This window comes from Aquarana catesbeiana, linkage group LG12 (assembly GCF_042186555.1).
Source record: "Aquarana catesbeiana isolate 2022-GZ linkage group LG12, ASM4218655v1, whole genome shotgun sequence".
Classification (NCBI taxonomy): domain Eukaryota; kingdom Metazoa; phylum Chordata; class Amphibia; order Anura; family Ranidae; genus Aquarana; species Aquarana catesbeiana.
The window spans coordinates 25,265,998-25,407,455 of NC_133335.1; the positions used below are offsets into that span (position 1 = coordinate 25,265,998).

Below are 141,458 nucleotides of genomic sequence, written 5' to 3' on the forward strand. Positions count from 1 at the left end.
TTGCTGTGTCATGAATAGGAAAATCAAGGGGGCGCTTTAAGAAATCTTTTTTTGGCAAGGCAAACAAGGGCATCTGTTATTTGTAAAAATCTGGATACCATGGATGGTGCAACTATTACTCAAGAGAGACCCACAGCAAAAGCTGATAAGGGATGAATGAGTTCTGTGATTAGAGGCAATTGTGCCATCACTGGAATGCCTTTAATAGAGAAGGAAGCTGCCACAAGGATAGAAAGGGAATTTGTTGTGTAGTTTGTACAGGCTAGGATTTATATTTTGAATATGTAGACATCCGGTCTTAAATTTTTAATGCTGGAATTACTATATTTTTTTTCTTTTTGCTGATGCTGATGCAATAAAGGCAGTGAGGTCAGTGGAATGGCACCTCTTGGCTGGTGGAGCAGAGGTGCTTTGAGAGGAACAAACATAATTTGTCTGCAGTTTACACTCTCGCTATCTGCACCACTCCCCTATCCATGAAGTTGCCTACCCCAAGGGATAGTGAAACCAAGGTGACTGTTACCACAAATCTAAAGGGGATCAGCTAGCTATAAAGGGCATACTTAAACCTACAATCTTAGGTTAAAGCATTTTTTCTCACCTTTTTTTAATCCAGAGAAACCCCTAAAATAATTTTCCAAGACTCAGGGAACCCTTACTAAAACCAATTCATCGGGGGTCAATGGCAAAATGTTTTTAACACTGGTGGTCAGTAGTAAGAATGGAAAACATACAGACAGCTAAAAACATAATTGGGTAATGCTGCTGGCTTTGCCAAGTAGCATTGGTCTTAAAACCTAGCAGGCACCATCAGGTCAATCAGCCACAGTTTAAGGAACCCCTGGAAACCTCTGCAAGGGTAGGCAAGCTTAAAGAGGTGGAGATCTACTTGAACAGCATGAGAAAAGTCAAAGATCACTGGGTTGCCTCCTCACACTGGATTTAAACCTCTAATTGCCGTACTACCGTGGCACAATTGCATGCATTGCACAGCAATCATGGGTTTAAACTGCAGCACATCAGTGTGAAAGCAGCCCTTTACTATTATACCCAGTATATTGCTTCACACTGACCTTTAGATCTCTTCTTTCCTGCTGCTGGCACCGCTCTGGAGACCACTAGCTAGGATAAGAGATGGAGTGCAGTTGGTATCACTCCGTATGGGACAGAAGCTGGCACTACAGAGGAGGCATCGGCTTATGAGACTTGCTCCCTATTACAGCTCCAACTTTACAAATAGTCCCTCTGCATTGCACTCTCTTTGATGCTCTGGAATGGCGGGTCGGCAAGCCCAGACCGTAATCTACCAGTCACCTGTCCACGATCTACTGGTAGATTGTGATCTACAGGTTGCTGACCCCCACTCTAGAGGAACCCTGGTTGTGAATGGCTGGTTAAAGTATAAAAGTTAAGCCCTGGTACACACGCGTACTGTAGTTGCTGTACTAATTATGCGTTTTTAATACAACGATCTCCCCGCTGAGAAACTGTGTTCTGACAAGGGGACTGCCCCCCGCCAGAACACACCAGTCTTGGATGATGATTGGCTGTTTTTCCAGCATGCCCGTTCCACAGAAGCTGCTGTACACACTGGCCGATACCAGCCGATATTCAGTCCGTGTGTACCAGGATTCAGACAGGCCAAAGATGATACAATTTTGATGGAAGGAAAGAAAATTGCTCAATACCCCCATCAACGCTGACTTTGTTGATGGTGGAATCCCTCCCGCAGAGTTATTGTGTTCTGCTGATGGGGGAAAATGTTGTTATGACTAAAAAACAGGTTGAGGAATGCTGCTTTTGGCTATTTGCTGATTGAGGTATTTCAGAAAAAATACCACATTATGGCCACTTGATGGAGCGAATGGAAATCACTGTGTTAGGAAAACACGACCAGAATTTGGTATTAATGAGCTGATGCTTGTCATTTTAGCCCAATAAAGGTTTTGTAAATAGAACCCTTTAATGTTTTTATTTCACATTAAAAAAAAGAAGTTGGATAAAAAGAAAGCATAACTACACAAAGAAAAATCAAATACACGAAAAAAAGGAAAAAACTAAAATATAAGGTAAATTGAATGAAACAAAGTAAACAACACTGATCATTATTATAAAACATGTATAATAATAATATACTCCAAAACACTCAACCTCTATTTAAAATGTATTTTCCCATGCAAAGTATCGGTATGTCTAAGCAACTCAAAGGGAAAACTTGAGAATTTCCTGGTAATTATAGGGAAAATCAGCTCCAATTAAATCTGTTCATCCCAACGACAAATGCCTAAATTATATTAAGTCCTATACCTTTGCCCTTCCTAGATTGAAGAAATTGAAAGTGAAACGAAAGTATATGACATTGTATTGTTGCTCCTGTCCCCTCCCTACTGGCTTGTCCTTTGTCATTTAAAGAGATTTAAATCTTACAGCAATGAGGAAGTATAATCAGAATTGTAACCAGTAATCATTTAAGACTGACCCAGCCATTGGCATATACATAATCTATGCACCTCTCTCTTGGGAGCGATGCCACATTTGGAATTTTCTAGCTGGTAAAACTGAGACTTGTTTTTCGTGGCCTTGTAACTTCCATTGCACTTCCATTGGGATCTGGTTATCTCCTGGTTGTCTGAAGGCTACGTGATCATGAGCAAGCCGGTACATACGTACATCGCTCTGTATGACTTCATTGGCTCCATGGAGAGTGACTTAAGTTTCAAGGCAGGGGACCAGTTTCAGGTTGTGAAAACAGACCAAGAATGGTGGGAAGCCGAGAAGATAAACTCTGATGGCAGCAAAACTGGTGAGAAAGGATTTGTACCATCTAACTATTTGGCGGAGGAAAGGACGAAGGAGAACAAGATGTAAGTAGAAGCACTGGGTTTATGTAAAGGTCAGGAAGGCTAGAAAAAAAAAATGTAGTGAGGGCTGTTACCTTTTTCTTGCTTAAAATGGAGCTGCGGGTGGGGCAGAGTGATGTCTTTGTGAGTGAGTCATGATTTGCATATCAAATGTGGCCCGGCAAGTGTAAGACAAGAGATTCCTGATATTTAGCCTACAGATGAGCTATAAGGCCCCTTTATCCACTATGTTCATGCAGTGATTTTTTTTATTAGCGTATTAGCGCACATAAGTTCACAATGTGAACTTTCCAATGCACACGTGTGTGTTACTATACATTTATGACATTTCCTTATTATGTCATACAGAAAAGTTCAATCATTTGGTACAATCAGGGATCCCTTCATAAGGCAAAATGTCCCTTTTTCTGATGAATGGATCCCTGGTGGCCCCAAAAGGTTGCACCTTTCTGTAGGACATGATGGGTAAATGTTCATTTAAAAAAATGTGATTGCAGGGGATTAAGGTGTGCTGGCAACACCTTGATGCATTTACAGGCTTAGCCCCAACCAGTGACCTAATCTGAGTACTATCATACACGAGTGTAGGGCCACACTTTACAGAAAACATAGAAAAAAAATATTGGGTGGTGGGGATTTTATAAGTCACTAAAGCAAACAGACCCAGTTTATACAAAACTTTATTCCTCCGAGCTTAAACAGGCATACAGTATGTATACAGAAAATAGACTCCTGCCCAAATTTCCAACGCGTTTTAAGACTTGCTCTTCCTCCAGGGCAATCAGATGGACACTGTGTTATAGTCAGCAAATAAGTCAAAAGCCCAAAGGGAGAATGTCCTGTAATCAAAACTTAAAACTAATGTAGTTCATGTGCTCCATCCGACCCATTACAGGAAGGGTGGAGGAACCCAGCCAAACAAACGCAGAGATCCCTGGGGCGCTCCAACCAGATGCTCCCTGGACCCATCCGGTGGCATGGCCGATCGCCCCCACCCATCTAGGGTACAGCAGCCACCACCCAATAGTTTTAGTTTTATGCAGTGCAATTATTTGGGGATGGGCACTGATATAGTCCCCAACCATACCTATTCCTAGACAATGCACACTTTACAGAGGTGTCTTGGGGTAGTGGGCCGGCTTCACACATACTTGCAACTGTCCGCAACAATGACTTTAGTTTTAATTTAAATGTTAAATATTATATAAAGTTGGATTATTTGGGTTTGCATACCAAGAGTGCGCCACAAGCAAGTTTTGATGCATTTGCTCTCTAATAAAGGGACAGGATAAGAAATAGAGCAGGAAGGAGTCCTACAAGAACATTGTCTTTACAGATTAAAAAGTAAGGTAATATCTACAGCAAGGTAGAGCCCCTGTTGAGTTCTTTTTTTTTGTCTGTGCCCCTATTGAAGAGATTTCCCTTTATTTGTTGGTATGGATTTAGAACAGGGAGAGGGAGGAAATCTTATCAAGGTAAGGAAAATCTCCTCTTAAGCTGGCCACAGACGATATGTTTTTTTTTGTTCATTAAAATTTCACCTCACCATCCCTTATTCTAATGTGGGAAGAAACAAAAAAACAGAAAGCAGCCAATATCAGCATAGGCAGCTGGTAAGGCTGTATCCTAGTAGCTAAGCAAAAGCAAACAAGGGAAAACAAATACCTATTTTGTTTGAACTCAGGCAGTCATATAGGTAAAAGGAGCTGACCTTGCCATTCTTTGTCACATATTGAAAAACCAAAAACAAGAGGTGTGCTCATAGACACTAAAAGGAAGCTATGGTCAGTGAAGGATTACAAGGGGGAGCTGGTGTCCGGGTCTCGAGCCTCCAGTGGGGCCCATTGGCTTGCTAAAAAATGTTCTGCACTTCAGTGTCATTTAGACCCCTTTTACACTGAGGCACTTTCACGCAAAAAAAAAAAAAACGCCTCAAAAGCTCATGAAAATCAATTTCCATTAAAATCAATGAATACTTTCACACTGGGGTGGTGCGATGGCGGGGCGGTGAAAAAACTCCTGCAAGAAGCATCTTCGGAGCATGTTTCAAGGGCTAAAAAAGCGCCCATTGAAATGAATGGGAGGTGCCTTAAAGCACCTGAAAAGCGCACGAAAAGCGCTTCAAAAGCGGCTCAAAATGGTTCTTTTGCGTTACATGACCTTCAAAAAAGCGCACCGCTAACGCTTGAAAAGCGCCCGGCATTTTGTGGGCAGTTTTTAAGCGCCTCAGTGTGAAAGGGGTCCTATGCCGCATACACACGATCGGACTTTCCGATGGGAAATGTTGGATGTGAGCTTGTTGGCTGAAAGTCTGACCGTGTGTATGCTCCATCGAACATTTGTTGTCGGACTTTCCGCCAACAAATGTTGGCTAGCAGGTTCTCAAATTTTCCGCCAACAAAACTTTGTTAGGAAAGTAATAAAATTCCTGCGAGCCTCAATCAACCCAAAGCCTATTAGATTTGACTAACCAGCTGCAAGCATTACACATGTCTCATAAGCTCGTGCACATAGACAAAAATAGTAGATTATACGCTGCGCTTTAGAATATTACACAATAAATGTGCGCTGAAGATCAAAACAAACACGTGTAGTGTTAATGTGACGTAAGTGACATATGTGACATAGATGTGATATGACAAAAATAAAATAAAAACAATAAATATGTCAATTAAAACATTAATATTAAAGTGCTCATGTGCATCCAAGTGCTTTGTAACACAGATATAAGTGTCCAGTGGTATATAGGGAACAACACTAGTCCCACTTTAAACAGCAAAAAAGTGCTATTGTGCAAAAAACAAGTCTCTTTATAAAACAATGCTGTGACAGTCCTGTTGAAAAAAGTGCAAATGCGTGGTATCCAGTAGTAGCTCTGCTGACATGCTTATAAATCCATGCGTCTAAAAATGATTGACAGGTGTTGCAGATCATGCATTGGTGCTCTTATTCCAATGACCCCCTAGGTATTAAATGCTCACCTTGGAGCGTGTGACGTAGCAATTACGCTCAGTCAATTCACGCTTGTGAACCACCCCTGGATTCTCTTATGGTAACAGGATCCTGGGCTTCCCACGCAGTATCTCAGGAATAATCGGGAATAAAAAGCCTCGATAGTATGATATCGCTTTAAACGTTTTATTAAATATTTATTGCACATTTTATTGTGCATATTTATTTATAAATATGCATAATATTTTTTTTTTCATCTCTTAAATCATGTTTAGATATATGGTCACAATCGTTGGTTTACTCACCAGACACTATCGCAGTATTATGCTGAGATGTCTACCTGGCTGCATGGCTCATATAAAGTCCCAAACCCTGTTCTCTTATATTTCTATGTCTTCTACTTTATTGACTTCACGTGGTGAGATCTAGATGATGTGTGCTTTGTATCTGGTATGTCTTTAAATGAAATAAAGCCTTGTATTTAAAAAAATCGTATTTTGGTTGCCATTTCAACTTAGGGATGACATAATAAGTGGCCTGTCGGATAAATATGTGAGTATGAAGGACTCCCAGGCCACGGCTGAAGACGAGATCACAGTTAAAGCCAGGGAACGGCTCCAAGTCCTTTCAATGGAAAAGGATCGCTGGCTGGTGAGCAGGGTGCAGGTGACTGGACTAGAGGACACCGTAACGGGATATGTGCCTTGTGTTCACCTGGTCAGAGAAAAGCCTGTGGAAGAGCAGAGGTAAGTCAAGTAGACAGAGAAGATTGGGATGTGAACATCTTGCTAATTAGTGAAGTAATATGGTTTACCCTTATTAAACCTATACCCTTGATTAGAACTCCATGTTGAGAATATGCGTCTTATTAATTCTGCCATTTCACTCAACTGAAGACACCCATGGCTGAAAAACGCTATACCTAGGGGGGAACTCTTGCAATAATAGTAAAGATGAATAGGGAAAAGTGTTTAATACTGTTTACTCAGTTATTGTATTTCCCTACGTACAGTAGTGAATTATCCACTCTTTGTATTACCTCTTCCTGCAGAGGTATGAGTCCCAATTGACGACTACACAATTGTACTGTCAAGATTTAATTGTTAACAACTATGTCTTTTCTTGAAAACTTAAAGTCCTTGGAATAAAAAAAATCTCTACTTCAACACTTTGGGGATTCAAATACAAAAGTTTCCATTAAAAAGTTACAAATGTAGCGCCACCTCCAAAGGAGCTGCTTGATAACGTTTGGTTTTATGTTCTGCCCCTCAACGCCAAGAACAGTCCCAGCCCCTCAGGCACACATTTTTACTGCAGACACAAGGTAATAGGACACCAGCCTGTAGCAGAGCAAGAGTATTTTACAAAGAAGCTTGGCAGCAAACAAAACAGTAAACTCTGATATTTGGCAACTGCACACAAAAAAAGGTATTCAATACAAGTGAATCACAATTTAAGCAACCCACAGGCCCTGAGATAGCCTATGGGCTCAGGCATGAAAGGGGGAAAGAATCACTACCTGTATGTCAATCTACTCCCTTAAAATCCTGAGACCACTGGCCTAGAACTTAAATGAACAATGTAATAAACAACCATACACTAATGCCCCGTACACACGGTCGGACTTTGTTCGGACATTCCGACAACAAAATCCTAGGATTTTTTCCAACGGATGTTGGCTCAAACCTGTCTTGCATACACACGGTCACACAAAGTTGTCGGAAAATCCGATCGTTCTAAACGCAGTGACATAAAACACGTACATCGGGACTATAAACGGGGCAGTGGCCAATAGCTTTCATCTCTTTATTTATTCTGAGCATGCATGGCACTTTGTCCGTCGGATTTGTGTACACACGATCGGAATTTCCGACAACGGATTTTGTTGTCGGAAAATTTTATAGCCTGCTCTCAAACTTTGTGTGTCGGAAAATCCGATGGAAAATGTGTGATGGAGCCTACACACGGTCAGAATTTCCGACAACAAGGTCCTATCACACATTCCATCGGAAAATCCGACCGTGTGTACGGGGCATTAGAAGACAGCTTTAAACCTTTAAGTAAGCGCTCCTCCTTAATGTGTGCTAATATTTTGCACCAAGTCCTTGGAGTTGTGAGAGAAAGAAGTGAGGAGTCCTTGCAGTGTAGATATCCGGCGTCTTTATCTACAGTAGCTCAACAAAGGGCCCAAAAGAGATCATTGTGTAACAATGCCCAGTAGCAAGGAGTAACTTATGTAAAGTGTCTCATGTGAAGACTCTAATGTGGGAAGATGAGATAAAGATGTCTGCTGCAGTGTCTCTTTTTGTGTGTGCACAAGGTGGGCTTCTGCCCGCTCACCAATCCTGAAGATACAGAAGCTCAAAGGAATAAGATGTCCTGGAACAGGCTCTTGAAGGATCCGCTGACACTGAATGCCCACCTGGCAACCCAAATGCTCGGCGACACAGCGATGTCTGTACGGGTGCCCACACAGCAGATGACTGGCAGAGGGGGTCACCACTCTGTCCTAGCAGTGATCACTCTGCCCCACAAGCAAGGCCATCTGGTCATCCCTTCTCTTCTTGCTCTCCGGGTCCCTCTGCTTCATAGTATCTCTCTCCCTCTGCCTTGTGGTCTCCTCCAGGGCTCCTTAGCTCTCCTCTCCTGCATCCTGGGTGCTGTAGTTTGCTCCCTCTGGCAGCCAGTCCTTGGGACTACATGTCCCATGATCCTCCCCTACTTTGCTGCTGACTGGTCCCCTACCCCTAGCCAATGAGGGAGCAGGGGAAGGAAAAGAGTGGGTGGCTGTCTGAGCGGGGGTTTATGCCTGTTACACATAATACCATCATAAAAGAGGGGTAGGACTTGATAGTAGTAACAGTTGCATACATCATAATCAGTTTATTGTTCACTATTGTGGACTTCTTCTATGAGCCTTATGCCGCGTGCACATGATCGCAAATTCTGACAACAAAATCCATGGTTATTTTCCGACAGATGTTGGCTCAAACTTGTCTTGCATACACACGGTCACACAAAGTTGGTCGGAAATTGAGAACGTCAAGAACGCGGTGATGTACAACACGTACGACAAGCCGAGAAAAATGAAGTTCAATAGCCAGTGCGGCTCTTCTGCTTGATTCCGAGCATGCGTGGCACTTCGTGCGTCGGAATTGTGTACACACGATCGGAATTTCCGACAACGGATTTTGTGGTCGGAAAATTTGAGAACCAGATCTCAAATGTTGTGCGATAGAAATTTCGATGGAAAATGTCCGATGGAGCCTACACACGGTCGGAATTTCCGACAAAAGTCTCCCATCGAACATTTTTCCTCGGAAAATCCGACCGTGTGTACGGAGCATTATACTGATACTGCTTTGAACGTTGTTAATTAAAAAGGGACCAAGAATTTGTGTTGATGGGCTTTTGTTTGCTTCAAGTAGGTTTGCCTTACCATACAAGTCTATCGGAGTGCAAAACCCACTTGAAGCAGGTCAAATGGAAGTCAGAAAGAACTCAACTGCAGGTCAACTGCACCTGTCAATGAATTCTGAATGGTCTAATGCCGTGTACACACGACCGCTTTTCCCGTCGGACTAAACTCTGATGGTCTATCCGACGGAGTTCCGACAGGATTCCGCTGAAACAGTCTTGCGTACACATGATCACACCAAAGTCCGACCGTCCAGAACGCGGTGACGTACAGCACGTACAACGGACTAGAAAAAGGAAGTTCAATAGCCAGTAGCTAATAGCTTCCGTCTTTTACTTGCTTCAGAGCATGCATTGTTGCAGGTCCTTCGGAGCTGCATACAGACGAGCGGTTTTCCCGATAGGAATGGGTTCCGTCGGAAAGATTTAGAACATGTTCTATTTCTAGGTCCGTCAGAATTATAGAAATAAAAGGTCCTATGAGGCATACACACGAGCTGATAATACGATGAAACGACTCCGTCTGACTTTTTCTGTTGGACATTCCGCTCGTGTGTACGCAGCATTAGAAGCATCTCAAACTGATGCCATCCATTCAAGGGCAAGGTCAGCAGACACGATCCCTAATAGCTAATGCTAACTTGTTATGGTTTTTCTATGTCAAGAATCTAATTTTTTCAGGGCATATTAGAAGAATGTGGGAGTTTTTTATGGCCACGGACATCTTGTGGGCAGATGACAGAACACATTAATGCTTATCTTGTTACCGATGCTGGTGTTATGTCGGGACTGCCTTCCTTCTCCTGACAAATTGACAAAGGCTGCAACACAAAAGAGAATTAAATCTTTTGTCTGCTGGATAGGAAGAGAATTGACACATTTCATTACCCCACAACCAGCACACATTTTTACCTACAGACACCTTAAATTCTATTGAACTTTCTTAGCAGATCATAAAATCCTAGCACTTTCATAAATTCTTTTGAGACAGCTAAGCTGAGCAGAAGGTTATTAAAATGTGGTCTGGCAGGTCTGTACAGTCAGGGTACAAACCTATTATAAATATGGGTGAGCTTACCTTACCTGTATGGCCAAACCCAAGTTCATGGCTAATCATCAACTGATAATGGCTGTTTTAAAGGATGTGTAGAAAACATTCCAGTTTTCCAGCCCTAAGTAATTATATCAATCAACATCCATTAGCCTGCCATCTTCAAAGCAACAGCCCATTATGCCAGGCTTATTGACATATTGTAAATTAAATATATAGAGGACAGAGAACAGTTTTCCCTGAAGCACCACATCCCAAAATCAGAAAATATATAAAGACATGGAAATGGGGCAATTATATCCCCAGGATTTTAACGGTGCTGAAAATAATTACGGGTAACTTGAACTACAAAGAATATATGTATATATATGCAACTAAACAAATTATATAAAAACAATTTTTATTTAGAAAACTACACATAATCACATATAATTAAAAAGATCCACTTTTAGAAACGGCACACAAGGCCCATCATTTGATGAATACCAATTTGCGACTCAACATGTTTCGCTCAACTTCTTGAGCTTCATCAGGAGTTTATGGTACATAAATGGTCTCAACTGTGGATGACAGAGAAGATACAGGTAAAAACCACTGGGTTAAATGTAAACCATGCTACCAGTGCATGGGTGAAAAACAGTAGTTGCATATGGTTATTACAAAAATTACATCAATGTTGTTAATAGATATTCATAAGGATTATTACACTATGACAGTCAAATCTCAATATATGGACATAATGTTAAAACAACATATATGGGTTCACAAAAGTGTAAATACAACTATCTTACCAAGCCTGTTTAAAAGAAAAAGCAAAAGCACTGTGTATTGATTGTGAATATAGGAACGCAGGATATCACGTTTCCACTATTGACCGGATCGTCCGATACCAATGCCTCCCGCATATAATGGTCACAGAGGGACTGATGTAAAAAGTGGTGGTAAAACACTGCAAAATAAATATGAGGAATCTATAACTAAAAATGAAACTAAATTAAAAGGCCGGATAGAGCAAGTTTGATACCTGAAGCATTCTGAGGGGTTCAAAAGTAATGAGGAATTACCTTGAATTGAATCAACAGTGAGTATTGGTAAGGGGCCTTACCAAGGCCTGTCAGGATATAGAGTCATTTGTTTGCAGGTCTCAGATAAGATGACAGCTGCTTACAGACTGGATCAATAGAACTATCAGAACCTAGCAGTGCACAAATTCTGCAGAAAAAGAATGACAGGTATCAATGAACGGCCTTTTCCCCGTGCAGGGTACAAAAATTTTGAACGGGTAAGCAATCAAAGTTACCTGAGTGTAGTGGAGTGAATGGGCCAGCAGGGACGGGGAGGGAAAACACCACCTCCCCTTACACCAAGAAGCCTCTGACAGAGCGGTGGCGGCTACGAGGCCGCTACATATAGTCCCATCCATCGCGGCGGCGTCTGACGTCACCGCCGCGATGCGGACACACAGTGAGGCATTTCCCCACAACGATGCAGCGTCACGGCGAGGGGCGGGTGGGAGGTAACATCAGGCTGAACCGGCCAATCCGGCCGGCGCCTGAGATTCATACGTCACTGGCGCTGAATGGATCACCGCGCATGCGCCAACCAACAGCGGCGCACAGGATGAATTCTCCCTATATGGTTTGAGTCCTTGAGCGCCATCTTTGTAGAGGGAAAAAGGCCTTAATCACAAGGGCACCTACAAGATATCATGGACAAAGAAGAGCAACAGAGTCGTTTTAACCAGGTACAATGCCCTGATTGAATGATTTAGATATACTTTATTGTCATTGTATACATACAACAAAATTTTTTCGGATACCCTTTACAGCAGCAATAAAACATTTCTCAAGAAAACCACACATACATACTCCTAGCACATGCCCACATATCTATTTAAATATATCAAGATATAAAATGTTATTTAAAAATAAATAAATAAAAGAATGTTAAAATTCTACATAAAATTCCTAAAACACTGTACCTGATGGGATTATGGACAATACGGCCCTAGGAAAAAAACTATGCTTTAAGCGATTAGTGTGCGTTTTAAGTGTTCTATATCTTTTCCCTGATGGCAATGGGACAAACACATTGTAACCTGGGTGGGTTGGATCAATACTAATAGCTTTTGCCCGCTTTTTTAATCGGCTGGCATATGCTGTGTCCAAATTTGGTAGATCTGTTCCTATGATCCGCTTTGCGGTTTTCACCACACGAAACAGGCACTTCTTATCCTCCGCCCTGCAGCTGGCATACCACACTACAGCGCAGTGGAGAAGAATACTCTCAATGGTACAATGATAGAAATTGACCAGAAGCCTTAAGGGCAATCCAGCCTGCTTCAGTCTCCGAAGGAAAAACAGTCTCTGCTGCGCTTTTTTCACTAGAAAAAAAGTATTTTGAGACCATGATAACTCCCTTGTAATATGCACTCCCAAAAATTTAATAGTGTCCACCCTTTCCACCTCCTCACCACCTATATGAACCGGGCAATGATTGATCTTTCTTGATCTCCTATAATCCACTATTATTTCTTTAGTTTTTGCCGTATTGAGTATTAAATCATTTTCTCTACACCACTCAACCAAATGTTGAATTTCCTGCCTATAAGCTGTCTCATCATTATCTTGTATGAGTCCCACTAAAGTGGTGTCATCAGCAAACTTCACTATAGTGTTAGACGCATGTATGGGAGTACAGTCGTGAGTGAACAATGTAAACAAGGCCGGACTTAACACACATCCCTGTGGTACCCCTGTATTCAAAATAATAGTGTTAGACATCTGATCTCCTATTCTCACCATTTGTGGCCTGTTTGTTAGAAAATCCATAATCCATGAGCGCAGCAATGGACATAGGCCCAAAGCTTTTAACTTTTTCACTAATTTGTCAGGGACTACTGTGTTAAATGCAGAGCTAAAATCAATGAATAACATCCTAACATATGTGTTTGGGTGCTCAAGATGTGTCAAGGCAGCATGCAATGCAATAGCAATTGCATCATCTGTGCACCTATTTGCACGATAGGCAAACTGATACTTATCCAGATCAACAGGAATGCTTGCCTTAAGATGTGATAATACGAGCCTCTCAAAACATTTCATGATGATAGGAGTTAGGGCAACTGGGCGATAATCATTTAAGCATGATACCGCTGATTTTTTAGGTATTGGGACAATAGTAGTAGATTTAAAACAAGAAGGTACTGCAGCCTGCTTTAATGACAAATTAAAAATATCAGTAAAAACACCTGCTAACTGGTCTGCACATCCCCTTAGTATATGGCCTGACACCCCGTCTGGTCCTGCTGCCTTTCTGATTTATAATCTAACAGTACAAACAAAAAAAGCAACTTTAATATTGATTTGAATGAACCTAATATTAAAATTAAGTACTTACTGTGGCCAAAAACGGGTCACATCTCTGATTGTATGAATAGGTCTGGCTTTTCAAAAAAAGCCAGGACATGATTGAAGAAGTGAAACAGATCAAAATTAAAATTAAATGTGGAAAATGGAAACTGTAAACCCTTATTTCCTGACCTCTGCAAAGCGTGGGGATCTGCACCTCTAGGGCCACTAAGTGGTAAGCGATTGATTATTCGCAACCCCCTTAGGTGCCCCTGGTGTCCGTGTGAACCAAAGGAGAGGGAGGAAAATCATGGCAAAGGGGACCGGTTTTAAAATCAATTGATAAATCCAATGATATGTAGGGGGCATATGACAGGCTTGGGAAAAAAGTCAGCTGCATACTTAGGCACTAAATAATGAAAAAACGAAACAAGAATATATGTACAAAGTCACATTTAAAAACACTCACAAAATTAGTATCGTATCTTCAGGATACGGGTGACCTCCTTCATGTCTTGGATGGTATTTCTGTGCCCCCGGATTCTTGGTTGGTGGCTTTGGACGTGGAAGCCCTCTACAACTCCATCCCCCATGAATTGGGGTTGGAAGTTGTGGAGGGCTTCATTTCTGAGAACCCTGGAGTCTCGGCAGAATACAATAAATTTATCCTGGATATGCTCCTTTTTATTTTGTCCAACAACATCTTTCTCTTTGGGGGCTTTAATTTTGATCTGTTTCACTTCTTCAATCATGTCCTGGCTTTTTTTGAAAAGCCAGACCTATTCATACAATCAGAGATGTGACCCGTTTTTGGCCACAGTAAGTACTTAATTTTAATATTAGGTTCATTCAAATCAATATTAAAGTTGCTTTTTTTGTTTGTACTGTTAGATTATAAATCATTCAATCAGGGCATTGTACCTGGTTAAAACTACTCTGTTGCTCTTCTTTGTCCATGATATCTTGTAGGTGCCCTTGTGATTAAGGCCTTTTTCCCTCTACAAAGATGGCGCTCAAGGAATCCCACCATATAGGGAGAATTCATCCTGTGCGCCGCTGTTGGTTGGCGCATGCGCGGTGATCCATTCAGCGCCAGTGACGTATGAATCTCAGGCGCCGGCCGGATTGGCCGGTTCAGCCTGATGTTACCTCCCACCCGCCCCTCGCCGTGACGCTGCATCGTTGTGGAGAAATGCCTCACTGTGTGTCCGCATCGCGGCAGTGACGTCAGACGCCGCCGCAATGGATGGGACTATATGTAGCGGCCTCGTAGCCGCCACCGCTCTGTCAGAGGCTTCTTGGTGTAAGGGGAGGTGGTGTTTTCCCTCCCCGTCCCTGCTGGCCCATTCACTCCACTACACTCAGGTAACTTTGATTGCTTACCTGTTCAAAATTTTTGTACCCTGCATGGGGAAAAGGCCGTTCATTGATACCTGTCATTCTTTTTCTGCAGCATTTGTGCACTGCTAGGTTCTGATAGTTCTATTGATCCAGTCTGTAAGCAGCTGTCATCTTATCTGAGACCTGCAAACAAATGACTCTATATCCTGACAGGCCTTGGTAAGGCCCCTTACCAATACTCACTGTTGATTCAATTCAAGGTAATTCCTCATTACTTTTGAACCCCTCAGAATGCTTCAGGTATCAAACTTGCTCTATCTGGCCTTTTAATTTAGTTTCATTTTTAGTTATAGATTCCTCATATTTATTTTGCAGTGTTTTACCACCACTTTTTACACCAGTCCTTCTGTGACCATTATATGTGGGAGGCATTGGTATCGGACAATCCGGTCAATAGTGGAAACGTGATATCCTGCGTTCCTATATTCACAATCAATACACAGTGCTTTTGCTTTTTCTTTTAACCACTTCAGCCCCGGAAGGTTTTGCCCCCTTCCTGACCAGAGCACTTTTTACAATTCGGCACTGCGTCGCTTTAACTGCTAATTGCGCGGTCATGCAATGCTGTACCCAAACAAAATTTGCGTCCTTTTCTTCCCACAAATAGAGCTTTCTTTTGATGGTATTTGATCACCTCTGCCGTTTTTATTTTTTGCGCTATACACGGAAAAAGACCGAAAATTTTGAAAAAAAATGATATTTTCTACTTTTTGTTCTAAAAAAAATCCAATAAACTCAATTTTAGTCATACATTTAGGCCAAAATGTATTCGGCCACATGTCTTTGGTAGAAAAAATGTCAATAAGTGTATATTTATTGGTTTGCGCAAAAGTTATAGCGCCTACAAACTAGGGTACATTTTCTGGAATTTACACAGCCTTTAATTTATGACTGCCTATGTCGTTTCTTGAGGTGCTAAAATGGCAGGGCAGTACAAAACCCCCACAAATGACCCCATTTTGGAAAGTAGACACCCCAAGGAAATTGCTGAGAGGCATGTTGAGCCCATTGAATATTTATTTTTTTTGTCCCAAGTGATTGAATAATGACAAAAAAAAAAAAAAAATTACAAAAAGTTGTCACTAAATGATATATTGCTCACACAGGCCATGGGCATATGTGGAATTGCACCCCAAAATACATTTAGCTGCTTCTCCTGAGTACAGGGATACCACATGTGTGGGACTTTTTGGGAGCCTAGCCGCGTACAGGGCCCCGAAAACCAATCACCACCTTCAGGATTTCTAAGGGCGTACATTTTTGATTTTACTCCTCACTACCTATCACAGTTTTGAAGGCCATAAAATCCCCCCAAATGACCCCATTTTGGAAAGTAGACACCCCAAGCTATTTGCTTTGAGGCATGTTGAGTCCATGGAATGTTTTATATTTTGACACAAGTTGCGGGAAAGTGACAAATTTTTTTTTTTTTTTTTTTTTTTGCACAAAGTTGTCACTAAATGATATATTGCTCACACAGGCCATGGGCATATGTGGAATTGCACCCCAAAATACATTTAGCTGCTTCTCCTGAGTACGGGGATACCACATGTGTGGGACTTTTTGGGAGCCTAGCTTCATACGGGGCCCCGAAATCCAATCACCGCCTTCAGGATTTCTAAGGGCGTACATTTTTGATTTTACTTCTCACTACCTATTACAGTTTCGGAGGCCATGGAATGCCCAGGTGGCACAAACCCCCCCCAAATGACCCCATTTTGGAAAGTAGACACCCCAAGCTATTTGCTGAGAGGCATGGTGAGTATTTTGCAGCTCTCATTTGTTTTTGAAAATAAAGAAAGACGAGAAAAAAAATTTTTTTTTTCTTTTTTCAATTTTCAAAACTTTGTGACAAAAAGTGAGGTCTGCAAAATACTCACTATACCTCTCATCAAATAGCTTGGGGTGTCTACTTTCCTAAATGGGGTCATTTGGGGGGGTTTTTTGCCACCTGGGCATTCCATGGCCTCCGAGACTGTGATAGGCAGTGAAGAGTGAAATCAAAAATTTACGGCCTTAGAAAGCCTGAAGGCGGTGCTTGGTTTTCGGGGTCCCGTACGCGGCTAGGCTCCCAAAAAGTCTCACATATGTGGTATCCCCGTACTCAGGAGAAGCAACAGAATGTATTTTGGGGTGTAATTTCACATATTCCCATGGCATGTTTGAGCAATATATCATTTAGTGACAACTTTGCGCAAAAAAAATTAAAAAAATAAAAAATTGTCTCTTTCCCGCAACTTGTGTCACAATATAAAATATTCCATGGACTCGACATGCCTCTCAGCAAATAGCTTGGGGTGTCTACTTTCCAAAATGGGGTCATTTGGGGGGGTTTTGAACTGTCCTGGCATTTTATGCACAACATCTAGAAGCTTATGTCACACATCACACACTCTTCTAACCACTTGAAGACAAAGCCCTTTCTGACACTTTTTGATTACATAAAAAAATATTTTTTTTTTGCAAGAAAATTACTTTGAACCCCCAAACATTATATATTTTTTTAAAGCAAATGCCCTACAGATTAAAATGGTGGGTGTTTCATTTTTTTTTTTCACACAGTATTTGCGCAGCGATTTTTCAAACGCATTTTTTGGGGAAAAAACACACTTTTTTAAATTTTAATGCACTAAAACACACTATATTGCCCAAATGTTTGATGAAATAAAAAAGATGATCTTAGGCCGAGTACATGGATACCAAACATGACATGCTTTAAAATTGCGCACAAACGTGCAGTGGCGACAAACTAAATACATTTTTAAAAGCCTTTAAAAGCCTTTACAGGTTACCACTTTAGATTTACAGAGGATGTCTACTGCTAAAATTACTGCCCTCGATCTGACCTTCGCGGCGATACCTCACATGCATGGTGCAATTGCTGTTTACATTTGACGCCAGACCGACGCTTGCGTTCGCCTTAGCGCGAGAGCAGGGGGGACAGGGGTGCTTTTTTTTTTTTTTTTTCTTTATTATTATTATTTTTTTATCTTATTTTTAAACTGTTCCTTTCATTTTTTTTTTAAAATCATTTTTATTGTTATCTCAGGGAATGTAAATATCCCCTATCATAGCAATAGGTAGTGACAGGTACTCTTTTTTGCAAAAATTGGGGTCTATTAGACCCTAGATTTCTCCTCTGCCCTCAAAGCATCTGACCACACCAAGATCGGTGTGATAAAATGCTTTCCCAATTTCCCAATGGCGCTGTTTACATCCGGCGAAATCTAAGTCATAAAATGCTCGTAGCTTCCGGTTTCTTAGGCCATAGAGATGTTTGGAGCCACTCTGGTCTCTGATCAGCTCTATGGTCAGCTGGCTGAATCACCGGCTGCATTCTCAGGTTCCCTGTTGAGACAGGAGAGCCAGAGAAAAACACAGAAGACGTTGGGGGGGGGGGGCATTCCCTCCCACTGCTTGTAAAAGCAGTCTAGAGGCTAATTAGCTGCTAGGATTGCTTTTACATGAAAGCCAATCGCTGGCTGAAAAGAATGATACCAAGATGATACCTAAACCTGCAGGCATCATTCTGGTATAACCACTCAAAGTCGTGAATGGCGTACCTGAAGACAAAAAAATGGTTAACAATAAAGCACAGTAAACGGTAAGGTATAAAAAATTGCATATCTGAAAAGCAAACATGATAAAACATAACAACAATAAAACATTGCAGAATAGAATACAGTAAAAAAGAGCAGAACAATAGAGAGAGAATAGAGAGAGAGAACAATAAAACAACAACTATTTTTTTTTTATTTTATATTTTTGTTTGTGTTTTTTTTTTTTTTTTACACTTTTTTTGTAACTAACTTTTATAACTGTAACCGGTTCCAGGTTCGGGTCTCTCAAAATGCGATGGCATCTTGGGAGACCCTGTGAAAGTGTGCCTAGTCTGTGCAATGCTGTACCCTACGCTAATACTCAACTAGTGAATGGTAGTGTTCAAAACATTCACCAATGCAAAGACCAGGATTGTCAGGACAGGAGGGACAATGATAGCGGGTGTCACGCCTATATCCGCGCTTGCTGCAGACACGACATCTTTTTTGGGGGGGTTCGTTGGGTAGGGGTACTCGGGAGGACATAAAGAAAATGCCTCTCATGCAGCCGACTGCATTTGGTTGGGGATGTGAATGGGGGAAGTACGGGTGCTGCAGAAGTGGTGGGTTCCCAATTAGGATTGGCGAATGCAGCAGGAAGGGCACTATGGGCACGACGGGCCTGTGTTTGTCTTCTTGGTGGCAGCGGGACACTACTTGTGCTTGCCACCTCACCAGCTTGAACTGCATTTATGGGACTCGCCATGTCACCAAGTGTTACTGCAGTGCTGGTTTGACTACGACCGGGGTGTACTAGGCTGCTGGTGCTTGCCAGTTCACCAAAACGCTACTAAAAAAACTGTTAGCGATCGCAGGGATCAGGCCTGACTCTGCGAACGCTGCAGTTATGCGTTTAGTGTTTTGTAAGTGACAGTGATCGATCGATACTGCACTTGGGTGGGCTGGGCTGGGCTGGGCCGGGCGGAGGGGCAAAACGCAGGTGCTAGCAGGTATCTGGGCTGATCCCGCTAACACTGCGTTTGTGGGAACCCTAAACTGCTGGGGACGCTAGTATAGATCTGATCAGATCAGATATTGATCCGATCAGATACTATACCACTAAGGGAGGTGTACGGTGTGTGCGTGGGTGTTAGCGGTACTGGCGCTAACCTGATGCTGCCTGGGGCTGGTGCTTGCCAGTTCACCAAAACGCTACCAAAAAAACTGTTAGCGATCGCAGGGATCAGGCCTGACTCTGCGAACGCTGCAGTTATGCGTTTAGTGTTTTGTAAGTGTCAGTGATCGATCGATACTGCACTTGGGTGGGCTGGGCCGGGCGGAGGGGCAAAACGCAGGTGCTAGCAGGTATCTGGGCTGATCCCGCTAACACTGCGTTTGTGGGAACCCTAAACTGCTGGGGACGCTAGTATAGATCTGATCGGATCAGATATTGATGCGTTCAGATACTATACCACTAAGGGAGGTGTACGGTGCGTGCGTAGGTGTTAGTGGTACTGGCGCTAACCTGACGCTGCCTGGGGCTGGTGCTTGCCAGTTCACCAAAACGCTACCAAGAAAACTGTTAGCGATCGCAGGGATCAGGCCTGACTCTGTGAACGCTGCAGTTATGCGTTTAGTGTTTTGTAAGTGACAGTGATCGATCGATACTGCACTTGGGCTGGGCCGGGCGGAGGGGAAGAACGCAGGTGCTAGCGGGTATCTGGGCTGATCCCGCTAACACTGCGTTTTTGGGAACCCTAAACTGCTGGGGACACTAGTATAGATCTGATCGGATCAGATATTGATCCGTACAGATACTATACCACTAAGGGAGGCGTATGCTGCGTGCGTGGGTGTTAGCGGTACTGGCGCTAATCTGACGCTGCCTGGGGCGACGCATATCACCGCCGGGCGATCAGGGGGCTAAACCTTTATTAGGTAATAAACGGCGGGTCCCCTGACACTATAAAAAATAAACGAACTAACCAGCGTCACCCGTAACGGTTATACGGTGATCAGTGGTGAAAGGGTTAACTAGGGGGCAATCAAGGGGTTAAAACATTTATTAGGTAGTATATGGGGGTCCCTGTCACTATAAAACGCTGACGGCGAACCTAAATATTTACGTTCCTAACTAGCGTCACCAGCGACACTAATACAGCGATCAGAAAAATGATCGCTTAGTGACACTGGTGACAGGGGGTGATCAAGGGGTTAAAACTTTATTAGGGGGGGTTAGGGGGGTATCCTAGACCTAAAGGGGGGTAATATTCACTGCCCTAACACTGTAACTGTCACAAACTGACACCATGCAGTAATCAGAAAAAAAAAAAAAAAAAATACTGCTTGCTGTCAGTTTGTGACGGGGGGGGGGGTGATTGGGGGGGGATCGGGGGTGTAAAGTATGCCTGGCATGTTCTACTGTGTGTGTTTGTGTGTGTTGTGCACTTACATGTCTTCTCTCCTCGGCGCTGGACGGAAACTGCCAAGCCGAGGAGAGATGACATCACATCCTCTGCCTGTGTGAAACTACACACAGGCAGGGGAGGATTCCGATTGGCTGGGAGCGATCGCGAGGGGGGGGCCACGATCGGATGGTCTCCCCCTCGCCTCCCGACGCTCCCAGTCAAATGCCGGCCGCTGCTGGCACCGGGGGGGGTCCGATTGGACCCCCCGCCCGCGGGAGGCAGATCACGTACAGGTACATGATTCTGCCTGCCCGTGCCATTCTGCCGACGTATATATACGTTAGGCGGTCGGCAAGTGGTTAAACAGGCTTGGTAAGATAGTTGTATTTACACTTTTGTGAACCCATATATGTTGTTTTAACATTATGTCCATATATTGAGATTTGACTGTCATAAGTGTAATAATTCTTATGAATATCTATTAACAACATTGATGTAATTTTTGTAATTTTGTAATTTTTGTAATAACCATATGCAACTACTGTTTTTCACCCATGCACTGGTAGCATGGTTTACATTTAACCCAGTGGTTTATACCTGTATCTTCTCTGTCATCCACAGTTGAGACCATTTATGTACCATAAACTCCTGATGAAGCTCAAGAAGTTGAGCGAAACATGTTGAGTCGCAAATTGGTATTCATCAAATGATGGGCCTTGTGTGCCGTTTCTAAAAGTGGATCTTTTTAATTATATGTGATTATGTGTAGTTTTCTAAATAAAAATTGTTTTTATATAATTTGTTTAGTTGCATATATATACATATATTCTTTGTAGTTCAAGTTACCCGTAATTATTTTCAGCACCGTTAAAATCCCGGGAATATAATTGCCCCATTTCCATGTCTTTATATATTGTAAATTAGTTTAGCCTGTGTAGCGCTGGTAGATTTTTGATCTACCATCTAGTAGGTAATTTTAGTAAATTGCTCGTTGGAAGAAGTTAGATTTGCCTCTGTACCAGCTTGGCTGACGTTGTGTGTGTTTCAATACTGAGCCGGTGGGTGTCGTTGTTACCACTGGCTAGTGTTGGAAAGGCAACGTGTCGAAGCGTATGGGTGCTCTTCTGTCCCGGAGACAACTCGGTGGAGGTGGTCCTCCGAGTTGCATTCTGGGGGAGGGTATTTATGGGACAGATGCCATGTTCTAGGGTTGTTTTACAGCCACCTGCTGGCCCTCCTGGCCGACAGGTATGCGTTACAGTGCTACCTCGTGGTCCTCCATCTTGGAGGCCCGCGTCGCTCCGGCGCGTGGGTGGGCCCAGAGGCCCGTCTGGGGCCTACCACCGAAGCCGAGGAATGGTCCTGAGCTGTCTATCGAGAGGGAAGAAGCTGGACAACCCAGGAGATCCCAGGGAAGGACCCATCATAGAAGGATCACGCAGAGTGCTGGTCTGGAGAGGGGCCTGGTGACTCGGTTGGAGGACGTATCCCAAAGTTACTTTGCAGCATAGTATTGCCGGGTCGGCTTAAAGGTTCAAGTACTGTGTCTGAAGTTCATTGCAACACTTATACATCCTGTGGCAGAGAATTGTACAGTTTCATCTTAAGCAAGTCTGTGGCAGAGACTTTTGTTCGTGCTACGTACTGGCTGCTAGGCAAGTGAGAGAGGCCTATCCAGACGAGCAAAGATTGCTTCCCGCAAGGGGATCACATCTGATTACAAGGCAAAATTCTAAAGGACATTCAAAGTGAATCCTACAGAAGGTATTTGAGTTTCCCTGCAGTTCCCTTTCCGCCTCTTTGCTACTTCTTTCCTAAATTGTTCAATAAAGCATTGAAAACGTACTCAAGTGTTGGTGCTTGTGTCGTCTGGAGGTAAACTCAACGGAACCCTAGACCCGGTGCCGGTGAAACAGAGGGAAGGAGAGTGAAGGTAACAAGCCCGCTTAAATCAGCAGCTCCACCGAGAGTTATTGCTACACCTGCAAAATGCATAGCTCTCAGTGAAGCTTCTTTGAATGGAACAGGGTCCAAGAATGGAGGACAGGCAGATAACTTTTAGTTTTGCCCCCTCTATTCATAGCTGAAGTACAGGAATGGAGCAGCTGGACAGAAAGGGTGGGCATAGCTAAGGTCTCCTGATGAGAGCCTGAGACAGGACCAGAGGTAGATTTCAACTTAAAGAGAGGAATCAGCACAAAGGACACATCCCATTTACTGTAACTTTTGTCCCTTATACACATTTTTCTGTTTCTGTTTTGTAGCTGCTTCCCGACTGCGCTATAGTCAAAAGATGGCTACAGCGCAGTTGTTCAGTTTTGGGAGGGTGCCCTGCACACCCCCTGGGCCTCGCATCCAGAGCGCTCTATGACTACTGTGTCCTTTGGACACAGCCAATCACGGATTGCGGTAAAGGGCCAATCACAGATCGCGGTAAAGGGCCAATCACAGCGACCCTTTACCATGTGATTAGCCGTATCCAATCACAGCTGATCACATGTAAACAACTTGCCGGTTTTCAACATTCCTTTTCTTACATGCAGTGTTTGTGTGAGGAAAGGATTGCTGTTAAAGTGGTGTTCCGGCCAAAATGATAGTTTTTAAATAAAAATACCCCTATAATACACAAGCTTAATGTATTCTAGTAAAGTTAGTCTGTAAACTAAGGTCTGTTTTGTTAGTTTACAGCAGCAGTTTGTTATTTTATGAACTTACAACAGGCCGTGGCCATCGTAAGTCTGGGAATCTGAAGCCAGACTGTATTTCTTCCTGGATCTCATCCTTGCAGATCTTGCACATGCTCAGTGCAGCACAAGCAGTGTAATAGGTTTCAGGTCAGGTTTCCATAGCAACGGCAGTGTCAGAGGAAGTTGCCGCCCCTTCCCAGAAGGCATTGCAAACAGGAAATGATGCGATGGGCCGCGGCCAGGGAGGAGGAAGTGAAAAATGAATACAGCAGATATACAGTAAGTGCTGAGAAAAAAAAAAAATATCCAATTCGTTTACAATCCACAGTTTAGTGCGGGATGCTGAAGAGTTGTAAAAGTGGGTGGAACTCCACTTTAACTGGCAAGCCTGTCAGCACATGGTTTACACTGAGAATCAGGGCACTGACCATCAGTGCCCTGATTCTCAGTGTAGCCCCAACAGTGCAGCCTGTTAGTGCCCATCAGTGTCGCCCATCAGTGCCGCCTATCACTGCAGCCTCATCAGTGCACATCAGTGAAGGAGAAAAAATACTAAATTTGCTAAATGTTATAACAGAAACGAAGAAAAACTTTTTTGTTTAGCAAAAAATAAAAAACCCAGTGGTGATTAAATACCACCAAAAGAAAGCTCTATTTGTCTCAAAAAAAATTATAACAATTTCATATGGGTATAATGTCACATGATCGTGCAATTGTCATTCAAAGTGCGACAATGCTGAAAGCTAAAAACTGGCCAGGGCAGGAAGGGGGTGAAAGTGCCCGGTATTGAAGTGGTTCATTTTTTTTTTTTTTTAACAGAAGTGGTTAATCTTAGCTACACTTATGCCGCGTACACACGGTCGGACTTTTCAACCGGACTGGTCTGACGGACGCCGACGGACCAAATCCGGCGAACAATCCGATCATGTGTGGGCTTCACCGGACCTTCAGCTGACTTTTCCAGTCGCAAATCTGACGGACTTTAGATTTGGAACATGCTTCAAATCTTTACGTTGTAACTCCGCCGGACCCAGAAATCCGCTCGTCTGTATGCTAGTCCGACGGACAAAAACCGACGCTAGGGCAGCTATTGGCTACTGGCTATCAACTTCCTTATTTTAGTCCGGTGTACGTCATCACATACGAATCCATCGGACTTTGGTGTGATCGTGTGTAGGCAAGTCCGGTCGTTAGAAAGTCCATCGAAAGTCCGCCAAAAGTCTGTCGAAATTCTGCTGGACAGGCCGTCGGTCTTTTGTAGCTGAAAAGTCCGACCGTGTGTACACGGCATAAGCTAAAACTGGATACACATTATACAACCTTTGTTGTTCGATTTCCTTTAGATTTACCTTCAACTATGTAGTGCATGGGCCTGTCTGCATACAAATTGAAAGTGTTTGACCTCATATTATATGGTTTTGGCAAATCTAAAGGAAAAAATCTAAAGCTACTTTCACACTGAGGCGCTTTGCAGGCGCTAAAGTGCTAAAAATAGCGCCTGCAAAGTGCCCTGAAAGAGCCGTTCAATTCACTCCAATGTGAAAGCCCCGAAGGCTTTCACACTGGAGTGGTGCGCTTGCAGGATGGTCAAAAAAGTCCTGCAAGCCGCATCTTTGCAGCGCTATAGGAGCGGTATTCACCGCTCCTAAAGCGCCCCTTCCCATTGAAAACAATGGGGCAGCGCAGCTAAAATGACGGTAAACGCTTACCGCCGGCGCCTGCCTGCCCCAGTGTGAAAGTAGCCTAAGGCCCCTTTCACTCTGAGGCGCTTGTAAACTGCCAGTAAAACACTGGGCACTTTTGAAGAGCTTTTCAGGCGCTTTTTAAGCGCTTTTGAAGAGCTTTCCATTCATTTCAAAGGAGAGGGGCGTTTTTTCACCACCCTGCCAGCGCACTGCCCCAGTGTGAAAGCATTCATTGATTTTAATGAAAATAGGTTTTCGTGAGCTTTTCAGGCGCTTTTTTTAGCCTGAAAGCACCTCAGTGTGTAAGGGGTCTAAAGAAAATGTTATAGTGTGTATCCAGCTTTAGGCTCTGATTTCCCTAGCTGGGTGATTGGTAATGGAACATCAGATCTCAGTATTGTGACTACTGAAAGTTTTCTCTGGATAATTATTTTTGTATCTTCCCAGCTGGTTTACAGAAATAGATGGTGCATGTGTGGAGACTCTCCTCCTATCTGAACCAAACATGGATGGTTCTTTCCTTGTCAGACCCAATAAAGACTCAGGATATTGTCTTTCAGGTGAGCAACAATTCTTATAGTATAGTGAGCCAGTCAGTTTTGAGCGTGCCTAAAGCTCATACATTATACAATTTTCTTATTCAATTTCCTTTAGATTTACTTTCAACTATGTAGTGGAAGGGCCTGCCTCATCGCATATAATTTGAAAGCGTTTAAGTTTGACCTCATATAATATGGTTTTGGTAAATCTAAAGAAAATTGTATAATGTATGGTCAGCCCAATGCCCTGTACACACGGTCGGATTTTCCGATGAAAAAAGTGCGATCGGATTGTGTTGTCAGAAATTCCGATCGTGTGTGGGCTCCATCTGACTTTTTCCATCTGAATTTCCGACACACAAAGTTTGAGAGCAGCGTATAAAATTTTCCGACAACAAAATCCGATCGTTTAAATTCCGATTGTGTGTACACAAATCCGACGCACAAAGTGCCACACATGCTCAGAATAAATTAAGAGACAAAAGGTATTGGCTACTGACCCGTTTATAGTCCAGATGTATGTGTTTTACGTCACCGCGTTCAGAATGATCGTATTTTCTGACAACTTTGTGCGACTCATTTACAAAGCTCACACACAAGGATAAAGACACTTATTTTCAAAAAAGTGACAGTTATTTTCAGCTGTGTTTAATGATATTTAAAATACATTTACAATCACATGGCTAAATTAGAGAGCCCTTGGGTGTCACATGGACAGATACAGAAGGTAAATCTCCCCCATGGGGTCACAGACAGCAAAAAAAAACCCTTGACGCAAATTTTAACATCCATTTCAGAACTTTTTAGGCCTATAATGGGAGATGTTTAGCTACAAGAAGCGACGACCAAGTCTTACATTTCCTTCTCCTCCCTCCAGTACGAAGGAACAAAGAGGTCCTCCATTACATTATCAAGAAAGAAGATACAGGAAAAGTCTACATCTTTGAAGAAAGATCTTTTACCTGCGTCCACGATCTGGTCCATTATTACCGATATCACCTAAAAGGCCACGACTGCCTACCGCTCATACCATTTCTAAAAGTAAGAGATACCTAAACACAAAAATATGCTACACAAGAAAGGGTTAAAAACCACCGCAAAGTGCCTCTGCAGAGGCGCTTTGCCGGCGGTATAGCCGCGCTGTCCCATTGATTTCAATGGGCAGGAGCGGTGAAGGAGTGGTGTATAGACCGCTCCTTCACCGTTCCGAAGATGCTGCTAGCAGGACTTTTTTTCCCGTACTGCTAGCGCACCGCTCCAGTGTGAAAGCCCTCGGGGCTTTCACACTGGAGAGACAGAAGCGGTTGGTTCGGGTCAGTTTGCAGGCGCTATTTTTAGTGCAATTGCGCCTGCAAACCTCCCCAGTGTGAAAGGGGCCTTAGCAGTAAGATCTCACTGTTGGAGTATCCAAGACATATAGAAAAACAGAGATTGACTCTGCCCACCAGGATCCATCAATGATTAAAATGATTAAAATATCATTATTGTGTTGACTGACCATTTAATAGAAGGCTGACACATCTCGGGGCACTTTAAAGAGAGCATGGAACCATTTACATAAGCCCTGATGCAGAAGAACCTTATAATCTACTATATCCTTGTCAAAGTCAACTAGACACACTTGCCTGCCTGGAACTGAAATGATCTACCAGTATGGTTTAGAGCTGTGAGATGAAATCAGGGCATGCATGGCATTTCTCAGGATGGGTTTCCTGATGGTGACAACAGGGGACCATGTCTGTGTAATGTGTGTTGAAACAATAACGTGTAATCTTCATTGAAAACTCACGTGACAGGGTGACATCACAACTGAGAGACAGGGACAGAGCGTTGCCATCCTATGACAGGAAATGCCAGAACATGCACCTTTATGGCAGGATCACCAGGTACAATTATAATGAATGCTGCAGATTCTAAAAGACTAAAATGACTTTTGAAACTACATGAATGTGTTAGAGCCCTTTCACACTGGGGTAGTGGGGGTGGTAGCAGTAAAGTTTTAGCGGCGCTTTACTGCTGTTATACGGGCAGAAGCGGGGCACTTTTAACCCCCTAGAAGGGGTTAAAAGCGCCTGTGTAGGGCCGCTGCTGAAGCACTTTGCAGGCACTTTGGCAGCGCTGCCCATGCATTCCAATGGGCAGGGCAGTGGGGGCCAAAAGATGCTGCTTGCAGGACTTTTTCTAACGTCCTGCAAGCGCACCACCCCAGTGTGAAAACACTCGGGCTCTCACACTGGGACTGCAGGGGAGGCGTTATTTTTAGTGCTAAAGCTCCTGAAAAACACCCCAGTGTGAAAGAGGCCTTAAAGATCTTATGAGATGTTGGTGTTCGGATTTACATCTACTTTATATGTTCTGATCACAGGTATTTTGTTTTTGCAGGTTCCCTGCCAAAAAGAAGACACCTGGGAAAAGCCCTCGACTGATTTTACATTGATGAAAAAAGTGAAAAGCCTTAAGGCTGAGACTTTTGAGATCTGCCTCTGGGAGGGAAAATGGGCAGACGGAGACAGGAAAGTCTTCATCCAGACCATACCTGAAGGTGTGTGATTGGCTGTCATCAGCAACCTAAAGCCACTGATGCTATCCATCAAATACTGCTGATGCTTATTCCTTTACATGTAATCCACTGTATCTGCTCTAAACCAGTGGTGGTCAACTTACCTAAAATAGAGGGGGTCTCAAATGCAGCCACTGACATCACCCAAGGGCCACACATAATTATTAGCAAATGTAATGCCACACAAAGCTGCCAGAGACTGTAGACATTCAACAATAGATGGTCAGAGACTGTGGACATATGATAGGGCAGCGGTCCCCCACCAGTGGACCGTGGACCACTTATGGTCCATGAGAGAATTTTGGTGGTCCCCAGGTGTTCTGCTGCAAATCAACATTGTGGTGGATGTATACCACCCGATGTTGTTTCAAGTGTTGTTCTCAATGCATGCTGACAGTCAATACTATCAGTGCGCATTGATACCTGATGCATCCTCTGTAGTTCTGGCTCCTGTGAACTCAGAGAGAGGTGCTGGGAGTAGTGCAGAGAGCGGGAGGTAAAGAAGAAGGGGACTTTGGGAGAGAGCACGGAGCTTGAGCACATGGCCTGATAAGGAGGTGAGATCCAATGAGGAGTCTGTGTAAGGCAGATGTGTAATGCAAAGTGCGGGGGGAGGGGCAAAGAGCCGAAGCATTGTGTGTATAAGGCAGGAGTGTGATCCAGGGGGAGGAGGCAGAGCAGTGTGTGTGTATAAGCTAGTGGTCCGCGGGATTTAAAATTGAGTTTAGTGGTCCATGAGGATCGAAAGGTTAGGGACCACTGCTATAGGGGGTGGTCAGAGACTGCAGACATACTACAGGAGATGGGAAGTGGCAACTGGGGGGAGGAAATATTATGAGCTTGGTTTTGGATAGATTGAGTTTGAGGAAGTGGTGTGACATCCAGACTGATATGTCTGTTAGTAAAAAATTTGTGATGTGTGCGGAGACTGATGGAGTGAGCTGAGGGGTAGAGAGATAAATTTGGGTGACACCATAGAAATGGTATTGGAAACCATGGGAGGATATCAATTGACCCAGGGAGGAGGTGTAGATCGAAAATAGGAGAGGTCCAAGTACAGAACCTTGGGGGACCCAGACAGAGAAAGGAAAAAGAGGAGGAAGTAGAATTGTAAGTGACACTGAAGATGTGGTGGGATAGGTAGGGTGAGAGCCAACGAAGAGTAATGTGATGGAGACCAAAGGAGTAATTTTTTTGTTTTTTGAAAGTGGATGGCTAATCGTATCAAAGGCAGCCGAGAGGTCCAGGAGTAAGAGTACAGAATATTGTCCACAGATTTTAGCTGTTAGTAAATTGTTTGTGAGTTTTAGTAGAGCATTTTTTGTGGGGTGTTGAGGGCAAAACTCAGACTGAAGGGGATCAAAAAGGTTATTCTCAGTCACTCAGTCAGTTGTAGACCAGATGTTCAAAGAGTTTGGAGGAAAAGGGGAGATGGGCCATAGGTTAAAGCGGTTGTGAACCCCCCCGGAGCTGTGAGTAGCCAGAGCCGTGATAACGTCACTCCTGCGCATGCGCATGGAAGTTCTCGGTTCCGGCAAGAAGCTCTGAAGTTCCGCCATGACACGCCAGACCTTCAGAGCGCATGCCCCGCTGACGTCAGCGACTGCATGCAGGGTGAATATCTCCCAAACCATGCAGGTTTAGGAGATATTCATTTTACCTACAGGTAAGCCTTATTATAGGCTTACCTGTAGGTAAAAATCGCAAAGCGGGGTAATACAACCACTTTAAGTTTGGTGAAGTTAATTGAGGGTTGTTTAGGTAAGGGAGTGACTAGTGCATATTATAGAGAGTTGGGGAAGATATTAGAAGAGAGGGAGGGATTGAAAATGTGAGTTAGAGAGTGTAGGATAAAGCCAGAGGGTGACCATAGTATTTGAGAGGGAACAGGGTCCGGGGGCAGGTGGTTAGGTAGGCGTCAGAAAAAGGTTTAGCAACCTTGTCTATAGTAGCAGAGTTGAAAGAGGGAAAGTAATGATTGTATCTGTGGACATGGGATGTTAAGTGGAGAGAGTGTCTGTACAGTGGAGATTTCATTACAATTTGTTGCAATCTTCCTTTTGAAGTGATTATATCGCTCCTGGGCAGTGAGTGAGTCAGTGGGTGAAGGACATAGTAGAGGGTTAAAGGCAGAGAAGAATTGACAGGGACTGGATGTGAGAGTGTTAATGAGAGTGATAAAATAGGTCTGCTTTGCAGTGTGGAGGAATGAGTTGTATTTGGAAGGCAGATTTATATTGGTTGAAGTCAGGGACTTAGCCTTACGCCACAGATGCTCAAGAGCACGGCTATGTTTTTTGAGACTTCTGGTGTCATCTGTTTGCCAAGGTTGTAGGTGTCAGGACCTGATTCTGTTTGTGGTGAAGGGGGGAGCGTGTCCAAGGTGGATGACAGTGAACCATTGTAGGTATAAGTGGCTAGGTTGGGGCAGGATAGGGGTGAGATTTTGTCATAGAGTTGGTCAGTAGCAGAATAGAGAAGAGTTAAAGTGGCAATGGTTTCTACTGGTAATTGTTGTTAGGCGCTTGGAGGGAGAGGAGGTGGAAGACGGGGAGAGAGTGACACTAATAAGGTGGTGATCAGAGAGAGGAAAAGGATTATTGGAGCGGTTGCATGGAGTGCATAGGTAAGAGAATACAAGGTCAAGGGTGTTGCCATCAGAATGAAAAGAAGTTTGTAGCCATTGCTTCAGGTCAAAAGAGGAGGTTAGACTGAGAATTTTAAAAGTAACAGGAGTGTTGGTATTAACAAGGATGTTGAAGTCACTGAGAATGATTGTGGCAATTTCAGAAGAGAGAAAGTAGGTTGCCAGGCAGAGAAGCCATCAAGAAAGGTTGATACTGTCCCAGGGGTCAGTAGATCACAGCAATTCTTAAAGTAATTGGAGAAAAAAGACATACAGTGAGCTTCAAATGAAGAGCTTGAAAGGTGCTTTGTGGGGATAGGAGGATTCCCACTCTACCTTCCTTTCGTCCACTGGGTCTGGGAGAGTGAGACCAGAGAAGACCACCGTTGGAGAGGGTAGCAGGAGAAACAGTGTTGGATTCATGAAGCCAGGTTTCAGTAACAGCAAGTAGATTAAAGGAGTTAATGATTAAGAGGTCATAGACAGAGATTAGTTTGTTGCATATAGAGCAGGCATTCTAAAGGGTGCAGGAGAAGGGGAGGCTGGTTTTGGGAAGAAGAGGAATGGAAATTAAATTGTGTGGAGTATGGCTGCTGCTAGAGGGTGTGGAATGATGGATGCATTGGGTACAGGTAAATGATGGAGGCCCAGGCTTTGGGGATATATCTCCAGAGGTTAGAAAAAACAGAAGGGTGAGAGAGGTAACATGGGAGTGCGATGTATATGAAAGCACATGCCTCATCATCCTTGGGGTTTTATCAGCATGTTGGTTGACTCATCATCCTTGGGGTTTTATTAGCATGTTGGTTGATAATTAGGAGGAGGTGATGAGTGCAGTATTAAAGAGAGGACAGAAGTGAAGGTGATATATATATATATATATATATATATGCTGTAGGGTGGGGAAGAGGGGTGAAGGAAAGAGTGCAAGCAGAGAGGACACAACCGTGGAGAGGTAGAGAGCATATGTTGCAGAGAGGAAGGGAAGCTGAATGGGGAAACAAGGTCATCTGCAGTGTGTTTGGTGTTTTGCAAAGTAGTTTGCTGTAAATTTTCACTTGCAATGCAATGGTCAGAGGAGACTATATTCTCATTCCACTATCCTGTTCTCCATCTCACCCTACAGACTTTTTTAAAAGCAAAAACTTTATGAGCGGAATTGAGATTCACAAGATGCTAAGTCACAGAAATGTTGCCAAACTGTACGCGCTGTGTACCACACAGGATCCCATCTATGTTGTCACAGAGTTCATGGAGTCTGGAGACCTTCAAACCTTTCTCCGTGGTCAGTAGAACAGTAAAACCCTTGAGAGTATCTTACAAACTATGAAGTTGATATTGTCGGGGGAAGCCTGTCCAATGACTTTAAGCTCCTTGCAGACTTCTGAGAAAGCCAGTAGGCCAATCACTTGAACAGGAATTTAGATTCCTTGTGAATGCAATGTATGCAAAGAATGGACCTAAAGAATAAAGAAAGAATAGAGACTGAGTTGGAAGGGTCATTTTGAATAATTGTTAAGTACATGATAACTTATATAGCAAATATTGATTCCATATTTTAGAGAAAGTAGAGCTTTTATTAGCAACAGAAGAGAGGTGGGAAGACAATGGTGTAAAAGCTACTGATGTATGTAAAAGCTTATAAAGCCTATATAATTGAAACCTTTGTAATGTGTAGGGATGATAAAAATTGTAAAAATCAGGATATTTTGGTGAAATTTCTCCATAATGGGAAAATTCATTGGAGTCATTAGGTAAGGAGACATTTAGGTGCTTTTTTTTTGGCTCCTGGGGGTTACGAAAGCTACTTTCTTCTATCCTGGATGTGTTCTTGTACCAAAAAAAATGCCTTTCATTGCCCTAATTTTTTACATGTTGTACATCAGTGAAAAAAGAAGTAAAACAAAACAATTGAGGAACAGTACAAAATTAATGACTAAATACAAAATAGGAAATGATACATAGAACAAAGGCTGGTATTTTTGTAACAAAATCAGGACATGTTTACATTATAGTAACCCATGTCAAATCGCATGCCAATTCGCCCCAATGTGAACCAGGGCTCACTCTGCTTAGGAATCACAGTGCACAATAAATTCTTTTCACCCGACTTACTTCCGGGAGTGTCAGATTACTGGTGTGACAGATCCAACTGGAACAGGGGCTTTTGGAGAGAACTGCAGGCTAGCCTCTTGTCTACTGACTATGAGCCCTGGAGTTTGAGGGTGCTCTATTCTTTGGGAGGTTTGGATTCAAGTCCATGTCTCCCCCGAAACACACAGACTCTGAGAACTGGAGGACCTGGATACATTTTTGGGGCCTCTGTGTTTTGTTGGGGCATAGACAGCCCAAACCAGCATTGACTGCTTCAATCCATTCTAGACTCAGAGACCCAAAGCAGAAGATTATAATTGGCTCAAAACAACCGGATGCTGGGGCCTCCTTCTGTTATGTGTAATCTATTTATTAAGGTGTTATGTGTTTACTGGTTTGCCCATCCTGTCTAGGTGTGGAGTGTCTTTCTCCCATTGTGTGCCTCCTAGGTGTGCATTCCCATTGTTAATTAAAGCGGAGTTCCACCCAAAAGTGGAACTTCCGCTTTAACCGCTTCAGCCCCGGACGTTGTACCCAAACAAAATTGATGTCTTTTTTTCCCCACAAATAGAGCTTTCTTTTGGTGGTATTTGATCATCTCTGCGGTTTTTATTTTTTGTGCTATAAACAAAAAAAGGGCGACAATTTTGAAAAAAAACACAATATTTTGTACTTTTTGCTATAATAAATATCCTCATTTTTTTTTTCTCAGTTTAGGCCGATATGTATTCTTCTACATATTTTTGGTAAAAAAAAAAAAAAAAATCACAATAAGCGTATATTGATTGGTTTGCTCAAAAGTTATAGCGTCTACAAAATAGGGGATAGATTTATGACATTTTTATTATTTTTTTTTTTTTTTACTAGTAATGGTGGCGATCTGCGATTTTTATCGTGACTGCGACATTATGGCGGACACATCGGTCAATTTTGACACATTTTTGGGACCATTGGCATTAATACAGCGATCAGTGCAATAAAAATGCATTGATTACTGTAAAAATGTCACTGGCAGGGAAGGGATTATTACTAGGGGGCGATCGAGGGGTTAACTGTGTTCCCTAGTGTGTGTTCTAACTGAAGTGGGGAGGGGACTGACTAGGGGAGATGACAGATCACTGTTCATACTTGGTATGAACAGACGATCTGTCACTTCTCCCCTCAAAGAACTGGGAGCTCTGTGTTTACACACAGAGCTCCCGGTTCTCGCCGTGTTACGAGCGATCACGGGAGCCCGGCGGTCATCGAGACCGCTGGGCACTCGCATCGGCTCTGGGGGCGAGCAGCGGGCGCGCCCCTAGTGGCCGCCTTTGGAGCCGACGTAACATGACAGCGATTCGCCTGCCCGTGCCATTCTGCCGCAGTATAACTGCGACGGCTGGTCGGCAAGCGGTTAAGCAATCCTGACCCCCTGACATGCCACATTTTTGACAGGTACCCGGCTCTCACTTCCACCTGGGCTGCCTAGGCGACCCCTCCCTTCCTGCAATCTTCTGGGACACGCCACAGGTCCCAGAAGATTGCATGGCCATTCAGGACATGAAGAGCGACTTGCCCATCCGCGCAGTGCGCATCCGGCTGTAAAGCCGCAAGTTGTCACAGGCCGGTGCCCACATTAGTGATGCCGGTGCTGTAGAGGGAAAGGTAAAGAAGCGAGACTTTGGGTGGCTGCATCGCTGGACCGTGGGACAGGTAAGTGTGTGTTTATTAAAAGTCAGTAGCTACACTTTTTGTAGCTTCTGATTTTTAATAAACAGAGAAATGGGTGGAACTCCGCTTTAAGTAACTTATTATTTCTGTCTGTTTGCTAATCCGCCTGGAGATTCCTACAAGATGTGATCAGTCTTGTTTTAACTATAGTGCCTTGAAAAAGTATTCATACCCCTTGAAATTTTCCACATTTTGTCATGTTACAATCAAAAACGTAAATGTATTTTATTGGGATTTTATGTGAAAGACCAACATGAAGTGGCACATAATTGTGAAGTGGAAGGAAAATGATAAATGGTTTTCAACATTTTTTACAAATAAATATGTGAAAAGTGTGGGGTACATTTGTATTCAGCCCCCCCGGAGTCAATACTTTGTAGAACCTCCTTTCACTGCAATTACAGCTGAAAGTCTTTTTGGGGATGTCTCTACCAGCTTTGCACATCTAGAGAGGGACATTTTTGCCCATTCTTCTTTGCAAAATAGCTCAAGCTCTGTTGGATGGAGAGCGTCTGTGAACAGCAATTTTCAAGTCTTGCCACAGATTCTCAATTGGATTTAGGTCTGGACTTTGACTGGGCCATTCTAACACATGAATATGCTTTGATCTAAACCATTCCATTGTAGCTCTGGCTGTATGTTTAGGGTCGTTGTCCTGCTGGAAGGTGAACCTCCGCCCCAGTCTCAAGTCTTTTGCAGACTCTAACAGGTTCTCTTCTCAGATTGCCCTGTATTTGGCTCCATCCATCTTCCCATCAACTCTGACCAGCTTCCCCGTCCCTGCTGAAGAAAAGCATCCCCACAACATGATGCTGCCACCACCATGTTTCACGGGGGGGGTTAGTGTGTTCAGGGTGATGTGCAGTGTTAATTTTCTGCCACACTTAGCGATTTGCTTTTAGGCCAAAAATATCAATTTTGGTCTCATCTGACCAGAGCACCTTCTTCCACATGTTTGCTGTGCCCCCCACATGGCTTCTCGCAAACTGCAAATGGGACTTATCGCTTTCTTTCAACAATGGCTTTCTTCCTGCCACTCTTCCATAAAGTCAGATTTGTGGAGAGCACGACTAATAGTTGTCCTATGGACAGATTCTCTCACATAAGCTGTGGATCTCTGCAGCTCCTCCACAGTTACCATGGTAACTGCTTCTCTGATTAATGCTCTCCTTGTCGGCCTGTCAGTTTAGGTGGACGGCCATGTCTTAGTAGGTTTGCAGTTGTGCCATACTCTTTCCAATTTTTGGATGATGGATTTTGTGTTCCTTGGCCTTCATGATGCTATTTGTTCACTAAGGTTCTCAAACAAACCTCTGAGGGTTTCACAGAACAGCTGCTTTTATAGTGAAATTAAATTACACATAGGTTGTTTACTAATTAGGTGACTTCTGAAGGCAATTGGTTCCACTAGATCTTAGTTAGGGGCATCAGAGTAAAGGGGACTGAATACAAATGTACCCCACACTTTTCAGATATTTATTTGTAAAAAATGTTGAAAACCATTAATCATTTTCCTTCCACTTCACAATTATGTGCCACTTTGTGTTGGTCTATCACATAAAATCCCAATTAAATACATTGATGTTTTTGGTTGTAACATGACAAAATGTGGAAAATTTCAAGGGGTATGAATACTTTTTCAAGGCACTGTATACTTCGTTACCCAACCATTGTGGGGTGCCAGGCGGTCCATCACAATTGGCCCCTCTGAGCTCTGTGGTTGCTTCCATTGGTCCTGGCTCTCTAATGAGTCCTGTCATAAAGATTAAGTACTGGGAGCAGTTTAAGGTTTAATTTATGGGTTGGGTTAAGTTGTAAGGATTTGATGAAGGGAGTATAAAGTGTTAGGACCAGTCTAAGGGTTATGTCAGTAGTCTGGGGTTATAAGGGAATTTTTTTTTACATTTGTTTTTGATAATTAAAGCAAAGTAATGTTCTCCATATTTATATTGCTTCCTCTAACTTCTCTACAGGTAAAGAAGCACTTAATTTAGAGGAAGCGGAGCTCATGTACATAGCGCAGCAAGTGGCAGACGCAATGGCCTACCTGGAAGTGAAACGCGTGCGCCATCTTGACTTAGCTGGTTGCAATATCCTGGTTGGCAAAAACCTACATTGCAAAATCACCCAGTTTGGACTTTCTGTCCAGAAACAGGTTTGACTCAGGCAGAAATTCTTAAAAAAAAAAAAAGAAGAATGAGCCTCAAATGCTAAAGGGATTATTTCTTTAGGAGGCAGGTCCCAACCCCCCATATACTATTAGCCAATCTCTTTGTGACTCACATTTTTACATGGGGGAGGTCCTGCCCTCTCCCATATACTATTGGCTCGTCTTTTTGCAGGGTTCACTTAATCTCGTTGTAACTCACATTTTTGCAGGAGGGAGGTCCCACCCTCACATACTATTGGGCAAATCTCTCTGTGGAACATTTTTGTAGGAGGGCGTTCCTGATCCCCATATACTATTGGCTAATCTCTCTGCAACTCACATTTATCTAGTGTTCCTGCATCTTACTACCAGGAGCGACATAAAAATGATGAACAGGGGCTTTTCAAGCTGTCATGTAGGAGAAACTTTAGACAAGATCTTATAACTTCATATACTGAGCAATCCATTTGCAATATTCTCATGTTTAGCCTGTACACCAATTGACCAAAAAAGAACACCTATTTTACCCAATAAAATGTTTCTTCACCCCTCAGGGAAAGCAGCCTGTGCAAGACAAAGGCAAAGTTCCCATAAGATGGATGCCTCCAGAAGTCTTGAAGTATTCTAAATTTTCTGATAAAACCGACGTGTGGTCTTTCGGAATTGTCCTATACGAGATTTTCACACTGGGGCAGCTCCCATATAAAGGTAATATACTTCTCCTGGCTCAGTGGCTTCTATGTATCAACAGAATCCCCCATGCCCAGACTGAAATATAAGACATCTTCTCATAATCACCCCTGGGGTAAGCTACTTTTCCTTCGGACCCTGACAAAAGTTAAAAACATCAAATAAAGCAAAAAGGAAATGGTGTTGTAGCAATAGCAGATTTTTTTTTTTTTTTTTTTAATATATATAATGCAATTTATTTGGATTTTCTTCTATTTACAGTAGGATTCAGTTAACATTTTATCTTAATTGCATGTTTACATCTTTGTAAATTGAGTGGGCAGAGGGATGATCCATCAGTCTGCTGCTGCTCCTTCCCTTTTGGGGAGTCTTTGTGGGATTTCTGCGCCAAATTCCCAGGTCTAGACACCTGCTGTACCCAATGAGAGGTTCTTGCCATCCCTGGTTAATTATATTTTTTCCTTTAATATTATGGAGAATGTAGCAAAGAGCAGCTGGAACACACAAAGCTGGAGTTACAGCAGGAAGAGCAAGCTCATTATTAAAGAATACAAGAAGCTAGGGGCTGACCGTTTCAACATTATTTCTCTCTCCCTTACTTTTTAAGGTCTACCTTTTAAGGAGCTGGTAACAAAGCTTGTAAAGGGGTACAGACTGCCAATGCCACCGCTTTGCACCTATGACATCTACAGATTAATGTTGGAATGTTGGAACGAGGACGCTGATAAACGACCCTCATTTCAAAAGATTGTGGAAAGCAAAATACTTGAGTAATGTTCACCAAAACCAGTCCTCAAATTAATTAATAAGAATCTTAATTATGCTCTTTTTTGCCATTGGAGGGGGGAGAAATCATGACCAGAACCCCCTCCAAGCTCTCTCTTTCTCCAGCATTTTGTTTATGATCATTCTGTGTTGCTATTGAAATGAAGGGAAAGCATAAACAGCCCTCCCACCCAGTATTATGCAATGGATGGGGTGGGTACAGACACAGTACATAATGGCTGATATGGCTAGGGGTATCAGTTGGAATGTCCTGGGATCACTGATCTACTTTTTGGCAAACCTATCTATGATCAATTTGGTTGTACAATATTTTCTTCGTCAAATCTCCTAGGCCTGGTTCATATTTACTGTTTGCAGTTTTTTTGCAGAAACGCACTACAGTCCATTTAACATGGTTTCCTATAGAACATGTTCACATTTATGAGTTTTCTTAGCAGGTGCGTTTTTAGAAAGGGTCGGGGACTTTTTTAAAGGTGCGCGTTTTTGGTTCGCCCACAGAACCCCACAACCACTGGCTGGGGTTGTGGAGAAGAGGCCCTTGGCCCCATCAACATGGGGACATGGTGCTTTGGGGAGATAAGGGTCTGGATTTTGGAGGGGACCCCGCGCCATTTTTTAAAACATTTTGGCGTGGGGTTCCCCTCAAAATCCATTTCAGACCTAAGACTCTGGTATGGATTTGGGGGGGAACCCCACGCCGTTTATTTTTTTAACATTTTGGCATGGGGATCCCCTTAAAATCTGTACCAGAGCTGAAGGGCCTGCTATAGATTGGGGGGACCCCCACACAGGTTTTTTTTTTTTTCCTTTTTTTTAATGCTGGCATTCTTTTGTTTACATTCAGCCAGCCCCTGACCTGCTATTAGAAAAAAAATGCAAAATGCATCAAAAACATGTTCACAAATGCACATTCGCTGGAAAACTGCATCAACCGCAACCACATAGATGTGAACCAAGCCTTACAATGCAAGCTTTTCAATTATTTACTTTGTATTCGTCTTAAAGTCGATTCCTCAATTTCAATAATGTATTGTTTGGTCCACCAGTAGAAACAATCTATTTTTTTTTGTGGCTATTTTCAATTAGTAATCACAAACGGTTTGGTATTTCTGACAAATACGTGAGTATAAAAGACTGGCAAGCCACGGCTAAGGATGAGATCAGTATTAAAGCCAATGAACGATTTCAAGTCCATTCAATGAAAGAGAATCACTGGCTGGTGAGCAAAGTGGATGTGACTGGAGGAGACGCTATAAGGGGATATGTGCCTTGTGATTATTTGGTCAGAGAGAAGTCGGTGGAGAAGCAGAGGTATGTCCTGCATGTAGATTTGGACCTGGGGGTGGAGGATGATTTAATAAGTAATATTATAGTGGTTATTATTAAACTGGCAAGGCTCTGCAAATGAAGATCTATGAAAGGTTCCATCACAAAGATCTACTTGAAAAGTTGTTATGATAGCCTACCATAAATGGTTATGATGGTCCACCTCAAAAGTTAAAAAGGTCCTTCTCAAGTGTTAGGAATTTTCATATCAAACGTTATAAAGATCCACTTTAAAAAGTTTTGAAAGGTCCACCTCAAGAACATTAGGAATTTGGATTTCAATCGTTGTGGAAGTCCACCTGAAACTTTATGCAGGTCCACCTCAAGTGTTAGGAAGGTCTACCTGAAAAGTTATGACCTCTTCCCTGGGTCAGCTGATAGCCTCTCACGGCTTTCAATATCATTTCTACGCTGACGACACACAAATCTATCTCTCCACCCCTCAACTCACTCCATCAGTCTCCTCACGCATCACTAACTTACTAACCGACATATCTGTATGGATGTCACACCACTTCCTCAAACTCAACTTGTCCAAAACCGAGCTTATAATATTTCCTCCCTCACGTGCCTCTTCCCCTGACTTGTCTGTCAAGAGCAATGGCACAACCATCCACCCCTCCCCACATGTCAGGGTACTAGGTGTTATTCTGGATTCTGAACTCTCCTTTCGGCCCCACATCCAATCACTTTCCAAAGCTTGCCGCCTCAACCTCCGCAACATCTCTAAACTACGTCCCTTTCCAACCAACGAAACCACAAAGCTCCTGATTCACTCCCTGGTTATCTCTCGCCTCGTCTACTGCAACTCCCTCCTCATTGGCTTACCTTTAAATAGACTATCCCCCCTTCAGTCCATCATGAATGCTGCTGCCAGACTCATGCACCTTACAAATCGCTCAGTGTCTGCTACCCCCCTCTGCCAATCCCTCCATTAGCTGCCACTCGCCCAACGAATTAAATTCAAATTACTAATAATAAGTTACAAAGCCATCCACAACTCTGCCCCCAGCTACATCACTAGCCTAGTCTCAAAATACCAACCTAATCGCCCTCTCCGTTCCTCCCAGGACCTCCTGCTCTCTAGCTCCCTCATCACCTCCTCCCATATCCGCCTCCAGGACTTCTCCCGAGCCTCGCCCATCCTCTGGAATTCCCTACCCCAATCTGTCAGACTGTCTCCAAATTTATCCACATTTAGGCGATCCCTGAAAACTTTCCTCTTCAGAGAAGCCTATCCTGCCTCCATCTAACAACTGCACTATTTTCTCCATTAGCTCATCCCCCACAGCTATTACCCTTTTGTATAACTTGACCCTCCCTCCTAGATTGTAAGCTCTAACGAGCAGGGCCTTCTGATTCCTCCTGTAATGAATTGTATTGTACTTGTACTGTCCTCCCTAATGTTGTAAAGCGCTGCGTAAACTGTTGGCGCTATATAAATCCTGTATAATAATAATAAATAATAATAATTTCCCCCTGAAAAGTTATGAAGGTTCATCTCAAAAGTTATGCAGGTCTACCTCATGAGTTAAGAAGATCCACCTGAAGTTATAATAGTAAATAGAGCTGCGCTAACCACCTAAAGTTATGCAGGTTCACCTCAAGAATTATGAAGGTTCACCTCAAAAGTAATGATGTTCCATCTCAAATGTTACAGTGCAAGTAAAACGAAAAAGAACTATAAAACCATGACTCCTCCTGCATACTCCCTGTTCACTCCTGGCAATACACTTATTGCTAAAAGAAACCAGAGACCCATATGTTAAAAATCATACTTGTTGGAAGAAAACAACCTCTCACATTGAAAATTTTGAAAAGCAAAAGCTGAATTTTTACTCTCCAAAAAAACCCTCAAAGTTTCACTAGCTGGGTCATTAGTAGTAGAATATCAGACTCTAGTATGTACATTGTATTTCTTGTTGGTATGCTTTGGTCATTTACTGTTTTCTTTTCCCAGCTGGTTTTCTGATATAGATGATACAGAAGCGGAGACCCTCCTCCTGCTTGGACCAAACGGTTCTTTCCTTGTCAGACCAAGCAAAGATTCACACTATTGTCTTTCAGGTAAGGATAGAAGTTTAATGAGGGCCTGTGGCATTTGAAATATATCAATGATCTGTTAGACCCGGCTTTTCAGTTTGATTATAATTTATTTGTAACAAATAGATGCTTTGACGCACTTCCTCTTTCCAGCTGCTCTGACTTTCATATGAAAGTCAAGCCAGTATACTATTGGTTAGTTTCTCCACTCCTCCTACAATTCTACAAGTCAGTCACAGTAGGTTGTCTTTTTTATCTGTTTCCGAAGGGACTGACTCTCCTTGTCTTGAGCTCTGTAGCTAATAATCCAAAATCTTATATAATGTAGCTTACAAGTCCTTAGATATTGTGGTTACAATACTTTTCTTGTTTTAGATTGTTTTCCTTTAATTTCACCTGGTGATCTTGCCAATAAAACACTTCCTGTCCTAGAGTGACTACGCTCAAGCTTTGTACTGTATCTTTGGAGGTGCAACATTGTCAGCATTGGACAGGAAGTGTATTATTACACAACACCTTCCCTTTTTCTATTCTCCATAATATGGAGGGGGATTTTCTGTAATCCTCACAGAAAGAACTGAAACCAGTGCTAACTGTTCAGTGCAGGATAAGCAGAGAGCATAGGATGTTATCACCTCTGTGGATTTCTGAAAGGATCAACAGATCTTTTTCTACACAGATATAACAAAACATTTTCAATTGAATATTTAACAGCTCAAAAGAAAACAAATACAAGAAGTTCATTGTTCAAGTTTGTAGGCAACAGTTGGGCTGCAGTTTGTCTACTGACCTGAAGGTGGCACTGTGCTGCTTTTTCGGACTGGCAGGAAACCACTGGAGACTGATTAGTCCACTATTATGGGCTCTAGGCACTAAACTTTGGAAGTCTGGAATCTCCTATTGAATGCAAGAATCCTGTGAGATTTTGGTGGCCATCTTTGACACAGAATTAATTAGCACTTTCTGCATTGTTCCAGCGTACCCTGGAAGTCAAAGGAGGATAATAGATATTAGAAAAACCTCAGCACAATCACTATAGTAAGAGTGCGCTGGCTACAATAAAATCAAACACCACCGTTAATAAGATGAAGTGAAAAACAATGTGTAAAATATATATATATATATATATATAGTTGTGCTCATAGGTTTACATACCCTGGCAGAATTTATGATCTCTTGGCCTGACCGTGGTTTGGTTTCAACAGAACCCCTCAATTTCCACTTCTTGATTAGAGTTTGAACACTGCTGATTGGCATTCTCAATTCCTTGGATATCGTTTTATATCCCTTTCCTGTTTTATACAGTTCAACTACCTTTTCCCGCAGATCCTTTGACAATTCTTTTGCTTTCCCCATGACTCAGAAAGGTCAGTGCAGCAATAGCCATTCAAACCCCTTTGTGTCAACTTGTGTGCATGTTATCAGGCCAAAATCACCAGGGTATGTAAACTTTTGATCAGGGTCATTTGGGTAGTTTCTGTTGCCATTATGACTTAAAAAAAGTAAACACAGTTGATTGATAATAAATGGCTTCAGCCAAACACTAGCCATGAGTGAAAGAAACATTTTTGTGTTATCATTCATATTTTCTGAAAAATGGCCAAGAAATCAGAAATTCTGCCAGTGTATGTAAACTTATGAGCACAACTATATATCTATATCTATATATATATATATATATATATATATATATATATATATATATATGTATATCTATCTATCTATCTATCTATCTATCTATCTATCTATCTATCTATCTATCTATCTATCTATATATATATATATATATCTATATATATATATAGATAGATAGATAGATATATATAGATATATATCTATCTCTATATGTATATATAGAGATAGATATATATAGATATAGATCTATATCTATATATATATATATCTATATTTATATCTAGATATAGATATATAGATAAAGAAATATATATAATATATCGTACATCACGGGACACAGAGCCATAGTATTAACTATATGGGTAATATAGGCACCTTCAGGTGATGGACACTGGCACACCTAAGACAGGAAGTTCACTCCCTATATAACCCCTCCTTCTACCAGGAGTACCTCAGTTTTTTCGCCAGTGTCTAAGGTGTTGGTCACGAGTGAAGTTGTGCTTTGATATTCACTGGAGGGATCCTTACTGGATTTAATTAGCCTCCACAGACCGGATCCATCCAAAGTGCCACTGAGGCCAAAGTGGATGGTACCTGGGTCTCTTATAGGAAGAGCGAGGTTTTGCCTGTAACGCCTCCCCTTGCAGGGCTGGACCCCGGGCTTTGGTCATGCTCACATTACCTAAAGTTTTTCCTGGCAGGGTGCTATACAGGTCCAAGGGAGTGGAACCCCGATAAAAAGGGACCCAGTCCTTTTAGGTTTGCTAACGCAGCCCGCCGTGATGGGTGAAGTTTGGATCTGTCTGTCATCAGCAGTATCCTGCGGTGAGGATAAGGTAAGGGAAGAAGCCTAGGAACTGTAAAAAGTCCACCTATGGTTTTTCTTCCTTGAGGAAAAAATGTTGTCATGCCTTAAAATCTCCACTAGAGGGAGTAAATGCATACCTTAGTTGTTGTTCTCACTTCAGCTCAGTGTCACAGCATGTGTATGGGCTCAGGAGCAGCTTGTCTCAGCGGGGATTCCTCACACAGGTAAGAGATTCGCCATATCGCACTTCTCCCCTCTGGAGACACTAAGGGGTTTGTTCCCCCTGCAACCACCCCCCCCCCGCGGGAGGTGTGGCGGCTTCTGTTGCGCTGTTTGTTTTACCCACTCTGCGCAAATAGTGCCAATAGGCCCTGCTTCTCCCCCTTCCCCTCTTGCTGAGTCTGCCGAGTGACAGACCTGAATGCTGCCTGCATGCGGGAAGTATGCGAATTTCAAAACAGGAGGCGGGGCGGGTGACGCACGGAGGGGGCGGCGCTGTGTGCGGGACGTAGCCTCCACAAGGACACACGGCACAGGCACAGGGAGAAGCTAAGTGCAAAAAGCAGACTCCAGCTGGATAGCTGGAGAGCACTCTGGCCAATCTCACAGGACACAGGAGCCGTGGGACACGTGAGGTGGCATACAGGCATTCCCAATAGAGGAAAGACATTTTTTCCAGCGCTAGGCTGAACTATTGTTAGCGGCATTTTTCTTTGCTAGACTACTGTTCAGCAAATAGTGCATTGAAATAGTGCCTCTGCTTTTTGTGCTTAGGACTATGGCTTTCAAAAAGGCAAAAACCTCAAAGGTACCAAAAACATCACCCCCAGGCGCTGAGGACTCTAGTCATGCCTCCACATTGTCATCTTCTCCTGAAATACCAGAAGTGGCTAGCCAGGGTGTGCCATTGGGACTAGTAGGTGTTGCGGCTGCTTCTGACATCTCAGCCCCTGTATACGTGACTGAAGATGCCTTTTCCTCCGCCCTGTTAGGACTTAAGAAAAGACAAGCAGCTCTCCAAAGGGAGAGAAAGAGTGGTAGATCCCCTTCCCCCACCGCAGACCCGTTATCAAGGGAACAGTGGGTAGAGGATGAGGTGCTACCCTCAGGGGATCAGGAGGAAAGACAATCCCATGACTCCTCTTCGAAGGAATCAACAGTGGATAAACCCTTTTTGGCTTCGCAATCTGAAAAATTGCTGGTACAGTCTCTTATGGAAATGGTTCGTTTGGCTTTCAAGCTGCCCCTTATGGAGTTAGCCGAGAGTTCCGTTTCTTTTTTGGGTTCCTTAAAACCTCTACAGAGTCTGCATGCATTTCCCGCCCGTCCATGCATTGCTAGAACAGCTTATTTATGCTGAATGGATCATCCGGATAAGCATTTTCTCCCTCCAAAAAGATTCTCAGTACTTTATCCCATGGAGGAGAAATTCACCAAAAGATAGAATGTACCAGCAGTTGACGCTGCTATATCCAGTGTGAATAAAAGTCTCATTGTCCAGTAGACAATGCTCAAATGCTTAAGGATCCAACAGATAAAAGCTTGGAATTCCAGTTAAAATCCTCTTTTTCTTTGGCGGGTGCAGTTACTCAGCCAGCAGTCGCTGCAATAGGCATCTGTCAATCCCTGAAGGACCAGTTTAGATAGACCCTTAAGGAGGTTCCTGTACAACAGGCCCAGGATTTGGCCGAGCTGCCAAGAGCATTATGTTTTGCCATTGATGCCATTAAGGATTCTATTCACCAGGTGCCTCGCCTTGCGCTTGTGCTAGTGCACATGCGTAGGATCCTGTGGTTGAAAAATTGGTCTGCTGAAGCACCATGCAAGAGGAACTTCTGGCGTCTATCGACATCAGGGATGCATATCTGCATGTTCCTATATTTCCCGCACACCAAATGTTTCTGAGGTTCGAGGTAGAACAGCATCATTTTCAGTTTGTAGCCTTGCCCTTCAGGCTGGCTACACAGCCCCCCGGGTATTTACAAAGGTTCTGGCTCCACCTCTAGCCAGGCTAAGAGCGCAGGGCATAACAGTCCTGGCATACCTGGATGATCTATTACTAATAGACCGGTCGGTGGCTCGCTTGGAGCAAAGCGTGCGCATTACAACCAGATACCTGGAAAGTCTAGGTTGGATTATCAACCTAGAGAAATCTTCCTTAAAACCACTAAAAAGACTGGAGTACTTGGGTCTGATCATAGACACAGCCCAGAAAAAGGTGTTTTTGCCTCAGGCAAAGTTCAGCGTCATAAGAGAGCTGGTGCAGATGGTTAGGTTGAAGAGAGATCCCTCCATTCGCCTTTGCATGAGGTTGTTAGGAAAGATGGTAGCTTCATTCGAATCAGTTCCCTATGCCCAGTTCCATTCGAGACTGTTGCAAAGCAGTATCCTGTCTGCTTGGAACAAAAGGGTCCAAGCTCTAGATTTGCCAATGCGGCGGTCCCCAAAAGTGTCCCAAAGCCTCGGTTGGTGGTGGGTAACCCAGAATCTGCTAAAGGGAAAATCCTTCAGACCAGTTATCTGGAAAGTAGTAACGACAGATGCCAGCCTTTCAGGTTGTGGGGCAGTACTAGAAAAGACAACTGTCCAGGGACAGTGGTCAAGAACCGAAAGAACCTTGCCCATCAACATCCTAGAGATTTGGGCAGCGCGTCTGGCTCTGAAGGCCGGGACATTCAGGTTACGGGATTGTCCTGTCAGGATCCAATCCGACAATGCCACAGCTGTGGCCTATATCAATCACCAAGGGGGCATCAAGAGTCTCGCCGCACAGAGAGAGGTGAACCATATCCTAACTTGGGCAGAAAGGAATGTTCCTTGCCTATCAGCAGCATTCCCGGGGGAATGGTCCCTTCACCCCGACATTTTTCGGGCTGTTTGCCAAAGATGGGGGACTCCGGACGTAGATCTTTTGGCGTCCAGGTTCAACATGAAGTTAGTCAGCTTTGTGTCCAGGACAAGGGATCCACTCGCATGCGGAACAGATGCATTGGTGACCCCGTGGGATCAGTTCTCTCTGATTTATGCATTTCCTCTGCCAAGAAGTTGCTGCCATGACTTCTTTGCAGAATCAAGCTGGAAAGAAAGCCAGTAATTCTTGTAGCCCCAGCATGGCCCAGAAGGTCCTGGTATGCAGAAATCGTAAGGATGGTGGTGGGGGATCCATGGTCCCTTCCACTACGTCCGGACCTACTCTCATAGGGGCCGATATTCCATCCTACCTTACAAACTCTAAATTTAACGGCTTGGCTATTGAAACCCACATTCTGAAGAAACGTGGGCTAGCCGGGTCAGTTATCTCTACCTTGATTAATGCAAGGAAGCCAGCTTCCAGAATCATATATTATAGAGTCTGGAGAGCTTATGTTTCTTGGTGTGAATCCAAGGGTTGGCACCCCCGAAAGCATAGCATAGGCAGAATTCTTGCCTTTCTACATTTAGCAGTAGAGATTAAGCTGGCCTTAAGCACTATTATAGGCCAAGTCTCGGCTTTATCAGTGTTATTTCAAAGACCGCTTGCTTCGCATTCTTTGGTCCGAGTTTTTATGCAAGGGGTGATGCGGCTTAATCCGCCAGTTAGATCACCTTTGAACCCTTGGGACTTGAACTTAGTTTTGTCAGTGTTGCAAAAACAGCCCTTTGAACCAATACAGCATACTCCCTTAGTTCTTCTGACAAGGAAGTTAGTGTTCTTGGTTGCTATATCCTCAGCAAGGAGGGTTTCGGAATTGGCTGCTCTTTCTTGTAAAGAGCCATATTTGATTATTCACAAGGACAGGGTCGTGTTGCGTCCTCGTCCAAGTTTTCTGCCTAAAGTGGTCTCAGGTTTTCACCTGAACCAAGATATTGTCCTACCATTGTTTTTTTTCCAAAACCTTGTTCTAGGGAAGAGAAGTCACTACATAGTCTTGATGTGGTGAGAGCAGTCAAGGTCTATTTAAAGACGACTGCTCAGATCCGGAAGACTGTCTTATTTGTGCTGCCAGAAGGTCCTAGGAAAGGACAGGCAGCGTCGAAATCCACTATTTCTAAGTGGATTCAGCAAGTTATAATTCAGGCTTATGGTTTAAAAGGTAAGATTCCGCCTTTTCAAGTCAAAGCGCACTCTACCAGAGCAGTTAGTGCTTCTTGGGCAGTGCATCACCAGGCCTCCATGGCTCAGATCTGTAAGGCTGCAACTTGGTCTTTAGTACATACATTTACCAGGTTTTATCAGTTGGATGTAAAAAGGCATGAGGATATCGCCTTCGGGTGCAGTGTGCTGCAGGCAGCAGTATAGGTCCTCAAGTCTGTGGGTGCCCTGCGGGTTGTGTCTCCCTCCCCTCAAATGGCATTGCTATGGGACGTCCCATATAGTTAATACTATGGCTCTGTGTCCCGTGATGTACGATAAATAAAATAGGATTTTTATAACAGCTTACCTGTAAAATTCTTTTCTTGGAGTACATCACGGGACACAGAGGTCCCTCCCCTCTTTTGGGAGTTGTGTATATTGCTTTGCTACAAAAACTGAGGTACTCCTGGTAGGAGGAGGGGTTATATAGGGAGTAAACTTCCTGTCTTGGGTGTGCCAGTGTCCATCACCTGAAGGTGCCTATATTACCCATATACAGTAGTTAATACTATGGCTCGGTGTCCCGTGATGTACTCCAAAAAAAAGGTTATATATATATATATATATATATATATATATATATATATATACACACACACATATACACAGTATCTCACAAAAGTGAGTACACTCCTCACATTTTTGTAAATATTTTATTATATCTTTTCATGTGACAACACTGAAGAAATTACACTTCGCTACAATGTAAAGTAGTGAGTGTACAGCTTGTATAACAGTGTAAACTTGCTGTCCCTTCAAAATAGCTCAACACATAGCCAATAATTTCTAAACAGCTGGCAACAAAAGCGAGTACACCCCAAAGTGAAAATGTCCAAATTGGGCCCAATTAGCCATTTTCCCTCCCCATGTCATGTGACTCGTTAGTGTTACAAGGTCTCAGGTGTGAATGGGGAGCAGGTGTGGTAAAATTTGGTGTTATCGCTCTCACTCTCTCATACTGGTCACTGGAAGTTCAACATGGCACCTCATGGCAAAGAACTCTCTGAGGATCTGAAAAAAAGAACTGTCGCTCTACATAAAGATGGCCTAGGCTATAAGAAAATTGGCAAGACCCTGAAACTTGCAGCACGGAGAGTTGCAGCACGGTGGCCAAGACAATACAGCGGTTTAACAGGACAGGTTCCACTCAGAACAGGCCTCGCCATGGTCAACCAAAGAAGTTGAGTGCACGTGCACAGCGTCATATCCAGAGGTTGTCTTTGGGAAATAGACGTATGAGTGCTGCCAGAGTTGCTGCAGAGGTTGAAGGGGTGGAGGGGTCAGCCTGTCAGTGCTCAGACCATAAGCCGCACTCTGCATCAAATTGGTCTGCATGGCTGTCATCCTAGAAGGAAGCCTCTTCTAAAGATGAGGCACAAGAAAGCCCCCAAACAGTTTGCTGAGGACAAGCAGACTAAGGACATGGATTAATGGAACCATGTCCGGTGGTCTGATAAGACCAAGATAAACTTATTTGGTTCAGATGGTGTCAAGCGTGTGTCGTGGCAACCAGGTGAGGAGTACAAAGACAAGTGTATCTTGCCTACAGTCAAGCATGGTGGTGGGAGTGTCATGGTTTGGGGCTGCATGAGTGCTGCCGGCACTGGGGAGCTACAGTTCATTGAGGAAACCATGAATCCCAACATGTACTGTGCATACTGAAGAAGAGCATGATCCCCTCCCTTTGGAGACTGGACCGCAGGGCAGTATTCAAACATGATAACGACCCCAAACACACCTCCAAGACGACCACTGCCTTGCTAAAGAAGCTGAGGGGGAAGGTGATGGACTGGCCAAGCTCTGGTGAACTCCATACCCAAGAGGGTTAAGGCAGCGCTGGAAAATAATGGTGGCCACACAAAATATTGACACTTTGGGACCAATTAGGACATTTTCACTTAGGGGTGTACTCACTTTTGTTGAAAGCGGTTTAGACATTAATGGCTGTGTGTTGAGTTATTTTGAGGGGACAACAAATTTACACTGTTATACAAGCTGTACACTCACTACTTTACATTGTACAAAGTGTCATTTCTTCAGTGTTGTCACATGAAAAGATATAATAAAATATTTACAAAAATGTAAGGAGTGTACTCACTTTTGTGAGATACTGTAGCTCCAGAAGGTCCTTCTGGGCCTTCTTTACTTTGTCCTGGAGCTCCCTTCTCTCCTTGATGTCCTTTGGATCCTAAAATATTAACAGAGGCCATGCACAAAAACATTTACTTCCTTACTTTTGTGAGATACTGTATAAAACAGTATACGGCTGCAGGCACTCCATGTGTTCCCACATGTGACAAACAAATGCTAATATTTTCCACAGTATAAATAGAAAGTAAACTAAATAAAACTTGAATACACTGAATGCCCATTCTTCTCCTGTGTACCTCAAGAAAGAGGGACACAGCGATCCTTGCACAAGTGACCCATCATTGGTGTCAGTGGGGGGAAAAGTGACCCATCATTGGTGTCAATGGGAGGAATAGTAACCCATCATTGGGAGGAATAGTGCTCCATCACTGGTGTCAGTGTGAGGAATAGTGCCCCATCATTGGTGTCAGTGGCAATAATAGTGTCTCATAATAGGTATCAGTGGTAGGAATAGTGCCCCATCATTGGGAGGAATACTGCTCCATCATTGGTGTCAGTGGGAGGAATAGTGCCTCATTGTTGGTGTCAGTGGAAGGAATAGTGCCCATAATTGGTATTAGGGGGACATATAATGCCCCATCATTGGTGTCAGAGGGAGAAATAGTGCCCCATCATTGGTGTCAGTGGGAGCAATAGTGCCTAATCATTGGTGTCAGTGGGAGAAATAGTGCCTAATCATTGATGTCAGTGGGAGGAATAGTGCCCCTTCATTGATATCAGTGGGAGAAATAGTGCCCCATCATTGGTGTCCATGGGAGGAATAGCGCCCCATTGTTAGTGTCAATAGGATGAATAGTGCCCCATCACTAATGTCAGTGGCAAGAGCCATACCCCACTGTTGCAGACAGTGGGTGGAATAATGCCTCAAAGGCCCAATAAAAGCATGCAAAGGGCCACATCCGGCCCACCGGGCCAGTTTGGAGACCACTATATTAGAAGCTCACATCTTACAAATGTTTCTCCTCTTTCCAGTGCAGAAGAACAAGGTGGTAACCCACTACGCTATTAGAAGAGAAGATACAGGAAGATTCTTCATCTATGAAGAAAGATCTTTTACCTGTGTCCACGATCTGGTCATTTACTACCAACATCACCTAGAAAACCATGACTGCCTACCACTCACACCGTTCATAAAAGTAAGAGATAAAAAAGCAGCCTGCACATCTGTCTCTAAAAAGCCACCTAACTACAATCTTTTCTAAAGTAGAAAGGCATATATTAAGGGCGGGTGTAGCCATTTTGATCAAACGCTCCTGTCCATTGAAAATCACTACCTCAACACTGGACCCCAGGGGTAGGTATGTCCTCCTGACCTGTGTCCACCACAAAACTCCCCTTACAGGTCAATGTTTATGCCCCTAATTCAGGGCAGATCGGCTTCCTCACAAAAATTCTCAAAAGATTACATTCCTCCCCACAACCTTTTACAATAATCTGAGGCGATTTCAATTTATGTATGTCCCCTAGTAAGGATAGGCATGCCCTTTTCCAAAACACCCCACCGCTCCAAGCTCACAAACTGTCCACCTCGTTTCGGAAATTGATTTGATACATGGAGGGTGAAACATCCCACACAAAGGCAATATACCTTTTACTCCCCCCCGCACAAACTGTACACCCGCTTAGACCACTTTCTGATCACCGCACCCCTATTACCCTATATAGTTGCCTCCGAAATAGGCCCTATTACATGGTCTGATCATGCCCCTATTACATTAGATTTAGCCATACACTCTGCATTACCCAAGACATGCCACTGGAGACTGAACCAGTCCCTTTTGCGGAATATTGACACCAATAACCTACTCCAATCAAAACTCACTGAGTATTTTCATCTAAAGGTGGGTTCTGTCTCAAGCGTAATCTACCCTATGGGACGCCCATAAGGCTTTCTTTAGAGGCGAATGCATTTCTGCTGGTTCACGCAAGAAAAGGGAATCGACTCCGCAAAAATTAGATCTTCTAACCCGACTTCGCTCAGCAGAAGTGCATTTGCTTCAATCTCCCACGATAGCATGCCTACGTACAGTTGTATCTATTCGAAACCAAATTAAGGCTTTGGATATGGGTAAAATCTCTAGAGCCATGTTGTGGTCGAAACAGAGATTTTATGAATTTGCAGATAAGCCACATAGGATGCTAGTCCAAAAGTTAAAACCACGACCATTCCTATCTATCCCTGACCATATAGTGCAGTCTGATGGTACGCCTACTTATTCTCCCCAGGAAATGTCAAAAGTTTTTGGAGAATTTTATCGTAATCTTTACAGTTGCTTAGGCTCAGACCCGTCGACACAGTTCTCACAAGAGAAATTCAACACTTTCGTATCATCCCTAAAATTACCGCTAGTTTCCCCAGAGCAGCTATCCTCACTTAATATGCCAATCACCGCTGAGGAATTGGCGGATGTGATCAAACTACTCCCCTCAAACAAAGCTCCAGGCCCAGATGGACTCCCCTATTCATATTACAAAACTTTCCTTCCAATATTAACCCCTCACATGTTAAATTTATTCTCCTCTTTACTCAAAGGTACTTTACCCCAATCTCAGTTTTTACATGCACATATCACAGTAATACCCAAGCCAGGCAAAGATCCATCTATCCCTGATAATTATCGCCCTATTGCCCTACTAAATTCAGATTACAAAACCTTCACATAAATATTGGCCAATAGACTCTCGAAAATATTACATTAATACACAGAGACCAGGTAGGCTTTGTTCCTACACGACACGCAGGTTACAACACTAGGCGCACAATAGACCTTATTGATCTATTAACCAGAACAAAAACCCCTGCCCTGATTCTAAGTTTAGATGCCCAGAAAGCATTCGACCGACTCAGTTGGCCCTTTATGTTAGCAATTCTAGCAAAATACGTTTTTTCCAGACCGTTTATACAAGCACTCCGATCCCTTTACTCTCATCCCACCTCCCAGGTAAAATTGTCATCTCACACATCCCCTGCATTTCCTCTCAGTAACGGTACCAGGCAGGGATGTCCCCTGTCACCCTTATTGTTCGTCCTAAGTTTGGAACCCCTGGCTGCTGCTATCCGTGATAGTCCCAATGTCACTGGAGTATATTTGCAACATAGAGAATACAAAATATCCCTTTTTGCAGATGATGTACTCTTGACGCTCACATACCCACATACGTCCCTGCCATCACTACATAATAATCTAGCAGCATTTAGCACCATCTCAGGCTATAAAATCAATGCCACCAAAACGGAAGCCCTACCCATTAATATCACGTCTCCTCAATTAACAATGCTTAACAGAATTATAATTACCATTGGTGTACCGCTTCATTGAAATACTTGGGTGTACAGCTTACGTCATCATACTCTTCGTTATACTATAGCTAATTTTCCACCGTTATTTAGGGTGATTAACCGTCTCCTGACCCAATGGACAGCTCTTCCCCTCTCCCTCCTGGGACGTATAAACATCCTCAAAATGTCGATACTTCCCAAGCTGTTGTACCTATTCGAGACACTTCCAGTAGTCATTCCTATGCCACAGCTGAAAGCTCTCCAAAGGAGAAGTCTCCGCTTCATATGGAATAATGCGTCCCAACCGGTGGCGGGATCGGTGGTCATGGCACGTAAAAATAGAGGCGGGTTGGGGGCTCCTGATTTCATTAAATATTATTACGCCTCTCATTTAAGAGTCCTCACTTCTTGGACTCACAGGAAAGCACCAAACAGGTGGGCTGAAATCGAAATGAGCATTACCTCACTGGTTCATCCGTGTTACCTGTCATCTAGTGACAGACACATGCCTCAGCTGAGAGGCTTATGCGTAGCTCCAATGCTGTTCACTTTAGCAATAAGAAAAAGATGTTCCGAGCGTTACTCATTATCTTCTCCATGCTCACCTCTCATAAACCTTCTCTTCCACCCAGACATTCCTGATAGCTTGTCATATGATCGTATGTTACATTGGACTGGGGCCAGTATCTTTCAGCTGAGGCATCTTGTTAATCCAGCTACGAGACATTTACTGTTATTTACTGACTTACAAAAACAACACCAGATTCCTAAAACGTGTCCCTACGCTTACTTACAATTCAGACATTTTTTAATCTCCAAAACTCCCGCCCTTTCCCTGGACAAACCAATAAACTTTGAAATTCTGTGTGCCAACGGGCCCTATGAACCCCACTTAATCTCCAACATATATACAATCCTGCACGAAGCCAACCGCTTGAAGGACAGTCATCACTACATGAAGCGGTGGTCTCAGACACTCCAACATGACATCTCTCTATTAGATTGGAAGAATATCTGGGAATCCACCCCCAAAATTTCCCCCAGAACGTCTACACAAATACAACCCAGCTACCTCAAAAATGTGATGTAATAAAGCTGTGGGCTCACACTTTCATATCTTCTGGGAATGTCCTCTAGTCACCCAATTTTGGGCACAAATACAAAAGGTCCTGGAAAAATTTATGGGGGTTCCCATCCCCCTAAACCCTATGCATTATATCTTAGGCCTCCCCGTACCTGATATCCACAAATTTAATCGTAGACTGATGTCCTTCATACTATTAGCAGCTAAGAGAACTATTCCCAAACTATGACTCTCTACCGCTTCTCCCACTGTTATGAAAACCCTTTCCATCATATCGGACATACGGAGAATGGAACATTTAACAACCATAGTCGAAGGTTCCTCACATAAATTCGCTCTGAAACTGACAGTTCCATTTAAGTAATAGTGAATTTATGGGGTCAATATATCCATAGACTGATGCTGACTTCTTTAATATTGGATTATATCAACTCATCCTGGGAGTCTTACATTGTTTTGGATCCCCATACTAACACTGATAATATATATGGGCGAAGCCAAATCGAACATATGTATGTCACCATCATTACCTGGCTGGTTTTTTGTTTTTTTTTTCAATGACAGTGTAGCGCTATTAAAAAGTATAAGTAAAAAACTAAATGTGAAACCAAAACATATTGGCTAGACTAAATATAGCCCAGTAAGTAGGTGAAAAAAGTGTCCACAAGAGTGTTGAATGGTATGTCCCTTTGATGGAGGTAGTCCCAATCTTGGAAAAATGGTGTAAGGCTTGTCTGTAGTCAATAACAACGAAACTCGAAAAGTAAATGGGTACTCTTACCAGCTGTGATGGACCCCGAATGTCGTATGACAGAGGGGTCAAACAAGCTTGGGATCTTGTGCTGTATTCATAGGAGGTTGCTCGGGTGCTAGACACAGATGAATGAGACCTGGTTCAAGGTAATATCCTCGGCTCCTGAACTGCGCAGACTCCAAGTGCTCCCCAGCCTGATAGCCGTCTCCGAAGCTGTTCCATGAAGGCTCCAGGAAGTAATCATATAAAACAGAGGAAAGGAGAAGGACTCCAATGGTGCAGGTCAAAAACCAATTGGGTTTATTAAAAAAGTCAAATGGTAGACTCCAAGGTAATAAAAGTGATCACAAAAAACAAGTAATAAAATAAGATAAGAGCAATGTGGGATACAAGAAATGCTGGTCCCACCGGTTTTAACATTAAGGGGTCTTCAACTGGGGCAAAACTGTATCTCCTCACATTGCCATTGAATATATACACTAATATGCCAGAGATCCGTCCTCCAAGGGGGCGGAGTCTGACGACCAGCTGGATGGCCAGTGACACAGGCAGAACGAACAAATTATTAGGTGGCACTAGATAACATATAACTAAATCAATATATGTTACACCAGAGTTTGAAATGAAAAAAGGGGTTTCAATCCTATCAGTAACTGAAAAGGAGGCCGGACATGTGTTCATGAGTTCCAAGCCTCAATGTGAACTCCCACCATGTGATAAGCTAGGACCAATGAGGCCTGGTATTCATAGAACAGTACCCAAGGGAGGGTTATACACAGCCGGACATGTGTTCATGAGTTCCAAGCCTCAATGTGAACTCCCATAATGTGATAAGCTAGTACCAATGAGGCCTGGTATTCATAGAACAGTACCCAAGGAAGGGTTATACACAGCCCAGCATCGGACGTAATACGTGCACAGACCCGAAGCATCGGGATGCGCAACGCCACTGACAACACAGCTGGGCGGTGTATCGTGAGAGATTTCCCAATCCAGAGTCACTTATAGGACGGTGAAACCTCGTGGTGCGATCATGTGATATCTAGGTCACATGACCGACTGAAAAAGAGGCCAGATATATGTTAATGGGATCCAAGCCTCAATGTGAACTAAAGTCATGTAGTGTGTTCCGACCAATGGGACACAGTAATCAAAGAACTGTACCCAAGGAAGGATTCCACATAGCCCGGCGTCAGACGTAATACGTGTGCAGATCCGAAGCATCGGAATGCACAACGCCACTGACATGATAGCTGGGCGGTGTGTCAAAAATATGAGGTGACACCCTCTGGGGTATGTTCAACTTCTGGTGGGAAAATGAAATTGAATGGAGACAATAAATAAATTTGCACATCAAAACATGGTTAAAACTCTTGTTAGGAGATAAATCTCATAGTAAACGGCAAAGAGAGTCATAAAACAACCTGATTTCCCCATCAACACAGTCGGCTCCTGTGGAGCCATTGTGTTCACATTGCCGCTAGCAATAATTGCATACAAAATCCAACAGGCTGGTTGTACCCAACCGACATGCCCGGGAAGAAGTCCATTTGTGACGAAACCAGTCGAGCGAGGATAAACAGACCTGTCACTGCGCTTATTCATATCGGTACCGATTGCTGTTGGTTTTAACTTTTGCCTGTACACTTTTTGATATGTGTAAGTGTATTATTTATTGAATTAACTCCCTGTAAGAAGGTTTTTACACTTTTGGGTTCCCGCTGGATTATCCAAAATGATCAGAGTTCAGTGTAGGAGAAAAGGTGTGTGGGACGCACACCATCTGCCCTGAATCTTCCGTAGATGCACATCAGTTGTGAATATCCAAATGCCAATCTTAACTTCCATGACTAGAGTGTCTACACTCTGGGGTAAGAGTACATCCTGATCTTTCTGTTGGTGAGTTCACAAGATGGAGAATTCCCTTTCGGATCTGTTTGCACAAGCACTTTTTGTGATTGATGTCTCTCGCTTGTTTATTTCCATCTGGCTCTTCATTCAGTTATTTTTTTTTTTGCTAGTTGGACTTTATATTACTTTAGACTATTCATGTTTTTGTTTATTCACTGTTTTAGAGCGCAACAATTTTTTTCCTATATGGTTGTAACCAAGTTGATCATTGATCAACTAGGGTAAATTCAGCCTGCCCACACATCGATTTGATCTGTCTATGGCCAGAAATAGACATGCTCAGTGCAGCCTGGGTTGCCTGAGCAACTTCCTAGTTTCTCTGAGCTCCCGGTGTGTCTTGCATTACTTATATTCTGTGTCTGACCTCCTGTGTACCGACTCCGGCTTAGTCTACCATCTGTACTCTGCATACACAAGCGGTCTCCGCATTGTCAGCTATGCGTACCTGGAGGGCTGCGACCTGGTTCCAGCTTGCTGCAAGTCCATCCCCACCATCCGGGGCTGGTGAAAAAGCAGGCAGGGGCTTAGACTCTGCGCCTTGGGAAACCACACGTTGGCTTTCTACAAGGGCTCACAACCACAGAAACCTGACAACAGGGTTAACAGAGGGCAAGTGTAGCTTTCACCTACACAAATCGCTAGAGGGCCCAGGGTAGAAGAGAATAAATGTTCCATACACTGATGGGAGAAACAAGAAAGACACTCTGAAAGGAATTAGGGCTTGGGGCTATTAGCAGACATAATCCATGAAAATAGCAAAGGTCGGGGCAGGCAGCAGGCAGTAAAGAAATCTGAGAACATAGCAAAGGTCAGGGCAGGCAGTAATAGAAGAAGTATACAACTACATAGAAGAGGTCAGCAACAGAAACAAACCAACAAACAGGCCCTGGACACTTAGTCAGTAGGAAACACTATGGCAAGCACAGAGGCACAGGCCGATGCATTTCAAATAAGGTCTCCTGCACTGGGGGGAGTGTGGCCAGACTCGTTAATCCACAGCTGACAAGACAGGCGGAAGCAAGTAACTGCTGGGAGGTTCTGGGAGGTTGCATTCTGTTGCCCCACCACTGGGATACTAGCCAAGCAGAGGAGGAGCAGTGCTGCAATCAAGACATAGGTCACTGCTGAGTCTGGAGCAGACAGTTAGGGCCGCCAGTGGACAGGTAAGTGTGCAGGCTGCCTTTCAACTTAGAATTAAAATGCCACATGTCTGGTCACTGAAATGAAAATGTGTATAAGGATTTAAAAGCTGTTCTACATTACAATGTGGTTCACTTTAAATTTGCTTATGAGAGGTGTGTGTTTGTCCTAATAGGATCCCAGCCACATGGAGGACACCTGGGAGAGGCCCTCATCAGACTTTACCTTGGAGGAAAAAGTGTACTACAATAAAGTTCCTGAAATGTCTCTTTGGAAAGGGAAGTGGACAGAGGGAAGACGAAAAGTCCTTATCCAGACAATTTCTAAAGGTTTGTGGATGACTATAACAATGATTCAGTAAGGTGAGCTGAAAACTTGTATCCTGGTTCCCAATTACTTGCATGTCCAAACACACCTGTACCATGTTGCCAGTCTCTTTTTTTGAATCATATAGTTTTTATTGAGAACATTTTTACAACTTACAACAAAGCAAAAACAACATACAAAAAAAAAAAAAAAAAAAAAAGGAGAAAACACACCATCGAAAATTGATCATGCAGTATCCAGATTAAATTGAACAAGTCCTGTAGTACTACATACCAATAAATTATAGATTTTGCTAATCACACCGACAAATTGGAGTCCAGCCATCTAAACCAAATTTTCCGAAATTTTTAGGGGCATTTCCTATGTTTATATGCCAATTCCTCCCTTCTTAAATTATAATTGATCGCATCGATCCACTGAGCGATTGTTGGCAGTCACTAATGCCTGCAGTATGTCATTAGCATATGCCTTGCATAACAATAAACACATTAACTGGTAGAATAAATTAAGTCATGGCAATCAGGTTTAAAGTTCACTGTACAAGAATAGGTTTTACAGAGTTCTTCAATAACAAAATTATCCATAATGGAAAAAGATGCAGCTCAGGTCTTCTGGTCTGTAGCTTACTGGATTCTCTACTCCACCTCCACAAAGCGTACTGCCCAGTGCTTTAGGTCCAGCAGCACACATAAACCAATCTGTGGCTGCTAAAGAAATCTAAGCTCTTTCACCTTATCTCTACCAATGACTCAAGGTGAGCTATATGTCCTGAGTTCCAGGTTTGCACACCTGCTGAGTCCATTACAGGAGGATCCTTCCATCCCCACTGAACTTAACTTAGTATGATGTACGCGATAGGAAGACTGGGGAAACACCAGCGTGGGCAGGAAAGGAACTGGGGAACTATGGTCGAAAGCAAGTCTAGGCCAAAGGGTGGGCTGAAGAGGTAACCACATTGGGAGTGTAGCAATAACTCTCGGTGGAGCTGCTGGTTTAAAGCTGTTACCTTCACTTTCGCCACCGGGTCTAGGGTCCCATTGAGTTTACCTCCGGACAATGTAGGCACCAGCCACTTGAGTATCTTTTCCAATGCTTCAATGAACAGGTAATAAAGAAAGTAGCAGGAAAGAGGTAGGAGGAAAGTTGCAGGGAAACTCAAACACCTTTTCTTAGTATTCTTTAGTACATCGTTAGGGATTGAACGCTTGTAGCTGAATGTGCTCCCTTGTGGGATTCAATCTTTGCCCGCCTGGATAGGATTCTCTCACTTGCCTAGCAGCCAGTGCGCAGCACGAACAAAAGTCTCTGCCACAGACTTGTTTGGAGCAAAACCCGTACGATCCTCTGCCACAGGATGTAATGGTTTACGGTGAATATCAGACACAGCACTTGAACCTTTAAGCCAACCCGGCAGTACTATGCAGTAAGATTACTTCAGGATACACCCTCCAACTGAGTCACCAGGCCCCTCTCCAGACCAGCACTCTGCATGATCCTTCTATGACGGGTCCTCCCCTGGGATCTCCTCAGTTGTCCAGCTTCTTCACTCTGGATAGACAACCCAGGACCATTCCTCAGCCGCTGTGGTAGGCCCCAGACAGGCTTCTGGGCCCACCCACACGCTGCAGCGACGTGGGCCTCCGGTTTAGAGGACCACGAGGTGGTACTCCTAACGCATACCTGTCGGCCAGGAGGGCCAGCAGGTGGACGGAAAACGAACCTCTAAACATGGCATCTGTCCCATAAATACCCTCTCCCAGAATGCAACTCGGAGGACCACCTCCACCGAGTTGTCTCCGGGACAGAGGAGCACTCATATGCTTCAACACGCTGCCTTTCCAACACTGGCCCATGGTAACAATGACACCCAACAGCGCAGTGTGAAACTACACGCAACTCAGCCAAGCTGGAACAGAGGCAAATTTAACTTCACCTATCAGCAGTAGATTAGAAATCTACCAGCGCTACATACTCCCCCCCACTACAATAGACGTTGTCCTCAACGTCTGTCAAAAATAAATCCCAAGCCTGAGAGTAGGTATTGGAAGTTAAAACTTGGATTAAAGTAAAGAAAAAAAGAAAAGACAGTAGAAAGACATTACAATTTCAACATTTTTAAAACAATATATTCACATCCGCAAACAAAACCACATCATGACTGTCACAACCCCACTATCAATCTAGCTGAAAAGCCTAACAGCTTGATAGGAGATCCACTTGCTCCTGAAAAGAAACAAAGTTAAACGCACACACGAGATATATACAGTTTAGGAGCAAAGTCTCATCCCGAAAGAAAAATGAAACTCTCTTCCCATAATCTTTCTTATATTTCCTTTAACCACTTCAGCCCCGGAAGGATTTACCCCCTTCCTGACCAGAGCACTTTTTACAATTTGGCACTGCGTCACTTTAACTGCTAATTGCGCGGTCATGCAATGCTGTACCCAAACGAAATTTGCGTCCTTTTCTTCCCACAAATAGAGCTTTCTTTTGATGGTATTTGATCACCTCTGCCGTTTTTATTTTTTGCGCTATAAACGGAAAAAGACCGAAAATTTTGAAAAAAAAATGATATTTTCTACTTTTTGTTATAAAAAAAATCCAATAAACTCAATTTTAGTCATACATTTAGGCCAAAATGTATTCGGCCACATGTCTTTGGTAAAAAAATGTCAATAAGTGTATATTTATTGGTTTGCGCAAAGGTTATAGCGTCTACAAGCTAGGGTACATTTTCTGGAATTTACACAGCCTTTAATTTATGACTGCCTAAAATGGCAGGGCAGTACAAAACCCCCACAAATGATCCCATTTTGGAAAGTAGACACCCCAAGGAAATTGCTGAGAGGCATGTTGAGCCCGTTGAATATTAATTTTTTTTGTCCCAAGTGATCGAATAATGACAAAAAAAAAAAAAAATACAAAAAGTTGTCACTAAATGATATATTGCTCACACAGGCCATGGGTATATGTGGAATTGCACCCCAAAATATATTCAGCTGCTTCTCCTGAGTACGGGGATACCACATGTGTGGGACTTTTTGGGAGCCTAGCCGCGTACGGGGCCCCGAAAACCAAGCACCGCCTTCAGGATTTCTAAGGGCGTACATTTTTGATTTTACTCCTCACTACCTATCACTGTTTTGAAGGCCATAAAATGCCCAGATGGCATAAACCCCCCCCCAAATGACCCCATTTTGGAAAGTAGACACCCCAAGCTATTTGCTTTGAGGCATGTTGAGTCCATTGAATATTTTATATTTTGACACAAGTTGCGGGAAAGTGACAATTTTTTTTTTTTGTTGCACAAAGTTGTCACTAAATGATATATTGCTCACACAGGCCATGGGCATATGTGGAATTGCGCCCCAAAATACATTTAGCTGCTTCTCCTGAGTATGGGGATACCACATGTGTGGGACTTTTTAGGAGCCTAGCCGCGCACGGGGCCCCGAAAACCAATCACCGCCTTCAGGATTTCTAAGGGTGTAAATTTTTGATTTCACTCTTCACTGCCTATCACAGTTTCGGAGGCCATGGAATGCCCAGGTGGCACAAACCCCCCCCCCCCCCCCCCAAATGACCCCATTTTGGAAAGTAGACACCCCAAGCTATTTGCTGAGAGGCATGGCGAGTATTTTGCAGCTCTCATTTGTTTTTGAAAATGAAGAAAGACAAGAAAAAAAATTTTTTTTTCTTTTTTCAATTTTTAAAACTTTGTGACAAAAAGTGAGGTCTGCAAAATACTCACTATACCTCTCAGCAAATAGCTTGGGGTGTCTACTTTCCAAAATGGGGTAATTTGGGGGGGGGTTTGTGACACCTGCGCATTCCATGGCCTCCGAAACTGTGATAGGCAGTGAAGAGTGAAAACAAAATTTACGCCCTTAGAAAGCCTGAAGGCGGTGCTTGGTTTTCGGGGTCCCGTACGAGGCTAGGCTCCCAAAAAGTCTCACATATGTGGTATCCCCGTACTCAGGAGAAGCAACAGAATGTATTTTGGGGTGTAATTTCACATATTCCCATGGCATGTTTGAGCAATATATCATTTAGTGACAACTTTGTGCAAAAAAAAAAAAAAATAATTTGTCTCTTTCCCGCAACTTGTGTCACAATATAAAATATTCCATGGACTCGACATGCCTCTCAGCAAATAGCTTGGGGTGTCTACTTTCCTGGCATTTTATGCACAACATTTAGAAGCTTATGTCACACATCACCCACTCTTCTGACCACTTGAAGACAAAGCCCTTTCTGACACTTTTTGTTTACATGAAAAATTATTTTTTTTTGCAAGAAAATTACTTTGAACCCCCAAACATTATATATTTTTTAAGCAAAGGCCCTACCGATTAAAATGGTGGGTGTTTCATTTTTTTTTTCACACAGTATTTGCGCAGCGTTTTTTCAAACTCATTTTTTGGGGAAAAAAACACACTTTTTAAAATTTTAATGCACTAAAACACACTATATTGCCCAAATGTTTGATGAAATAAAAAAGATGATCTTAGGCCGAGTACATGGCACAAACATGACATGCTTTAAAATTGCGTACAAACGTGCAGTGGCAGCAAAATAAATAAATTTTTAAAAGCCTTTAAAAGCCTTTACAGGTTACCACTTTAGATTTACAGAGGAGGTCTACTGCTAAAATTACTGCCCTCGATCTGACCTTCGCGGTGATACCTCACATGCATGGTGCAATTGCTGTTTACATTTGACGCCAGACCGACGCTTGCGTTCGCCTTAGCGTGAGAGCAGGGGGGGACAGGGGTGCTTTTTTTTTTTTTTTTTTTTTTAACTTATTTTTAAACTGTTCCTTTCATTTTTTTTTTTTTTTAAATCATTTTATTGTTATCTCAGGGAATGTAAATATCCCCTATGATAGCAATAGGTAGTGACAGGTACTCTTTTTTTGAAAAAATTGGGGTCTATTAGAACCTAGATCTCTCCTCTGCCCTCAAAGCATCTGACCACACCAAGATCGGTGTGATAAAATGCTTCCCCAATTTCCCAATAGCGTTGTTTACATCCGGCGAAATCTAAGTCATAAAATGCACGTAGCTTCCGGTTTCTTAGGCCATAGAGATGTTTGGAGCCACTCTGGTCTCTGATCAGCTCTATGGTCAGCTGGCTGAATCACCGGCTGCATTCTCAGGTTCCCTGTTGAGACAGGAGAGCCAGAGAAAAACACGGAAGACGGTGGGGGGGCATTCCCTCCCACTGCTTGTAAAAGCAGTCTAGAGGCTAATTAGCCGCTAAGATTGCTTTTACATGAAAGCCGACCGCTGGCTGAAAAGAATGATACCAAGATGATACCTAAACCTGCAGGCATCATTCTGGTATAACCACTCAAAGTCGTGAATGGCGTACCTGAAGACAAAAAAATGGTTAACAATAAAGCACAGTAAACGGTAAAGTATAAAAAATTGCATAACTGAAAAGCAAACATAATAACAATAAAACATTGCAGAATAGAATACAGTAAAAAAGAGCAGAACAATAGAGAGAGAATAGAGAGAGAGAGAACAATGAAACGACAACTATTTTTTTTTATTTTATATCTTTTTTGTGTTTTTTTTTTTTTTTTTTTTTTTACACTTTTTTTTGTAACTGTAACTTTTATAACTGTAACCGGTTCCAGGTTCGGGTCTCTCAAAATGCGATGGCATCTTGGGAGACCCTGTGAAAGTGTGCCTAGTCTGTGCAATGCTGTACCCTACGCTAATACTCAACTAGTGAATGGTAGCGTTCAAAACATTCACCAATGCAAAGACCAGGATTGTCAGGACAGGAGGGAAAATAATAGCGGGTGTCGCGCCTATATCCGCGCTTGCTGCAGACACAACATCTTTTTTGGGGGGGTTCGTTGGGTAGGGGTACTCGGGAGGACATAAAGAAAATGCCTCTCATGCAGCCGACTGCATTTGGTTGGGGATGTGAATAGGGGAAGTACGGGCGCTGCAGAAGTGGTGGGTTCCCAATTAGGATTGGCGAATGCAGCAGGAAGGGTATTATGGGCACAACGGGCCTGTGTTTGTCTTCTTCTTGGTGGCAGTGGGACACTACTTGTGCTTGCCACCTCACCAGCTTGAACTGCACTTATGGGACTCGCCACGTCACCAAGTGTTACTGCAGTGCTGGTTTGACTACGACCGGGGTGTACTAGGCCGCTGGCGCTTGCCAGTTCACCAAAACACTACCAAAAAAACTGTTAGCGATCGCAGGGATCAGGCCTGACTCTGCGAACGCTGCAGTTATGCGTTTAGTGTTTTGTAAGTGTCAGTGATCCATCGATACTGCATTTGGGTGGGCTGGGCCGGGCGGAGGGGCAAAACGCAGGTGCTAGCAGGTATCTGGGCTGATCCCGCTAACACTGCGTTTTGGGAACCCTAAACTGCTGGGGACACTAGTATAGATCTGATCGGATCAGATATTGATCCGTTCAGATAATATACCACTAAGGGAGGCGTATGCTGCGTGCGTGGGTGTTAGCGGTACTGGCGCTAATCTGACGCTGCCTAGGGCGACGCATTTCACCGCCGGGCGATCAGGGGGCTAAACCTTTATTAGGTAATAAACAGCGGGTGCCCTGACACTATAAAAAATAAACTAACTAACCAGCGTCACCCGTACTGGTTATACGGTGATCAGTGGTTAAAGGGTTAACTATGGGGCAATCAAGGTGTTAAAACAATTTTTAGGTAGTATATGGGGGTCCCTGTCGCTATAAAACGCTGACAGCGAACCTAAATATTTACCTCCCTAACTAGCGTCACCAGCGACACTAATACAGCGATCAGAAAAATTATCGCTTAGCGACACTGGTGACGGGGGGTGATCAAGGGGTTAAAACTTTATTAGGGGGGGTTAGGGGGGTACCCTAGACCTAAAGGGGGCTAACACTTACTGCCCTACCACACTAACTGTCATAAACTGACACCATGCAGTAATCAGAAAAAAAAAACTGCTTGGTGTCAGTGTGACGGGGGGGGGGAGGGGTGATCGGGGGGTGATGGGGGGGGATCGGGGGGTAAAGGGGGGTGTTTTTTGCGCCTGGCATGTTCTACTGTGTGTGTTGTGTTGTGCAACTCACTCAGATGTCTTCTCTCCTCGGCGCCGGAACGGAAACCGCCGAGCCGAGGAGAGATCACATCACATCCCCTGCCTCTGTGTACTATACAGAGGCAGGGGAACATTCTCATTGGCTGAGAGCGATCGCGAGGGGGGGGCCACGAATGGATGGCCTCCCCCTCATCTCTGAATGCTCCCAGACCAAAGCCGACCGCCTCGGGCACCGGGGGGGGGGGGTCCGGTCGGACCAGGTACGTGATTTTGCCTGCCTGTGCCGTTCTGCCGCAGTATATCTGCGCGAGGCGGTCGGCAAGTGGTTAAGGAACCAACTAAAATAACTTGAGGAGTCCATCCCTATATATATATATATATATATATATATATATATATATATATATATATATATATATATATATATGTGTATATATATATATATATATATATATATGTGTGTGTGTGTATATGTATATATATATATATATATATATATATATATATAAATATATATATATATATATGTATATCACATCTTTTAAACAAAGGAAATCTGGCTAGAAAAAAAGTCCTTGGATTTAGAAACACTGAAATGAACATCAAATCTTGATCACGAAGATCTCTAAACACTGACACTGTCTATCTACATACTCCACAGTTCTTTGTCCATAATTACCAATAAAACCGAGGATCTGGCAATGTCAGTTTCTTTCCCAGTTTATCCACTGTAGTAATAAAGTACACTCATCTTTTCCGGGTCTGCAAATGACCACTTTGTCAGCATGAATGTGCCGACCATAGCTCCAGTGCAGGAAACATCCACTGAAGCGTTCATCCATAGCAACAGAATATCCAGTTTTCCGGAAAGGCTTAGGCACAGACAAATAGTTCCAAACAGCTTCACTGTACCAGAGCTCCTGGTTGGCTTCAATCTCTTGCATAATGTCCTGAGTAACATAGGGGAACTCCAGACCATATTCCGTGGCCACGCGCTTGTTAAGCACTCTCTGCAAATGTGCAAATTTCGGCAAAGATCTATTTTTCCCCAAACCAGGAGGCACACACATTTCCTGTGGCATTGTCTCAGGTCATCATCACCAGGGAGATCCGACATGGAATCTATCTGCGAATCTCTCAGCTCTTCCACTGGCAAATATCTACACAAAGTCCCAGATACATTCCCCTTTGATCTCTCACCCGTCCTTGACGTGGACTCCTCGGGATCCGGTTTGGGTAGTCTCTGGGGTAGGCCTTGACCACGGCCGCGGGAAGCCTTCACATATCCCACCTTCCTCTGGACAGGTACAACGGGGATAGGCGTAGTGGACGCGGAAATCAAAGTAATGTCCGCGGATGAGTTAATTACCACAGAATCTCTCTCAGGAACACTTTCGATGATAACAGGCGAAATCACGGCCTGCCCTTCTTTTTCAGCAGTAGTAGCAGCTTTCACTGTGGCAATACCTGTAGCCCAGTCCACCCGATAAGCACGGGGCGACATGGTAGGTTGCTCCACTACAAACAAATATTCTCCACATTGCAGGCAGCGAACAAATGGACGGAGATGTATGGCCAGTCCCTCACACTTGTGGCAAAGCATGCCCAGCCCTTCAATATCTCCGACTGTATAGAGAACAAACCTTCCCTGCGGTTTCAGACGAATGCCGGTATCCGTAAGCAAGGTTCCGGTCAGCATAGCACCTGCAACGGTGCTTGTAGGGAACATCTTAGGTCCCATAGTTGGTTGCATCACCGAAAAAGACATGGCCGCACTCTGATCTCAGCACGATCACGAGGCCTCTCTTCTTCTCTGGCGCCAACACACATACACGCGTCCCACGCGGTATCAAGTAGGCTAGGCTCCTCCCACTTGTTCCTCTGATCACGTAGCTCCCGGGCTTTCACTGGCGCATCTTTTCCAATGCTTTAATGAACAGGTAATAAAGGAAGTAGCAGGAAAGAGGTAGGAGGAAAGTTGCAGGGAAGCTCAAATACCTTTTCTTAGTATTCTTTAGTACTTCGTTAGGGATTGAACGCTTGTAGCTGAATGTGCTCCCCTTGTGGGATTCAATCTTTGCCCGCCTGGATAGGTTTCTCTCACTTGCCTAGCAGCCACTGCGCAGCACGAACAAAAGTCTCTGCCACAGACTTGTTTGGAGCAAAACCCGTACGATCCTCTGCCACAGGATGTAATGGTTTACGGTGAATATCAGACACAGCACTTGAACCTTTAAGCCAACCCGGCAGTACTATGCAGTAAGATTACTTCAGGATACGTCTTCCAACTGAGTCACCAGGCCCCTCTCCAGACCAGCACTCTGCAGGATCCTTCCATGACGGGTCCTCCCCTGGGATCTCCTCAGTTGTCCAGCTTCTTCACTCTGGATAGACAGCCCAGGACCATTCCTCTGCCGCTGTGGCAGGCCCCAGACAGGCTTCTGGGCCCACCCACATGCTGCAGCGACGTGGGCCTCCGGATCGGAGGACCACGAGGTGGTACTCCTAACGCATACATGTTGGCCAGGAGGGCCAGCAGGTGGGTGGAAAACGAACCCCTAAACATGGCGTCTGTCCCATAAATACCCTCTCCTAGAATGCAACTCGGAGGACCACCTCCACCGAGTTGTCTCCGGGACAGAGGAGCACTCATACGCTTCAACACGTTGCCTTTCCAACACTGGCCCATATTGACGACGACACCCACCAGCGCAGTGTGAAACTACACGCAACTCAGCCAAGCTGGAACAGAGGCAAATTTAACTTCACCTAACAAGTAACCCACTAGATTTACCTATCAGCAGTAGATTAGAAATCTACCAGTGCTACAGGAGCTTCAGAAAAGGCCTTTTGGGTTTGGTTACTAAATGGCCTTGTAACTGTATTGATCAGAAGGTTTAGTCCCCTGAGCCCCCAAGACATACAGTATACTGTAAGAATTTTAACCTATTAACCTTAGCCAGTGGGCTATAGGTGACCTACACTAAGTCCAGTGGCACAAATTTGAAACGAAATTTCCTCCAATTGCTAGGTATGTCTTGTCGCAATTTTTCCATTTTCTTTATCTCATTACAGAGTTTTTTGAAAGAAGAAACTTAATGGACGGGATTGAGATTGTGAAGAAGCTGAATCACAAGAATATAATTGAATTGTATGTCTTGTGTACCACCAACGATCCTGTCTATATTGTCACAGAGTTTATGGAAAAAGGAGACCTTCGTAGCTTTTTATGTGGTTAGTAAAAGCCTCCATTTTTAATTATAAAAGTACGAAACAATCATAAACACAGCCCTCTTCTATATGTAATAATTTGGACACATTGGCGGAGATTAACTAAAACTGGAGCACTCAGAATCTGGTGCAGCTGTGCATGATAGCCAATCAGCTTCTAACTTCAGCTTGTTCAATTAAGCTTTGGCACTAAAACCTGGAAGCGGATTGGTTTTTATGTGGAGTTGCACCAAATTTTGCACGCTCCAGTTTTAGAAAATAACCCTGTATGTTACAGTATTTGCACTATCCCACAAGTGCCGATTGGTTCCTCCCTAATCTCATTCAGTTGTCTTAATAAAAAGAGACCATGCTGGACCACCAGCTCCATGATAGGTCTTCAAAGTATCCCTTGATGTGTATCTAAACCCAAGAACAAGGACATGATGTTCCTCTATAGCCAGATGGATCAAGGTTGATAAAGCCAGTTGTTGGGTCAATGTAAGTGTGTCAATGTAGACAGAAAATAGCATTGCTCAAATGTTGCTGGGTACTTATCCACCAGCTTAAACTAGGATGCTGCATCTGACCGACCCCCCATTGGCTCTGCAGTGGAAACTGATTCATCAAACACAGCTGAATTCTCAATTCTCCCCTCCGCTGTGAGCAGATAGCCAAGACTGTTAGTCACCGGCTCACGGCTCTGTTCCTCCAGCTCTGTGGAGGTGGCATAAACAGCTAACTTGTGCTTCCAGCAGATCACTGAGAGGCTGAGCCAGCTGCTGGTCCAGGCGTTTGGGCGGATCCTGGACTGGCTCTGTGATGTCAACTGTCAGTGGGCTTTAACCCGCTGTTGGCTTAAAACGGGTCACAGAAATAAGTTGCATTCCTGTGATTTACAGGAGAAATATAGCCAAAATAGCTTTGGCTATACTTCTCCTTTAAGCCTTATCCGAGTGAAACACATCAGAGAGGCATGTCTTTTGGTTGCAGTTTGAGCTGAAGCCAGGTCCTGGATCTGATCATTGAAAAGTGTGTGACCCTATTTCTATATGTAGGGGCTGCAAGTTAAAGAGTTCCCCACTGCTGCACAGCCAGTCACTCAGCATTTCCTTCTTTCATCCGGACACAGAAATCAGTCTTTGGCTTGCTTTTGTTGTTTTGTTAGGGGATGGTAACTTGGATGGGGTAAGGGATTATAGGATGCCCAGTGTGGCAACAATTTAACTGCAAGGACACTTCGTCCCTATTTACAGACTGCTCTTCAGCCTTCCACCTGCCCAAACTTTGCTTCTCTTTGCACAGCTTCTGCTTGTTCACTCCTGAGGGAACCAGCAGGCTTCTTGTCAGTTCAGCAACAGCCCATTACAGGAAGGAGCTCTTAGTTGCTTGAAAAGTAGTGCATATAGAGTGAAACAGTATATCACATCTCCTTCTACTTCCCTGTGGCCACTGATCCCAGTTCCACTGCTTGCAGAAAATGCTAGCCCACTTGTCTGCAACCAGTCGCACCTGGCTGCCTTCCTGTTCCCAGTCCTCCTTACTGACATGCACATGGAGATTCCCCAGGGCAAGGTTTGATGAAGACTTGGCACACTGCGGTCTTCACATGAGCACTGCTACAGCTGGCAGTCTCTCCCCTTGTCTTGTCCCTGTAATGATCTACTCACTGTCTCTCCTCGTTCTCTCCGCTGCCTCTCCAGCTTGAATCCCTCCAACTGCCTCCTGTGGTGGGATCCTTTCAGGCTATCCTCCCAAGCTCCAGCCCCAGGTAACCCCTTTCCCCATGATGGTGCCTCAAGGGCCGCATACAGCCTCCCTTAGCATGGCCCATGTCTATTTATAGGTTTCTCAGTCGCCTGTCAGGCCCACTCCGGGAGATTGGCCCATGAATATTCAAGGCAACCCCTCCTAACTTCCGCCCACTATTTTCTAGAACATTCTCCAACATTCTAGAAAGGGGGGGGGGCGACGACCAGGGAGCTGCCAGGATGAGTCATTCAGCCCTGGCCTCTAATAACCCAGACCCAGATTTAATGACTCAGGTTTATCCCAAAGCCAAACTGTTTTACCTGCACTACACTTCTAGTAGCACACACTAGAGAGTGCTACATATATTTTTGTCATGGCACCATCCGTCACGGAGGTGCTTGAAGACCTGGCATCCCTGCCAGTACTTTACATGGCCGCAGGAACTCGCACTGGTGCACAACAAATGCGCAGGAGTGCACAAGAATGCACAGGGCACACGCATGCGCTCTGGCCAACAGGTGCATGCACAGATGCGCACCACACCATGCAGGTGCACAATCACGCATGCCCCCAGCTTAGTTTGGTGCCAAACGGCCTTATTAAAGTTGAGGTCCACCCACCGCTGATAAAAATTAAAAGCCAGCAGCTACACATACTGCAGCTGCTGGCTTTTAATAATAGGACATTTACCTGTCCTGGAGTCCAGCGATGTCGGCACCGCAGCTGATGTTTCCATCAGCTGTCAGGTGCTGCTGCCGTCATTGCGGGTAAGGGAACTCGGTAGTGTAGCCTTACGGCTTCATGCCGGGAACCCTACTGCGCATGCGCGAGGCTCCACTCTTCTCTCCTACTAGTCCGGCGCCATGGGGAAGGAGGAGGGAGGAGGAGACCGAGTGGTGATGTCTACAGCCGCGACTGTTGCTCCCGGAAGTGGAAACAGGATACCTGTCAAAGACTCGTATCCACTCCCCCCGAAAGGTGCCAAATAAAGGAAGGGGGGGGGTGGAGACAAATGAGCGGAAGTTCCACTTTTGGGTGGAACTCCGCTTTAAGGAAGCCTTGCTCGTTGAACTTCAGCTCCTTCAGTGCGTTATTACTGTGATTTCCTTGTTCCTGTTACTGACTTGGCTTGTCCTGAACCTGTCTCCTGCCCCCACCCCCCTTACCTGATCTTGGCTTGATTAACCGCTTCACCCCCAGAAGATTTTAACCCCTTCCTGACCAGAGCACTTTTTGCGATACGGCACTGCGGTTTTCATTTTTTGTACTATAAACAAAAAAAGAGCGACAATTTTGAAAAAACGCAAAATTTTTTACTTTTTGCTATAATAAATATCCCCCAAAAATATATAAAAAAAATTTTTTTCCCTCATTTTAGGCCGATATGTATTCTTCTACATTATTTTGGTAACAAAAATCGCAATAAGCGTATATTGATTGGTTTGCGCAAAAGTTATAGCATCTACAAAATAGGGGATCGTTTTATGCCATTTTTATCATTCTTTTTTTTTTTTTACTAGTAATGGCGGCGATCTGTGTTTTTTATCGGGACTGCGACATTATGGCGGACACATCGGACAATTTTGACACATTTTTGGGACCATTGGCATATACAGCGATCAGTGCTATGAAAATGCATTGATTACTGTAAAAATGTCACTGGCAGGGAAGGGGTTAACACTAGGGGGCGATCAAGGGGTTAATGTTTTAACTAGTGTGTGTAGGGGAGATGACAGATCGCTGTTCATGAACAGACGATCTTGTCTGTTCTCCCCTCAGAGAACCGGAAACTGTGTGTTTACACACACACAGATCCCGGTTCTCGGTGTGCCCCGAGCGATCGTGGGAGCACCGCCGGGCACTCGCATCGGCTCCGGCAGCGCGCATGTGCCCCCCAGTGGCTAAACATGTTACCAACGTAACATGACGGCGATTCCCGCAGCCGAGCCATGTTGCCGCAGTACAACTGCAGCGGCTGGTTGGCAAGCAGCTAACGCATCTTCTCTTCTCGCTGTCCTGTGTTTTACCCTGGCTATCCACCTCACGTCTGCTCTGAAACCCACCTGGCACCTGACCTTGGCTTCGAACCGACTTTTCTCCAGTCTCTGCATTACCAAAGACCTGCTACCTCTCACAGATGCCACCTGTCTACAGACTCCACCCCAGCACATCAGCTGTACTCCTGAATACCCCTGCAAAAAGTTAAGCAGGGGACCTGTGCTACTTTGGGCCTGACCCCTCCTGTTTCACCTTTTGGGGGGGGGGGGGGCTGAAACTTAGCCCCAAAGGAAGCCCTCTCTCCATTGGCCTCCAGTACCAGGTATGTGATCATTTGGTGATTAATGTCAGGTGTGTGTGTAAAAGTGCTTTAACGGAGTAAAGAACATGAATTTTGTTCATTTTCAAGGGCTGGACTTTTTATTATTGGGGTCCCCACTGGCCATCAGAAACAGATTATCTATGCCTGATGATCCATACATCAGGGAATTATGCTTCAGATCTCTTGGATTTGGATTTACTTTAATTGGCTGTTCTGCCAACCATACTTGAGTGGAATGAGGAGGCTCTCGTGAGCCCCTTGCATTTAGACCTGGTTGCAATCATGACCCATAAAATAAATTGTATTGGTGTTCCCTGAGGACTACGCAGAAAAACACTTGCATGTATAAATATTTTTATTCCCACTTTTTCTCTGTAGGGGAAGAAGGATCTCTTCTAACAGACCCAGAACTCCGGCATATTGCTGATCAAGTGGCGGACGGCATGGCCTACCTGGAAGTAAAATGCGTGCTGCATCTCCACTTGATGTGTAGGAGCATCCATGTTGGAGACAACCTTGTTTGCAAAATCTCACAATTCAGTTTTGCCATCCAGAAAAAGGTGTGACCCAATGAGGGGCTGAAAGCTTTTGCCCATAGAGGGGAAAGTCCCTACAAGTAATCTATACACATAGCATGGATTAAAAAACAAAATCACAGATCTGTTCCTTTCCCTGTCCTCAATTAATTCTAACTTGCCTTATCTTGCCTTTCTTTAAAAGTTACCAATGCATAGATCACTATTACCACCGGAACATTTTCTGTGGTATTATGAAAAAAGCTGCAGTATCTGTAGTCTTTAGAAGATTAGCTTTAGAGAGTCTTGGCATGAAATAAAACCTTCCATTGCAAGGGATGCCAGTAAGTTTATGTGCTGGTCTTTTTTTTGGTGTTGTGGCAAGTTTAGGGCAAATGTCTTATTGTCTAAAAGCAAGTATTTTCATCAACAAGAATGTTTTTTCTTTATCCTAAAGGGTGATCCTGTTACTCTACTCAACAGTACTGTTCCAGTACAGTGGATGCCACCAGAGGTTCTACAGAGTGGGGAATTTTCTGACAAAACAGATGTGTGGTCTTTTGGAATTGTCCTATATGAGATTTTCACCCTGGGGCAAACCCCATACACAAGTAAGATCATTTTCCTCTGCAGGTCTAAAATTCTCATTGATGGGAAAGTCTCCCAGTAGGAACAAAAACCAGTGAGTTGTTTGTCCATAACCACCAAACTCATGTACTGGTCACGCTCAACAGGAATGTATTCAATTTGAAAGGGGGAGAAAAACTTTATAGGGGCTCCTCCTTGAGCCCCCTGCTAATTCAAGACTAGCTTTCTCTGGGATAAGAAGCCTTCCACCATTCCCATGTTCCAACAGTTCTTGGTCTGGAGATTGGACATTTAAGCTCTGAGCACTGCATTGTAAGAAGGCAAAGAACAGAACTATGTGTGTTTCCATACCTTGAAACCAGGTTTCTTTATTGTACATCACGGGACACAGAGCAACCATAGTAATTACTATGTGAGTTATACGCCACCTATAGATGAATGGACACTGGCATACCCAAAGACAGGAAGTCCCCCTCTATATAACCCCTTCCATACAGGAAGTACCTCCGTTTTTTCGCCAGTGTCTCAAAGTAATGTCATGGTAGAGATGGGTGAAGATTTGGTCTGGCTGTGTTTTTTCCAGCAAACCCTGCGGTGGGAATGGTAAGTTTAAAAAAAAAAAAAAATGAAGAAAAAAACCTGGGAAAGGAACATTTCTTCTGAGTAACGAATGCCTTGCCTGTTTTTCACCACTAGAGGGTGTTTTGTAACATACCTGCTTGTCATGCTTGTTTTCTGTGTTTCCAATGGAGGAAAAATTCACTAAAAAGTGGAGTTTGCCAGCAGTGGATGCTGCTATTTCCTCTGTAAATAAGACTAACTTGTCCAGTAGATAATGTCCAGGTTTTCAAAGATCCAGCCGACAAGAAGCTGGAATCTTTACTTAAAGCCTCTTTTTCTACAGCTGGGTCAGCAGTTCAGCCTGCAGCAGCAGCGATAGGGGTTTGTCAACCCTTAAAAGACCAGCTCAAGCAAGTCATTAAAAGTGTCCCTGCTCAAGGGGAAGTTTTCCTTTTCATGGGGAACAGTTGTTCGGAGATGACTTGGATAAGTATATCCAAAAAATTTCAGGTGGTAAGAGTGCCCTTTTACCAGTTAAAATAAGGAGTAAGCGTCCTTCATTTAAACGTTCTTCTTTCCCAGCACCAGGTGCTGCAGCCTCCAGGCAGTTTTGACGGCCTCCGCCGTCGGGTTCAAGAGGTAAGCCTCAAGGTCAAGCACAAGGCCAGAAAAAACCCTGGGGGCAGAAGCATACTCTCCACAATATCTCTAGGCTACAAGCTAGAGTTTTAGGAGTTTCCACCATTTCGGTTTCTAAGATCGAATGTTCCCAGAGACCTGTTAAAAGAAGGTATTTGGATTCTAAACCTAGAGAAGTCAGCCTTAGAGCCAGTAAGGAGGCTAGAATACTTGGGTCTGGTCATAGACACAGTCCAAGAAAAAGTTTTTTTTTGCCTCAGACAAAGGTCAGGGCTACAAGAGATCTGGTCCGTGTGGTCAAGGGAAAGAAGGATCCCTCCATTCGCCTTTGCATGAGGTTGCTAGGGAAAATGGTGGCTTCAAAGCTATTCCCTATGCCCAGTTTCATACAAGACTGTTGCAAAACAGTATTCTGTCTGCTTGGAACAAAAGGGTCCAAGCCTTGGACTACCCAATGTATCTGTCCCTAAAAGTACGCCAGAGTCTCAATTGGTGGTTGATAACCAGAAATATGCAGAAGGGAAAAATCTTCATGCCAGTAGCCTGGAAGGTAGTAACAACGGATGCCAGCCTCTTGGGCTGGGGAGCAGTTCTGGAGGAAGCCACTGTACAGGGGAAGTGGTCAGAGACCGAAAAAGCCTTGTCCTTCAACATTCTAGAGATTCAGGGCTCTAATATCATGGACTTTCAGGTTGCATGGTTGTCCTGTCAGGATACAATCTGACAATGCCACAGCTGTGGCTTATATCAACTACCAAGGGGGTACCAGGAGTCAGGCGGCCCAAAGGGAGGTGGACCATATTCTGACATGGGCAGAGAAGCATGTGCCTTTTCTGTCAGCAGTCTTCATTCCGGGGGTGGAGAATTGGCATGCAGACTTCTTGAGCCGCCAACAGTTGTCCCCGGGGGAATGGTCCCTGCATCCCGAGGTTTTTTCAGCCATATGCCAAAGGTGGGGTACCCCGGACATAGATCTATTGGCGTCCAGGTTCAACAAGAAGTTGGACATCTTTGTGTCAAGGACAGGGATTCGCTCGCACTTGGGACAGATGCGCTAGTGACCCCTTGGGATCAGTTTTCACTGATTTATGCGTTCCCCCAGTTCAGCTCCTACTGCGGCTTTTACGCAGGATCAAGGAGGAAGGGAAGCCGGTGATACTGGTAGCCCCAGCGAGGCCCAGAAGAGCCTGGTATGCAGAGTTCATAAGGTTGGCAGTAGGGAAATCGTGCACTCTTCCATTCCGTCCAGACTTGCTTTCACAAGGACCGGTGTTCCATCATGCCTTACAATCGCTAAATTTAACGGTTTTGGCGATTGAAGCCCACATTTTAAAGGATCAAGGGCTCTCGGGCTCAGTGGTGACTACCCTGATTAATGCAAGGAAACCGGCTTCTAGGGCCATTTATTATAGGATCTGGAAGTCCTGTTTCCTGGTGTGAAGCCAAAAGATGGCATCCTCGAAAATATGTTATAGGGAGAATTCTTGCCTTCCTACAATTGAGAGTAGAAATGAAGCTAGCCTTGAGTACCATCAAGGGTCAGATCTTGGCCTTGGCAGTATTTTTTTCAAAGACCGCCTACTTCACATTCTTTGATTCAGGCCTTTATATAAGGGCTAACTCGTATAACTCCGCCAGTTTGGCGGCCATTGTGCCCATGGGATTTAAATCTAGTTTTATCGGTCTTGCAAAGACAACCCTTTGAGCCTTTGCGCCATATTTACTTGATCCTTTTGACAAGGAAGTTGGTTTTCTTGGTTGCAGTAACTTAGGCAAGGACAGTGTCAGAATTGGCAGCTTTTTCCTGTAAAGAGCCATACTTCATTATTCATAAGGACAAGGTGGTGTTGCGTCCTCACCCGACCTTTTTGCCCAGAGTAGTGTTCAGTTTTCGCTTGAACCAAGATGTCTCCCTGCCTTCATTTTTCCCAGAGCCTCCCTCTGCGGAAGAAAAATAGTTGCATTCTCTCGATGTGGTGAGAGCTGTCAGGGTCTATCTAAAGGTGACAGCTTAGATAAGGGAGACTGATGCTTTGTTTGTGCTGCCAGATGGGCCCAGAAAAGGACAGGCAGCGTCAAAATCGACTATTTTCCAGTGGATTTGTCAGGTTATAATTCAGGTTTATGGATTGAAAATAAGGGTTCCATCTTTTCAAATTAGAGCGCACTCTACCAGGGATGTAAGTGCTTCATGGGCAGTGCGTCACCAGGCCGCGACTTGGTCCTCAGTATATACATTTACTAAATTTTACCAGATGGATGTAAGGCGGCAGGAGGATGCTGCTTTTGGGCACAGTGTACTGCAGGCAGCAGTATAGGTCCTTACGTCTGATGGTGGCCTGCTTTGATATGTGTCCCTCTCCCCTCAAGGGCATAGCTTTGGGACATCCCACATAGTAATTACTATGGCTGCTCTGTGTTCCGTAATGTACGATAAAGAAAATAGGATTTTTAATACAGCTCACCTGTAAAATCCTTTTCTTGGAGTACATCACGCGACACAAAGGTCCCTCCCCTCTTGCTGAGATATACATTGCTTTGCTACAAAACTGTTGTACTTCCTGTATGGGAGGGGTTATATAGAGGGGGACTTCCTGTCTTTGGGTGTGTCAGTGTCAATTCACCTATAGGTGGCGTATAACCCACATAGTAATTACTATGGCTGCTCTGTGTCCCGTGATATACTCCAAGAAAAGGATTTTACAGGTAAGCTGTATAAAAAATGCTATTTTTTTCTGGAGATTCAGTGGGTGAACAGAGGGAAGCAGGGGAGGGACTGGAAGGTCCATATGTGTTACATACTGTATATATTACATAAAGAGGGTGTTGATGCATGCATGTGACAGGTAGATCATGACCCCACCCTGCTGCCCCTCTTTCAGAAATGGTCTCTGCTTCTCAGACCTCAGATCAGAGCAGCAATAGGCAGAGCTGGAAGTCCTTGGTTCCTCCTCAGTTCTGGGTCACATGACACAGTCCAGGGGGACCTAGGAGGCCTTCCTTCACTCTGACAGGCACCACTACATCTGAGGTCTGGTGAGTAACTTTTACAGAGGGATGTGGGAAATTATGCCATAGATGATTTTAGCTTAAAGAGGTAGATGTTTGTACTGGAAAGATATTTTTATTTACGGGGGAAGATGTGTGTTAGTTACTCCTAACCTCTGCATGGTGTGTTACATACTACTGACCCTTGCATACTGTGTTTTGTACTACTAATGTCTAAACTCTGCATTACATACTACTGACCTCTGAACTCTGGAGTACTTACTCATGATCCCTGCATACTGTATTACTTACTACTTACTTCTGAGCTCTGTATTATTTACTGTTAACCCCTGCACTGTACATTATAGACTAACGATTAGTGAACTCTGTGTTGCATACTACTGACCTCTGAACTCTACGATAGTTACTACTGACCCCTGAACTCTGCATTACTTACTCCTGACCCTTCCTCTCTGCGTTACATACTACTGACCCCTGAACTCTTCAACCTTCCTTACTTTTTAATACAGCCTTGCTAGGTTACCTTTTTATTTGAAAAAAAAATGCATTCTGGATTATTAATGATCTCTTCCATGTTGTTCAGGTAGGTCTGCACCTCTCCAAGTTTGCCTGCTCTAAAGTGAACCTGTTGATTTGTTGTGAATAGGATAAGCGCAGATTCATTCTAATAGCAGAAAATTGGAAACTATTTAGTGACAAAATAAAAAACTGGATACCATTGGAAGTGCAACTGATTTGGGAGTGACACACTGGACAATCTAGTAAGGGAGGAAAGGTGCTACTGTGTGTGCTTTGTCTGCCTCTATTTCCAGACATTTTTAAGCATGGTTTTCACTAAAGACATCCCCCGCTAATGAATTTTTACATCTTTCCAAATGCCCAGGTGTATGGCCGCTAACATTCAATATAATTTTTTTGTCTTACAGCTTTAAAAGGTTTGGAGGAGGTGCGTAGAAAGGTGACATCAGGATACAGACTGCCCCAGCCTCCCCTATGCTCTGGTGACATCTACAGTTTGATGCTGAGATGTTGGCACCAGGCCCGAAAGAGCCGACCCTCGTTTCAGGAGATTGTGGAAAGCAAAATTTTTAAATAGCAGTCATCACAGCCGGATCTCCTTTGAAGCATTGCCAACCTATATATTTAAATAAATCTTTTCTAAATTGTTGTTTCTTTGCCCTTCTTACCATATAGAAGGTGAGAATGTGTTTGCAGATAGCACTCTCCTGTGCAACACAAGACTATTTGAGGGGCGGCTCCCCAGTCTACGATGTGGTGCCGCCTGTCTATTTCAAGAAAAGCCATTTACTGTACAAGTTTATCATTTATGTTTTTTAAAAATATATAAGCAAACTCAGGAAGTGATGGTTCATAATTCCTGTCACTGATACCAACAATAGGGCACTATTCCTATGCAATGGGAACCTCATTTAAATGGGATTTTTAAGGCAACAAACAAAGAGAAAAATTTTTTAAAAAAAGTTAGATAAGTTTTATTTATACAAAAAATTGTTAAAAGGTAATTAAATATATGAAGATATACATTTACAAATACAAAACAATGCAAAATGATACACTACAGAGGTGGCAAAAAATTATATGATCCAACGCGTTTCAAAATGATTAAATTTCTTCTTCAGGGATAAATTTTTGCCATTATCTGAAAGGCACAAAAGTAACATAAATATACATACATATCTATTTTTGAACAACCAGCAAAAAATATGTGTAAAAAGGCTTACAGTAATCATGATTGACCCAGCGAATTTCTCAGCATGATACTCCAAAAACCCCCATCCAGCCAGAAAACGGTCTTATATCGTGCAAAAGAGCCCTCAGATATTGAGATCCAATGAGAGATGCCAAATGTCCCAAGCAAAAAGAAAATGCTTAGGGAAAGGGGAATGTGAAGTCTGAAAATATACATGTATATAATTATGATCATCATCTGTGAAAGAAAAAAAAAAAAAAAAAAAAAAAAAAAAAAAAAAACACACCCAAACTAACCTTGCAACAGACCTGTAGGCTTGTATGCCTTCAAAAAATTCAGTATACAATGAAGAGGGGAAATTCCCTTTCCTAAAAACAAGAGGAGGAGGAATGGAATGAAGAAATGCAAAAATAGATAAGGAACACATAAATGAAAAAAATATGAAACGAAAAAAGCGAAAAAAACACAACTGTCCATTGTGTCCTGGTATTTTAGTGAGCTTGATCCAAAAAAAGGAACTAAGTCTAATATATGAGGGAATATCAATTTAGCTGAATAAGAAATGTTTTTTCATTCTCCAGATACTATCCACAGGTAGAGAAAAGGGGTCTGGAGAGGAGGTAGCAAAGAATAATTATCCCCAAATATTGTCCACAGGTAGGGACAGGGGTCTGCAGAGGAGGTGACAAAAAATAAATGAAAAATAAAGAATGAAATATAAATGATAAATAATCCATTGATGGAAATAGTAGTTTCAAGCTTACCATAATTTCAACAGCAAGACTCCTACAGATGAGCATACGTGATTTATCAGGGGTCCAGGGGGAGAAAAGGATCCATCCCGAGCCCAAGCACAAACCCACAATTACCCACTCTCAGCAGCAAATAGCAGAGAAATAACGCTGGCAGCTCGAGGGCTCCCGGCGTTCTCCTTATAAGTCCCTGCATGTGAATGGTTTAACGAGCGCGAGGTGATGACGTCACTCCGCAAAACGTAGGCGACGTCACCTCCGCCGCTCACAATACAAGTCATAGAAGCGCCTGTGTATCCGGACGTGAAGGGAGACAGGTCGGCTTCCCGCTCCGCCCACCCCCAACGTCAAAAACCGGAAGAACACAGGAGAGAGTGTCAGCAATGTATGTCTCTCTCCTGTGTTCTTCCGGTTTTTGACGTTGGGGGTGGGCGGAGCGGGAAGCCGACCTGTCTCCCTTCACGTCCGGATACACAGGCGCTTCTATGACTTGTATTGTGAGCGGCGGAGGTGACGTCGCCTACGTTTTGCGGAGTGACGTCATCACCTCGCGCTCGTTAAACCATTCACATGCAGGGACTTATAAGGAGAACGCCGGGAGCCCTCGAGCTGCCAGCGTTATTTCTCTGCTATTTGCTGCTGAGAGTGGGTAATTGTGAGTTTGTGCTTGGGCTCGGGATGGATCCTTTTCTCCCCCTGGACCCCTGATAAATCACGTATGCTCATCTGTAGGAGTCTTGCTGTTGAAATTATGGTAAGCTTGAAACTACTATTTCCATCAATGGATTATTTATCATTTATATTTCATTCTTTATTTTTCATTTATTTTTTGTCACCTCCTCTGCAGACCCCTGTCCCTACCTGTGGACAATATTTGGGGATAATTATTCTTTGCTACCTCCTCTCCAGACCCCTTTTCTCTACCTGTGGATAGTATCTGGAGAATGAAAAAACATTTCTTATTCAGCTAAATTGATATTCCCTCATATATTAGACTTAGTTCCTTTTTTTGGATCAAGCTCACTAAAATACCAGGACACAATGGACAGTTGTGTTTTTTTCGCTTTTTTCGTTTCATATTTTTTTCATTTATGTGTTCCTTATCTATTTTTGCATTTCTTCATTCCATTCCTCCTCCTCTTGTTTTTAGGAAAGGGAATTTCCCCTCTTCATTGTATACTGAATTTTTTGAAGGCATACAAGCCTACAGGTCTGTTGCAAGGTTAGTTTGGGTGTGTTTTTTTTTTTTTTTTTTTTTTTTTTCTTTCACAGATGATGATCATAATTATATACATGTATATTTTCAGACTTCACATTCCCCTTTCCCTAAGCATTTTCTTTTTGCTTGGGACATTTGGCATCTCTCATTGGATCTCAATATCTGAGGGCTCTTTTGCACGATATAAGACCGTTTTCTGGCTGGATGGGGGTTTTTGGAGTATCATGCTGAGAAATTCGCTGGGTCAATCATGATTACTGTAAGCCTTTTTACACATATTTTTTGCTGGTTGTTCAAAAATAGATATGTATGTATATTTATGTTACTTTTGTGTCTTTCAGATAATGGCAAAAATTTATCCCTGAAGAAGAAATTTAATCATTTTGAAACGCGTTGGATCATATAATTTTTTGCCACCTCTGTAGTGTATCATTTTGCATTGTTTTGTATTTGTAAATGTATATCTTCATATATTTAATTACCTTTTAACAATTTTTTGTATAAATAAAACTTATCTAACTTTTTTTAAAAAATTTTTCTCTTTGTTTGTTGCCTTAAAAATCCCATTTAAATGAGGTACCCATTGCATACTGTTTAGGGATGATGGCAACTTTGTCACACTAATTCCGGAGAAGTCTATATTTATTCTATAGGGCACTATTCCTATTCCTTTCACTGACACAAATGATGGGGCACTGTTCCTTTCACTGAGACCAATGACTGGGCACCATTCCTTCCATTGACACCAATGACTGGGCACTAGTCCTTTCACTGACACCAATGACGGGGCACTTTCCTTTCATTGACACCAATGATTGGGCGCTAGTCCTTTCACTGACACCAATGATGGGGCACTATTCCTTTCACTGACACCAATGATGGGGCACTATTCCTTTCATTGACAAATGATTGGGCACTATTCCTTTCACTGACATAAATGATGGGGCACTATTCCTTTTATTGACACCAATGATTGGGCACTATTCCTTTTACTGACACCAATGATGGGGCACTATTCCTTTCATTGACACCAATGATTGGGCACTATTCCTTTTACTGACACCAATGATGGGGCACCATTTCTTCCAATGATAGTAACAAGGGAGCAATACCCCCCCCAATAATACCAATAATGGGGAATTTTCTACTCCCACTGCCCACGGTCTGGCCCCCTTGAAGTCTGAAGGACAGTAAACTTGCCCTTTGCTTAGAAAGTTTGGAGACCCCTACCCTAGAGTTTCTCTTCCCTCCACTGGTCTGATTACTTATACACACAGGATGGACATCCAGACTCCTTTCTGTAATGATATTTGAAATATATAACTGGATCAAATTGTGTTGTAACGGTTGTCTGAAGTTCTACTTTAATTTACCTGATGACTGAGCAGTGCTGAAAAGTAACCTCTCATAGGAGAAATTTTAGAAATGTCACTGCTGAGTTTTATTGTCTGGTTGTGTTTCTGATCCTGTGGTTTCAACATCTTGATTCACTAACATACAATAGGCATGCAGAAGCTGATGACTTATCTCAGACATTCCTAATCTGAGCACTTGTTCCGGGTTAGTGACAAAGAATGTGTCAAAGGCAGAGGATGAGAATGACAGCCAGAGGGCTGGTAATTTCAGGAGGTCAGCAATGGTTGCTTCCACATTTCTCACAGTTAAAAAAAAACATTTTACAACTCAATATGTATATCACGACGAAGGATTCCCAGAACACAACAAGTTAGCTAAAGATACAGCAGAGGCATTTCCCTTTTAGGCAGGCTGTCACTGATGGAAATATCAGATGGAGCTGTGCAGTAATAAAGTAGTCCAGTCACTCCCTGTCTGTAAATTTTAGCATTGAACGCAACAGTTTTGTTTCCCCTAAACAAAAGAGATAAAGAGACGCTGGAAAACACATGAAAAGAAGCCTAAAGCTCCACCTACTGGCTAGACAGAAGACTGCAATGCTTTTGTTTGCAATATTCCATGTTTACTTAAAACTAGGGATGTCCCGATACCACTTTTTTAAGACCGAGTACAAGTACCGATACTTTTTTTCAAGTACTCGCCGATACCGATTACCGATACTTTTATTTTTAATGTCACGTAGCAGTGTTTTTTTTTGTTTTCTTTTTACAATTTTTTTTGTTTGTTTTTTTACAATGCTTTCTTTTTTCTCTTTTCTTTTTTTAGGGGGGGGAGGGGGTGGACGCTGTCTTTGTGTTTTTTTTATTTAAATTTTTATTATTTTTTACAATATTTTTTTTTTATTATTATTTATTGCAATACTTTGTGTTTTTTTTTTTTAATCAGCCCTGTTGGGGGGCTTTGGTGAGATATCAGGGGTCTTAACAGACCCCTGATATCTTCCCCCTTGAGACAGAGAAACAGACCGAAGATAGAGATTCCCCAGTCCCTTTCTCTGCAACCTCAGCTGCACTGAAAATGAATGGAGAGAAGACAGCGGCTCCTCTCCATTCATAAACTGACACATCGTAATCACAGGAGATTACAATGTTTCAGTTATGTGAATGGACAGAGTCAGCTGACTCTGTCCATACACAAAGGAAGGGGGAGGACATGGCGAGAGAGATAGCACAAGAGACAGCACAATGGAGGGGGACAGCGGAGAGGGACAGCGGAACGGAGAGGGACAGCGGAGGGGGACAGCAGAACCAAGAGGGACAGCGGAGGGGGACAGTGGAATGGAGGAGGACAGCTGAACAGAGGGGGACAGCGGAACAGAGGGGGACAGCTGAACGGACGGGGACAGCGGAATGGAGGGGGCATGGAAGATGCGGTGACAGTCAGCGGTGATCGCGTGTGGGGGAGATACAAGCACCGATCACCGATGTATAGATTTCACTAAAACAGCTGAAAGCGGGGTGGAGAAGCCTGTAACTCCCCCACGCGCCAATCACTGCTGACTGTCAAGGTACCAGGGAAGCATCGGGAGCATTTGCCCGAGTACAAGTACTTGGGCAAATGCTCGGTATCGGTGCCGATACCGATACTAGTATCGGGACAACCCTACTTAAAACCAAGAAAAATATTTAGTAAAATGTTATGTTTTAATTCTGACGAACATAAAGAAAGAGGATGTACACAAAACTGCTCTACAATCCATACAATCTCTGGGCAACACATAAGCAGCAGGAATAATATGTGAAGTTTTCCTGAATGGCTTACAAGAAAAGTACAGTCACAGAAGGAACAGTAAAAGCTCTCTACAACAGTGCCAGGAAAGGAGACCACATATCTAAACAGACAAATGTGACTGTGTCCATTAGGGTTGCCACCTTTTCTTCAAGCCAAACCCAAACACTCTAGCGGCCTGGGACACCTTTGGGTGCCCCAAGGGGAGTAGTGCGTTGTACCGTAGTAATGAAGTGCGCATAGCGTGCCACAGAAAAATGTGGGTGTGGCCGAATTGCTCTTGCTGACATCATCACCCTGCCCCCCCAGTGATGCTGAACCTGCCCCCAGACAGCCGCCCCGCAGCTCCCGGATGGCAAAAGATTTGTGTCTTGGTTACTTGGGGAGCCACAGCCTGGTCTGAATAATGTGTCCAGGTTTCAGTCGACCTGAAACCCGGACACAAGATTCAAAACCCGGGTGAATCCGGGACAGGTGGCAACCCTAGTGTCCATGCACATCCCTGACCTTTCTAAATTAGTTTTTATCTGTGTTCACCCCCTTTATAATACCAAACTCACTGACAACATCAAGATCTGTCAGTTAGGGGATGACAGATCCCCATCCAGCTTCTGTTTGTAAACCAACCCCCCCCCCCCAAGGTATTTATGATTTAGGGCAGGCATCACTACATGGTGGAAAATAGAAAAATATATATAGTAATTGCGCAGATGAAAGGGTTTAATAATCAAAACAGCAGCTGGCAATCACACAACAGAACAATAGTGTAAAAATGATAAAAACTCAAAATTGCCACACTAGAAGGAATGATATGATCAAAAGCACAATACATATATATTGTGACATCACCCCAAAGCTTCAGAAGCCAGGTGTGAGCGACAGCTGATATTGAACTGATATCTCCATCATCCTGTCTACATCCAGAGGACGGATCCTATGCATTGTACGAACCCACGCTTTACTAGACTCATATAATGTGGAGTCGTCATCTGGTAAGGGCACAGCCTTTCTTTCATCACTGTGGAAGGTGCACTCCTGGTGTTTTAGTCGTTTATTACCACTGAGACACGAATATTCATGGACATTTCATTTATTTTGGATTTCTTCATGGACTGATGAACTGATTTCTTCGTGGACTTCATGGACTGATCACTGTCACTTTGGATGTCTTTATAGACTGATCACCGTATATACACATATATATTTTATATTATATTTTGTGCTTTGATCATATCACTCCCCCTAGCGTGGAAATTTTGAGTTTTCTCAGTGGTGGACCGTGGTCCAGATCCAGACCGAGCCACTGGATCTGCAGTCGTGACGTTTAGGAGCTTTCCTCCTTCCTGGCCTCCACTGCTGTCATTCTCAAAGCAGCATGGAGAGCGGGAAGCAGGGGATAGGAATGTGAGAGTGGCAGGCACTGGTTAATTTTCCAGATTAAAAAACAGATGATTGGTAGTTAGGACACAGAGCGGCCCTAGCAACCAATCGCTGGGTTGTTAATAGGTAAAGTTAACCTCGGCAGCCCCCCCCCATCCAGTGCTGCTGTTTTTTCCAGCTGCTCTCTGCTCTGTGTAGGGTAGGCAACAGGACATGTCTGTGAAGGGGAGTAGGGGGTGAAGGCAGCAGTGCTGTGTGTGTGTGTGGGGGGGTAATTTGAAGGGGGTGGCAGATGTGATGTGGGCAGAGCACATTATGGGGGGGGGGGTGATGTGAAAGGGGAGCAGTGCTGTTGGTGGAGGGTAATGTGAAGGGGGGCAAATGGGGGGGAGATTTAAAGAGAGCAGTGCTGCGGGGGATGATGTGAAGGGGGGAAAGTTTTGGTGGGGAGGTAGATTTGTGGGGGGGGGGCAGTGCTGTGGCAGGGGAGATGTAAAAGGAGGGGCAAGTGCTGTGGGGGGGAGATGTAGAGTGGGCAGTGCTGTGGGAGGGAGGTCTAATGTAAAGGGGGAGATGTAAGCGGGAGCAGTGCTAGGGAGATGTAAATTGGGCCAGTGCTGTGGGGTGGGATGTGAAGGGGGCAGAGTTGTGATGTAAAGGGGGGCAATGCTGTGGGGGGGGGGCTGTAAAGGGAGGGGCAAGTGCTGTGGTGGGGAGATGTAGAGGGGGCAGTGCTGTGGAGGGAGATCTGGAAGGGGGCACTGGGAGATGTGGTGTAAAGGGGGGCAATGCTGCTGGGGGGGATTTGAAGCTGGCAGCGATGTAGGGGGGGAGATGTAAAGGGGGGCAGAGCTGTCTGTGGTGGGGAGATGTAGAGGGGCACTGCTGTGGAGGGAGATCTGGAGGGGGGCAGTGGGAGATGTGATGTAAAGGGGTGCAATGCTGCCGGGGGGATTTAAAGCGGGCAGCGCTGTGGGGGGGGGAGATTTAAAGGGGGGCAGAGCTGTCTGTGGTGGGGGGGTGATCTAAAGTGAAGCAGTTCTGTGAGAAGCGGGGGAAATGTAAAGGCAGGGGCAAGTGTTGTGGTGGGAAAATGTAGAAGGGGCGGAGGGAGATCTGAAGGGGGGTAGTGCTGTGGAGGGCGGGGGGGTGGGAGATGTGGGAGGGGACAGTGCTGTGGAGGGGGATCAGGAGAGGGGCAGTGTGAGATGTGATGTGTAGGGGGGCAATGCTGCCAGGGGAGGGTGATTTGAAGCAAGCTGTGTGTGGTGGTGGGGGGTGATTTAAAGTGAAGCAGTTCTGTGAGGGGGGGAGATGTAAAGGGAGGGGCAAGTGCTGTGGTGGGAAGATGTAGACGGGGCAGAGGTGAAAGGGGTTAGTGATGTGGGGGGGTGGGAGACGTGATGTAAAGGGGGGCAGTCCTGTTGGAAAAAATTGGAGCAGTGTTATGGGGTGTGGTGTGAAGCTGGCAGAGCTGTGGGGGGTGGGGGGAGATGTGATGGGGGGGCAATGCTTGGTGGGGGGGGGTAATTTTTTTTTTCAGCGAACAGTGCTGTGGGTAGGCAGATGTAAAGGGGCAGTGCTGTGAGGGAGGGACGTGAAGGAGGAAATGTAATGTAAATGGGGAGATGTAAAGGAGGCAGTGCTGGGGTGGGGGTAAAGTGGGGCAGTGCTGCAGGGGGGGGGTTAATTTGAAGTGGACCAGTGCTGTGGAGGGAGGTCTGAAGAGGGGCAGTGCTGGGGGGGGGTGTGATGCGATTTAAAGGGGGAGATGTAAAGGGGGACAGGTCTGGGGGGGGTGATTTAAAGTGGGCCAGTGCTGTGGGCGGAAGGATATGATGTAAAGGGGGGCAGTGGACACTAAGGTCAAGGGGAAACTAATGTGAAATGGGTGACTGGTGTGCGAGGGACTGAGGACACTGAGAACAAGATTGCGATATAAAATGAGGGGGGCTGTGATAGGAAGGATCTGAGACATCTCACAAACATGCGATTCGGACCTCTGCTGGAAGAAAATTTTACTGATCGGACCTCCATGAATTTTATTTCAATACCCCTGATGTAGGGAATGACAGATCCTCATGCACAACTCCCAGGAATCTGTCATTTAGGGGATTACAGATCCCCATTCATCATGAAAGAGATCACCGATACTCCCAATTTCCTACAAACAAAAAATGAGATACGCTTAATTACAGAAGACGCAGATTGTATCCAGTTTGTCCTGAAGCAAGTTAGGTAAGCCGGTGACTTTCTTGCTCCCCTCCCTCCTCTCTGGAAAGGTGTAACGCTGACAATGAGGAAGTAGAATTCGCGGCGCTGGTGACCCAGATAATTACTTAAGACTGACCCAGCCGGTAAGATTTACATATTCCTGTGGCCTTCAGTCCTTCACACCCTACGTCTTCCAAGAGTGATTCCTCCACGGGAAATTCCCATCTGACTTTCCCATGCAGCTGCCAGGACTCTCATTGTGACCCGAGCTTCTGATATGGACGGTTATGTGATTATGACAATGCCAGTACACAGGTATGTCAGCCTGTGGGACTTCAATGGCTCTACAACAGGGGAACTCAGCTTCAAGGCCGGCGACCGCTTCCAAGCCGTGGAAAAGACAGGGGACTGGTGGCTGGTGGACAGGATCAACGCCATCGGTGGTAAAACCGGCGAACGGGGATATGTGCCTATGAATTACCTAGCGGAGGAAGGGACGGTGGAGGAGCAGCAGTAAGTGCCAAGATTTGGGGGTTTTAAAATAAAGGTCTGGTAGGCGAAGAGTTTTAACGAGAGGAAAGAAAGGTGCCTGTGGAGGTCACAGTATTATAGCATTGGCTGAAACTGTGTTTACTTTTGATGTATTAGCTGTGTTTGCCGAGTAATCTGCAGTATAAAAAGGCGAATGTTTTCATGTTCCCTGTAGCCAGTGCTGACCTCTCCTTTACCAGGCTGTCATATTGATCCAGCAGCTTCACCCAAGTACCCAGGTCTCTCTCCTGACTTTAAGGGTCGCATGCTTGAAGCCACAGACAGCCAGGCAACAAACATGGTCAGGTCAGCAATGCACACCTCCTTATTTCTCTCTGTGCAGAGAGGGAGTCATAAAGCTAAAAGGCTGTGCGAGAAGCTTCAGGTGAAAGCTGAGCGATCACTGCTAAGGGCAGCTTTTTATTTGAAGTGTTTTACTTTGATTCCCTTTAAAGTGAACCTGTCACAGGGCAAGCCAGATTGCTGCAGTGTAAAGCAGACTGAAACAACATAGTCATCAAGTGTTCTTTATACATGCATTCTGTTTTTGCTAAGTAGGCAGCAGTGGAAATCTACTAGTTTGGATCTGTGATTCTATATCGGAGTTGGGGGCTCAGTGCACCACCAATTAGGGTTCAACATTAAACCAAGTTTACATTACACTGCACTGTTAGGATAATCATTATGAGGGGTTCCCACCATCCCTGTGCTGAGTTCCCAGGTCTGTACACCTGGTGTGCCCATTGAGGGGTTCCCACCATCCCTGTGCTGAGTTCCCAGGTTTGTACACCTGGTGTGCCCACTAAGGGGTTCCCACCATCCCTGTGCCTAGTTCCAGAGTCGGTACACTGGCTGTGCCCATTATAAGGGGTTCCCACCATTCCTGTGCTGAGTTCTCAGGTCTGTATACCTGCTGTGCCCATTATGAGGGGTTCCCACCATCTCTGTGCTGAGTTCCCAGGTCTGTACACCTGCTGTGCCCATTATGAGGGGTTCCCACCATCTCTGTGCTGAGTTCCCAGGTCTGTACACCTGCTGTGCCCATTATGAGGGGTTCCCACCATCCCTGTGCTGAGTTCCCAGGTCTGTACACCTGCTGTGCCCATTATGAGGGGTTCCCACCATCCCTGTGGTGAGTTCCCAGGTCTGTACACCTGCTGTGCCCATTATGAGGGGTTCCCACCATCCCTGTGCTGAGTTTCAAGCAGGAGCAAGAGCAGAGTCAGGAATGATGTCAGGGAGATCTCACTGTTACATCCAAGGCATACGAGAAATAGGGTGACTCAGCAAACCCAGCTCCACCTACAACTGACATATAACATTGGGGTGGAGAGATCCTTTAAATTGTAGGTGTGCAGTCTCCATCAGTTCTGGTAAGAAGGTGTAGCAGGAAAAGAAATTTCTGTGTGGTTTCCCAGCTACATACAAGCAAACACGGAGGCGCCCATTATACGGGAAAAAAAGGAAGATCACTTCCATGTGACGTGTGTGCACCTGTAGGGGGAGACACCAAAGAATGTTTCCTATTACAGAGAGAGGTTTAGATAATATTTATTATTGTCATATTGTATTCTTATTGCAAATAATAATAATAAAGAAGATGTATTAATGTTAGTAGCAGTAGTAGTAGAAGAGGTATATTATATATTTTATTATTATTATTATTATTATTATTATTATTTTATATTATTATTATATATTTTAATATTAATATACAATATTATAATTAGTAGTAATAATAATGATGATTATAAAATTATTTTGATTATTATTATTATATTTATGAATAATATGATAGAAAAAATAATGATGATAAAAAAATCATAACAATAATTATGCTATTTATTATATTAGATATAATAAAAATAAAATATAATCATAAAATAATAATATTAAATATAATAATAAATAGTATCGTTATTAGTAGTAGTAAGATTGTTATCATCATTAATATTTCTTCTATCTTAATAATCTTATATATAATAATAATATTTTTATTATTATCATTTTTATTATTATTATTACTACTACTACTACTAAAATACTGTATATTATTTTTGTTATTATTAATAAAACAAAATAATAAGAATAACATAAAATATTACCACTAATAATAATAAGAATAATACAAATATTGCAATAAATAATATTTCATTACTACTACTAATAATATTATTAATAACACATTTAATACTATAAAATAATAATACAAAATAATAGCAGCAAACAATTACATAATATATAATAATAGTACTACATCCTTTTATCATTGTTACTACTACTGCTAGTAATAATAGTATAAGATATAATGACACTGGGGTAAGGGTCCTTTCACACTGGGGCGGGCGTCGGCGGTAAAGCGCCGCTATTGTAAGCGGCGCTTTACCGTCGGTATGCGGCCACCAGCGGGGCGGTTTTACCCCCCGCTAGCAGCCGAGAAATGGTTAAAAACCACCGCAAAGCACCTCTGCAGAGGCGCTTTGCCGGCGGTATAGCCGCGCCGTCCCATTGATTTCAATGGGCAGGAGCGGTATACACTCCACTCCTTCACCGCTCCGAAGATGCTGCTGGCAGGACTTTTTTTACCGTCCTGCCAGCGCATCGCTCCAGTGTGAAAGCCCTCGGGGCTTTCACACTGGATACACAACAGCGGCACTTTCGGGTCGGTTTGCAGGCGCTAATATTAGCGCAATAGCGCCTGCAAACAGCCCCAGTGTGAAAGGGCTCTTAGGTCATGTGATCACATGGATACAAATGCACCTCCTTGTATCTCTTGAGGACCGTGTTGGTAAGATCTCCGCCCCCTGAGTTCCCAGCTCCGCCTACCTCCCCGCAGTGCATTCGATCTGCTGGACATGCAGTATAGTCTATTTCTGTGTTTCTCAACTCCAGTCCTCAACAGGTCATGTTTTCAGGATTTCACTCAGATGAAACGGCTGTGGTAATTACTAAGGCCCCTTTCACACTTTGTGCGACCTGAAAGTCGCGCAATTTTAACGCGACTTGAAGCAATGCCTGTGTAATGTTGTGGTCTAGGGACCTCAAGTCACCTAAGTAGCGCAGGGACTACTTTGAAGTCGGACAGATATGAGCGCTGCTCACTGAAAGTCATGGAGTACGACTTGTCATGCGACTTTGCATTCCCAAGTCGCAGGACAAGCCGCACACGTGTGAAAGGGGCCTTAGGCAGTGAAACTGATCAAATCACGTGTGCGAAATAATGGGGAGCCTGAAAATATGACCTGTTGGGGCGCCTTGAGGACTGGAGTTGAGAAACACTGCTTTATTTGATAGAACAGAGAAGTAATAGGATGACTGGAAGTGATCTTTCTGCCGAGAGGGGCAGGAGGAAGGAATTATGGGATGGGGGGGGGGGACACGGAACTCCATGTTGGGTGGGTTGGTCCTTTAAATTGATAATATCCTCAGACATTATCACCCTGAGAGGTGAGGACAAAAGACAGAACACACAAACTCCCAGACACCTTTGTTCTGCGGGTGATTATATATTGAAGGGGGCCTCTGAGCAAATGTTTACCCGGTAAAAAGAGTGGGAAAGTGCATGTATGTACAGCAACACGGATTACACGGGTGACACTGTATGATATGTGATTATCGGTTATCCTTCTTCATATCGACATCCGCTCCAGCACAGCAGATACAACGTGGACGAATAGCTTGAAGAGGACCTTTGCCTTCCTTCCAGCTCTGACAGTCTCATATTTCAGCTCACCCCTTTATAAAGGCAGATTACAGGGCTTACATACACACAGGTCTGTACTGTACACTGGGCTCAGAGGCTGCAATTATCGGGAAGGTGTTTGCACAGTGGAGGAGACTTTGTCCTCCTGTCTCAGATTACTCTCCTTCCTTCATCACTTTAAATGCACCCGCAGGAGAAGCCTGAGTTCAAGAGCCTGCCCGCCATAGGGGTGCACACCCCTCCTCCCCCCCCCTCTAATACTGGACACAACCAGCACAATCTACTTAGAGCCGGTGTTCTGTCGAGAAGTGCCCGGTATGTACTGCACGTGCGCCGTACAGAACCTCACAACAGCTGATTTGCCGATCAGCTGGAGTGACGTAACCAGGGCGCATGCGCACATCGTAGGAGGTATCTCTCGATGGGAGATACCATTTCACAGCCACAATTTAAACCTATACAAACAGCGGGGGAGACCGTAGTTCTCAGATTGTGCATCGCTGCTGCTGGAGGGCGGCTAGTGACCTGGTTGAAGAGCTGGTTTTGTGTCTGTGTTGCAACCGTCCTTTCACACAGACAAAACCGGCTGTTCAACACAGCAAACCCTCCCTGCACCACAGACAAAACCGGACCATCAGCACATTGTAAAGCCGCCCCGCAACAGCGAGGCACAATGTGAGAACTACGGTCTCCCCTCGCTGTTTGTATAGGTTTCAATTGTGGCCGTGAAATGGTATCTCCCATCAAGAGATGCCTCCTATGATGTGTGCCCTAGTTACGTCACTCCAGCTGATCTGAAAATCAGCTTAAGTGCGGCTCCGCCCTGCGCATGCGCGGGCACTAGTCAATTGGGAGCACTTCTCGACAGAACACCAGTAACCGGCCATCCACATTACAATGTCATTGTTCAATCTTTATGAGATCTACTGCCTGCTGTGCAGTATAAGGGCCTCCCTGATTGTATGATAATGTCACGGATTGCTCAGCTGGGCTCTCATATGACCCCGATCTCAAGGCGATTGTACAATCAGATTGTATAGTGTATGACCAGCTTCAGTCGCATCAAATAATTGGCTGAATGATCATATTAATAGGTGTGTTGCCACCTTCAGGTAGCTTCTGGAATGACACAATTTTGGTGAATCCTAAATACATCACTAAGGATGAGCTCCGGCGTGTTCGCACACCCCACGTGCAGAGCCCGCCAGGAAGTCGGCGCTAATCGCAGGCAGTGAGACATTGTCCCGATGCGCGGCTGCAGAGATCGGGAAATGTCTGACTGCCTGTGATTAGCGCTGTGCAGTGCCGACTTCCTGGCGGGCTCTACACGTGGGCTGTGCGAACACGCCGGAGCTCATCCTTATACATCACACGTCTCGTGTTCTCAGCGCAGCGTCACCATATCTCCCAACTGTCCCTGATCTCGAGGGACTGTCCCTGATTTGGAGCAATGTCCCTCTGTCCCTCTTTCCTCCTCATTTGTCCCTCATTTTGGTCTGATCTATAGAGTTGTATATAAAATGCACTTTTTATCAAAAAGTGTTTTCCCAGTGCTAAACCTTTCATCTGATTTCTAAATTGCTGCATTTGTAAATTCCAAAGGCCAATATAAAGGAATAGTAGTAGTTAAAAAAAAGCCCTTGTGGATTTAATTAACCATTTTTTGGGGGTTAATTCTACTTTTAAGGGGGTGTGGCAGGGGGTGTGTCCTATACCTACATACATTTGCTTGTAGGTGTCCCTCATTCCCATCCCAAAATGTATGGTGTCACAGGAGGAAGGAGATGATCTGATTGGTTGCTCTGTTTAACACAGACAACCCCCATCACACTGCTGTATAATAAGTGTACCTGTCTCCCCCAGATGGTTCTTCGGAGAACTCTCGCGGACGGAGGCCATCAAGCTGCTGATGAAAGACGGAAACACCACCGGATCCTTCCTGGTCCGCCAAAGCGAGAAGCAGGACTTTGTCTATGCCCTCTCAGGTAATTCATTGGGGGGATCATAGGAAGGAAGGGGATGGCAACAACCATGACAGTCCTGAGGCTTCATCTTTTCTGCGGGATTAAAGAGAAAAAAAATACGGATCTGTCAGTTATTCTACAAATCTATGACATGTCCCATCAAAGAGCAACTCCATCGTTTTATCACTAAAATAGGATTTTTACGTCATACTTACCTGTAATATCCTTTTCTTTGAGTACATCATGAGACACAGAGTCAGGCTAATATTCATTACCTACTGGGTTATACTTCATCATTAGGTGAATGGACACTCGTAGACCAAAAGGTCTTCAGAACAGGAAGTGATCCCCTATATAACCCCTCCCATACAGGAAGTACTTTAGTTTTGTAGCAAGCACTAAATCCTCAAAAAAGAGAGGAGAGATCTCTGTGTCCCATGATGTACTCAAAGAAAAGGATTTTAACAGGTAAGTATGATGTAAAATTCCTATTTTCTTTTTCATACACCACGGAACAGTCAGGCTAATATTCATTACCTGCTCGGATGTCCGAGAGCAATATCATTGAGGGGAGGGAGACACCCTGCCAAACAATAGCCATCAGAACTTATACGGCAGCCCCCAGTACACTGCGGCCGAAAGCTGAATCCTCAGCGGCTCGAACGTCCACTTGATAAAATTTTGTGAACATATGCACTGAAGACCAGGTAGCAGCCGTACAAATCTGAGCCACAGATACCTGATGGTGAAAAGCCCAGGAGGTTCCTACACCCCTGGTAGAATGAGCTCTCACCCTAAAGGGAGGAGATTTTTGTTTCAGACCGTAGGCCTGAATGATCAATTGGCGGACCCAATAGGTAATGGAAGCTTTGGAAGCTGCCTGCCCCTTCTTGGGTCCTTTTGGTAAAACAAAAAAGGAGTCTGATCCTCGGATCTCCGCAGATCTAGACAGATAAACCTTAACTGCCCGGACAACGTCCAAAGAATGCAGTCGTCTCTCCTCCGCCGAACGAGGCTGAGTGAAAAAAGAAGGTAAAATGAATATCCTGATTTAAATGAAATGCCGACACCAATTGGCAAAGTGGATGGAACAGGTCATAACACGACTCTGTCATGGTGAGGGAGCAGGTACGGTTCCCTGCAGGAAAGGGCCGCCAACTCCGACACCCTTCTAGCCGAGGTGATGGCCATCAGGAAGGTTAGTTTGCGTGATGGCAAGTCTAATGAAATTTCCTTAATAGGTTCAAATGGTTGTTTCTGTAACACAGACAGCACCAAGTTCAAGTTCCAAGGACATATAGGTGACCTAATGGGGGGAAGCAAGCGAGTTGCCCCCTGCATAAAGGTTTGGATCAGTGAATGGGAGGCTAAAGGCCTTTGGAAGAATACTGATAGGGCCGAAATCTGACCTCTGATTGTATTCAAAGCCAATTTGATTTCCACAGCTGACTGTAGAAAAGAGAATTCTCCCAATCACACATTTCCATGGATGCCATTTTTTGGCTTCACACCAAGCAATATAAGTCTTCCAGACCTTATGGTAGATCTTCCTAGTGACAACTTTTCTAGCATTCACTAGAGTAGACACCACTGGTCCCGAGATGCCACGGTCCTTTAACATCCTGGCTTCAATAGCCATGCCATCAAATTTAGAGACTGTAAATTGGGGTGGAATATAGGACCTTGAGACAGTAGATCGGGGTGACGTGGAAGCGTCCATGGCCTGTCTATTGTCAGTCTCACACTCTCCGGGAACCAGGGCCTTCTGGGCCAGGCTGGTGCCACCAGAATGACTGGAACCCCCTCTCTCCGAATCCTGTGCAAAAAATGTGGAAGGAGAGGGATGGGAGGGAAAGCATAAACCAGGTAGTACTGGCTCCATGGAACTACCAGAGCATACAGTGATGCATATTATGAAATTACTATGGTTTTTATTACTTTATTACTCAGCCAATATATCATGTTATTTACTAATCATGATTATTAATATTTGTATGCTATGTATAATGATGTATTTTATAACGTTCAATATGCTCGTTTGTATCCAATAAATGTTAGTTAAACTCAATTTATTCATTATACTTCAGTGGTGTTGTTTTCCTCTTTTCCCTACTTCCTTCCTTTGTTACAATGATCATCAGCGCTATCTACTGGCCACAATGTGACATTTTCCTGATCCACACATTTAGCCAGGAGATCGAAGCATGTATGGCCACGTTCACATCTGTGCGTGCAGAGAGCATGTGCAAGACGGCACGCTTTCCTGACACGCATAAACACGTGCTGCCCTATGTTATACAATGGGGAATTTCCGTATAGAGTGCATTACCATTAGACATGTGCACTGACAACAAATTTGTTCGTTTTCGTTTCATTCGTTTTTTTTTTGCTTTTTTTCGTAAATGCGGAAATATGAAAATTCGGATTTTCGGATTTCCAAATTTTAGAATTTTGGATTTTCTGATTTTAGAATTTTGAATTTTCGGAAATTCGAAATATCCGAAAATTTCAAAATCTGAAAAAAAAAAAAGAAAATCAGTAAAATTCGAAATAATAACTAATAATAACTAACTATTAAATTATACTGTAGGTATTGAAATTTCCTTTTAAATTTGGCTGTTTGTGAACGTAACGAATACAAATTTATCAGAAGATACGAATTATCCGAAATAATGAATGCCACATCTAAAAAAATGGAATGGAACAAATTAATAATAAATAATAATAATAATAATAACATTTTTTATTATTATTGTTATTTATTTTTATTAGATCGTTACATTCCATTTGTTTAGATACGGCATTCATTATTTCACATAATTTGTAACTTCGGATAAATTTGTACTCGTTACGTTCACCAACAGCCAAATTTGAAAGGATATTCCAATACCTATAATTTAATAATTAGTAATAGTTAAGTTATTATTAGTCATTATTTCAGATTTTTGGGTTTTGGAATTTTCAGATTTTCATTCTTTTGAATTTTCAGATTTTCATTCTTATTTTCGAATTTTCAAATTTTGAAATTCATTAATTTCCAATTTTCAAAATTTTCCAAATATCGAATTTCCGAAATTTCCAATTTCCAAATTTTAAATTTCCGAAATATTGAATTTTTCAGTTTCCGAAATTTTCGAATTTTCGGAAATTCGAATATTTGGAAATTCTAAATTCGAATATTCGGAAATTCTAAATTTCGGAAATCCAAAAATTCAGAAATTGAAAAATTTGGAAATTCTGAGATTTCGGAATTAACTAATTTCTCAAAATTTGTTTAACAAATTTGGAACTAAACGAATTGCACATGTCTAATTACCATAACACGCAGAACCGTATGGAAAAGTCATTAAGAGAACAATAATGGTTACTTTGCTCTTTCTTGTTAACAAAGTTGCGCATTTCATTATCGCAGTGCGAATCAACGACACAGTGAAACACTTCAAGATCCTGCGGGACTCCGTGGGAGATTACCACTTGAACACCAGCTCGTTCTTCCCGAATCTGAACAAGCTCATCGATCATTACCATGAGAAGCCGGTCATGAAGGGGCTGATGCTGACCAAACCTTGCCTGAAGGTGAGACAGCATTAAGGACAAGATCGATAGATAGATAGATAGATAGATAGATAGATAGATAGATAGATAGATAGATAGATAGATAGATAGATAGATAGATAGATAGATAGATAGATAGATAGATAGATAGATAGATATAAACTTGAATGGGGGCAAAATGGAATGATCAGTTTATCTTCTCTCCACATTGAATGTGTGATTCAGAAAAATACTGCATTATTGCCACTAGATGGAGCTGATGAACAAGTATTTATTTACAATAATCATCACCGCCATCTAGTGGCGGGAGAAAAAATAGCCTGAGAACATTCAGTTTCGCCTCCCATTCACACACACAGACTACATGTAGACGCAGACAAAGAGCTTTGTGCATTTTTTTTATAAATATACCCTATGTGTGCATTGCTTTTGCCTGCTGTTCCCCTTCCCCCAATTTATTGACATACCTTCTTAGAGCCAGTCTGTACGGAGAGTGTGGTCACCTGCTGACTCGGCACCATCCACAGGCAGCTTCATTTTTCAGTTGAAGCAGAAACACAAGGGGGCACCAGCTAAGTGATGCTGCACTTAGCTGGCGCCCCCCTTGCGTTCCTTTTTTTTGTAACTTCAGAGATTTTTCCTGTCTCAGGTGGAGCTGCCTACTGAAGTACACTTTCAATGGGATTTTTATGAACTCCTCGTGAACATTTTATGAGCTACCTATGTGCTATACACACATTTATCTAGAGGAGTAGAGGCCAACACATGTGGATGGTGCATTAGCATTTGTTTGTGCCACAATTTCAATTGTTGTTTGTAACTCTTCAGTTGAATCGAATGCAGTTTTACTTTAGCTAATTGTAGTAAGAGGATGTTTTTCCAGTCTTTTGAAGCATAAGAAGACAATAACTTCCCCCACACTCTGTCTCTGGGGATAGCTAACAGTGACTGAGGGAACATAGAAGAAATGGGGAGGGTCTACATAGGACTGAACTACCTAACACTAAACAGGAGAGGAGGACAAAGGAAGATACCAAAAGCACATAAGCGGCAATGGCTTAAAAGCACCACTAGATGGCAGGATACTACAGAAAAATGATAAGCTCAATAAAATACAATAAAAAATACACGGAAGTGGGGCAGAACAGTTCTGCATCCTGAATTTTGTATGCTGTGTTGATTGCCTCAGACATCTAGATTGTGAAGGTTTCCTTGACCTATCTGCTTTAGGATCTTTATGAACGTTGACTCAAAAAACACGCATAGTAAATCCCACAAGAAACACGCCCATCCCCTGACCGTGTCCTCTTCATATAAAGGGGTGGATGAAGGTTGCGAACGAAGGAGGAAGTTAAAGGAAAATTTCATTTCCAAGGACACCATGCACCAATCAGTGCCAAGACACAGCTCCCCGAGCCAAGACAAACAAAAGTCCAAGGACTTGGGGCTTTCATTCGTGCTGGTGACGATAAATAAAATGCCTGCCAACAATATAACAATACTATCAAGGTGTGATAAAACAGCTAATACAAAAAGTATAGGGAGGTCAGGACTGTAGAGCAGCAGGCCTCTCCCAGAAGGAAACTCTGCAAAGTCACGGGTCACATGACACACCTATAGTACATATAAGGCCCGCCCATGAGGGGAACCAAGTGTCACCCCTTGACCAATCACATGCCCCCAACAACACATACTATACTAGCCTGCAGTATAAATAGTTATGTTGACATAGTCATAGTCTTTAGAGTGGCTGCAGCAAGAAGACTGAGACTTTTTTTGAATTCTTCTAAGGGGCATTTTGCCACTGAAAAGTTTTAAATGGAGTGTCCTTTTTATACTTTGTATGTAACTCTATATATCTTTATCTCCTGAACATAGGATGAGCCAACGGCCACCGACCTGAATCGTCTACCTCTAGACGAGTGGGAGAGGCCCAGAGAAGAGTTTGTTCTTGGAAACAAGCTGGGTTCGGGAAATTTTGCGCAGGTCTATGAAGGCTACTGGAAGGGGCGAGTGAAGTTTAAAGTGGCCATTAAAACCATAAAGCAAGGTAAGCCGAACAAGCCTTTCACTCTAAGTTGGCCAACCAAGGGGGCATAATGGAGGTTGTGATATGGGGAATATTTAGCTTCGGTCTCCCAAGCAATGGGCTCCTCAGGCTCACTCAGCCTATGCTTGCAGGCCACTCACTGCACAGTCCCCACTCCTGGTCTCTGGATAGGGTTCTCCCAGCACCCAGGGCTCTCCCACCTCTCCGGAACAAAGGACTGCCTTCAGCCCCCTTTATGGATTCATAACCACCTCAGCTTTATCTGTCACTCCGGAAACCCACTCCGCACCCGTCCCATGGCCACAGGCAGTGGTTCTTAGGCCTATGCCCCTGTGTGCATGCAAACGTCTTTCTTAATAGACCCGATCCGGAATTACAAAACCCAGAGAAAACTTAAAGCTTTCTTCGCTTACATGCTGGAGCTTCTCAAACAGGACTTTTGAAAATCCTGTGTCATCTCTAGACCAAAAGACTAAACTTGTACGGTGGCAGGGCCTCCCACAGTCACAGAAGTGAAAAAAAATTGTCCAAGTTTCCACCAACGTCCAACTGGAGACCAGCTTCCATTCCTTTTTTAGTGCAGGGTCAAAACATTTTTAAGAAATACCTTTTATTGACCTCCTGTTTTGATACATCATCTCCACCATGAGAAGGGGACAAAAGGATGTTGAGTCAAGAAATTCTTCAAGGCTGGGAAAACTTCAAGTGGTTGCATAAAAATTCAACATTGGTAGGTCTTACCAGAAGGTGGAGTTACTCTACTGAATGCTCATTTGCTTTTTGCTGTCAATTGCTTGGACATGAGGAGATCCAACATCTAAACCTATTCTGCATTGGCCATTTCAACCAAGTTAAAGTTCTAAAAAATTATTTCTATCCAAATGGACATGGTCAACCGACCCCTCCAAAATACAACACATTTATCTGGTGGGGAAAGGAAGTCCTAAAAGTCGGAGGACCTCACAGCAAAACCCTGTAAGGGGGTGTATGAGACCCTCAGCCTGGGCTCCAACCAGGCCACGCACCCCAACATGTTTCACTATGCCCCTGGAGCTTAATCATGAGGATTCATCCGGGGGTAGAGTGAAATATGTTGAGGGGCTTGGCCTGGTTGGAGCCCTGGCTGAGGCTGTCATACCTCCTTACAGGGTTTCGCTGTGATGAGTGACTTTTATGACTTCCTTTCCCTGCTAGATGTTTTGAGCTGGGATGAGCTCTGTCTTTTTTGGCACTCCTAGCAGTTTGTCATGCAAGAGGACATGGTGGAGCCTTGAGTGGCGCCTGCCATTTTTGTTGTGGGTCACATTTATCTGGTGACTACAGATAACTGGTAAGGTTTCCCTTCCTTTTTTATTATTATTTTTTTTAAGGGGCAAATATAGGTAAAGCCCATGTAAGATCACATTGGCAATACAATGGAAAATTAGGAGACAAGGTATAAAAGAATACTACATAGGAGTCAGGAAATGGAGAAGACAAGCAGGACCCCCGCAAAGAAAGAGGGGGGCATGTAGGGAAAAAAAGGGGGGAAGTTCTGGAGAAACTAAAGATCACGTTTCCCTTCATTTTTCACTGCGTGGGTAACAGTTAGAATCTTTGTAATACTTTTACTGCTGTCTGGAAGATTTGCCCTCACTTCCTGTTATGTCACAAGGACAGCAAGTTACAGGAAATCTCCTCAATGGGGACACAGATTTGGTTTCTATTGGGTGATTCCCCATCACTGTCTGGGTGGGTGGTTGCTGGTACAAGAAGTGAGGACCAATATGTGCATATGTATTGAGCTTTACTACAGCATGTAATGAAGGAGAGGTCATCGCTGCAGATCCACTAAATGGAGAAGAATGTGACAGTCTCAGCCTGGGCTCAAGCCAGGCCATGCCCCCAATGCGCTTTGCATCCGCCCACCAGAGCTTAATCATGAGAAAGCCAATCTGTGCATGTGTATTGAGCTTTACTACAGCCCACATAGAGCAGCCTTTCTCAACCTTTTCAACAAAGAGGAACCCTTAAAATTACTTTCCAGTCTTAGGGAACCCCTGCTAAAAATGGCTACATCTCCAGCTCATGATACATTAGTGTGATGGTCATTGGAAAGAAGGATCCTTACACTTGTGGGCACTGGGAAGAATTACCAGCTTATTGATAGTTAAAAAGATCAGTGGTGTCAGTGGGAACTTATCTGAGAGACAGAAATTGCTCATTGCTCAAGGAACCCCTAGCAACCTCCGCTAGAGGAACCCTATGGTTGCATAGAACCCTGGTTGAGAAACCCTAACATAGAGGGACTTGGTATGATGGCACTCAATTTTTTGAAGGATGTCATTTATACGAATGACTACTAGAGGGCAGTGCAACCAAAAGTAACTGCTTACTTACTTGTTCCTAAGGCTGCATTCACACCTGAGCGTACCGTTTTTGAGCGTTTCTTCCGGCGTTTTGTAGCGCGTTTTTTCGGGCATATTTGTGCGTTTCCATACAGCGTTGCGTTTTTGAGCTTTGCCGGTTTTTTTTATTAGCCAATAGGAAAAATGATCATCTGCTTCATCATTTGTTGCTATGTTTTTAGATTTTGTCATCTGCTTCCTACTCCAAAAACGCCCAAATCTGCCCGATTCGTGCGACAAAAAAGGGTCCAGAACTTGTTTGAGCTTCAGGCGTAGGGCTTCAGGTGACTTGGAGTGGAGATGTGAACCATCTCCATGGAGAATAATGGATTTTTTCCCCTCAAGCATTTTGTAGCTTGAGGCTTCAAGCTACAAAACGCTCAGGTGTGAATGGAGCCTTAGTGCTGCAGCTTCTGACCACAAGATGGTAGGCAGTGCATAGTGGTGTCTGTGCAGACCTTCTCCTTCCTCCTTGGTCAAAGTTTTCTAACATGAACATGGAAAAATTGTGAGAACCTGTTATTCTTGTGAATGTTGGTGGAACATGTTTAGGGGTCCCAAGCCTACTCTTACAGCTGTCAACAGTACAAGTGTCCCCATTAGAAGATGTCCCGTGTATTCCTGTTCTGATGACAGCTGTATAATGTTGGCATTCCCTTCACTTCCCGTGACAGTAGTCACCTGGAAAAATATAGTTGTAATTGTCTCTGCTTGGAACCGTGTCCCCAGTGGCGAGGGTTCCAACCTCTTCCCACTCTGTCCCACACAGGAAAAAAGAAAAGTATTGGTTTGCATTTGTTGTTCAGTGTGTGTCCTGCAAACCTCAGTGTGCAATCATGTTCCTTGGCCTTCGTGAAATATTCTAACACAGCCTTCTTCCATCACACCCTAGATATGACCAACCGTGAAATCTTCCAGAAGGAAACCGCGTTTCTGAAGACACTACGCCACCGGAACCTGCTGTTCCTGTATGCTGTGTGCTCCATAGGGGATCCGTATTATATAGTGACGGAGCTCCTCACTAAAGGGGACCTCCTGCATTTCCTGAGAGGTGAGTGGGACCTTCACTTTCTCGTGTGTGCAACAATGAAAACGTATTGCGTAAACTGGAGGTGAACCAGGCTTGGAATTGGCAGAAAACTGCCACGTGTATGGGCAGATTAAGTGTTGTCAGTTGTGAGCAATGTCTAAGGCAGCCCATACCCAGTGGGTTGTAAGTGCCTTGATTCCCTCATCCACACATGTGATAAAGATGGGGTCATTCCTCCCGCTGTGGCATTGTATTCTGATAGTGAGCCTTGCCTGCTGTCAGAATACAGTGATTAGTGGTACTGGCTACAGCCAGCGGCACTAATCGTTTGGGAAAAAAACAGGCAGGCTGGTTGTACACAAGTCAACTGGTCCCTGCTGAACCGACAGAATTTCAATCCATGTATGGCCAGCTTAACCCTGTCAAGAAAAGCCTGCCCTTCCCATTGCATGTAGTTGATTTTAGCAGGACATACACTATATTACCAAAAGTATTGAGACACCTGCCTTTACACGCACATGAACTTTAATGGCATCCCAGTCTTAGTCCGTAGGGTTCAATATTGAGTTGGCCCACCCTTTGCAGCTATAACAGCTTCAGCTCTTCTGGGAAGGCCGTCCACAAGGTTTAGGAGTGTGTCTATGGGAATATTTGACCATTCTTCCAGAAGACCATTTGTGGAGGTCAGGCACTGATGTTGGACAAGAAGGCCTGGCTCGTAGTCTCTGCTCTAATTCATCCCAAAGGTGTTCTATCGGGTTGAGGTCAGGACTCTGTGCAGGCCAGTCAAGTTCCTTCACCCCAAACTCGCTCATCCATGTCTTTATGAACCTTGCTTTGTGCACTGCTCCAAACCATTTGGTGGAGGGGGGATTATGGTGTGGGGTTGTTTTTCAGGGGTTGGGTTTGGCTCCTTAGTTCCAGTGAAGGGAACTCCTAAGGCGTCAGCATACCAAGACATTTCGGACAATTTCATGCTTCCAACTTTGTGGGAACAGTTTGGAGATGTCCCCTTCCTGTTCCAACATGACTGCGCACCAGTGTACAAAGCAAGGTCCATAAAGACATGGATGAGCGAGTCTGGGGTGGAGGAACTTGACTGGCCTGCACAGAGTCCTGACCTCAACTCGATAGAACACCTTTGGGATGAATTAGAGTGGAGACTGCGAGCTAGGCCTTCTCATCCAGACTGGGATGCCATTAAAGTTCATGTGTGTGTAAAGGCAGGTGTCCCAATACTTTTGGTAATATAGTGTATCTCTACGCTGAGCTGACAAGATGATAAACTAGATTTTCTGCTATGCTGGTCATGTGTTGTGAGATGTCATCACTTTCCATCAGCAAGAGATTTTGGATAAATTAATTACAACTCCTTCATCAAAAGTTCCTCAAAATAACCTCAAATTTGCTTTATGGTGTTTTTTTTCAGGGATTCTATTGTTTTTGTATTTTTTTCATTTTTAAATGTTATTATTTTTTAAGTTGTTGGGGATTTTGTTTTGTATTTTTTATCCTTTAGTTTTTTGTTTTTTTTGCATTGTGTTTTTCTCTTTTTTGGCTTGTGTTTTTCTGTAGTGTTTTTTTTTCTCCATATTACTGTTTTGATATTTGTTTTGTTTTTTATTATTTTTTGATTTTATTGTTGTGTTTTTTTTATTTATTTTTTTTATATAATGTTGAATTTTACTGTTTTGTGCTTTTTGGATATTTCTTATTTTGTATTTTTATTTTTTGTTTTTTTTTGGGGGGTGGGGGGGGTCTTTAATTTTTTCGTATCTTATTACTTTGTTTTCGGGGTATTTTGTGGTTTTGTTTTTTTTTCAGTCCATGTCTCCATGCTTTATTTTGCTGAGAAATCACTGCGAAAATGACCCTCTAGCATTTCTGGCCGTGGCCATCTTGAGTAAGGGCAGATGATTCATGTAGCATTTACTTCTTGGAATTCACCTGCCCTTAGCTTAGGCATGCAGGCACAAGTTTTTGTTTTTGATTTTATCGTTTTGTGCTTTTTCTTTTTTTTTTTTAGATGCTATCATTTTGCATTATTATTATGTTTTGTATTTGATTGTTTGTTTTTTTGGGAGGGGGGGGGGGGGGTTTAATGTTTTGTGTTTTTTTTTTTTTTTGTATTTTATTGTTTTTTGGGTCTCCGGTCTTTGCTGCCAATCGCTCATCTTCTTTGTTCTTCCTCAGATGGTGAAGGGAATGAGCTGAACTTGGATGGCCTCCTGGATATCGCAGGACAAGTCACAGACGGGATGCATTACCTAGAAGCCAAGAATTGTATCCACCGAGACTTGGCCGCCCGAAACGTGCTGATTGGCCAGAACAACATCTGCAAAATCGCCGACTTTGGCTTAGCCAGGATCATCCCGGTGAGAAAGACGGCTACATTCTATTCTATTGTTTTTTTCTATTTGAATTTTGGAAAATGGTTATATTCTTTCTATTTCATTCTATTGTTTTTTTTTTCTTTTCTTTTTTCGGAGATGGTTATATTCGATTTCATTCTGTGCTATTAATTTTTTTTCTATTATATTCTCTTCCTTTTTTTTTTCTCTTCTATTTTGTTCTTTTCTATTTTATTATGATCTATTATTTTCTATTTTGTTCCATTCTTGTATTTTCTATGCTATTCCCTTAGTTTCTAATCTATTTTAGTCTATTCTTTTATTTTCTATTCTATTATTTTATTTTCTATTGTATTCTATTCTTTTATTTTCTATTCTATTCTGTTCTGTTTTACTCTATTCTATTCTGATCTTTTCTATTTTACTATTTTTTCTTTTCTATTATATTCTTTTCTATTTTATTCCTTTATTTTCTATTCTATTCCATTCTATTCTTGTTTTCAAATGTGATTCGAATTTGAATTTCGGACAAATTTCGTTTCATTATTTCAGTTTCGTTTAAATTCATTACTATTGTAATTCGGAAATTGAGATGTATGTGTTTTAGTCTATTCTTTTCTATTCTATTATTTTATTTTATTTTCTATTGTATTTTGTTCTATTCTACTCTGATCTTTTCTATTCTATTCTTTTTTTCTTTTCTATTGTGCTATTCGTTTATATTCTTTTCTATTCTATTCCATTCTAGTTTTCAAATTTCGGCCGAATTTCATTTCGTTATTTCAGATTCATTTAAATTCGTTACTATCGTAATTCTGAAATTTGGATACATCCGAATAACGAAATATTTGTCCAAATTTCGAATGGTGACGAAACAAACCGCACATGTCTAACTGATCCTACGATGGTGTCACGTTGGTTAAAATAAGAAAAATTCTAACATCCTCATCCTGCTTGAAGTCAACCGCTAAAAATTTCTGTATTTTCTCCTTTAAGGATGACTCCTATATGTCCCATTCTAAGGAGCTCCCATACAAGTGGACCGCCCCTGAGGCCCTGGAGTTTGGACGCTTCACCCTAAAGTCTGATGTCTGGTCCTTTGGCGTTCTTTTACATGAGATCATGTCCCGGGGAATAATCCCCTATCCAGGTAATTATCCGCCTATACCTGCTTCTTCCCATCATCACAGATCACATGACTAAATGCCCCGGCATTCTGTCACATGACCAGTCTTCATGTGTATAAGGTCAGGGGTTTCCCTGAGACGTGTAAAGAATTTAGTGGTCCTGTAATCATAGTCAAATTTAGCAATGAACGAGAGGGCTGGGGGTCACATCATTTCACTTTAGGTCCTTATCAGTCCCCATTCACACTTGTGTGACTTGTTATGCGACTTCAGACATCAAAGTTGCATGACAAGTTGTACCCCATGTTTTCCAATGATAACCATTCATATGTGTGTGACTTAAAGTCACAGAGACCTCAAAGTAGTTCATGCACTACTTTGGTCATGCGACTTAAAGGGCTCTCGCTGCTATCAATCAAATCCAATGACGCGGGCGCCGGGGGGCGGGGCCGAGTCTGGCATTCGTGTCTGTGGATGCAAATGCTGGACTCGGGAGCGCGCCCGCAAGGTAACCCCCTCGGGTGATCGCTTCTCTTAGGGGGTTATCTGATGTGGGGAGGAGCTGCGAGAGCCGCCGGGGGACCCCAGAAGAGCAGGTTCGGGGTCACTCTGTGCAAAACGAGCTGCACAGTGGAGGTAAGTATGATATGTTTGTTATTATTAAAAAATAAAAAACGATCCTTTACAATCACTTTAAGTTCCATAGACAGCAATGTAAAAGTGGGATAGTTCCCCCAAGGGGTTTTTAAGCAGCAATGTTAATGGATCAAAAAACAGCAGATAATTATAAAAGGTCTTTATTGTAACAATATGAAATTGTTGTGATCCAGTTAAAATATGAGCTCTGGTTATATGATAAAATACATATTTCACAAAGTAGCGATGGGGGATTATTGACTCTAAAGAATTATATCAAAAGACTCAGAATTCAAAACATTTCATGGTGCACAAACATCTATGTACACAACAATAATATATTTACCGCTAGAAACATGCTGCAGGTGCCGTCTCCCCTTCTTTCTGAAAGTGTTAAAAGCGTGGCTTCTTGCAAGCCCCTCTGGGCTGGATCACTTTCTGAGGAGACGGATCACGGAGTCTTCTGGACCATTTAACTTTTTTACATTTCTGGTTGTAGGATCTTATTTCCAAAATTCCATTTTCTAGCGGTAAATATATTATTGTTGTGTACATAGATGTTTGTGCACCATGAAATGTTTTGAATTCTGAGTCTTTTGATATATTTTTTTAGAGTCAATAATCCCCCTGAGGAAGACTAAGACTGTATGGGTCGAAACGCGTTGGGGCACTAATGTGGCTGACATTCTGCAATGTAATGTTTTGCTCTATCATGTGAACATCGCTACTTTGTGGAATATGTATTGTATCATATAACCAGAGCTCATATTTTAATTGGAACATGACATTCAATTTCATATTTTTACAATAAAGATCTTTTATATTTAGCTACTGTTTTTTGATCCATTAACATTGCTGCTTAAAAACCCCTCGGGGGGATTTTCCCATTTTGTCTTGTTTTGGGGTATGGAGCGTTAAGCCTCGTACACACGATACGATTGTTGGCCAAACGAGCGTCTGATTTTTGTCAAAAGTCTGTGTGCCAGGAACTTGTCTTGCATATTAACGGTACGCAAATTGTTGTTCGACAAGATGAACGTAGTGACATATTATGAGGATGTTCAGCTCTTGAGCGCCACCCTTTGGGCCCCTTCTGTTAATTTTGTGTTTGGTGAGCATTGATTCCGAGCATGCGTGTTTTGTACTTTTGACTATTTCTGTGATGGATTTTTGTACTGACCATACAAAAATCAGACGTGGAGCCGTTGTCCGCCGAAAATGTACTAGCCTCTCATCCAACATTTGTTGGACGAAAATTTGAAAACAATTGTCTAAAGGAGCGTACTAACGGTAAGAATTTAGGACAACAGTCTGTCAACAGACAATCCCCTGCCAACAATCGAATCGTGTGTATAAGGCTTCAGTATCTCTCACATATGTGTTTTCTCGACTTAGATAATGCAATGTAAACCCTCAAAAGTCGCAAGAAAGTCGTAACCGATTGTTATACATGCAACAGTTGTGCAACAGTTCTCCATTATCATTGGTCAAAGTCAAAGTCGCAGCTAAGTCACACATCCAAAGTTGCGTCAAAGTCTTGCTACTTTGGAGTCGTACTAGTATGAATAGAGCCTTAAAGTGAACCTGGGCTTTGCTAATACACCACCACCACCACCACCGGGAGGGAAAACCTGGGGGAACTCCATATATTCTGGTAATGTAAAAGTAGTTCTTAAGGGTCCAGCCAGGTGTGCCTAGATTAGGTGCAGTCTGGGACAATGATGTCATCAGTCTGCTGCAGGAAGAAGCATTCTTTACCCAGTGACCCTGGAGGATGCCTGAACAAAGATAGCACTTTGCTTCCCCTGACATTGCCCCCATCTGTCTTCCTCTCCAGAAGCAATGTGATCCATGTGAGAAAACTGGAAAACTAGTTCAGGCTTCCTACATCAGCATTATTCATGTATCTGCTGAAGGCAAGGATATTGACCACCTATTGACTTGCTCCGTCTGAGCACCTTCCTCCCAAGCCTTGCAAAATGCTTTCGCCGAGGCTCCACCCCATAACCGACCTCCCTTTTCTTTCCCACAGGTATCCCCAACTCTGAACTGCTTCAGTACCTCAAGAAAGGCAAAAGGCTGAGCATTCCAGAGAACTGCTCGGAAAAGATCTACAAAGTCATGCTGGAATGCTGGAATGCCAATCCGCACAAGAGGCCGACGTTCGGAGAACTGAAGATCACCATAGACAACCTGGCCAACTACGAGCCGTCAGAGGAGTCCCCCAAACCCATCAAGCCCAAAGGCTTTATGGCCATGCTGAAGAGGAATGCCCACTGACCAATGGCAAGACAGGAAAATAAAAATCTCAGGACTCTGGATGGACAATTAATTAAAGGCCAACTTTGCTCAAAAGAGAAGAAGAGCGCTTCTCTAGAATACCTATTACCTGAATATGAATTTTCCTTCTCCATCCTGACCAGAGCGTAATGACATTTCCCATGCCTGTGATTCTGTGTCTGGACCTCGCCTCTTTAGGGCCATTTACACCTGTGTCTCGGTGTGTTGCCACAACACACAAGTGTGAATGGGCCCTAAAGTGAGCATCATGGCTGGTGTGGACGACATGCACGGAGCCCTCCTCGCATTGCTGGCTGGACCCTTGGCTTCATCCTTACATGGAAGCTGAGGCGTTGGCTCGGCTGTCTGTACTGCAATTCATTTTAGCCAGCTGTCAGGCTGATGTGAAATTTCAACTGGTGTGGAGTATGTTTTGAATGGAGCAGGATTACAGGCGACTCCAGAGCAGTTTACAATTGTTTATGTTATATAAACTGTATATAAAGAGAGATATATATATAGAGATAGATAGATACACGCGCACACACACTGTATATCTATAGAGCTTCTTCTGATGAAATGACTGAGACAATTTATTGTGTATCCAACATTTGCTTCCGTTGATTTTTATTGCTGTCGGTGTCCCCACTCTCTATTAGTCCTGGTGTCACTGGGACAGGAAGTGATTGAAAACTCACTTTACCGGAGTCACCAGAACTGCAGGTGAGGGGAAAAATACCTGTTGTGGCGGCAGTTATAAGAGGATTTCCCCTCCCTTTGAAAGCCTTTTCTCTCACTTCTTGTTATGTCACCAGGACAGGAAGTGAAAGGGAAATCTCCCCGGCAGAGACACAAAGAGCACTGGACAAAGTACACAAAGCACACTGATATTTAATGAAGAACACACATGGCTTTTGTATGTTGTACTGACAATTAATAGGGGATTTCACCTGACTTGAAAGGATTTTCTCTCACTTCCTGTTGTGTCACCAGGACAGGAGGTTAAGGGAAATCTCCTTGGCAGAGGCACAAAGAGCACTGGAGAAAATACACAAAGCACACTGAGATTTAATGAAGAACACACATGACTTTTGTATGTTTTGCTGACAATAGGGGATTCCACCCACCTGGAAAGGATTTTCTCTCACTTCCTGTCATGTCACCAGGACAGGAAGTGAAAGGGAAACCTCCCCAGCAGGGACACAAAGAGCACTGGACGAAGTACACAAAGCACCCCGAGATTCAATGAAGAACGCATGTGGCTCTTGTATGCAGACAATATTTATTAAGCATGGCGTTAAGCTTTACATATATTATCAAAAAGCCAAAAACGTTTTGTTGCACAGGGAAGGGTTAAACCCCTGTCAGGTTTGTTTTGTCATCTCATTGAGGGGGGATTTCCATTCACTCCCTCTCTCAGAAACACAACAGGAAGTGAGAGGAAAAGAGTCAAAAGTGAGAGGAAATCCACTCCTAGACAGATGTCACCAAGGTCAGTGTCCCCATTGGAAGATTACCCCTTTGCTCCTGTTCTGGTGACAACTTTAAATTGTGCATTTCTCATCAGTTTTAGTCCCAGAGACAATGGTCACCAGGATTAATAGACAGGGTGAATCTTCCCAGTGGGGACAGAAACAGCAATAATAACCTGACAGACGATCTAACCCTTCCACACTCCATCCAAACCTGAAACACTACCTATAGATAAGCACTGAAATAGGAACAAAGTATTAATATTTCAGTATTGGTGTATATTAAACGTGTGATATGAGGAGCTGTGTGTGTGATTATTACTCCCACTCCGGAAAATAGACTTCTGTTATCTTACTGGAGAAATACATGTAAAGGGGAGTCCTCCAGCAATTATTATTTGGCTTATAGGTGGGGGGGGAGCACTGAGGTTCCATAGAGGGAATCAGGAAGTATACCTTTAGCCTGATCTGGTTTATCTGATTTTCACACGCTTGCTGTTATCATATTATAAGCACATAATTATATGTGCTCCCTCTAGTGGCTGCCTGTATATTACTGTGACGTTCATCCTCCCTGATGACTGAGCCCATAGACCTGCACTGACTGCACCATTCACACCCATAGACCTGCACTGACTGCACCATTCACACCCATAGACCTGCACTGACTGCACCATTCACACCCATAGACCTGCACTGACTGCACCATTCACACCCATAGACCTGCACTGACTGCACCATCCACACCAGTGTTGTCAACCTACCAGATTGAAATTTACTGACACAACACCCAAAATGTACTGGCATAGACACATTTTACTGGCATTTCCAAAACTTACAAAATTAGAGTTTTAAGCGCAAATTAGAGTATTTAGGCTACAAACAAATACAATATACAATTAGCAATATGATTTAAGTTAGATAATAAGGCAGAAAAAATAATAATTTCTTATTTTATTTTTGATATAGTAAGTAAGTAGCTCAGGGACCGGCCTCAGGAGGGCGAGAAATTAGAATGGGTGGCACACACATAAAATTCACTCTCACAGTGACACTGACAGCAGTGTGCAGCAGCACAGATGATGACATCTCACTGACACAACACGTCCCCTCCTGAGTCCCAGTGACATTCTCTCTCCAAGCGAAGCAGTCCCTCCAGTCCACTCCAGTCCAAAAGCACTGACGGTCCTGATCCCAGCCTGCCTTGCTCCCATACCGCAGACCGGCACACAAGGCCCTGGCCGCTCTGCTTGGCTCCATTGCACCATGACATCACAGGACATGCTCAGGCACTGCCTCTGCCAGAGCCACCCGATCACACTGTAGCAGGCACTGGGATGGTCCCAGCCAGCTCCGGACCAAGCCGAGCGTCATAGCCATATTTTTTTACTGGCAACATTTTACTTTTACTGGCAGGAGAACGTTGCCTGTTTTTTTACTGGCTGCCAGTAAAAATACTGACGGTTGGCAACACTGATCCACACCCATAGACCTGCACTGACTGCATCCATCCACACCCATAGACCTGCACTAGGAGCTTCCATCCAAACCCATAGACCTGCACTAACTGCATCCATTCACACCCATAAACCTGCACTGACTGCATCTATCCACACCCATAGACCTGCACTGACTGCATCCATCCAAACCCATAGACCTGCATTAGAGGCTTCCATCCACACCCATAGACCTGCACTGACTGCATCCATCCACACCCATAGACCTGCACTGACTGCATCCATCCACACCCATAGACCTGCACTGACTGCATCCATCCACACCCATAGACCTGCACTGGCTGCATCCATTCACACCCATAAACCTGCACTGACTGCATCTATCCCCATAGACCTGCACTGACTGCATCCATCCAAACCCATATACCTGCATTAGAGGCTTCCATCCACACCCATAGACCTGCACTGACTGGATCCATCCACACCCATAGACCTGCACTGACTGGATCCATCCACACCCATAGACCTGCACTGAGGGCATCTGATCCTGCATTGAGTGGGAGGAGCAGTAAAGTGCAGCTGCTGTGCAGAACCAATAAGAAGGAAGCAGAGCCCGCCTATGCAATGATGAAATATGACTGCCTCTGTATATAGTTAGAATCATATGGAGGAAATAATTTTTGAAGCTTTTCCAGGCCACCAAGTGGAACCATTCTATGAGCTGTTAATGCCATCCATGTGTTTAAATTAAAAGATCGCTCCACCCAAACATGATTTCTCAATGTTCAGTAGATGCAGGAGAGAGGGGACTACGTAGCTGAGTTCCCTGGTCTGTACACCTGCTGTGTCCATTATGAGGGGCTCCCACCATCCCTGTGCTGAGTTCCCAGGTCTGTACACCTGGTGTGTCCATTATGAGGGGTTCCCACCATCCCTGTACTGAGTTCCCAGGTCTGTACACCTGGTGTGTGCATTATGAGGGGTTCCCACCATCCCTGTGCTGAGTTCCCAGGTCTGTACACCTGCTGTGCCCATTATGAGGGGTTCCCACCATCCCTGATGGAGACTTTATTTCTATATAACTAAGAATACAAGGGGAGTAGCTCTGGGTGACTCACAGGACTCGGCCCAGAAGACTCCACTGGCATCTGAAGTATCTGTTTGGGGTGGACTCTCCCCCTCTGGTCTTCTTATATAAATTGGTGTACCTGGTTGGGTAAACAAAGCCTGAGCACATCAGGGTTTACTTACTTTAGAAGGTACAAGTTCTGGAGAAGAGAAAGAATAAATACTTCACCTCCTTCCAAGGCCGGAACGGTGCCCCCCCGGGACATCTCAATCCACCCAAAACTCGGATCAGTTCACACCACATCCAGTCCAGTGCATTTTTTTTCTGCATCAAAAATGCATGGAAAGTAGGTTATATGGTTTTCAATGGCATAGTTCACACCAGTGTGTTCCAGAAAAAAAAAAAAAGAAGAACATGCTGCATTTTTCCCTTTACTGGACTGTACTAGAACGCTGTAAAACCCATAAAAAATGCACTGGTACGCACCAAAAATGCACTGGAACACATGTCCTTATTTAAGGTTAAGAAAAAAGGGGGAAAAAATGCACTGGAACGCATCAAAAACATGCATGCAGAAAAAGCATCTACAACGCATCCGGACTGCGTTTCTATGGTTACATAGTTACATAGTAGGTGAGGTTGAAAAAAGACACAAGTCCATCAAGTCCAACCTATGTGTGTGATTATGTGTCAGTATTACATTGTATATCCCTGTATGTTGCGGTCATTTGGGTGCTTATCTAATAGTTTCTTGAAGCTATCGATGCCCCCCACTGAGACCACCGCCTGTGGAAGGGAATTCCACATCCTTGCCGCTCTTACAGTAAAGAACCCTCTACGTAGTTTAAGGTTAAACCTCTTTTCTTCTAATTTTAATGAGTGGCCACGAGTCTTGTTAAACTCTCTTCTGCAAAAAAGTTTTCTCCCTATTGTAGGGTCACCAGTCCGGTATTTGTATATTGAAATCATATCCCCTCTCAAGCGTCTCTTCTCCATATAGAATAAGTTCAGTGCTCGCAACCTTTCCTCATAACTAAGATCCTCCAGACCCTTTATTAGCTTTGTTACCCTTCTTTGTACTCGCTCCATTTCCAGTACATCCTTCCTGAGGACTGGTGCCCAGAACTGAACAGCATACTCCAGGTGCGGCCGGACCAGAGTCTTGTAAAGTGGGAGAATTATCGCTTTATCTCTGGAGTTGATCCCCTTTTTAATGCATGATAAATATTCTGTTTGGTTTGTTAGAAGCAGGTTGGCATTGCATGCCATTGCTGAGCCTATCATCTACTAGGACCCCCAGGTCCTTTTCCATCCTAGATTCCCCCAGAGGTTCTCCCCCCAGTGTATAGATTGCATTCATATTTTTAGCACCCAAATGCATTAATTTTACATTTTTCTACATTGAACCTCATTTGCCATGTAGTCGCCCACCCCATTAATTTGTTCAGATCTTTTTGCAAGGTTTCCACATCCTGGGGAGAAGTTATTGCCCTGCTTATCTTAGTATCGTCTGCAAATACAGAGATTGAACTGTTTACCCCATCCTCCAGATCGTTTATGAACAAATTAAATAGGATTGGTCCCAGCACAGAACCCTGGGGGACCCCACTACCCACCCCTGACCATTCCGAGTACTCCCCATTTATCACCACCCTCTGAACTCACCCTTGTAGCCAGTTTTCAATCCATGTACTCACCCTATGGTCCATGCCAACGGACCTTATTTTGTACAGTAAACCTTTATGGGGAACTGTGTCAAATGCTTTTGCAAAATCCAGATACACCACATCTACGGGCCTTCCTTTATCTAGATGGCAACTCACCTCCTCATAGAAGGTTAATAGATTGGTTTACCAAGAACGATTCTTCATGAATCCATGCTGATTACTGCTAATGTTATAGTTTTCATTACTAAAATCTTGTATATAGTCCCTTATCATCCCCTCCAAGAGCTAGCATACTATTGATGTTAGGCTAACTGGTCTGTAATTCCCATGGATGTATTTTGGGCCCTTTTTAAATATTGGTGCTACATTGACTTTTCTCCAATCAGCTGGTACCATCCCAGTCAGTAGACTGTCAGTAAAAATTAGTGAACTGGTGTGAACTGGCCCTAAATATGATTGTTATGAATGGATTCTGTTGGGCTGAACCACAGACAATGATAAAGACCTGACATTAGTTCAAACCCTTCAGCACTGTATAAACTAGTTAAAAAAAAACAAAGATTTTGTCTGGGGTTCCACTTTAAATACTTCTTTCTCTCATAAGTGTTCTTCTTGAGTTTTACGAACCACCAACCGCCATTTTTGGTTTGCTGAAGGCCTCTTTGGATGGCTGAAGGCCTCTTTGGAAAACCGATGGCCTCTTTGGAAAACCGATGGCCTCTTTGGATAACTGATGGCCTCTTTGGATAACTGATGGCCTCTTTGGATAACTGATGGCCTCTTTGGTTGGCAGATCTTGTAGTGGTGGTAAAAATTTGTTTGGTTGCCTTTCTGTAAAGCCACCCCATTAATGACCATAGGTGGGGTAATGAGACTCAGAATACACAGTGAGATTATCTCCTATACCACACGCTCCCCGGGTGGAAGATACTCACGTCGGTAGTAGTGGGTATCCTGTGGGTTGTGATAAATTAACCACTAGATGGAATAGAAGCCATGATGGTTGAAGCCTTGCTGTACATACGATGATGTAACCCCTGGAAGAGCAGGAAAACGCACAATGAGCGGCAGAAGATTCTAGAGAAGTCGTGAAGTACAATAAGAACTGTATATGGGATCATTCCACAATGCAAAGACCAACTAGAAGGGAACAAACTGTGGTTACTACACATCCACCTTATGGTCCATGAAAGGAAGGGGACCCCACATTGCACAGATTGTTCTGGAGCCTAGAAGGTTAAATAGTCCTTGGCTCACTGGGCCTCAATGGAGAAGTCCATTACGTTGGTTCACAAATCTTCAATATTGTTATAAAGTACCAGTGACTTTTTCATTTATTTTCGGATACAATAGTGAGGGGTTAGAGCTCCATCAGATTTTTACTACTGTCCTTGTCTGTATCAGAGAGACCGTCCCTCACTTCCTGTCAGAAAATCTTCCCAATGGGGACACAGCATTGGAATCCTGACAACCCCCACCATTGTATACAAAAGGAAATACAAAGGTTTGGCTGGGCGGCTCCTGGAGGATCAGTGAAAGGGGCCCCGACTTCATGGCTTATATACATTGGGGGTCATCTTCTACAGGAGGAAATGCTGTGTACTTGGGAACATGAATTGTCAATTCCCAGTTATGTGCAAAAGAAAAAAGAAGATTGTGCGGTTATCCTTCTCAGGAGGTCGTCAGTCCCTGTAGTAAATAAGCCCCCCGGTGAGGTCCTGTGTACACCAACTTCTCTCTTCACAATGGCTTCTCCCTATACAAGTCAATGGGAGAGCAAAAGCAGCTCAGGAAACTCCTCACTGGGGTCACAGAGCACATTTACTGACAGGAAACTCCTCACCGGGGTCACAGAGCACATTTACTGACAGGAAACTCCTCACCGGGAGTCACAAAGCACATTTACTGACAGGTAACTCCTCACCGGGGTCACAGAGCACATTTACTGACAGGAAACTCCTCACCGGGGTCACAGAGCACATTTACTGACAGGAAACTCCTCACCGGGGTCACAGAGCACATTTACTGACAGGAAACTCCTCACCGGGGTCACAGAGCACATTTACTGACAGGAAACTCCTCACCGGGAGTCACAAAGCACATTTACTGACAGGAAAGTCCCCTCAGTGGAGTCACAGAGCACATTTACTGACAGGAAACTCCTCACCGGGGTCACAGAGCACATTTACTGACAGGAAACTCCTCACCGGGAGTCACAAAGCACATTTACTGACAGGAAAGTCCCCTCAGTGGAGTCACAGAGCACATTTACTGACAGGAAACTCCTCACAGGGGTCAAAGAGCACATTTACTGACAGGAAAGTCCCCTCAGTGGAGTCACAGAGCACATTTACTGACAGGAAACTCCTCACCGGGGTCACAGAGCACATTTACTGACAGGAAACTCCTCACCGGGAGTCACAAAGCACATTTACTGACAGGAAAGTCCCCTCAGTGGAGTCACAGAGCACATTTACTGACAGGAAACTCCTCACAGGGGTCAAAGAGCACATTTACTGACAGGAAAGTCCCCTCAGTGGAGTCACAGAGCACATTTACTGACAGGAAACTCCTCACCGGGGTCACAGAGCACATTTACTGACAGGAAACTCCTCCCCGGGGGTCACAGAGCACATTTACTGACAGGAGACTCCTCACCGGGGTCACAGAGCACATTTACTGACAGGAAACTCCTCACCGGGGGTCACAGAGCACATTTACTGACAGGAAACTCCTCACCGGGGTCACAGAGCACATTTACTGACAGGAAACTCCTCCCCGGGGGTCACAGAGCACATTTACTGACAGGAGACTCCTCACCGGGGTCACAGAGCACATTTACTGACAGGAAACTCCTCACCGGGGGTCACAGAGCACATTTACTGACAGGAAACTCCTCACCGAGGTCACAGAGCACATTTACTGACAGGAAACTCCTCACCGAGGTCACAGAGCACATTTACTGACAGGAAACTCCTCACCGAGGTCACAGAGCACATTTACTGACAGGAAACTCCTCACCGAGGTCACAGAGCACATTTACTGACAGGAAACTCCTCACCGGGGGTCACAGAGCACATTTACTGACAGGAAACTCCTCACCGAGGTCACAGAGCACATTTACTGACAGGAAAGTCCCCTCAGTGGAGTCACAGAACACATTTACTGACAGAAAAGTCCCTTCAGTGGAGGCACAGAGCACATTTACTGACAGGAAACCTTCCTCTCACCCATAGACTGGCACTCCGTGGATCTGAGCACAGAAGACATACTGTAGACCTGCTCTGAGGGAATGTAGTTCAGTCAGTCAGAAAGCCTGAGCTGAGGCGAGTGCAGCAGAGGGCGGGGCTAAGCCGGGACGTCATCGGTAACTAAGGACGTAGCGTCCATAGCAACCATTCACAGCTCGAGGCTTATTCAGAGCTCTGACGCCCCTATTTCGCCAGATTAGGCGACCCGTCAGAATTTGTAACGGAAGTGACGTTTCGTCGCCGCCATCTTGCTACACCCCACACTCCTCCATAGTAAGGCTACACTGAGAAGGGGAAAGCGGACACCTTGTTACACCCACCGGGGTTTTGCATTTTACACTTATTTTTAACAGTAAACGGAGGTTATATAGTGTAATACAGTACTTAGAACTCCGCCTGACTGTTTAGATGTTGAATTTTAAAAGCAGCGGCAAGCCTGCTGGTCTCACAGGTTTGCTAATCTGATAGAAGACCGCCGTTTTTCAAATTCACCATCTAAACAGTCAGACGGAGTTCTAAGTGCTGTATTTCACTATATAATCTCAGTATATTGTTAAAAAACAAGTGTAAAATGCAAAACTCCGGTGGGTGTAACAAGATGTCCGCTTTCCCCTACTGTGTCCTTACTATGGAGGATTGCGGGGTGTAGCAAGATGGCGGGTGAGGGGTAAGGGGCGGGGCGGTGGGTGTGTACTATAAATGTATCTTGCTCTGTAGTGATTGGTGGTCATGTTCAGTGTGGTGTAGGGCGGGTTTCTGTTGTCTTGATGGGCGGGTTCAGTGCTGGAAAGGGACAATGTTATTCTGCCTCGTACTTGCGAGGGCGTGAACCTGCCCAACAAAAAAAAAAAAACCCGCCTTTCAACACACTGAACACGCCCAGCAAGTGTGAGGTGTGAGGCAGAATCGGAGAATAACATTGTCCCTCGGCACTTGTCGGCTATCGTCTCCGACGCACTGCGCATGCGCAATTCCAACAGCTGATCGGGACATGTGAGTGACGCTTCGTGCTGCGCATGCGCAGCCCGGCGGGGTCGTTTTTCGACGGAGGGGGAGACTAGTTAGGGGGCGGGGAGGGGCGGTGTATACTATCCATCATGTGATTTACGAATTACCAATCAGAAAAAGGGATTGGTAATGTTTTGATTGATAAATTGTTTTATCTGTAAAGTGACTTCAGGCGCTCTGTGCTGTCCTTAACCCCTTCCCACCCAGACCACTTCTCATATTTCTCTCCTATATGTACAAATCTGCATTATTCTGATCAAATATTACTCTAAACCCCTCCAAACATGATATGTCTTTATAAAGCAGAGACCCCTAGAGAATAAAATGGTGGGGGTTGCAATTGTTTATGTCACATGGTATTAGCGCAGCGGTTTTCCAAATGCACATTTTTGGGAAATGAATTTTATTGCACACAAACACAATATAATATCCAATTTTTAAATAAAATATAAAAGATGATGTCACTCCGAGTAAATAGATACCAAACTGATCATACTTTAAAATTGTGCACGCCCCAACACTTGCTTGAAGCACTACAACTCCCAGGACCAGCCGGCACACTGTTCAGTGATCTGACAATAGGGCTCAGTCAGATTGCAGCAAAAGGCCTTTACAGGGACAAGAAGAAGAACCTACCTTCTACAGGGGACTTTGTATAGGAGTTAGGAGGTGGCAGGAATAGGTATATTTAGGAATAGCCTGGACTTCCCCTTTAAAAGGTGGGATGAAGGATATACAGTACAATGACCCTTATCCATAGCTCCCAACTGTCCCTGATTTCGAGGGACTGTCCCTGATTTGGAGCAATGTCCCTCATTCCTCCTCATTTGTCCCTCATTTTGGTCCGATTTATATAGATGTTTTTAAAATGCACTTTTTATCTATCAAAAAGTGTTTTCCAGCACTAAACCTTTCATCTGATTTCTAAATTGCTGCATTTGTAAATTCCAAAAGCCAATATAAAGGAATAGTAGTGGTAAAAAAGCAATTGTGGGTTTAACCAATCTTGTTGTTTTTTGTGCAATTCTCCTTTAAGGGGGTGTGGCAGGGGGTGTGTCCTATGCCTGAATACTTATGCTGATAGGTGTCCCTCATTGCAATCTAAAAAAGTTGGGAGGTATGCCTTATCACTTCCACGCACCCTGGAAACATTCAACCCCCCCCCCAACTGCATTATCCCTCTATGGTTCCTGGCCTCTGTAGCCCCTGGTGGCAGCTGGTTGCTATAAAAACCATGAAACCCAACATGCCAACTGTCATTTCAGTGGCAGTAGAATTTCAACCATCACTCTGTGAGGAGCATGTCTGTGTGTCTGAAGTCCAGAGAGATCTTCCTGATCAGCTACTGGGTAAAATGACCCAAATACGGCACACCACCCCAAAAGGCAGGTCCCTACAATCATTTTTGAAAGAATGCATGAATATTTATTTGTCCTCATATTTCTAGTGTTTATTATAAAAAGTGAAGAGAAAGGTAAGTGGATTTTTTCAAGGTAAGTGCTATACTTATATTTTTTCATCTTGAATTTTAAGCTCTTGTGGGCAGCCATTTTCTTGTTAGATTGTAAGCTCTTATGAGCAGGATTTTCTTTGTCGTATAAGATGTTAAGCTCTTTTGGACAGTGATTTTCTCCTTAGATTGTTAGCTCGGGCAGAAACCGACACCCACGTGGATGCATCAGGTGCAAAGAGTTTTCAAAATGTCTCTTCGCTGCTGTCCCGCCTGAGTGCGTAGTCTCAGCTGAAATGTGGGGAAGAAGGGTTACCCCTTTAAAGAGGACAGACAAGCAGTACCTGGCCCCCTGGTGCACGAAGGTGTGTGATTTAGGACTCCAGAGTAAGTGCTCCCCCAAACAACAATGCTGTAGAATTTCTCATTGTCGAGGAGGGCAACCCTGCCCAAACAAAGGCTTGAACTGTTCTAGAAGACCCAATGGACAAAAAAGGGCACCCCTTCCCCCTGAAAGAAGGCCTGCAGTATCCCAAAAGACCCATAAAGAGCACCTCCCCCTTCAAATAAGGCCTAAAGTATCCCAAAAGACCCAGTGGCCAAGAAGGGCTCCTCCATCCTCCAAAAAAAGACCTAACTTATCCCAAAAGACCCTATGGCAAAAAATGGCACTACCCCTAAAAAAAGGGCTAAACTACCCCAAAAGACCCAGTGGTCAGAAAGGGTACTGCCCTTCTCCAAAAGTAGACCTACATTATCCCAAATGACTCGATGGACAAAAAAGGGCACCCTTTCCTCTCAAAAAAGGCCTCCACTACCCTAAAAGACCCATAAAGGACACCTCCCCTCCCTTCAATAAAAAGGCCTACATTACCCCAAAAGACCCATAATGAGCACCTCCCCCTTCAAAAAAGGCCTAAAGCATCCCAAAGGACCCAGTGGTCAAGTGTCAGGAACCATGAATCAGACTGAGACAGAAGTACAGTTAAATCACACTTGTTTAATAATAATAAAAAAAGGTAAACAGAGTAAGAGCCCTTGCACACTGGGGCGGTTTGCAGGCGCTATTGCGCTAATAATAGCGCCTGCAAACCGACCTGAAAGTGCCGCTGCTGTGTATCCAGTGTGAAAGCCCCGAGGGCTTTCACACTGGAGCGGTGCGCTGGCAGGACGGTAAAAAAAGTCCTGCCAGCAGCATCTTCGGAGCGGTGAAGGAGCGGAGTGTATACCGCTCCTTTACCGCTCCTGCCCATTGAAATCAATGGGACGGCGCGGCTATAGCGCCGGCAAAGCGCCTCTGCAGAGGCGCTTTGCAGTGGTATTTAACCCTTTCTTGGCCGCTAGCGGGGGGTAAAACCGCTCCGCTAGCGGCCGAATACCGACGGTAAAACGCCGCTAATAATAGCGGCGTTTTACCGCCGACGCCGCCCCCCGCCCCAGTGTGCAAGGGCTCTAAACGTATTCAAAACATAGCCAGAATTCAGGAACCGGAACGGATAGTCAGACAAGCCAAAACGTCAGGGAGCCAGAGATGAGCGTAGTAGAACAGCAAGCAGGATCTGGAGCCAGAAGGAATGTCAGCCAAGCAAGTCTTTAATAGGAACACAGGAGAGCATCTCTAGAGATGTGACCAAGGCGAAGGCAGAGATCATCTGGACTGGATGGCTTAAGTAGGCAGGACTGACAAGCAGGATATCATCAACAGGTGAGTCACTGTGGAGAGATAGGGCTGGCAATTAGCCGACAGCTGAGCGGCCAGCTCAGAGAAGGAAGGGCTGAGCCCAGCCCTGACACTAAGAAAGACACCCTCGTCCTCCAAAAATAGAACTAACTTATCCCAAAAGACCCAATGGCAAAAAAGGGCACAAAGCCCTCAAAAAAGGCCTAAACTATCCCAAAAGACCCAGTGGCCAGAACGGGTACCACCCTCCTCCAAAAATAGACCTACATTATCCTCCCAATGGCCAAAAAAGGTACCCCTTCTCTTTCAAAAAAGGCCTCCACTATCCTAAAAGACCCATAAAGAGCAGCTCCCCTCCCTTCAATAAAAAGGCCTACATTATCTCCAAAGACCCAGTGGCCAAAAAAGGGCACCACCCCCTTCAAAAAAAGACCTACACATCCCAAAAGACCCATTAGGGGCACCTCCCCTCCCTTCATAAACAAAGGCCTACATTACCCAAAAGACCCATTAAGGACACCTCCCCTCCCTTCATAAACAAAGGCCTACGTTACCCAAAAGACCCATAAAGGGCAACTTCCCTACCTTTAAAAAAAAAAAAGAGGGCTAAAAACATCTCAAAAGACCCAATGGCTAAAAAGGGCACCTCTCCCCCTTTCATTTTTGTATATATGCATGCATTTTTTTGTCCTCAATTCTTGGTGAATGAAGTGAAGAGAAAGGTAAGTGGATTTCTGCAAGGTGGTGCGTGCTATATTTATATTCTTTTCATCTTGAACTGTAAGCTCTTGTGGGCAGATATTTTCTTGTTAGATTGTAAGCTCATCCGTAAAGTGGGGAAGAAGGGTTACCCCTTTTTGGAGGACAGACGGGCAGTACCTGACCCCCGGGTTCAGGAAGGTGTGTGATTTAGGACTCCGGAGTAAGGGCTCTCCCTCCCCCAGACAACAATGCCTACAGTACAGACCTACAGTTTCCCAGAAGAACCATAAAGGGCACCTACAAAAAAGTCCCAAAGCATTCCAAAAGACACATAGGAGTTCATCAGCTTCTCATAGTATCACACATGCACTCCTTGACATTTTTAAGAAAACTGAAGTTGAAGGCCAGAAATCAAAGTAGGGGGCGCTATGCTAGATTCCTACAAGGGATCAGGTATCCAGTAGACATGTGCGATTAGTTTTGTACGAAACGAAAATTAGTACGAATTTCCGTAAATTCATACATTCGGGAAGATCCGAAATTCCAATTGCTATGCTTCCGAATTTTGTACGAAATAAGAAATTTCGTTTACAAATTTCGGATCCAAATTCCGTTACAACGGAAACGTGACTGGTGTTTTGTTGACCAATCAGAGGCTTTCTTCTGCTGCTGAGTGAGGGTTGGGAAAATTACCTTTTTTAATATGGGAGTGGGAGACTGGTACTGGTAGTCGATGGGAGATTCAGAATCGGACAAAAAAGGAATGTTCGTTAATAACGATTATTCGTTATGATGAAGTTAAAAACCCAGGAAGTCAGCACAGCACAGGAATGGTGGGGGCCCCTCATAATGAGCACAGGGATGGTGGGGGCCCCTCATAATGAGCACAGCACAGGGATGGTGGGAGCCCCTCATAATGAGCACAGCACAGGAATGGTGGGAGCCCCTCATAATGAGCACAGGGATGGTGGGGGCCCCTCATAATGAGCACAGCACAGGGATGGTGGGAGCCCCTCATAATGAGCACAGCACAGGGATGGTGGGGGCCCCTCATAATGAGCACAGCACAGGGATGGTGGGGGCCCCTCATAATGAGCACAGCACAGGGATGGTGGGAGCCCCTCATAATGATAAATTCATCATAATGAACGTTCGTAATTGTTACGATAGGTTAACGAACCTAACAAAAATTCGTATTTCGTACGAATCCAAATTGAATTTCGGACACGAATTACGAAATACGAATTAATTCTAATACGAAATGGAGCGGAACGAAACGAAACAAATTTATTGACGGCGCCCATGTCTAGTATCCAGTTTTATTTTAGGTCATTTAGAGCTCCAAGATAAAATTGAAAAGTCAATTTAGAGACAAAAGAACCAGTTCTTGCTGCAGTATTCATCTTTAGAGATTTCCCCTGCAGTACTTCTTTCTGCCACCGGGGGGGGGGGTTTACTAAAAATGGAGAACTCAGAATCGGGTGAAGCTATTCATGGTAGTCAATCAGCTTTGTCCAGTTCGGCTTGTTCAATTAATCTTTGACAATAAAACCTGAAAGCTGATTGGTTTCTATGCTGGGCTCCGGTTTAAGTAAATAACCCCAATGATGTCCTCACTCTAATGACCAGTATCATTCAACCCACTTCCTCTGAGCCCAGGCTTTGAAGGACCTGCCCCAGCCTGTGTCTGCACAGTGAATGGAGAAGCAGCACAGTGATGAACTCATATCCCTGTCACTCTGTTCTCTTATCCTATCCCCATGTTTCTTGTCAGCACAGGAACAGATTGGCCCCTTGTGCTGCTGCTTCCTCTCACATCCCCCAGCCCTGCTGTACAGGGACTACCAGAGACTAGTAGCACCGAGACACCTATGCAGATTTTGACCAGATATGTATTTTTATGTGAGTTCTAACATTTTTAATAAACTGCCCACTAGATGGCGCTTTTCCCTTTCGAAAAAACACACAAGAGCTGTGAGGGAAATCACATGCAATTTTTTTACAGTACGATTTGCGCCCATTTATTTTGTGTTGACACAAATCAGACCGCAAAGTATCGGTACTCGTACTCGCGGATAAAAAAAAATAAACGGTATCAGTGGAACCCTAGTTGTCACCAGAAAGAACTAGTGTCCCCATTGGAAGATTTCCCGTCTAATATTCGTCTGGTGACAACTCAAAATTTAGGATTTTCTTACACTCTTGGAGAGAACAGTCATGCAGGATGGTGAACACTTTATGCATCTTTAGCCAAAAGGTTTTTTTTAGGATATACTAAAGAATGGTTCAAGCCTTTCCAAGGTATTTCTTCTTGTCTGTGTCCCGTTGAGGAGATTTTCATTTCACTTCCTGTCCTGTAGACCCAAAAGAAGGGAGAGGAACTCCAAGGTGAGAGTTCATCATCTCTTAGTTGACAGTGGAACAGGTGACCCCATTTCCTCTCCTCTCCTGTTCCAGTGACAGTATTTTGAATTCCACCATCACATTCTGTCACCAGGATGAATATAGAGTAAAAATCGCCCCAGCGGGGACACAGACAGCAATAAAAAACTGACAGAGGGTCTGACCTTTCCACATTCCATCTAAAGCAAAATAAAAATAAGGTTTTGGCTATTCACACACTTTAAATAACGAGCCGTATCTGCTTTTCCATGGACCTCCCCTCTGCTGGTGAGACAGTGTTTATTTCCTGCGAATTTTAGCTTATTGACCAATAGTGACAATGGAGAACAAGCCTGCCTCTTATCATAGGGTATTGAACCCTGCAGCCCTTCAGATGAGGGTCCATGGGAAGATACAGTATACTGAACTCAGTGACACAACCCCCTACAGAAGACGCGACCTGTATGGGGCAGTGGGGCTCATCACCTGACTCTTTTTTAAGAGTATTGAACACTGCAGATTATCAGACCAATGTCCATGGAAACATAACTCAGTGACACACCTCCTCTATGGAGGCCCTGACCTGGATAGAGTGGTGGGACTCATCATCTGACTCTTATCATAAGAGTAGTGAACACTGTAGACTATCAGACCAATGTCCATGGAAACACATACATGACTCGGTGACAACCCCCTCTATGGAGGATGTGACCTGTATGGGGTGGTGGGACTCACTTGGGTGGTGAGGAATGACCTCTCCAGAATAGTCCAGGCTGCCACAGGAGCTGTTACCGGAGGTGAACCCCTGGCATTCTGTAAGAAGACACAAACATGTTATTATTTCTTCATGACCTAGAACTAAGGGGAGGGACAAGAGCCAAAACAAATGGACCTGCCAATGAGTTACACAGGCCGGGCTAATCAGTGACAGAACTCAGAGGACCATGGTAAGGGATGACCTAAACACACATTGTGAAATCTCAGTAGTAAAAATTCAAACACGGGTGCTTTCACCACACTGGCCTAGGGACATAGAGCTGAGGGGGCACCATCTTTAAAGTGCAATTCCAGACAGGTTTGGTTTTTGGAGTTTTGGACAGAGCAGAGAAGGAAATCAGATCCTCATCAACATTTCCTGCTTTGTCCCGGTGACTCTACTGGGGACACAGACAATGATAAAGACCTGACATTGGTTAAAACTCTTCAGCACTGTATACACAACTGGAAAAAAATATTTTGTCTAGGGTCCCACTTTAAATACTTATTTTTATCATAGTGTTCTTCTTGAGTTTTACTAACCACCAACCACCATCTTTGGTTAGCTGAAGGCCTCTTTGGATGGCTGAATGCCTCTTCGGTTGTCTGAAGGCCTCTCTGGATGCCTGAAGGCCTCCCTGGTTGGCTGAAGGCCTCTTTGGATGCCTGAAGGCCTCACTGGATGGCTGAAGGCCTCTATGTTTAGCTGAAGGCCTCTTTGGATAGCAGATCTTGTAAGGGTGGTAAAAATTGATTTGGTTTCCCTTCAATAAAGCCACCCCATTAATGACCAAAGGGGGGCGATGAGACTCAGAATACACAATGAGATGATCTCCTATACCCTGCACTCCCTCGGTGGAAAATACTCATCGCAGTAGTCGTAGGTTGCGGTGAATGAGCCACTAGATTGAATGGAAGCCATGATGGTTAAAGACTCTCTGTACTTAAGATGATGTAACCCTGGAAGAGAAGGAGAACGCACAGTGAGTGGCAGACGATTCTAGATAAGTTGTGATGTACAAGAACTGTATATGGGATCATTCCACAACACAAAGACCAATGGGAAGGTTCCAGATGTGGGTACTACACATCCACATTATGGTTCTTTCGAAAGGAAGGGGATCCCACTGTGCACAGATTGTTCTGGAGCCTGGAAGGTAAAATAGTCTTTGGCTCATTGGGCCTTAATAAAGGGGTCCATTGGGTTGGTTCTTATATCATCAATATTGTTACAATGTATCAGAGACTTTTTTATTTAATTGGATACAATAGTGAGGGGTTAGACCTCCATCAGATTTTTACTGCTATCTATGTCTGTATTGGGGAGACTATCCCTCACTTACTGTCAGAAAATCTTCCCAATGGGGACACAGCATTGGAATCCTGACAACCCCCACCATTGTATACAAAAGGAAATACAAAGGTTTGGTTGAGGGACCCCTGGAGCATCAGTGAAAGGGGTCCGACTTCATGGCTTATATACATTGGGGGTCATCTTCTACAGGAGGAGGCGCTGTGTACATGAATTGTGAATTCTTAATTATGTGTAAAAGAAAAAAAAAGATTGTCTGGTTATCCTCCTCCCCAGGAGAACAATGTCAGTCCCTGTAGTAAATAAGCCCTCCGGTGAGGTCCTGTGTACACCAACTTCTCTCTTCACAATGGCTTCTCCCCATACAAGTCAATGGGAAAGCAAAAGCAGCTCAGGAGGAGAATGGCGGCTCCAAAGAGGCTCCAATCCAGTCATCTGTAATCAGCGTAGTGCTGGGGGGGACATTTACTGACAGGTAACTCCTCATCGGGGTCACAGAGCACATTTACTGACAGAAAAGTCTCCTCAGTGGGGTCACAGACCACATTTATGGCCTATAAAGTCTCCTCAGTAGGGTCACAGAGCACATTTACTGACTAAAGTCACCTCAGCGGGGTCACAGAGCATGTTTACTGACAGAAAAGTCTCCTCAATGGGGTCACAGAGCACATTTACTGACAGAAAAGTCTCCTTAGTGGGGTCACAGACCACATTTATGGCCTATAAAGTCTCGTCAGCAGGGTCACAGAGCACATTTACTGACAGAAAACTCTCCTCAGGGGGGTCACAGAGTACATTTACTGACAGAAAAGTCTCCTCAGAGGGGTCACAGAGCACATTTACTGACAGAAAAGTCTCCTCAGAGGGGTCACAGAGCACATTTACTGACAGAAAAGTCTCCTCAGAGGGGTCACAGAGCACATTTACTGACAGAAAAGTCTCCTCAGAGGGGTCACAGAGCACATTTACTGACAGAAAAGTCTCCTCAGTGGGGTCACAGACCACATTTATGGCCTATAAAGTCTCCTCAGTAGGGTCACAGAGCACATTTCCTGACTAAAGTCCCCTCAGCGGGGTCACAGAGTACGTTTACTGGGAGAAAAGTCTCCTCAATGGGGTCACAGAGCACATTTACTGACAGAAATGTCTCCTTAGTGGGGTCACAGACCACATTTATGACCTATAAAGTCTCCTCAGCGGGGTCACAGAGCACATTTACTGACAGAAATGTCTCCTCAGAGGGGCCACAGAGTACATTTACTGACAGAAAAGTCTCCTCAGAGGGATCACAGAGCACATTTACTGCAAGGAGGAATGGCAGAGGATCCCCAAATCCAGGTGTGAAAAACTTGTTGCATCTTTTCCAAAAAGACTCATGGCTGTATTAGATCAAAAGGGGCTTCTACTAAATACTGAGCAAAGGGTCTGAATACTTAGGACCATGTGATAGTTCAGTTTTTCTTTTTTTAATAAATCTGCAAAAATGTCAACAATTCTGTGTTTTTCTGTCAATTTGGGGTGCTGTGTGTACATTAATGAGGAAAAAAAAATGAACTTAAATGATTTTCGCAAATGGCTGCACTATAACAAAGAGTGAAAAATTTAAGGGGGTCTGAATACTTTCCGACCCCACTGTACCATAGGTTGTGGACTCTACAACTTTCCTACAGACTAAATAATATACACTGATTTGGCATATTTTCACCAAAGAAATGTAGCAGAATACATTTTGGTCTAAATTTATGAAGAACAATTATTTATTTGGAAAATTTATAACAGAAACAAAGAAAAATTAGTTTTGTATTTTTTTTCAAAATTTTCGATCTTTTTTTGTTTATTTAGCAAAAAAAAAAATAAAAAAAACATTGGTCATTAAATACCACCAAAAAAAAAAAATTCTGTTTGAATAAAATGATTTTGTTTGTGTACAGTGTTGCATGACTGCGCAATTGTCATTGAAAGTGTGACAGCGCTGAAAGCTGAAAATTGGCCTGGGCAGGAAAGGGGTGAAAGTGCCCTGTAGGCAAGTGGTTAAAGGAGCACTCCACCCACAACTGATTCCTCAATGTTTAGTACAATGCAGAGAGTTATCTCACTTGACAGTTTCTTCTCCCTCTCTAGGGGGCGCTATTGGTGAGATCCCTGTGCTGAGTTCCAAGGTCTGTACACCTGTTGTGCCCATTATGTAACTCGGTGTACCTGATTGGATAAACACAACCTGAGCACACCTGAGTTTATTTGCTTTAGAAAGTACAAATGGTGAAGCAGGGATAGAATAAACATTTCACTTCCATCCAGCAAACATTTGTCTATAAAGAGAAGGTGACCCCGAAATGCCCCAATCTGCCCAAACCCCTATTTTAGTTTGTTATGAGTGGATTCTGGTAGGCTGAACTGCCTCTTCCTCCAGCAGTCTCAAAATTCCCCCTCTGGACTTTCCCTTCAATCCCTTGCTGTGGAGTCTCTCTCCTCCTGCTGCAATATAGGCTGCTGAATTCTTTACAAAATAAAACCATTGCAGACAAATAAGGCCGTTCATAGCAGAAAGAAGAGAAGGCGAGAACCCCTGTCAGTTTTTATTTCTGTCTATGCCCCAGTTGCAGATTTTCCCTCATTGTCCCAGTAACAACATTTGACCAGACTCTCTAACAGTCACATAAAAAAGTATTCATACCCCTTGAAATGTTCAAATGTCATGTAACAATCAAAAATGTAAACCTTATTTTATTGGGATTTTATGTGATGGGCCAACACAAAGTGGCACATGATTGTGAAGTGGAGGGAAAATGATAAATGGTTTTCAAATTTTTTTTACAAATAAATATGTGAAAAGTATGGCGTAGTGGAACCAATTGCCTTCAGAAGTCACCTAAATAGTAAAGTCCACCTGTGTGTAATTTAATCCCAGTATAAATACAGCTGTTCTGTGAAGCCCTCAGAGGTTTGTTAGTGAACAAACAGCATCAGGAAGGCCAAGGAACACACCAGACAGGTCAGGGATAAAGTTGTGCAGAAGTGAAAAGCAGGGTTAGGTTATAAAAAAATATTCCAAGCTTTAAACCTCTCACGGAGCTCTGTTCAATCCATCATCTGAAAATGGAAAGAGTATGGCACAACTGCAAACCTACCAAGACATGGCCGTCCACCTAAACTGACCGGCCGGGCAAGGAGAGTATTAATCAGAGAAGCAGCCTAGAGGTCCATGGTAACTCTGGAGGAGCTGCAGAGATCCACAGCTCAGGTGGGAGAATCTGTCCACAGGACAACTATTAAGGCCCCTACACACGATCTGAAAATCTGAAGATAAATTTCATCTGATGAACGATCTGCCGATTTTCTGATGGTTAGTATGCTGCTTTTGACAGCCGATTACAAATTTTCGGCAGACAAAAACTGGATGTGTAGGCTTGAAAATGTTTGTCTGATGTGACCACAACGTCCGCTTTTCTTTTCATTAATACGGTTTTCTGACAAAAAAAAAATCTGAAGAGCAAGACTAGGCATGCTCAGAAATGAAAGAACACATACAAAACAATTCAACACATTACGACACTTCTGACGCTGAATTCTGTCATCAGAAGATTTTCTGATGGTGAGTACCCTCTTCACTTTCAATTTGAGACTATCAAACAAAAAAACTGATGAAAATTCGTCCAATAATCTGACCGTGTGTACAAGGCTTTAGTCGTGCTCTCCACAAATCTGACCTTTATGGAAGAGTGGCCATAAGAAAGAGCCCTTGCACACTGGGGCGGGGGGCGGCGTCGGCGGTAAAACGCCGCTATTATTAGCGGCGTTTTACCGTCGGTATGCGGCCGCTAGCGGGGCGGTTTTACCCCCCGCTAGCGGCCGAGAAAGGGTTAAATACCACCGCAAAGCGCCTCTGCAGAGGCGCATTGCCGGCGGTATAGCCGCGCCGTCCCATTGATTTCAATGGGCAGGAGCGGTAAAGGAGCGGTATACACACCGCTCCTTCACCGCTCCGAAGATGCTGCTGGCAGGACTTTTTTTACCGTCCTGCCAGCGCATCGCTCCAGTGTGCAAGCCCTCGGGGCTTTCACACTGGAATGACAGCAGCGGCACTTTCGGGGCGGTTTGCAGGCGCTATTATTAGCGCAATAGCGCCTGCAAACCGCCCCAGTGTGCAAGGGCTCAAAGACATTGTTGAAAGAAAGCCATAAGAAGTCCTGTTTGCAGTTTGCGAGAAGCCATGTGGGGGACACAGAAAACATGTGGAAGAAGGTGCTCTGGTCAGATGAGACCAAAATTGAACTTTTTGGCCTAAAAGCAAAACGCTATGTGTGGCGGAAAACTAACACTGCACATCACCCTGAACACACCATCCCCACCGTGAAACATGGTGGTGGCAGCATCATGATGTGGGGATGCTTTTCTTCAGCAGGGACAGGGAAGCTGGTCAGAGTTGATGGGAAGATGGATGGTGCCAAATACAAGGCAATCTTAGAAGAAAACCTGTAATGCTGCGTACACACAATCGGAATTTCCGTCAGAAAAAACTTGGATGGATTTTCCGACAGAATTCCGCTCAAGCTTGCCTTGCATACACACGGTCACACAAAAGTTCTCTGAACTTTCGACCGCCAAGAACGCGGTGACGTACAACACTATGACAGGCCGAGAAAATGAAGTTCAATGCTTCCGAGCATGCGTGGAATTGTTTCCGAGCATGTGTGATTATTTGCGCGTTCGAATTGCATACAGATGAACGTATTTTCGGATAGGAACTTTTCCCGACCGATAAATAGAGAACATGCTCTCAATCTTTTGCTGGCTGGAATTCCGCCAGCAAAAGCCCGATGGAGCATACACACGGTCGCATTTTCCGACAAAAATCTCTCATCTGAGTTTTGCTGGCGGCATTTCCAATTGTCTGTACGCGACATTACAGTCTGGAAAAGACTTGAGACTGGGGCGGAGGTTCACCTTCCAGCAGGACAACGACCCGAAACATACAGCCAGAGCTACAATGGAATGGTTTAGATCACAGGTGTCAAACACAAGGCCTGTGGGCCGAATCCGGCCCTCCAGGCCATTTCATGTGGCCCTCGCACCTCTCCTGCAGCTGCAGGAGAGCTCCAGCCCTCCTCTGTTTCTCCTCCAGACCCCTACTTTCTGCTTTCAAGCAATGCATCCAGCTTCTTCCCAGCAGCAGTATAAGGAAAGGGGGTGCACTGTGATGTTAGGGAGAGTGGGGGACTCAACTTCTGATGGTGGGGTGGCTCTTGACATCTAATGTAAGGGGAGGGGATGCGCTGGACATCTAATCTTACAGATACAACCGGCCCTTTTGAGGACAATCATAATGCTGATGCGGCCCACGATGAAATTGAGTTTGACACCCCTTGGTTAGATCAAAGCATATTCATGTGTTAGAATGGCCCAGTCAAAGTCCAGACCTAAATCCAATTGAGAATCTGTGGCAAGACTTGAAAATTGCTGTTCACAGACACTCTCCATCCAATCTGACAGAGCTTGAGATATTTTATAGAGAAGAATGGGCAAAAATGTCCCTCTCTAGATGTGCAAATCTGGTAGAAACATCCCCAAAAAGACTTGCAGCTGTAATTGCAGAGAAAGGAGGTTCTACAAAGTATTGACTCCGGGGGGCGCCATACAAATGTACCCCACACTTTTCACATATTTATTTGTAAAAAAAAAATTGAAAACCATTTATCATTTTCCTTCTACTTCACAATTATGTGTCACTTTGTGTTGGTCTATCACATAAAATCCCAATAAAATACATTTATGTTTTTGGTTGTAACATGACAAAATGTGGAAAATGTCAAGGGGTATGAATACTTTTTCAAGGCACTGTACAGAATGCTTTTCTTTAGAAGAGTAGGAGAAGACGAGCACCTCTTGCCTTATTTTTATTTCTGTCTATGCCCCTGTTGCAGATTTGCCTTCTCTTCCTGTTCTGGTGACAACATTTGACCAGACAGGAAGTGAGGGAAACTCTCTAACAGCCACACAGACAGATATAGAAATATATCTTTTCTTTAGGCGAAGGCAGGAACTCCTGTCTGATTTTGATTTCTGTCTATGCCCCAGTTGCAGATTTTCCCTCTCTTCCTGTCTGGTAAAACCATTGTCACCAGGAAAGTAAGTGAGAGGAAATTTCTCTAATGGAGCCCCGGACAGTATGCCCCTGTTGCAGATTTGTCGTCACTTCCTGTCCCGGTGACAACATTTGACCAGGCAGGAAGTGAGGGCAACTCTCTAACAGCCATACAGACAGATATACAAATGCTTTTCTTTAGAAAAGTAGGCGAAGACGAGAACCCCTGTCTGAGTTTTATTTCTGTCTATGCCCCAGTTGCAGATTTCCGGTCACTCCCTGTTCTGGTGACAACATTTGACCAGACAGGAAGTAAAGGGAAACTCTCCAACAGCCACACAGACAGATATACAAATGCTTTTCTTTTAAAAATTAGGAGAAGGCGAGAACCCCTGTCTGATTTTTATCTGTGGCTATGCCCCAGTTGCAGATTTCCCCTCACTTCCTGTCCCAGTGATAACATTTGACCAGACAGGAAGTGAGGGAAACTCCCTAACAGCCACACAGATAGATACAGAATGGTTTTCTTTAGAAGAGTGGGAGAAAGCAAGAACCCCTGTCTGATTTTTATTTCCGTCTATGCCCCAGTTGCAGATTTTCCTTCACTTCCTGTTCTAGTGACAACATTTGACCAGACAGGAAGTGAACAAAACTCTCCAACAGCTGCACAGACAGATATACAAATGCTTTTTTTCTTTTGAAGAGTAGGAGAAGGCGAGAACCCATACCGCCCAAATTTTTGAGATGGGAATGAGGGACACCTATCAGCAAAAGTATGCAGGCATAGGAAACACCCCTTGTCACGCCCCCTTAAAGGAGAATTGTACAAAAAAAAAAACAAGATTGGTTAAAACCCACAAGTGCTTTTTTACCACTACTATTCCTTTATATTGGCTTTTGGAATTTTCAAATGCAGCAATTTAGAAATCAGATGAAAGGTTTAGTACTGGAAAACAGTTTTTGATAGATAAAAAGTGCATTTTATATACAACTATATAGATCAGACCAAAATGAGGGACAAATGAGGAGGAATGAGGGACAGAAGGACATTGCTCCAAATCAGGGACAGTCCCTCGAGATCAGGGACAGTTGGGAGATATGGAGAACCCCTGTCACTTTTTATTTCTGTCTATGCCCCTGTTGCAGATTTTCCCTCACTTCCTGTCTGGTAAAACTTTTGTCACCAGTACAGGAAGAGAGAGAAAATCTCTTTAATGGGGACCCAGGCAGCAGTAACAACATGACAGGGGTTCTAAATCTTTCCCACTTTTTTAACACTACAAAAAAAGTTTTGGGCTGGACATACACTTTTAGGCATTATCGCCCCTGTGGGGGTGCCCGAGCGTGGTTGCGTCTCTGTGTATTGCACGTAGGGCAGCCTGTTCATTCCAATGGGCTGCCCTATGCACAAGAAACGCGGAAAAGAAGTCCCTGATCCTTTTCCAAAAATGCACCGCCCTGAACCGCGTAGTAAAAACGACGGACGCCACAGTGCGTCTGCTCAATGGCTGTGCATACGCGGGCATGTCGGGAAAGCGCACAATTTTGCACACATTCCCAACACGCAAATGTGTGAACCTCGCCTAAGTTTAGGATTAAGAAAGAGTCTTGGTGGCACCTACTGATCCTCGCCAGAGGCTGCTGTGTGCTGCAATCTCCCCCCCCGCATCCAATCAGGCGAAGGCGGCGCACCCATCGTTAGCAGTAAATTGGCCCCACACACGTCACACGTGTTTTTTTTTTTGTTTTTTTGTGCGTTTCGTAACGTGAGATTTTGCACATTAAAATGCTCGGGTGTAAATGGGGTTTTATATACAGTCATTTTAGCGTTCATGCTTCACAATCTCCCCCTGTGTCACCCCACGAGTTCCGTCCGCCTGTCAGGATCCCCCCCTACACCTCCCCGTGTCTGTCCTGCATGTGAGGATCCAGAATAGGAAGTGGGACAAAGGTCAGAAGAATACAGAGCCAGGAACAGGGAGCGGCCTGGGGCCATATCTACTAAACTGCTCTACTTATTAACCAGCCAGGAGGGAGGAGAACGCTTTGTATCCAAACATTTCCACAAAATACATAACAATGTGCCTGGGCATGTTCTCCTCTCCTATGTACACCAAACTCAACTCCTATCTACAAAAATAAGTAAGAAAAAAAAATGATTGTCAGTTGTGATTCTGTCTTCAGAGTTCCCCCATAGATTGCTTTTTTCATATCACAGTGCCCCCAATAGATCACCTGTCCAATCACAGTGCCTCTCATAGATTATCTGTCCTATCACAGTGTCCCCCATAGATCACCTGTCCTATCAAAATGTCCCCCATAGATCACCTGTCCTATCACTGTGCCCCTCATAGATTATCTGTCCTATCACAATGTCCCCCATAGATCACCTGTCCTATCACAGTGTCCCCCATAGATCACCTGTCCTATCACAGTGCCCACCATAGATCACCTGTCCTATCACAGTGTCCCCCATAGATCCCCTGTCCTATCACAGTGTCCCCCATAGATCACCTGTCCTATCACAGTGTCCCCCATAGATCACCTGTCCTATCACTGTGTCCCCCATAGATCCCCTGTCCTATCACAGTGTCCCCCATAGATCACCTGTCCTATCACAGTGTCCCCCATAGATCACCTGTCCTATCACAGTGTCCCCCATAGATCATCTGTCCTATCACAGTGCCCCTCATAGATCACCTGTCCTATCACAGTGCCCCCCCATAGATCACCGGTCCTATCACAGTGTCCCCCATAGATCACCTGTCCTATCACAGTGCCCCCCATAGATCACTTCTCCTATCACAGTGTCCCCCATAGATCACCTGTCCTATCACAGTGTCCCCCATAGATCACCTGTCCTATCACAGTGTCCCCCATAGATCACCTGTCCTATCACAGTGTCCCCCATAGATCACCTGTCCTATCACAGTGTCCCCCATAGATCACCTTTCCTATCACAGTGTCCCCCATAGATCACCTGTCCTATCACAGTGTCCCCCATAGATCACCTGTCCTATCACAGTGTCCCCCATAGATCACCTGTCCTATCACAGTGCCCCCCATAGATCACTTGTCCTATCACAGTGTCCCCCATAGATCACCTGTCCTATCACAGTGTCCCCCATAGATCACCTGTCCTATCACAGTGTCCCCCATAGATCACCTGTCCTATCACAGTGCCCCCCATAGATCACCTGTCCTATCACAGTGCCCCCCATAGATCACCTGTCCTATCACAGTGTCCCCCATAGATCACCTGTCCTATCACAGTGTCCCCCATAGATCACCTGTCCTATCACAGTGTCCCCCATAGATCACCTGTCCTATCACAGTGCCCCCCATAGATCACCCGTCCTATCACAGTGCCCCCCATAGATCACCCGTCCTATCACAGTGCCCCCCATAGATCACCTGTCCTATCACAGTGTCCCCCATAGATCACCTGTCCTATCACAGTGTCCCCCATAGATCACCTGTCCTATCACAGTGTCCCCCATAGATCACCTGTCCTATCACAGTGCCCCCCATAGATCACCTGTCCTATCACAGTGCCCCCCATAGATCACCTGTCCTATCACAGTGCCCCCCATAGATCACCTGTCCTATCACAGTGCCCCCCATAGATCACCTGTCCTATCACAGTGCCCCCATAGATCACCTGTCCTATCACAGTGTCCCCCATAGATCACCTGTCCTATCACAGTGCCCCCCATAGATCACTTGTCCTATCACAGTGTCCCCCATAGATCACCTGTCCTATCACAGTGTCCCCCATAGATCACCTGTCCTATCACAGTGCCCCCCATAGATCACTTGTCCTATCACAGTGTCCCCCATAGATCACCTGTCCTATCACAGTGTCCCCCATAGATCACCTGTCCTATCACAGTGCCCCCCATAGATCACCTGTCCTATCACAGTGCCCCCCATAGATCACTTGTCCTATCACAGTGTCCCCCATAGATCACCTGTCCTATCACAGTGTCCCCCATAGATCACCTGTCCTATCACAGTGTCCCCCATAGATCACCTGTCCTATCACAGTGCCCCCCATAGATCACCTGTCCTATCACAGTGCCCCCCATAGATCACCTGTCCTATCACAGTGCCCCCCATAGATCACTTGTCCTATCACAGTGTCCCCCATAGATCACCTGTCCTATCACAGTGTCCCCCATAGATCACCTGTCCTATCACAGTGCCCCCCATAGATCACTTGTCCTATCACAGTGTCCCCCATAGATCACCTGTCCTATCACAGTGTCCCCCATAGATCACCTGTCCTATCACAGTGCCCCCCATAGATCACCTGTCCTATCACAGTGCCCCCCATAGATCACTTCTCCTATCACAGTGTCCCCCATAGATCACCTGTCCTATCACAGTGTCCCCCATAGATCACCTGTCCTATCACAGTGTCCCCCATAGATCACCTGTCCTATCACAGTGCTTCACCACCAATTTTCCAGGGCTGCCATTACTGAAACGTCCTTTTGAAATCTCTATTTGCCTGGCTGCTCTATGGATCCCCAGGCTTCTGGTACATGGGTGGACGTTCTATATGGAAGCAGCACCTAAAGGGCGCTCTGAATGGAGACACGATAGGGAGAGAAGGGGGGATGGGTGCCGCCAAGACAGCAGCTGCAGGATTCATTCCCCCGGGGTCACCGGGCTTATTCGGGTTTCGTGAGGTCACAGTCTCCAAATTTCTTCATAGCTGTTTCAGATTTCTCCTCCAGTCTTGCACAATTGTACCGGCTCCTCTCCTGGACTGAAATGGCTTCCTCTGATTTCACCGCACACTGTGAGCTTCTCACAATGTTCATTAGAAGCTGCAGCAATCAGAAAAAAACCCGCCTCATTTCCTGGCTGAAGAACATCCAGCACCATCTAGCTCTTTCCTCCTCCTCCCCAGCCTGAATGTCTCTGGGTCCGCCCCTTTCATTCATTGGATTTCAGTTCTTCCAATCATGCAGGTGCCGCATGACATGCAGGCGTTACCTAGGGTGGTCTGCATTAAAATACAGTCTGACAAGTACTGTATGGAGTCCAATGTATATCTAAGACCCCATACACACTATTAGATTTTCTGCAGATTTTTGTCTTCAGATTTACCAAAACCATGTAGTGCAAGGGCCTGTCTGATTGCACACAAATTGAAACTCTTAAGGTTTGACCTCATATTACATGGTTTTGGTAAATCTGAAGACAAAAATCTGCAGAAAATCTAATAGTGTGTATGGGGTCTAAAGCCACAACTTTTTGGGATCAGATTTTAAATTACTGTATGCAAAACCCCCTCCCCTCACTTCCTGTGTGGTCACCTGTACAGGAAATTAGCTGGATCTCTCTAACGGAGACACAGGCAGCAATAAAATCCCATCTGTTAGGAAGAGTATGAACCAGAGCTGCACGATTCTGGCCAAAATGAGAATCATGATTTTTTTGCTTAGAATAAAAAGATCACGACTCTCGTGGCGTAAAATCTTTCACATTATACAAAAAAAAAAAAAAAAAAAAAAAGGGCTAACTTTACTGGTTAGTTTTTTTTAAAAAATGAATTAAAGTGTAATTTTTTCCCCAAAAAAATTGCATTTGAACGACTGCTGCACAAATACAGTGTGACATAAAATATTGCAACAACCACCATTTTATTCTCTAGGGTCTCTACTAAAAATATATACAAATATATATATAATGTTTGGGGGTTCTAAGTCATTTTATAGCAAAAAAAAAAAAAACATTTTAAAGCGGTGGTCCGGCCGTTTAAAAAAAAAAAAGTCAGCAACTACAAACACTATAGCTGCTGACTTTTAATAAGGGCACTTACCTGTCCAGCGAGCCCACAATGTCCCCCCCCCCCCCGAGGCCGATCCGTCCATCAGATCGGGTGCCGGCGCCGCCATCCTAACTAAGGGAAACAGGCAGTGCGGCTTCACCGCCCGTTTCCTACTGCGCATGCGCGGGTCGCGCGGCGCTTTGTGAACGGCCCTGTTGTTTTCTGGGACACACACATGTCCAAGAAGACAACGGAGCAGCTCACGGAAGAGGAGGAAGTGACAGAACAGCGCCGCGGAATAGGAAGAGGCAGATTAGGAAGACTGCCTAGCAACAGGGGTTTCTGGTAAGTAAAAATAATTTTTTTTTTTCATATTTTTTTTATATATTTTTTTGTAGAATTTCAATGTCTTTTTTTATTTTAGGGTGGACCTCCGCTTTAACTTGAAACCAACAAATGTCAGAAAAAGGTTTAGCATTTACGTGGTTAAACCGTGGAAGCTCTAGTATGAACCTAGGTCAGTTCTGCCGTGCCCCCACTGGGGATATTTCCCTTCATTTCCTGCAGGGTCACCCCAAGCAGGAAGTACAATGAAATCTCTCCACTGACAGAGGTT

General features: G+C 44.0%; 2 protein-coding genes across 3 annotated transcripts; both read left to right on the forward strand.

Annotated features, from left to right (window-relative positions):
• Positions 1-2,390: 2,390 nt before the first annotated feature.
• LOC141114016 (protein-tyrosine kinase 6-like) lies at positions 2,391-79,905 on the forward strand. 2 transcript variants are annotated; one of them, XM_073607438.1, is made up of 17 exons: positions 2,391-2,864; positions 6,332-6,559; positions 25,799-25,911; positions 26,768-26,931; positions 28,273-28,432; positions 32,203-32,361; positions 36,854-37,035; positions 37,584-37,737; positions 38,327-38,489; positions 39,592-39,816; positions 41,792-41,898; positions 51,555-51,718; positions 58,927-59,080; positions 69,219-69,377; positions 73,804-73,985; positions 74,398-74,551; positions 79,664-79,905. In XM_073607438.1, exons 1-17 carry the CDS (start codon positions 2,647-2,649, stop codon positions 79,831-79,833), a joined length of 2,856 nt encoding a protein of 951 aa, XP_073463539.1. In that variant the 5' UTR covers positions 2,391-2,646; the 3' UTR covers positions 79,834-79,905. The 2 variants fall into 2 exon arrangements, with proteins under 2 accessions (XP_073463539.1, XP_073463540.1); XM_073607439.1 differs by lacking the exons at positions 2,391-2,864; positions 25,799-25,911 and having other exon boundaries at positions 6,372-6,559.
• A 9,315-nt stretch (positions 79,906-89,220) lies between these two features.
• LOC141114018 (protein-tyrosine kinase 6-like) lies at positions 89,221-112,545 on the forward strand. Its single transcript, XM_073607440.1, has 8 exons — positions 89,221-89,670; positions 95,255-95,376; positions 98,768-98,931; positions 100,789-100,960; positions 104,240-104,398; positions 106,571-106,752; positions 107,725-107,878; positions 110,524-112,545. The coding sequence occupies exons 1-8, from the start codon at positions 89,435-89,437 to the stop codon at positions 110,769-110,771; spliced, it is 1,437 nt and encodes a 478-aa protein (XP_073463541.1). The 5' UTR covers positions 89,221-89,434; the 3' UTR covers positions 110,772-112,545.
• Positions 112,546-141,458: the final 28,913 nt, after the last annotated feature.

Bases quoted from the DNA above. Each gene is read 5' to 3' on its own strand.
- LOC141114016 (XM_073607438.1), top strand. From the start codon at position 2,647: ATGAGCAAGCCGGTACATACGTACATCGCTCTGTATGACTTCATTGGC. The intron at 6,560-25,798 runs GTAAGTCAAGTA...GTATCTTCCCAG, and splicing joins AAGCCTGTGGAAGAGCAGAG to CTGGTTTACAGAAATAGATG. The intron at 26,932-28,272 runs GTAAGAGATACC...TTGTTTTTGCAG, and splicing joins CGCTCATACCATTTCTAAAA to GTTCCCTGCCAAAAAGAAGA.
- LOC141114018 (XM_073607440.1), top strand. From the start codon at position 89,435: ATGGACGGTTATGTGATTATGACAATGCCAGTACACAGGTATGTCAGC. The intron at 89,671-95,254 runs GTAAGTGCCAAG...TGTCTCCCCCAG, and splicing joins GGGACGGTGGAGGAGCAGCA to ATGGTTCTTCGGAGAACTCT. The intron at 98,932-100,788 runs GTGAGACAGCAT...TCCTGAACATAG, and splicing joins TGACCAAACCTTGCCTGAAG to GATGAGCCAACGGCCACCGA.